Source organism: Pygocentrus nattereri, chromosome 7 (assembly GCF_015220715.1).
Source record: "Pygocentrus nattereri isolate fPygNat1 chromosome 7, fPygNat1.pri, whole genome shotgun sequence".
Classification (NCBI taxonomy): Eukaryota; Metazoa; Chordata; class Actinopteri; order Characiformes; family Serrasalmidae; genus Pygocentrus; species Pygocentrus nattereri.
This window is the reverse complement of record NC_051217.1, coordinates 39,550,440-39,683,545: the sequence shown is the minus strand read 5'-3', so window position 1 is coordinate 39,683,545 and position 133,106 is coordinate 39,550,440. Positions and strand designations below refer to the sequence as shown.

Below are 133,106 nucleotides of genomic sequence, written 5' to 3'. Positions count from 1 at the left end.
TACTGTCCACTGAATTTTCAACATGGCACCTCATGGCAAAGAACTTTCTGAGGATATGAGAAATAGAAAGTTCCTCTCCACAAAGATGGCCTAGGCTATAAGAAGACTGCTAACACCCTGAAACTGAGCTATAGCATGGTGGCCAAGGCCATACAACGGTTTTCCAGGACCCTTGCCGAGGTTGACCAATGAAGTTGAGTCCATATATTCAGGTTGGCTTCAAAAATTAGACACATGAATGCTGCCAGCATTGCTGCAGAGGTTGAAGAAGTGGGAGGTCAGCCTGTCAGTGCTAAGACCATGCCACACTATGCATCAACTCAGTCTGCATGACCATCATTTCAAAAGGAAGCCTCTTCTGAAGCTCATACACAAGAAAGCCTGGAAACAGTTTGCTGAAGACAAGCAGTCCAAGAACATGGCTCATACGGTGTCCAGCACAAGTGTTGGTACCTTGGTGAGGAGTACCAAGACAACAGTCTCTAGCCTACAGTCAAGCATGGTGGTGGTAGCATTATGGTCTGGAGATGCATGAGCCTTTACTGATATAAAGCCAAACTGCCCAAAAAGACAAACATAACCCGAGGGTAGATGAAATAAAAAAAAAGGCAAAGACAAAAAATTAGGGGTGAAAATCCAGAGCAATTTTTTTCCTGATCAATAGCTATTTTAATAATAATAATAATAATAATAATAATAATAATAATAATGAATTTTATTTGTAACACACTTTACATTTTAAGCAAATCTCAAAGTGCTATACAGTAGAAGCATTTCTATGAAATCAAAGAACTACTATAAAACATCCTTACACTCCTTAGGAAGAGCACGGGTTATAAGTTCTGCTGAAGAGAAAGGTTTTGAGTCCTTTTTTAAAACTGTCACTCGACTGTGGTGCCCTCAGATAGTCAGGGAGAGCATTCCATAAGTGAGGAGGGGGGGAGGAGGCAATTTGTGTTCATAGAACAAAGGGATCGTGATGAAGTCAGTGCGGTGAGGAGTTCTTTCAGATAAGTAGAGGCATTGCCATAAATGCACTGGTGGGTGAGGAGGGAAACCTTGTATTCAATCCTGGCAGAGATGGGAAGCCAGTGAAGAGAACAGAGGATGGGTATAATGTGTCCATATTTATGCACTCTCTTTAGGATCCTAGCAGCGCTGTTCTGAATGTATTGTAGCCTCTGGAGACTCTTGCCAGGAATCCCAATGAGAAGTGAATTGCAGTACTCCAGTCTGGAGGAGATGAAAGCATGAACCAATTTTTTAGCATCAGATACAGTCAGAGTGGGGCAAAGTTTGGCAATGGTTCTGAGGTGGTGAAAGGAGATCTTGCAGAGGTGTTTTATATGGACCTTGAAAGTGAGTTGAGGGTCAAACCTCACACCAAGATTGGAGACTGATGAGGAGAGTTGAATGTTTTGGCCAGAGAATGTAATACTGGTTATGGAGGTTGACTGAGTCTGATGTGGGGTGCCAATCATGATTGCCTCTGTTTTGGCACTGTTCAACTGGAGGAAGTTGTTCCATCCACACCTAGAATATCTTCTAGACAGGCAGCAAATTGTGATGATGGCATTGACGATGAAGAAACAACACAGGAGTTTGCATCAATTCGAAGGTAAAGTTTACATAATCAGCATAGCAGTGGAATTAAATTCCATGGTGACTAATGACATGGCCAAGGGGAAGCATGTATATATTAAAGAGGATGGGGCCCAGGACTGATCCCTGTGGGACTCTGCAGGTCACAGTGTATGTCTGGGATCTTGCCTTTCCACATGTTAAGTATTCTCTTCTGTCAGTCAGATAAGACTGAAACCAGTTTATGGTGGTGTCCGTGAGACCAATGATGTGATGAAGCCAATTGAGGAGTATGCCATGGTCAACAGTGTCAAATGCAGCAGACAAATCCAGGAGGATGAGGAGGGAAGGTGAGCCAGCGTCTGCTGCCATCAGAAGGTCATTTGTGACCTTAACCAAAGCTGTTTCTGTGCTGTGAGCAGAGCAGAAACCAGACTGAAATTTTTCATGAAGGTTATTGCATTTAAGATGGTCCTGAAGATAGGTGGCGACTACCTTTTCCAGTACTTTAGAGAGAAAGGGAAGATTGAAGATGGGCCTATAATTAGCGAAGACTTCTGGATCAAGACTAGGTTTTTTGAGGAGTGGTCTGATTATGGCTTCTTTTTAGAGAAGATTTTCTCCTTGCTCAAAACCCAGACTGTAACTTTTGACCAGTAAGCAGACGCTCATGGTTATAAAACAGAGAAGAAGCTTACTTTGGGATTCAGGCAGATATATCGTTGTCAATACACAGGCATGGGTCAGCTCTGAAGTAAACAACAGAACACAGAGGGCGATCATTACCAAGCAGGGAAAAGCAGAGCAGAGTCCAAAACACAGGCAATGAGTCAAACACTGAATATCCAAATAACCAGGCAACAATACAAACATACATACAGGTGAACATAATCCGTTTTCAGGAGAACTTGAGCAGTGATAGGCCACTGATGATCTTCCTGGAGACAAGTGATGAGGCGGAGGACTCTGGGATGTGTAGCTCATAGGCTGGCTAGCCGAAAATGTGACAGAATCCCCCCTTCAAAAAGTCCTGGCTGGCCTTGGAACGAGGGAGACCAGGATGACAACACCATCCCTGACCCGACCGCGGAACAGGGGCCGAATCAGAGCTGCTGTGGCGCTGGACCACCGGTGTACATGGTCTCTGCATGCAAGCCAGAAGAGACCACCTCATCTTCTGGAGTCCAGCAACCTGTGCACAGCGTAGACTGGGGCCTGATCTATCATCTCTGTCGGGGGTGATGCAGTGTCTTGTTTTCACTACGATGGGCTTGGTCACCTTGGAAATGGTTCCAGCTCCAACCAGTCCTCCGTGCAGCACTACTACTTTCAACACATTCGGAAGGTCCTCCATGGGAATGTTGAGCTCCTCCACGATCCTGGCTTGAATAAAATTCCCCTCTCCTCTGGAATCTAAAATCGCTTAAACAACAACAGACTCGGGATATACTGATAGGTAGCATGAAAGACTTAGATACCAAGCCTTTTTTTGGAACACTCACCACATTAGCATGCAGAGTAGACTCCATGTGCTTTCCAAGGGTTGGCACATTGTTCGTTTGAGGCCCCAGAGCACAGTCCTTGATCTGATGGCACGATTTCCCGCAGTACAGGGAAGAATGATTTCTCAACCTGCAGCTCCTTTCCTCAGGAGTCAGTCGTGAAAATTCACATTGCATGGGTTCGGGGCTTCCAGCAACTCTGTTGGACTTCTCTTTCTAATGAAACTCCTTCTGAAGTTCCTGCCAGGATTCCTCTTACCCTGATGTTGCAACAGATGATCGATTTTCATAGCTAGATTAACCAGTTCATCCAATGATAAGTCATCATCTTTACAGGCAAGTACACTCAAGATATCTGGTCTGAGCCCTTGCTCGTAACCTCACACCTCCCTTATTATATGACTTTGAATCACTTTTGGTTCCTGTTAATATTTAATTTGACACTTTCCTTGGAAACCTTTATCTCCAACCATCCCTGTGATCTATTCTTTTTGAACTTTCCCAGCCTGATCATACCAGGTCAAGGCCATCATTTTGACATTTACTTTATTAATTTATCTCAAGAACCATTTTTGCCGGTTCTTATCAGCTTACTCCACTCTTCAAGGGTCAGCTTGCCTTCATCTTTTACTACTTAAGCAATGTTGCTGGCCTCTCCAAGCTCCAGGTGCATTCCTGTGTTCAAAACTCCCTTACACAATCAAGGCAAGTTCCTGGGTAAGAGGATTCATCTATGTCATTTAGACAAGCAACCCGAGGTTTGTCTAGCAACTGCTGTATAGCATAGACTGGGGCTTCGGGTTGACGTTTTCTATTTTTGCTCCTAAGTGTTTCATAATTATGTTTAGGCCAGAAAACAATACAAAGAAACACCTTATGGGTAAAGCACCTTCAAAGTCTTGAGACTTTTGCTAAATTTGTCATGTCACACAGTAATTTAGCAATTTATGTGAAACATGCTTATTTATGTTTAGATTTATATGTACCTAGAATATTCAGTACTAAAACTTTCTTATTTCAATTTTATATTATGCTCTAATTTGTATATTTAAGATTTGCACATGTACTGCTTAAATAATAATAGATAATAATGTATTACACCAAGGTAAAGAAGACTGTAATTGCTTTCTCCAATTTTTTTATTTTATCTATTGATTCATTTTTTAAAAACCATATCACAATTGAATTCTCATTATCTTTGAGTGCATTCTTTATCAATAAAGGAACACATGCCCCTTACATCTGAACCCCGCCCCCCCCATGAAGTAAAACTATGAAATGTTTGTAAATAATTTTAATATATTTAGGTTGTGAAAAGAGTGGTTACATAAAAAGTATCTTATGGCAAAATGTCTGTAATTCATTTATATTTTTATACTATATATTTGAAGAAATTCTGAAAATGTTCACAATCTATGCCTGGATTTAATCTATAGAGATTAAATTATTCCTTATATTTTACATTCCAGCAAATATTAGTCAGTTTACATGTATATGTACTCTATGTCCAACAGAAAATATTTCACTTATATATTTAACCATTGTATAAAACCATAGTCCTTTAAACCTATGTGTGCTATGGTGGGACATTGACTAACACTTTACAGCACCTGTTTCATAGTTAATAAGTTAGGAATTAAGAAATAAAAAGACACGAATAAGTAGTGCTGCATTAACACTGCAATGTAACTACAATTAATTACCAGGGACTACTAGTTAAATATTAGTTAGATAATAGTGAACTATCAATTATGGTAGTTCACTATTAACTAAATAATAACAACTTAGTCTCATAGAGAACAGTACCTCTGAATTCTTAGGATAACTAATCAATAATTACTGATTAATTCAACATCAATTGGTCAATACCTGAGTCTTTCAAGGTTTCTGGTGAACTGTTAACTGATGTAGTGTATCCCAAGACTTCTAAAAGTAGTGTACACACTAGACAGTGTGCAATTTGTACAAAATAAAAAGGCTTCCTCAGAGAAGGGTGGGGACATCACACCACTCTTACTGATTGGTGTCTCTCATGTGCGTCTTTTGATCAGAAATGTTAAAAGGCTAAGGCACATCTTCATATTTGGCAGTGTGAACCAATTTGCACATGAGCCTACAAATGGGACAACTGTGAAAATACTACAGTATTCAGTACACCAGGCTTCTTACCTCTCAACTTTAGAGCACGTGCCAGTGTTATTTCTTCTGAACAGTGGTTCTCCTTTACTGAACAGTAGTTCTCCTTTAAAGCGCTCTTGAGGGTAGGGTCAGTTGAAGAGAGGGCTCAAGGAAATATTTGACAGCTGCTAAATTGAGTGTGTGAGTGAATTTCTGTGTCTGTCTGTCTGCCCTACGATGGACTGGGACCTGTCCAGGGTATATCCTGCCATACGCCCGAAGACTGCTGGGATAAGCTCCAGAACCCCCCCCCGCGACCCTGACGGAGAAGCGGCTTAGAAAATGGATGGATGGATGGATGTATCCTGCCTTCAAATTAACTTACTTCTAAATATTACAGAGTGATTATGTAATTACTGTCTGTTACACAGTGTTACTGTGTTCTTCAATAGTCAATGATGAACGTATGATGATAAGGAACTGTATTATAAAAAGAAACACATGGTAACTTATTGCTAAAGAACTAGGAGTTGATTATGATCAGGAACAGCATTATGAAGTGAACACATTGTAACACATTATTAATGAACTAAGAAGTAATGATGATATGGAGCAATATAAAGTGAAACACATGGTAACTCATTACTTATGAACTAGGAGTTAATGATGGTCAGGAAAAGTATTATAAAGTGAAATACATAGTAACTTCTCATTAATGAACTACACTGCTCAAAAAAATAAAAGGAACACTCAAATAACACATCCTAGATCTGAATGAATGAAATATTCTCATTGAATACTTTGTTCTGTACAAAGTTGAATGTGCTGACAACAAAATCACACAACAATCATCAATGGAAATCAAATTAATTAACCAATGGAGGCCTGGATTTGGAGTCACACACAAAATTAAAGTGGAAAAACACACTACAGGATGATTCAACTTTGATGTAATGTCCTTAAAACAAGTCAAAATGAGGCTCAGTATTGTGTGTGGCCTCCACGTACCTGTATGACCTCCCTACAATGCCTGGGCATGCTCCTGATGAGGTGGCGGATGGTCTCCTGAGGGATCTCCTCCCAGACCTGGACTAAAGCATCCGCCAACTCCTGGACAGTCTATGGTGCAACATGGCATTGGTAGATGGAGCGAGACATGATGTCCCAGATGTGCTCAATCGGATTCACGTCTGGGGAATGGGCGGGCCAGTCCATAGCTTCAATGCCTTCATCTTACAGGAACTGCTGACACACTCCAGCCACATGAAGTCTAGCATTGTCCTGCATTAGGAGGAACCCAGGGCCAACCGCACCAGCATATGGTCTCACAAGGGGTCTGAGGATCTCATCTCGGTACCTAATGGCAGTCAGGCTACCTCTGGCGTGCACATGGAAGGCTGTGCGGCCCTCCAAAGAAATGCCACCCCACACAATTACTCACCCACTGCCAAACCGGTCATGCTGAAGGATGTTGCAGGCAGCAGATGGCTCTCCACGGCGTCTCCAGACTCTGTCACGTCTGTCAGATGTGTGAACCTGCTTTCATCTGTGAAGAGCACAGGGCGCCAGTGGCGAATTTACCAATCCTGGTGTTCTCTGGCAAATGCCAAGCATCCTGCACGGTGTTGGGCTGTGAGCAGATGTGATCGGAGAGGCCAAGGTGGGGGCGGGGCACAGCTCTGTATGCCTCTCATATGTTTGTATGCACACGGTCCAGTGTGTTATTTCCCCGTGTTGGTATGGTGACATGCTGATAAAACTTAGACAAAGTGTTTGTCAGGTCTACATAGTTAAAATCCTCAGCCACCAAATAAAATGACTCTGGGTGCTTGTTCGGAAGTGAGCTGATGTTATCATGGAATCGGTTTGGAATGGCCTCAGAGCAGTGGCTGTTAATCATAACACATTTTATGCACCAACCTTTGTTTACGTACACGCATAAACCACCCCCGCAGGCTTTCCCCAATAGCTTGTTCCCGAGGCAGGGACCAGCATGATGGAGATGTGATCGGAGAGGCCAAGGTGGGGGTGGGGCCTCTCCGATCACATCTCCATCATGCTGTCCTGGGTCTTCCCCGGGGTCTCCTCCCAGGTGGACTTGCCTGTGACACCTCCCAAAGGAGGCCTCCAGGAGGCATCTTAACCAGATGCCCAAACCACCTCAGCTGGCTCCTCTCGACGTGGAGAAGCAGCGGCTCTACTCCGTGTCTCTCCCGGATGACCGAAATTCTCACCCTATCTCTAAGGGAGAGTCAAGACACCCTGCGGAGGAAACTTATTTCGGCCACTTGTATTCGCGATCTCGTTCTTTCGGTCATTACCCAAAGCTCATGACCATAGGTGAGGGTGGGAACGTAGATCGACCAGTAAATCGAGAGCCTTGCCTTATGGCTCAGCTCTTTCTTTACCACAACAGACCGGTAAAGAGCCCGTATCACTGCTGACCCAGCACCAATCCGCCTGTCAATCTCCTGCTCCCTTGTACGACCACTCATGAACAAGACGCCGAGATACTTAAACTCCTCCACTTGAGGCAAGAGCTCACCCCCTACCCAGAGAGGGCTCTCCACCCTTTCCCGTCTGAGAACCATGGCCTCAGATTTGGAGGTACTGATTCTCATCCCGGCCGCTTCACACTCGGCTGCAAACTGATCCAGTGAAAGCTGAAGTTCACAGCCTGATGTCCCCAATAGGACCACATCATCTGCAAACAGCAGCGATGTAACCTCGAGGTCACCAAACTGGACACCCTCCATCCCCTGACTGTGCCTAGAAATTCTATCCATAAAAATTATGAATAGAATCGGTGACAAAGGGCAGCCCTGACGGAGTCCAACTATCACTGGGAATGAGTCTGACTTACTGCCGGCTATGCGAACCAAACTCCAGCTTTATTTGTACAGGGCCTGAATGGCTTGTAGTAAAGAGCCATGTACCCCATACTCCCGAAGCACCTCCCACAGAATACCCCGGGGAACACAGTCGAATGCCTTCTCCAGATCCACAAAGCATATCTGGACTGGTTGGACAAACTCCGATGAACCCTCCAGAATCCTGGAGAGGGTGAAGAGTTGGTCCAGTTTTCCACGACCAGGACGGAACCCGCACTGCTCCTCCTGGATCCGAGGTTCAAATATAAGCCGGACTCTCTTCTCCAGTACCCATGCATAGACATTACCAGGGAGGCTGAGGAGCGTGATTCCCCTGTAGTTGGAAAACACCCTCCGGTCCCCCTTTTTAGAAAGAGGCACCACCACCCCAGTCTGCCAATCCAGTGGCACCGCCCCCGATTTCCACACAATGTTGAAAAGGTGTGTCAGCCAAGACAGCCCCATAACATCCAGAGCCTTGAGGAACTCGGGACGGATCTCATCCACCCCTGGAACCCTGCCGCCAAGGAGCTTTTTGACTACCTTAGCGACTTTGGCCTCAGTAATGGACAAGCCTATTCCCATGTCCCCAGACTCTGCCTTTTCACTGGAGAACGTGTCGGTGGGATTGAGAAGGTCCTCAAAGTATTCCTTCCACCACCCAATGACGTCTTCAGTCAAAGTCAACAGCACACCATCTCCACTATATACAGTGCTAGTGGCACACTGCTTTCCCCTTCTGAGTCGCCTGACGGTTTGCCAGAATCTTTTCGGAGCTGACTTAAAGTCACTTTACAAGGCCTCACCAAACTCTTCACACACCCAGGTTTTTGCATTGGCAATGACTGAAACCGCAGATCGCTTGGCCTGTCGATACCTGCCAGCTGCCTCTGGTGTCCTACAGGCCATCCATTCCCCGGGGTAGGACTCCTTCTTCAGCTTGACGGCATCTCTCACCTGGGGTGTCCACCACTGGGTTCGAGGATTACCGCCCCGACAGGCACCAACTACCTTGCGACCACAGCTACAGTCAGCCGCTTCAACAATGGAGGAGCGGAACATGGCCCATTCTGAGTCAATGTCCCTTACCTACCCCGATATCTGGTCAAAGTTCTGATGGAGGTGTGAGTTGAAGATCAATCTGACAGGTTCTTCTGCGAAACGTTCCCAGCAAAGCCTCACTATACGTTTGGGTTTGCCTAGTCTGACCGGCATCTTCCCCCACCACTTGATCCAACTCAACACCAGGTGGTGATCAGTTGACAGCTCAGCTTCTCTCTTTACCCGAGTGTCCAAAACACATGGCCGCAAGTCCGATGACACGACTACAAAGTAAATCATTGAATTGCGGCATAGGGTGTCATGGTGCCATGTGCACTTATGGACATCCTTGTGTTCAAACATGGTGTTTGTTATGGATAAACTGTGGTTTGCACAGAAGTCCAAAAACTGAACACCACTCTGGTTCAGATCAGAGAGGCCATTCCTTCCAATCACACCCCTCCAGGTCTCACTGTCGTTGCCCCCATGAGCGTTGAAGTCCCCCAGTAGGACAATAGTCTCCAGGAGGAGCATTTTCAAGCACCCTTCCCAATGACTCTAGGAAGGCTGGGTATTCTGAACTGCTGTTCGGTGCATAAGCACAGACAAAAGTCAGGACCCGTTCCCCAACCCGAAAGCGTAGGGAAGCTACCCTCTCATCCACCGGAGAAAACCTAAACATACAGGCGCCAAGTCGAGGGGCTATGAGAAAGCCCACACCTGCCCGCCGCCTCTCACCATGGGTAACTCCAGAAAAGAATAATGTCCAACCCTGATCCGGGCAGGGTACCCAAGTCCTGTTTTCTTTTTTTCATAGGGGTGATTATGGATCACACTTTGTCTGGCCTGTCACCTAGGACCAATTTGCCATGGGAGACCCTACCAGGAGTTTTTGCTTCAGACAACATAGCTCCTAGGATCATTCAAGCACACAAACCCCTCCAGCACGATAAGGTGGTGATCCACGGAGAGATGCTCTTAACTAGCATTCTGCAAATGTTTTGTTTAATTTATCATAATTTATTCTAAACCTAACCTTAACATCAACACATATCCTGAATCTAACCAATGTTTGAAATTACTGTTAACATTATGTAGTCAGAGGAATTGGTCAAACGGTGGTACTGGACAAATGCACCTCTTTGTGGGTGTGGATGTCATGCAAGAGATGCGTTTATCTGTTTATTTTTAATGTCTGAATCGTTCAGATATAGCCCTTTTTTGTGTAAGGCATAATATGGCAGCAAATCCAAATACACATTTGAAAATGCTAAAGAAATGGTCAATTTAAAATTACAATTACCATGTGAATGTGCAACATTATGGACATACACTGATCAGGCATAACATTATTGCCCCCTCCTTGTTTCTACGCTCATTGTCCATTTTATCAGCTCCACTTATTATAGGTGCATTTTGTAGTTCTACAAATACAAACTGTCTGATCCACTCACACCAGCACAACACACACTAACACCACCACTACATCAGTGTTACTGCAGTGCTGAGAATGTTCCACCACAAAAATAGCACATGCCATGAGGGGCCATGGAGGTACTGACCACTGAAGAACAGGGTAAAAGGCAGCTAAACAGTATCAGAGAAACAGATAGACTACAGTCTGTACTTGTAGAACTACAATGTGCACCTATATAGTAACTGGAGCTGATAAAATGGAGAATGAGCGTAGAAACAAGAAGGTGGTCATAATGTTGTGCCTGCTCAGTGTTATTCAAATTAAAATGCAAATACACTGCTCAAAAACATAAAGTGAACACCTAAACAACACAATATAACTCCAAGTAAATCAAATTTCTGTGAAATCAAACTGTCCACTTAGGAAGCAACACTGATTGACAATCAATTTCACAGCTGTTGTGCAAATGGAATATAAAACAGGTAGAAATTTTTGGCAATTAGCAAGACACACTCAATAAAGGAGTGGTTCTGCAGGTGGGGACCACAGACCACTTCTCAGTACCTGTGCTTTCTGGCTGATGTTTTGGTCACTTTTGAATGTTGGTGGTGATTTCACACTTGTGGTAGCATGAGATGGACTGTACAACCCACACAGGTAGTCTCAGGTAGTGCAGCTCATCCAGGATGGCACATCAATGCGAGCTGTGGCAAGAAGGTGTGCTGTGTCTGTCAGCATAGTGTCCAGAGGCTGGAGGCGCTACCAGGAGACAGGCCAGTACACCAGGAGATGTGGAGGAGGCCGTAGGAGGGCAAGGAGGAACAGGAGGAGCACTGCTGGAGCCCTGCAAAATGACCTCCAGCAGGCCACAAATGTGCATGTTTCTTCACAAACAGTTAGAAACCGACTCCATGAGGATGGTATGAGGGCCCGATGTCCACAGATGGGGGTTGTGCTCACAGCCCAACACCGTGCAGGACGCTTGGCATTTGCCAGAGAACACCAGGATTGGCAAATTCGCCACTGGCACCCTGTGCTCTTCACAGATGAAAGCAGGTTCACACTGAGCACGTGATCGAGTCTGGAGACGCCGTGGAGAGCAATCTGCTGCCTGCAACATCCTTCAGCATGACCGGTTTGGCAGTGGGTGAGTAATGGTGTGGAGTGGCATTTCTTTGGAGGGCCGCACAGCCTTCCATGTGCTCGCGAGAGGTAGCATGACTGCCATTATGTACCAAGATGAGATCCTCAGACCCCTTGTGAGGCCATATGCTGGTGGCCCTGGGTTCCTCCTAATGCAGGACAATGCTAGACCTCATGTGGCTGCAGTGTGTCAGCAGTTCCTGCAAGATGAAGGCATTGAAGCTATGGACTGACCCGCCTGTTCCCCAGACCTGAATCTGATTGAGCACATTTGGAACATCATCTTGCTCCATCCACCAACGCCATGTTGCACCACAGACTGTCCAGGAGTTGGCAGATGCTTTAGTCCAGGTCTGGGAGGAGATCCCTCAGGAGACCATCTGCCACCTCATACAGGCACGTGGAGGCCACCCACAATACTGAGCCTAATTTTGACTTGTTTTAAGGATATCATATCAAAGTTGGATCAGCCTGTAGTGTGTTTTTCCACTTTAATTTTGTGTGTGACTCCAAATCCAGGCCTCCATTGGTTAATAAGTTTGATTTCCATTGATGATTGTTGTGTGATTTTGTTGTCAGCACATTCAACTTTGTACAGAACAAAGTATTCAAGTATATGAGAATATTTGCTTCATTCAGATCTAGGATTTGTTATTTGAGTGTTCCCTTTATTTTTTTTGAGCAGTGTATATGTTTTTTTGTTTTTGTTTTTCTTGTTTTTTATTTCTGGGTATAGCAACTGGAAAATTTAAGTTGAGGTCATAATTTCTTTGAAATGTGTTCTTTCATCAAAGAAATAGGGTCTGGCTACAGCCAAACTCACAGGTAGCCACAGAAAACCACTTCACAGTGACTTTCATTTCTTTATACAGAACCAATAATGGCTGCTGGCACCAAGTCTTTTGGAATACGCAGAGATACTAACCACCAAAGCAACAACAGTGACACTCAAACAACAATAGCACCTGTCTGTCTTAGGAGACGGCCAGGGCTCACAGTGTAGATTGCATACCATGCTGCAAAAGCACAGAGTCAATCTCAGGGTTACTGCAGCTTGGGGCAGCCTAATTTCTGAAGTATGGACGGCACAGCCACACACATAAAAAAACAGCAGTGGCAGGAGATTTTGAACAGGAATCAGTATCATTGAAAAATAGTTCCATGCCATTAGTTAACCGAAATGCAACTGCCATTGGCACAGCAATGCAGAAGTCGTGTATCAGGTAGCCTAATGTGATTCCCAGCAGGAGATGTGTTCTGTTGTTGAACTTGTGAATGGTGAACTCCATGGCACCTGGTTCGGTTATAGTTTTCTGGGCTGTGCTGGGTTGTATAGGATTTCTGGCTCTTTTGTGTTTTATTTTGGCTTTTCTAGCACAGAAACTGCCTGAGAAGTTTAAAGAGGCCAGGTTAATCATATTCTGCATGCTCATATTCTGAGCAGTGTAGGTTACCTTTATTCCAGCTTATGTCAGCTCTACTGGGAAGTTCACTGTAGCTGTAGAGATATTTGCTATTCTGGCCTCAAGCTTTGGACTAACTATTTAGATTTTTGCTCCTAAGTGTTTTATAATCATATTTAGTCCAGAGCTGAATACCAAGAAACATCTTATGGGTGAAGTATTCTCCAAGTCTCTTTCACAAATGTCACGATTGGCTCCTCCCACTCCATGTGCCTTTTTGTTTTGGTTTGTCCATGTGCCTTTGTTTTGGTTTTGTAACTCCCCCCTGATTGATTGCACCTGACCCCCAAATCCCCTGGTGCTGAGGGAACACGAGCGTCTCGTCAGTCTCGTAAGAAGGCGAAGGACCAACCCCCTAGTGTCCAGACGACGAGACCTCAGGTAAGCGCCTTTGGTCTGCCCGTCTTGAGCGCCACTGCAGGGAGGAGCGACCTGCAGTGCAAGACGTGGTCAGATAGATGGAGCAAGCAGATAACCCATTCTATGGTACTCGGCTCGCTTTCAAGCGCCACTGCGAGCTGCCAATTGCCCGAGTGATCCTTGGGAGCAGCCGAGTGGGTCCTGTCTCTGTTCCTCCAGGTTGGAGCCGCTGTCCCCAGCCGGAGCTCCAGACCCCGCGGCAAGTCTGATTCCGTGGCCGCACCCCGCGGCAAGCCTGATTCCGTGGCCGTGCCCGCCGCCAGTCGCCTCGCCTCTGCGCCCGCCTCAGGTCTTTGTTCGATGTATTGGTCTTTGTTTGTTTGCTTCGTTGAACTCTGTTTGTTCTTAGTCTTGTTCTCGTTTTTGTCATGTCTAAACCCCTGTCTATCCATGCTGGCTATGTGAACCTGGGCCGTTTTGACTATGACCCTGGATTTGCCGCCGATAAATCTCGCTTATCTCAGCGTATGTGTCCGCCTCCTCGCTCCGCGTTACAACTAATTTTACATGTCATGCTATGATTTAGCATCTTAAATGAAACATATTAATTTATGGTTAGGTTCATACGCACAAAGTACCGTAAGTAATATACCTGTTTCAGTGCACCATAAATCCTAAATAAATAAACAAAAAATTAATAAAAATTCAACTTCTACTTCATAAACTGTACTACCCAATATTTGCAAGTAGTGGAAATCTATCTACTTCCAAAGTGTCAGAGATCATGAGATAAAGCCAGTGTGGACCACACTTGTTCCAGCAGAGATGTTTGATCAAATTGAGTTCTGTGGAATTTAAGACAAGGGACCACTTCAGGAAATCTTATGAAAGAGGACAGTGTGATCAGGAAATAGTATCAACATGAAGGGGTGATGTTTCATTACATTTTAAAGTAATGTCCACATGTAGGCATTTAGCAGAAAATTGCCCACAGCATCACAGTCTTTCTACTGTCTTGTCCGCTTCCCACAGTGCATCCTAGTGCCATCATTTCCCCCCGTAAACGCCACACATATACTCAACACTTTACACAGTGTAAAAGACAATCATGCTGATCAGACCAAGAGACCCTCTTTACTCCAAAATCCAGTTCTGATGCCCATATATCCAGTGCAGGTGCTTTCAATAGTGTCGGCATGAGCACTCTGACAATGTGTGGCTATGCAGGCCCATATGCAGCAGGGTGTGATGCATTGTGTGCTTATCACAATGTGACACATTCCTCCTCTAGCCAACTATAAAAACTGTCTGCATGCTGTCCAGTAAATCACAGACAATATTTGCATTGTTATGAGTTCAACATTTACTTTCTTCATCTGGGAGTGGTCATACAGTTTTGGCTCAACCAAAGAAGGATGTCCACATATTTGTGGCAATTTAGCGCTTTTATCAGACAGCCTTGCCAAAATCATCAATGGACCATAGAGCAATGGCTGACCAGATATTATTTAGGTGGTGGAGCATTCTCACTCGCACTGCACAGCAGGGAGACAGACATGTTAATTTTTAGAATTGTTTTTCAGAACAACAAAAATAAGCCTGAACCTCAAACATTCATACATAAGAACTATGCAAAATATGTTTATTCTGATTTTTGGTGATTAAATGTGATTTTTCTTTCATATTCTGTATCTTTGAATGTCAGTGCACTTTGAATGACAGTGTTCATTATCACAGAATATACGAAATGAATAGGATTTGTTTCAAGGATTTGTATTAATCTGTTTTGTGTTAAACATTTCAAATGGCAGACCTCTCTGGGGTACCTTCATCTCAGCATGTGTCAGCTGTCATGGAAAATTCACTGTAGCTTCCCTGTGACACGCAACCTTATGACCTTGAACGGTTTCTTCACTCACAGTTTAAAACACTAGAGACGAGCAAGCACAAAAGTGACGTCATTTATTGTCGTTAATATTCAAGTCATAAACACGCCTCCTGAGTCTGAGCTCACACTCACAGGGGATTTTCACAATGTGGCTATTTAAAAAGAGTCACTGGGGTCTTCAGAGGGCTGAGAGCTACCGAGCAGACCATGCAGGTCACTTCAATATTAATGATGTTTGTATCAATGTGGTGTATAACTGGTTTCAGTCCGGTAGATGGTGAAACTGACCTGGTCAGCTGCAGGCGGTGGGATGATCCGAAAATATCTGCTCTTTCTATGGATGGAGATTTTTTAATCGGAGGAATTTTTTCAATTCATCCTCAAGCAAGTTCAGAAAACAAGACGTACACCAGACGGCCACTCCAGCTACAGTGTTCTGGGAGGTCTGTCTGTGAGCTTGACGTGTACAGCTGCAAAGGACAAGAGAGAAATTATAATAATAACATGTTAAGAATTGTGCAAAAATGCGCTCCTTTTTCCGTCAATGTGGCCTGGATGTGGTAATAGAAAAAACAAAAAAATTTATGTTTGTGTAATTAGTATGTTTTATTTTTCTCAACAGTATGAGCTTCAGGGAGCTGCGAAATGCTCGTGCCATGGAGTTCGCCATTCACGAGATCAACAACAGAACGGATCTCCTGCCGGGAATTACGTTAGGATTCCAGATACACGACTCGTGCTCTGAAGTCTTGATGGCAGTCAAAGTTGCATTTCAGTTTGCAAACGGCGTGGAGCCATTTTTTAATGATACTGATTCCTGTTCAAAATCTGCAGCAGCAGCTGTTCCTGCTCTCGTGGGAGAATCTGCTTCTACACCATCGATGAGTATGACGAGAATGCTGGGTCTCTTTGGAATTCCACAGGTGATTGTAAGCTGCACTACATGGTGCAGAAATGTGTAAATGTTTAGTAAAATATAAAAAAATATGTAAAATTGTCATACTTCATGAATTATTTTCAAGCAAGCATTTAAAATACCGTTTCTGTCTATTTTATATACTGAATTACAGGTGAGTCACTTCGCAACCTGCGCATGTCTGAGCGATAAGCGTCAGTATCCTACCTTCTTCAGGACCATACCAAGTGACCATCACCAAGCCGCCGCACTAGCAAAATTAGTCAAGCATTTTGGCTGGACATGGATTGGGGCAGTGCGCAGCGATACGGACTACGGTAATAATGGAATGGCGTCGTTTCTAAAGGCTGCGCAGGAGGAGGGAATCTGTGTGGAGTACTCCGAGTCCTACTACAGAACACAACCGCGCAGTAAACTGGAGAGAGTGGCGAACGTCATCCGGACATCAACAGCCCGGGTAATAGTAGCGTTTCTTCACTCATGGGACATGTTGTTCCTGTGGCAGGAACTGCTTAGAAAACCGCTGCCTCCGCTTCAGTGGATCGGCAGCGAAGGGTGGATCATACAATCAGACATTAAGCGTTGTATCGGCTGTGGTGGGGTGATAGGATTTAGCATCCCCGGCTCGGTGATTCCAGGTCTTCGTGAGTTTCTTCTGGATCTCTCTCCAGCACAAGCACTGAAATCTCCTCTGCTAACGGAGTTTTGGGAGAGCTCGTTCAGCTGTAGCCTAAAAGGCTCCTCGGGGGGCGCGCGGAAATGTAACGGCAGCGAGGATATCCGCGCGCTGCAGAACACGTATACAGACACGTCGCAGCCTCGCGAGTCTAACCTGGTGTACAAAGCTACGTATGCCATAGCGCATGCCATCCACGGTGTTATCTGTAATGACACGCAGTGCGACAAGAGCGCTAAATTTACACCATGGCAGGTAAAAAACCCATAACAAAATTAAAACAGTCTATCAACTTGTCTTATCATTTAAATGAGCGTGATGTTATTGTAAAAAAAATATATATTTGTATATGGATTCATACTATAAGCAGGATATTTTTGCTCTGCCATTACAATTTGTGTTTTAGCAAAATTATAAATATGAAAGCAGATTTCATAAGATTTATTATAAGAAATAATTCTAATAATTCGAATAATTCTTGCAAAGATATTAACACGTTAGATATGTATGAGTTATATTTTTAGCACACAATCTGCGAAAGAAAAGTAGTTATTCAGCTTAGCTGACTCTCATATAAATAATTTTTATATTTTCCATGCACTTCATGAATAAAAATCACTGGAAGAAACAATGATTCAACAATAAATTCTTACATGCTCTTCAGCAATAGAACAACGAAAAATATGCGATTATTTTCTGAACTTTATTATTATTTTGAGCTCATTTATGAAGTGTTCAATATTGCAAGACACCTCAGTGGTCTTGGCCTGTCCCAAAAAAAAGACATCATTTCAGTATTTACCAAAAAATGGTTGTTTTTTTTGTAATGCACTGAAAAATACATGAGACTCAGATCTGTTCACAATTTTTCAAATTACGTTTATGACTGCAGATACTTGACCAGCTCAAGAGAGTGAACTTCACTACAAGGAATGGCTATCAGGTCTCCTTTGATGCCAATGGTGATCCTGTGGCTGCTTATGAGCTCATAAACTGGCAGGTTAATAAAGATGGTTATTTGAATTTTGTGTCTGTGGGCCACTACGACTCATCCAGACCAAGAGGCCAAGAGTTGAGTCTGAACGGTGTTATCATCTGGGTGGGAGGACAAACACAGGTACTTACTTTACGTTATGAAAAACTATATAAACCTGTTACAGAATTTGAAATAAGTAAGGAAATCAATGTATGAACTATTGCCTAATACTTTAAATATGAAGAAAAATGGACAGTATTTTAAGGTGAGACAACTTTAAATGTAATTAACACAAAGCAACTTAAACTTGCTTAAGCCACTCCACAAATATTTTTTGGTGAAGATTTTTAAAATATATTCATACTACTCAGGCAACCAATTTCAGCACTACACAAACACTGGCATGAAGGAATTCCAGGCTGCTCCTTACATAACATACAGTAGATTACATAATAGTGCGTATCTCAGAAGATTTCATTGCTTTCTTTTGTTTGTGTCTCTTTACTAGATGCTGCAGTCAGTTGTTTAACTTTATTGTAATTATACAGGCTGAACTGATGAACTGCAATACAAAAAACTATCAAGAGTACTGTAATAAATAACCTGTGATAGAAACAAGAAAAACTCATTCAAATTTCAGCTAACATAGCATCATTTCAAGTTAATTTTATTTAATGAAAATAATTGGAAAACTTTTTCAATTATTCAAAAGAAAAGATCAACAGAAACCAAGACATTTATTTATTTATTTATTTATTTATTTATTTTTATTAACATTTGACATCAGAAATAAAATGTATTAATAGTGTCAATGAATGTATTATGGGAAGTTCCATTCCCTTAAAAGTCCCAATACATCAATCTTACATTCAATGTTTTAATATCACATACTCACCAAGTAAACAAACATTGAAACAAATAAATAGAATCTAAACATGCCAGCAATATGCATGCTTTTTACTTTACATGCTTAATATATTAGAATGTTTGTCATTCAATCCATTTTTTAAAAATACAACTTTGAGTTTGACAGTATTGAAAAGTAAAAACTTAGACTTACAAATCATTGTAAATTAAATAAATAAAAAAAAAACAAAACAAAAAAAAAACCTTACAATTACAAATAACATTTGTCTAATGTACTTCAGGTGCCAAGATCTGTGTGCAGTGAGAGCTGTCCTCCAGGAACCAGGAAGGCTGTGCAGAAAGGAAAGCCAGTCTGCTGCTTTGACTGTATACCATGTGCAGAAGGAGAGATCAGTAATAAGACAGGTTGTGTATCACATGCAGTGCTGGGAACAGCCCTAATTTAGTTTTTATTTCTGTAATTCTCTAGCTGTTCTTTCTCAAATAGAGTTCTATGTATGTCTTTCTAATATTTAAGACTCTTTGAACTGTATGCCCTGCCCTCCTGAGTTCTGGCCCAACACTCAGCAAGACATCTGCCTCCCGAAGCCTGTGGAGTTCCTGTCCTGGGACGACACTCTGAGCATCATCCTGACAGTGTTCTCTATTGCTGGGGCCATCGTGGCTGTATCTGTGGCTGCTGTTTTCTACAAACACAGAGCTTCTCCAATCGTCCGAGCCAACAACTCAGAGCTGAGCTTCCTGCTGCTCTTCTCACTGACTCTGTGTTTCCTATGCTCACTTACTTTCATTGGTCAGCCCTCTGATTGGTCCTGTATGCTGCGTCACACAGCGTTTGGGATCACCTTCGTCCTCTGCATCTCCTGTGTTCTGGGGAAAACAATAGTGGTGTTAATGGCCTTCAGAGCTACACTTCCAGGCAGTAATGCCATGAAATGGTTTGGGCCTCCACAGCAGAGACTCAGTGTTCTCACCTTCACTCTCATACAGGTCCTTATTTGTACTCTTTGGTTGGCAATATCTCCTCCTCTCCCCTTCAAAAATCTAAAGCAATACAAGGAAAGGATAATCCTGGAATGTGCATTAGGTTCAGCTATAGGTTTCTGGGCTGTGCTGGGTTATATAGGATTTCTGGCTCTTTTGTGTTTTATTTTGGCTTTTCTAGCACGGAAGCTGCCAGATAACTTTAATGAAGCCAAGTTCATCACATTCAGCATGCTCATATTCTGTGCAGTGTGGGTTACATTTATTCCAGCTTATGTTAGCTCTCCTGGAAAGTTCACTGTAGCTGTAGAGATATTTGCTATTCTGGCCTCAAGCTTTGGTCTGTTTATTTCTATTTTTGCTCCCAAGTGTTTCATAATCATGTTTAGGCCAGAGCAAAATACAAAGAAACACCTTATGGGTAAAGCAACATCCAAGTCTCTTTGAGACTTTTGCACAAATTTAAATGCCACACTGCGATTTAGCACCTTATATGAAACATGATCTTACGCACTGATCAGGCATGACATTATGACCACCTCCTTGTTTCTGCACTCATTGTCCATTTGATCTGCTCCACTTACTATATAGATGCATTTTTAGTTCTACAATTACCGACTGTAGTCCATATGTTCCTCTGCATCCTTTCTTAGCCCGCTATTACCCTGTTCTTCAGTTTTCAGTCCCCATGGCCCCTCACAGATCATGTATTCTTTGGGTGATGGATCATTTTCAGCACTGCAGTAACACCAATGTGGTGATGGTGTGTTAGTTTGTGTTGTGCTGATAAGAGTGGATCAGGCACATCAGTTCTGCTGGAGCTTTAATATGCTGTGTCCACTCACTGTCACAGTCCATTTTGTAGATATGAAGTAAGAGACGATAGCTCATCTGCTGCTCACAGTTTGTGTTTGTCATCATCTAGTCCTGCATCAGTGTTTACAGCATACTGTTCACAGGATCCTCTTGGCTGGATATTTTTGGTTGGTGGACTATTCTCAGTCCAGCAGTGACAGTGAGGTGTTTAAAAACTGTAGCAGCAATGCTGTGACTGATCCACTCAGACCAGCACAACACACACAAACTATATATATATATATATATATATATATATATATATATATATATATATATATATATAAATAAACAAAGTAAGTTTTTCATGTTTTCAACATTTTTACATAGCTTTGATATCCCTGGTTTGTGAAAATGATGTTTGTATACAAAATATTTTACTGTAAAATTTGTGCAAGTTATTACATTTCTAAAAAAACAGAAAATGTGCAAATGTTTTCCTAATTTAACGAGTCTTTTAATTTTTCCTCATATTTTAGAATACTAAATTCACAATGTGGATTTGTACATATAGTTTATCTCACAAAATTTAGTACACCCTTGTAAGGGGGAGCGAGGAGGCGGACGCATACGCGGAGATAAGCGAGATTTATTACGGGCAAATCCAGGGTCGTAGTCAGAACAGTCCAGGGTCAATGAGCCGACACGGACAGATCGAGGGTAAGACATGACGAAAACAACCAGAACCAACACAAACAAAGACCAGATACAATGATACAATGATACAATGATACAATGATACAATGATACAATGATACAGATACAAAGACTGGCAAACGCAAAGGGCAAACACAGGGCTTAAATACACGTAACAATGAGGGACAGGTGATAACAATCAGGGGCGGAGTTACAAGACCAAAACATGAGCACATGGACAGGACTGGGAGGAGCCAACCGTGACAACCCTTCACATTTCTGCAAATATTTCATTATATCTTTTCATGGGACAACACTATATAAATGAAACTTGGATATAACGCATAGCATAGTAATGAATAGCAATATAGATTTACTGTCCTCTCAAAATAACACAGCCATTCATGTCTAAATAGCTGGCAACGCAACAGTGAACATGTACAAATTGTGCCCAATTTTGTCACTATCCCTCCCTGGTGTCATGTGACTCAGTTACAAAGTTACAGGTGTGAATGGGGAGCAGGGCCGTTAAATTTGGTGTTTTGAGTACAAATCTCTCATACTGGCCACTTGATTTTCAACATGGCACCTCATGGCAAAGAACTCTCTGAGAATATGAGAAATAGGATTGCTCCTCTCCATAAAGATGTCCTAGGCTATAAGAAGACTGTTAACACCCTGAAACTGAGCTATAGCATGGTGTCCAAGGTCATGCACCTGTTTTCCAGGACCCTCGCTGAGGTTGACCAATGAAGTTGAATCCACATGTTCAGGTTGTCTTCAAAAATTAGAGACATGAATGCTGCCAGCATTACTGCAGAGGTTGAAGAAGTGGGAGGTCAGCCTGTCAGTGTTAAGACCATTCCCCACTATGCATTAACTCGGTCTGCATGACCATCATTTCAGAAGGAAGCCTTTTTCTGAAGCTCATGCACAAGAAAGCTTGCAAACAGTCTGCTGAAGACAAGCAGTCCATGAACATGGCTCATATGGTGTCTAGCATGAGTGTTGTTACCCTGGTGAGGAGTACCAAAACAACTGTCTCTTGCCTACAGTCAAGCATCATGGTCTGGAGACGCATGAGGCTTTACTGATATAAACATTTTCCTAACTCAAAACAACCTGAAACACAAAAAGACAAACATAACCAGAGGGCAATTGAAATCCAAAAAAGGCAGAGACAAAATCAGGGTTGAAAATCCAGAACAATTTTTTCCTGATCAACAGCTATTTTCTCCTTGCTCAAAAGCCAGAATGTAACATTTGACCAGTAATCAGACACTCGTTGCTGTAAAACAGAGAAGAAGCTTACTTTGGGATTCAGGCAGATATAGCATCATTAATACACAGGCGCGGTTCAGTTCCAAAGTAAACCACAAATCGCAGAAGGTGATCATAACCAAGTAGGGAAAAGCAGAGCAGAGTCTGAAACACAGGCAATGAGAAATCAAAAACTGAATATCCAAATAATCAGGCAACAGTACAAAAAATGGCAAATCCAAAAAGCAGTGTAAATGAGAAACAGGAGAAAAAACAAGGTAAAAAACACAGGAGATCAAACCAGAAATAACACTCAGCAGTTTCACTAGCAAAGCAATACCTCGCAATGGACCTGACTATAGTCGGGCTAAAATACTATCTAGGCAGGTCATGTGATAAAAACATACAGGTGAACATAATCAGTTTTCAGGAGATCTTGAGCAGTGATAGGCTGCTGATGATCTTGCTGGAGTCAGTTGATGAGGCAGAGGACTCTGTGAAGTGTAGCTCATAGGCTGACTAGCCAAATACATGATAGTACCCCCCTCCTGGCTGGCCTTGGAATGAGGGAGACCAGGATGACCACCCCATCCCCGACCAGACCTCGGAACAGAGGCTGAATCAGAGCTGCCATGGCGCTGGACCGCCGGTGTACTCTCACACGATCTCTGCATGCAAGCCAGAAAGGAATGTGGGTAACCCTCTACGCGGGTGAACCCTGAGACATGGATCATGCTTCTCAGAGTGCTGGCTGTGAAAATGTGCCATGAGACCCGGGTCCTGAATGTCCTTGGCTGGCACCAAACATTGCTCCTCAGTTCCATAGCCCTCCCAATCCACAAGATACTGCAAGAGACCACCTTGTCTTCTGGAGTCCAGCAACCTGTGGACAGCATAGACTGGGGCCCAATCTATCATCTCCTTCAGGGGTGTTGCAGCATCTAGTTTTTACTGCAATGGGCTTGGTGACTTTGGAAATGGTTCCAGCTCCAACCGGTCCTCTGTGCAGCAGTACTACTTTCAACACATTCTAAAGTTCCTCCATGGGAATGTTGAGTTCCTCCACGATCCTGGCTTGAATAAAATTCCCCTCTGCTCCGGAATTTAAGAGGGCTGAAACAACAACAGACTTGGGATGACAGTATATACTAATAGTTAGCATGAAAGACTTAGATACCAAGCCTTTTTTTGGAACACTCACCACATTAGCATGCAGAGTAGACTCCACATGCTTTCCAAGGGTTTGCGCGTTGCTCATTTGAGGTCAAAGAGCACAGTCCTTCATCTGATGGCACGCTTTCCCACAGTACAGTCAAGGATCATTTCTCAACCTCCTGAGAAATTTCTCAACCTCCTTTCCTCAGGAGTTAGTCATGACAAGTCACATTGCATGGGTTCGGGGGCATCCAGGAACTCCGTTGAACTTTTCATTCTATTGAAACTCCTTCTGAAGTTCCTGTGATGATTCCTCTTTCCCTGATATTGCAACAGATGATCAATTTTTATAGCTAGATTAACCAGTTGATCCAATGATAAGTCATCATCTTTACAGGCAAGTTCATTCAAGATATCTGGTCTGAGTCCTTGCTCGTAACCCCACCCCTCCCTTATTATTTGACTTTGAATCAATTTTGGTTACTATTAATTTTTAATTTGACAGATTCCTTGGAAACCTTTACCTCCAACATCCCCTGGGATCTATTCTTTTTAAACTTTCCCAGCCTGATGGTACCAGGCCAAAGCTATCATTTTGCCACTTTATTAATTTACCTCAAGAACCATTTTTTGCCGGTTCTTATCAGCTAACTCCACTCTTCAAGGGTCAGCTTGCCTTAATCTTTTACTACGTAAGCAAATTTGCTGGCCTCTCCAAGCTCCAGGTGCATCCCTGTGTCCAAAACTGCCTTACACAATCAAGGCATGTTCCTGGTAGAGAGAATTCATCTATGTCATTTAGACAAACAACCCAAGGCCTGTCCTTGGTGAGAGGATTCATCAACTTCATTTATATGACTATAACTTATTAGAGTGATCGTATAGTAATAATTTTTGAGGAAAGTCTTATTAAAACGACACGTTCCCTCCTCTCATGGTTCCCTAACCAAAAAAATGTTGTTTCTCATGAATAAAATATCATATCATAGGTATATGATACTGATATATAAGATTTAAGGATTACTTGTATGTGTCAAAATAACTAAGCATAGTACACACAAAGACTAAAAATTGCACTCTATGATTACTTATTAAGATCAATTCTCCCATATTTCTATAAGATTACATTATCCACAATCATCAGAAAAAACTAGTAGGCAAATACAAGAGAAAACTCTCAGTAGCTAACAGGAAAGCAATACCTCACAAAGCTCTAACTAAACCCTGGGTTTTAAATACTAACTATCATATGGTCATATGAACAATGAAGACAGGTGAAAGATATCAGTGTTCTGGTGAAGCAGAATAATTATAGGTTGTGGAAAGAGCGTCATCATTCACATGATCCCCAAGGGAGTTATAGGATTGCACTAATCCAGATGGATGTGTGACATTAACTGCCAATAAAGAGTCAGACGACCAAACGCATGACTAGGAACCAAAACTGGAGCAGACCCAGAGCCATCACGGTGCTGACTGGCAGGATCTCCATCAAGAAGTTTCACGGTTATTTGACTGTTTGTCTCACAGATCACAGAATGGTAAATATCTCTTCACCTATGTGTAGTGTTTGCACACTATGTCTGCATGTTTGCACTTTGAACTTTTTGTTCAATGTTGCAACATGTTTTTCCTGGAGGAACATACACTCATTTCACTCTACTACATACTTCAACATAGATGCATTGACAATAATAGTCTCTTTACTTGACATGAAGTGGGAACCACACTCCTAGGACGACAATTGTTTGGGACTTTTTTTGATTATTATAGCCTCTTAGTTTTGCTATGCTGCACATGGACCCAACCATTTATACTTAGAAGAAAATTGCACTCGTCAGACCAGGACGATTGTTCCATTGCTCCAAGATCCAGTTCTGGTGCTGGTGTGTTCAATATAGATGCTTTTAAATGATGGGCAAGTGTCAGCATGAGCACTCTGACAGGTCTGTGGCTATGCAGGCCCATATGCAGCAGTGTGTGATGCATTGTGTGGTTATCAGACTGACTGAGTTTGTGTTTTCTGAGCCACAGCAGTTGTCAGTTCATTCCAGATGGGAAAGCTTTTAATGCCTATGGGTATCACTGAGCCTCGGGAGCACCACACCTCGTTAATGGTTTATGTTTTGTCCCTCCTCATACCACTGGTAGGTACTCACCAGTGGTGACTATGAGCATCTCACAAGCCTTGCCATGTTGGATATTGTCTGACCCAGGTGTCTGACCATCATGATTAACGCCTTGTTAGAATTGCTCAGGTCTTACCACCTGCCCATTTCGCCTACTTCCAACACTTTGACTATGGGAATTATGGGTCCACATGGTGTCCAGTATATCCCAGACGTTTATGTGCACTGTTATGAGATGAGCATTATTTGCTTCATCCATGCATGGTCATAAAGTTTTGGTCATAAAACTTGCTGTTATGGGATGGCGGGGAGGTGGACCCAAGTACAGAAATGAAAACCAGTGAGAAAAAGGATTAAATAAAGTTATTGGAGCAATGGACTCTTTGTTTGGGACGTCGCGTTTAAGGTTACCCGAAGCCAGGCTCGAACTGCTGCTGTACTGATTGGTTGTCTGTGGAGCTAAAACTGCACCACAGGGACACACAGGTGACAAAAGGTAAAGCAAAAAAGGGGAAATGAAGAGGCGGGAAAGGTTGAACAAAAGAAACGCTGAAGTCAGCATGCTCAAAGAAAAACTGAACTAGAAAGGTGAAATAAAAAAGAGAAAACTAAATAACCTCCACTGTAAGAATAAAGGGAATGTAGACTTTATTTGAGCTGTTTGCTCTTGGTAGATCAAACACCTTTTCTATGTCTTGGAGCCATATGTAGCTCAAGAACCTTTTTTGGCTTTAAGTAGCGTTGGGACAGTTTATTCTTTATAGCCCTCTTTTCTTCTCTCTTTAGTTTTGGGACAATTTATCTTCTTCTCCTCCTCCTCCCCCTCCTCCTCCAAAGTAAGTGTGACAAAGTAGTAGAGTCTGCAGGTGTGTTGATTTGGATCTAATCAGCCCCAAGGCTTCTGGGAATTGGAGTTCCCTGAAGTTTTGGCCCCTTGCCTCCCACGCCCTCTCCTGGCAGCTGGCAGAGCAAGCAGCAGACAGGGCTGGAATCTTACACTCAGAAAATATGTTTTTACTGTTTTATGTTTATTTGTAATTATTCTAAATATCACATGTTGATTTTACAGGCAAAAAGACTCTTATTGACAAGAGAAATGTCTGTTTATAATAAGCTTATGTGCCTAAAACATTTGTCATTTTATGTTCCTGTTAGCAATGCTGGCTTAAAATGGCTTAAATATGGCTTAAATAGACAGCACATTCATTGTAATTTATCTATTATTACAGAATATATTAAATGATAAAAAACTCATTTTACTGTTTGCATCTAAGCTTTTTTGAGCTGTTTCAAGGATTTGTTTTCATTTCTGTTTTGTGTTACACACTCTAGATTTTAGAGCTCTATCCCAGTTTAAGTCAGCTCTCATGAAAACTTCACAGAAGCTTTCAAGATATTTATTGTTCTGGCCTCAGGCTTTGATCTGATAATTTATTTATTTATTTTTTTTTTCTCAGAATTCTCACTTCATGGAAAAGGTGCCCACCAAGGGTCTTTGAGACCAAAACACAATTTGGAAAATCAAAACTTTGGTTTAGCACTATGTAAAATGTGCTGATTCATTATTTGTTTTATAAATAAATCCTAGAGCAGCTTTGCTAATACATTATTCTCACATCATCTAAAAACCTATCATAACACTCTTATCCCAAGCATAAACCTGTCAATAATACTAAGCCTAGCAATGGTGGAGATCAAATGACTTTCAAAATATTTAATAATAAAGAAAAAAATTAAAAATCTACAGATTTTTCATTGTGAGCTCTCCAATTAAACTGAGCCCATAACCTGTAGATGAGAATCAGCCTCGATCCAACTTGGGAGAACATTCATATGTGCTTGCTGGCTCAAGAGAAGCCCATTTGAGAAAAGGTGTAAATAGTTGGGATTAATACCTGCATAAGGGTTTGAAAAATACTTAGATTGCATTGAACTTAAACTCTACTAATTGTATATTAAATTATATTTCAATTACCAAAGCCTTAAACTTTACCTCCACACAAAATCTATACATATCTCTCACTTTTGTTTGTTTGGTCACAAGACGAGGTTAGTGTAGACGGACACGACGCAATCACACTGGTCTTGCTGAACCCAGAATGCGGCCTTATCTTGCTTTTTTCACTACATCAAAATTTTAAACACCAGAGACAAACAAACACAAAAGTGATGTCATTTACTGTCATTACTATTCAGGTCATAATCACGCCTCCTGAGTCTGAGCTCACACTCACAGGGGATTTTCAAATCAGAGCTATTTAGCAAGAGTCATTCGGGGCTTCAGAGGGCTGAGAGCTACCGAGCAGACCATGCAGGTCCATTTCATGTCAATGATGTTTGTATCAATGTGGTGTATAACTGGTTTCAGTCCGGCAGATGGTGAAACTGACCTGGTCAGCTGCAGGCGGTGGGATGATGCGAAAATACCTGCTCTTTCCATAAATGGAGATTTTCTAATAGGAGGAATTTTTTCATTTCATCCCCACACAATTTCGGAAAACAAGACGTACACCAGACGGCCACTCCAGCTACAGTGTTCTGGGAGGTCTGTCTGTGAGCTTGACGTGTACAGCTGCAAAGGACAAGAGAGAAATTATAATAATAACATGTTAAGAATTGTGCAAAAATGCGCTCCTTTTCAGTCAATGTGGCCTGGATGTGGAAATAGAAAAAAAACATGTATGTTTGTGTAATTGGTATGTTTTATTTTTCTCAACAGTATGAGCTTCAGGGAGCTGCGCAATGCTCGTACCACGGAGTTCGCCATTCACGAGATCAACAACAGAACGGATCTCCTGCCGGGAATCACGTTAGGATACCAGATACACGACTCGTGCTCTGAAGTTCCGATGTCAATTAAAGTTGCATTTCAGTTTGCAAACGGCGTGGATCCATTTTTCAATAACACTGACTCCTGTTCAAAATCAGCAGCAGCAGCTGTTCCTGCTCTCGTGGGAGAGTCTGCTTCTACACCATCAATGAGTATGACGAGAATGCTGGGTCTCTTTGGAATTCCACAGGTGATTGTAAGCTGCACTACATGGTGCAGAAATGTGTGAATGTTCAGTAAAATATCAAGAATTATATAAAATTGTGTCATACTTCATGAATTATGTTCAAGCAAGCATTTAAAATACCGTTTCTGTCTATTTTCTATACCGAATAACAGGTGAGTCACTTCGCAACCTGCGCATGTCTGAGCGATAAGCGTCAGTATCCTGCTTTCTTCAGGACCATACCAAGTGACCATCACCAAGCAGCCGCACTAGCAAAACTAGTCAAACACTTTGGCTGGACATGGATTGGGGCAGTGCGCAGCGATACGGACTACGGAAATTATGGAATGGCGGCGTTTCTAAAGGCTGCGCAGGAGGAGGGAATCTGTGTGGAGTACTCCGAGTCCTACTACAGAACAGATCCGCGCAGTAAACTGGAGAGAGTGGCGAACGTCATCCGGAGATCAACAGCCCGGGTACTAGTAGCGTTTCTTCACTCAGGCGACATGCTGTTCCTGTGGCAGGAACTGGTTAGACTGCCGCTGCCTCCGCTTCAGTTGATCGGCAGCGAAGGGTGGATCATACAATCAGACATTAAGCGTTGTATCGGCTGCGGTGGGGCGATAGGATTTAGCATCCCCCGCGCAGTGATTCCAGGTTTCCGTGAGTATCTTCTGGATCTCTCTCCAGCACAAGCACTGAAATCTCCTCTGCTAACGGAGTTTTGGGAGAGCTCGTTCAGCTGTAGCCTGAAAGGCTCCTCAGGGGGCGCGCGGAAATGTAACGGCAGCGAGGATATCCGCGCGCTGCAGAACCCGTATACAGACACGTCGGAGCTGCGCGAGTCTAACCTGGTGTATAAAGCTACGTATGCCATAGCGCATGCCATCCACGGTGTTATCTGTAATGACACGCAGTGCGACAAGAGCGCTAAATTCACACCATGGCAGGTAAAAAAAAAAAAAAAGTATTAACTATCGTTTACTAACTTGTCTTATAATTTAAATGAGCGTGAATTTATTGTAAACTATTGATTTACACACTGATACATTTACATTATATGCAGGCAATTTTGGCATCTCTACCATTACGATTTCAGTGTTTTAGCAAAGTTAGAAATATTAAAGCAGATTTCATTAAATGTAGAATTCTCAGAGTTAGTCTTCATTTGACATATTCTCACAAGTCAAAAACAGTAAAAAAGATCGCCCCTTTTTACATGATATTTTAAGTTTACTTTTGAAGACAGACAAAAAAATTGAGACAAGATTGATTATAAGAAATAATTATATTTTTTTGCAACGGTTTTAACACAGGATAGATTAGATACGTATGAGTAATTTTTTTATCATATGAACTGATAAAGAAACTTGATATTTATTCAGCCTAGCTGATTCGGATAAAAATATTTCTATTTTCCATTTTTCCAATCTTTGAAAGAAGCAATATGTCAACAAGAAATTGTTCCAGACTCTTTGGAAGTAGAACAACGACTTTTATTTTATTTATTTATTCATTTTTGGTGGGGGGGCTTTATTTTATTTTGGAGCTCAATTATGAGATTTACAATATTGCGAGACTCCTCAGTGGTCTTGGCCTATGGCCCAAACAAAATTCAGAATACATCATTTCAGTATTCAGCAAAAACAAATGATTGTTTTTTTTTTGTAATGCACTGAAAAATACATGAGACTCAGATCTGTTCACAATTTTTCAAATTATGTATTCGACTGCAGATACTTGATCAGCTCAAGAGAGTGAACTTCACTACAAGGAATGGCTATCAGGTCTCCTTTGATGCCAATGGCGATCCTGTGGCTGCTTATGAGCTCATAAACTGGCAGGTTAATAAAGATGGTTATTTGAATTTTGTGACTGTGGGCCAGTACGACTCATCCAGACCAAGAGGCCAAGAGTTGAGTCTGAACGGTGTTATCATCTGGGTGGGAGGACAAACACAGGTACTTCCTTTATTTTATGAAAAACTACATAAACCTGTTACAGAATTTGAAATAAGTAAGGAAATCAATATATGAAGTATTGCCTAATATTTTAAATATGAAGAAAAATTGACAATATTTTAAGCTGAGGCAACTTACATTGTAATTAACATTTAAATCAACTTAAACTTGCTTAAGCCATTCCTCAAACATTTTGTGGCAAAGACTTATTTAAATTATTTTCGTACCACTGCTGCAACCAATTTCAGCACTACACAAACACTGGCATGAAGGAATTTCAGGCTGCTCCTTACCTAACATACAGTAGATTACATAATAGTGTGTATCACAGACGATTTCATTACTTTCTTGTGTTTGAGTCTGTTTTATAGATGCTACAGTCAGTTGTTTACCTTTATAGTAATTATACAGGCTGAACTGATGAACTGCAACATAAAACACCATCAAGGTTCTTGTAATAAATAACCTGTAATAGAAACATTAAAAATTCATTAAAAATTCAGCTTGAAAATAACATGGTACAATTTCAAGTTAACATTATTTAAAGACAATAACTGGAAATCTGTTTCAATTATTCAACAGAAAAGATCAACCAAACAACCAACAAATGTACAATGCTTATTATTATTATTATTATTATTATTATTATTATTATTATTATTATTATTATTATTATTATTATTATATTGTTATTAGACATCATGAATAAAAATCATTAAAATTAATTTGTTTTAATTAATGTATTATGGGAAATTTCATTCAATTAAAAGTCCCAATACATCAGTCTTATATTGAATGTTTCAATATCACACACTCACAAACATAGAAACAAATAACTACAAACTGAACATGCAAGCAAAATACATGCATTTTACTTAAAATCTTTCATAGATTATAATGTTCGTCCTTCAATCTATTTATAAAATACACATTTGAGTGTGACAGAATTGACAAGGAAAAAGATTTAGATTTGCAAATCATTGAAAATTACAGATATTAAAAAACAACATACAATTGCATTTAACATTTGTCTAATGTACTTCAGGTGCCAAAATCTGTGTGCAGTGAGAGCTGTCCTCCAGGAACCAGGAAGGCTGTGCAGAAAGGAAAGCCAGTCTGCTGCTATGACTGTATACCATGCGCAGAAGGAGAGATCAGTAATAAGACAGGTTGGGTATCAAATGCAGTGCTGGGAACAGCCCTAATTTAGTTTTATTTCTATACTTCCCTCGCTGTTCTTTCTCAAACAGAGTTCTATGTATGTCTTTCTAATATTTAAGACTCTTTGAACTGTATGCCCTGCCCTCCTGAGTTCTGGCCCAACACTCAGCAAGACATCTGCCTCCCGAAGCCTGTGGAGTTCCTGTCCTGGGACGACACTCTGAGCATCATCCTGACAGTGTTCTCTATTGCTGGGGCCATCGTTGCTGTATCTGTGGCTGCTGTTTTCTACAAAAACAGAGCTTCTCCAATCGTCCGAGCCAATAACTCAGAGCTGAGCTTCCTGCTGCTCTTCTCATTGACTCTGTGTTTCCTCTGCTCACTTACTTTCATTGGTCAGCCCTCTGAGTGGTCCTGCATGCTGCGTCACACAGCGTTTGGGATCACCTTCGTCCTCTGCATCTCCTGTGTTCTGGGGAAAACAATAGTGGTGTTAATGGCCTTCAGATCTACACTTCCAGGCAGTAATACCATGAAATGGTTTGGGCCTCCACAGCAGAGACTCAGTGTTCTCACCTTCACTCTCATTCAGGTCCTAATTTGTACTCTTTGGTTGGCAATATCTCCTCCTCTTCCCTTCAAAAATCTAAAGCAATACAAAGAAAGGATAATCCTGGAATGTGCATTAGGTTCAGCTATAGGCTTCTGGGCTGTGCTGGGTTATATAGGATTTCTGGCTCTTTTGTGTTTTATTTTAGCTTTTCTAGCTCGGAAGCTGCCTGATAACTTTAATGAAGCCAAGTTCATCACATTCAGCATGCTCATATTCTGTGCAGTGTGGGTTACCTTTGTCCCAGCTTATGTCAGCTCTCCTGGAAAGTTCACTGTAGCTGTAGAGATATTTGCTATTCTGGCCTCAAGCTTTGGTCTGTTTTTTTCTATTTTTGCTCCCAAATGTTTCATAATCATGTTCAGGCCAGAGCAGAATACAAAGAAACACCTTATGGGTAAAGCACCCTCCAAGTCTCTTTGAGACTTTTGCACAAATTTAAATGCCACACTATGATTTATCACCTTATATGAAACATGATCATCTACACCAATCAGGCATGACATTACGACCACCTCCTTGTTTCTGCACTCATAGTCCATATGTTCCTCTTCATTCTATTTTAGACCCCTATTACCCTGTCCCCTTCAGTGGTCAGGACAAAGTGCCTTCAGTAATAAACAATATTGTATGTTCTGAATTGAAGAATTGCATATAGACTGTGCAGATGCACATATTTGTCCTGAAGAAAAGATGACACCTATTTCTTTTTTCCATTGTCTAAATACAGGGTCTTAAACCACTTTTTTTATAGAAGGAAATTCTAACAATAGAGTATAATACATATATGAATGATAGTAAATACAAAACAGAATGCAAGTAGTACACAGAGCTGGGAGTACGTGGAGTTGTACAAAGGAGGGGGTAAGATACTATGATATACTATGACATTCATTTCGTCATTCGTTTATATTATTTATCTAGAACAGTATTATAAAGTAAAACACAGTAGACATAAGAGCCCTTTTGTATTTGTGAACAGTACAAATTTGAAAACATTTCTGACATAGCTAGCTACATCTTTGAAAATAACAACCAATCAAAATGAAATTATTTCTTAATCAAACATTTCACAATAGTGGCCTGGCAGTATTATATAAGTCTGATTCACTCTTATACATCAGAAAATACAGTGAGTCAGAATAAAAAAAAATGAACAAAGTTATCAAACTACTCCATGAGAATGCAGGATTAACTGCTATCCACTAGCAGCACTTGCAAAAACCCCACAGGCAATTGACAGACCAAAACTATCATAATAAGAGTCCTGTTAAATGAGACTTTGTTTAATTCAATATAACTGTTTATTTTAAATGTAAATGCTAAACTACTAAAAACAACAACAGCAGTGTTGAGACCAAGATTAGACTAAGACAATATTTTTCAGAATTTAAAAATAAAAAGTTGAGAAAAACTGAAACCACTAAAACGGTTCATTATTCATCTTAAAAGATATATCTTGATGAATGTTATGATTTTGTTCATAACATTTAGTAAAACTAAATATTAAAGAATATATAGTCTGAAAATGTGTGAAATCTTATAACATTGTGCTATTTTGCATTATAACTTGATGGTAGATTATTTCATGTCTGTTCTTCTCTAAAACATTTTTGCAATCACTATCTAAGGTTAACTAAATATAAACCAAAAGCATACATCCATTTTTCATTACTAAACAAAAACATTCTGAACTGCCCAGTTATCATGGAAAGATCAATCAGACTTGATTTGAAATAAAAAATAAATAAATACAATTCACATTAAAGTATGTGAGCCTGTGTAAATTGTCTAGAGGCCAAGTGTCAGGTGGCCTTTGCCAAAAGGGCCTGGTAGAAAAAATGCAGGGAAAAATATTTTGTATTTTTCATCTAAGTACTACAAATATGCACTCATTTAAGTACATCTTAGTCAGTGCTTATTAGCAAGTCTTCTATCAACACAATCCACTACTACTGCTACCACCAATGTATTATTATTATTATCGTTGTTGTTATAGAAGTAGAATAACTACATAAAGGTTTTGACATTTAAAATAAAGATTTCAGTGCTCTGTTGAATTGAATACACTTACACGTATCTCTAGTATTGCACAGGACTCTTAATATGATGGCACTCGTTTCTGTTCAGATCAAAGTAGCAGAATGGCCTAATTCACTAATGCACTAATGTAGAGACAAATTTAGCTGACTTGCTAACTAATCTGGGCTAAGTAGGTATGATCTTTTAGCACAATATCTGTTTTACAGTGCTGATTTATATTTATAAGCAAATGTTATCCTTAATTAAACCTAAAGCTGCTGCTTATTTTGGTTATCAGTGCATGCTATCTAGCTAGTTATTATAGAAAATATGAGCTAATGGGCAGTAAAACTTTGTGCACCAGACAAGAATCAGAAAGATGTGTAAATAACGTACTAGCATACTGTGATCAGTCTGAGCTCTCATACTTTCTCCTTCAGTAGCAATGACACATTTTGAAATTGTTTTGTTTACGTGTGTTATTTTCAACAATATAACTAGCTAACTCATGTTTTCACATTTGGAGTGTTCACAAATAACGATTTATATACTTTTACTTTTTCAAAATGTCTTTATTAACATTATACTGCTGTACATTATTTCTACAGACATTTTTATTTGTAATGTATTTCACTTTATAATGCTGTTTTAGACCATTATTAACTCCCAGTTCATTAGTAACAAGTTGCCATATGCTTTCCTTTACAATACTGTTCAAGATCACTAACTCCAAATACATCAATGATGAGTTACCATGTGTCACTTTATAATGCTGCTCCTGATCATCATTAACTCCAAGTTCTTTAATAATGAGTAATAACCTTGAGGTGTCATCCCAGTAGGCCATGCCTGGTAGACCTCCACCAGGACGTGGCCAGAGGGCATCCTGATAAGATACCTGAACCACCTCAACTGGCTACTCAAACAAACAAAAACAAGACAACAAGAACAATGGCTCTGACTGTGCATGGTCATGTCCCTGTCTCTCCACCCCAAACCACTCAGCCTCCCCAATCACCAGTGTCCACCAGCAACCTTAGCAGAAACTGAAAGGAAAAATTAGCAGAAGAGAAAGAAGAAACACTGGACAAACAAACATTTATTCACTATTAGGGCCACATGCAAGGCATTAGAGGATAAATACTTCTACTTTGGACTTAGGTAAACAGCCTACACAATCTACTATCAGATGCTCAAATGGTTGGCTAATAGCAGGAATAGGGAAAGGGGAAGCAGGTTTCACTGTTTGATCAGGCTTACCAGTTAACTGGCAAGTGTGGCAAGTCTTAATGTATAAAGATATATCCTTTTATAGTTTTGGCCTGGAAAAATTGCTGCAGTATTCCATTGTAGCTATTTCTAACCCCAAAATGTCCCGACACCTCATATGCAGTCTGCAAAACAAGGCTACATAACTGTTTTTCATTACTATTTGAAAATAGAGTCTCCCACAAAATGAATGCCATATGGTAACCATTTTCTCAAAAACAGGCTGCCCAAAAAGTAACCTGAAGGCAGATCTTTAATAAGTGGTAGGCAGTATATTATTAAATTCACCTAAAAATGGATCAGCACGTTGTTCTCTAACCAACACCTCAGGTGAAATGGAAAGGCATGAGAATTTTAAACGTATTACCCTCTGGGTTTCCTACTAGGAATGAAGGATCCTTGGCTGGGGAAATTTTAACCCATTTTACCTCTTCATCAGCCAAGACAAATATCTCAGGAGAAACATCCTCCTCCAAATAACCCGTTTGAGTGACCAGTGTGGAAGATACAACCAAAGATGGATGAACATCTCGCCACATACGTTCTCCTGTAAAATTATTATCCAGAATCAGATGCACTCCTTCTACTGGCAAAAAAGACTGCACACCCAACTGCACCTCTCTGCACCAGCCTTTAAACAACTCTATGTAAAGGAACAGACAAAACATTCAGTCCAATTCCCCTAATCAAAACATCACTGCCCATATAGGAATCAGAAGAAAAAGGTAACACCGATTCTAATATAAAAGACTACGATGCCCCAGTGTCTTGAAAAATTCTAACAGGGACCTCCTGAGTAGAGTCCACCAAACAGATATGTCCATCTGTCACATATGGCAAATACTCAGGATTTCTCCAATCACAGAAGGAGCAGCAGCTATCAAGCTAACAGGTTTCACAGGGCCAGGAGCACTCCTAGAAGCCTTGGAATGAGTGCCCTCCATCTTCAGCCTCAAGACGGGACATTCGTTTTTCCAGTGACCACTGGCATGACAGTAATGGCATACATGAAACGACAACTGATCCCCTACAGTGTCAGTATACAAACAAGTGCTAGGAGAAGGACGCCAAGCAGAGGCCCTTTTAACAGCCTTTCCATGGAACCTGCAGCCAAACGAGGCCTTATTAATCAAAGCAAATTCATTTGCCTAAACAGCAGCATCACATGCAATCTTGACTTTATGCTCGATTATATAGATAGCAAGTCAATCAGAAACAGAATTTTGAAATTGTTACAGCACAATGAAATCTTTCAGGTCATCTAAAGTCTTAACACATGATGCTGAACACCAACGATTAAAATGTAATGAAATATCCTAAATTCTGCATGTGTTTACTTCTCGCCTTTCCTCCACAACCTAATTTTTTTGCCTGTACACCTCTGGAACCAATTCATAAGCCTGTAAAACAGCAGTCTTAACCACTTGATAATCTGATGTGTCCTCTGGGGTGAGTGAAGAATAAACTTCCTGAGTCTTACCAGTAAACACACACTGTAACAGCATGGTACATTCTACATCATGTCACGCCCTTGCATCGGCAAGACGCTCAAACAGTGAAAAAAACCTGTCAACATTTCTTTCATCAAACCTAGACAGTAACTAGAGATACTTAACTACATCAAAACCAAGTATCTCAACAGTACCAGTCAAAAATCCAGTATCTGAAAGCCTGCTAGCCTTAACCAAATCCAAACGGTAATGCTCAACTTCAAGTCACTTCTGCTCCAGCTGATGCCTAGACAACTCAATCTGTTTCTCCACCTCTAACTGGGCTTGAATAATATTTTTCTTAGCTGCACTTTCCAAGGGTGGCACAGTGGGTAGCACTGTCGCCTCACAGCAAGCAGGGCCTGGGTTCGAGCAGGGTCCTTTCTGTGTGGAGTTTGAATGTTCTCCCTGTGTCTGTGTGGGTTTCCTCCCACAGTCCAAAGACATGTAGTTAGGCCAATTTCTCCTAGGTGTGAGTGTGTGGGTGGTTGTGTATGTTTGTCTGTCTGCCCTGCGATGGACTGTCGACCTGTCCAGGGTGTTTCCTGCCTTTCGTACAATGACCACTGGGGTAGGCTCCAGCACCCCCTGGTGCTGATAACCCAACATCATAATGACTAGCAATTTCAAGCAGCTGATCCTTTGAAAAATGATCCAATAAGTCCTCAGAGGATGACTAAACAAACTGACTAATAGAAGCTATAGCCAACGTGTGGCAGACCTAGCAAACAAACAATTCCAACAGGAGAGGACGCAGTTGCAGTTGCCCCCAACTATTAAACCAAAACTATCTAAGCTCAGCCTAGTCTTCACACCCCTTCCAAGAGCAGCATCACTTTAAGCACCCAAATACCAGCAGGGCAGAGGTCTTCTGGCCAGAGCCACAAAAAACAATCACTATGGCAGTGCCCTCAGCCCAGAAATGGTACAAAAACAAAACAGTCCAAAAAGAAACCCAAAAAATAACTCCCCCAAAACAAAACAGAGTGCCCAAACACAGACATTCCATTAAACCTAGCAAACAGAACTGCAACACAAACCAACACAGCCCTGCAGAGTACTCACCAAACCACAGCAAAGCTAAGCCCAAAGGATCTACAGTGCCATGCAAAGGACCAAACTTGGCTCACCCCAACAAAAGCCTGCACCAGATCAAACTAAACAAGCAAGGTCAGCTAATACAAAATTCTAAAGGAAAACACTGCATGCCCCCAACTCCCTAAAAAAGAAAGGAAAAAAAATGAATAGTTTCAACCCCCATATCTGTCATGACTGGCTCAACATCATGACAAACAAAAGGGAAGCACACAGTGAAAAAATGAAAAGAAAAAAAAATATGTGGTGCAAAAATCTCAAGGACTAAAATATTAAACCACAATAACTTGAAAATAAACTGAAGCATAATGCCCAAAAGAACAAAAGAAAACTGGCACCAAAAAACAACCTGCTCAGGACACAAACAACAAGAACAAAAGCCACACACCACACAGGTGTAAGTAATATACCCAATGAGGCCTTCAGTCCCACCCACTGCAACTCCACCTGTAATGACACAGGCCTGTAATGACACAGGCCCGTCACACGATACCCAAAGCTCATGACCATAGGTAAAGGCTGGGATGTAGACTGACTGGTAAACAGAAAGCTTTACCTCATGGCTCAGCTCCTTCGTTACCACTCACAATGATCACACTGAAGAGGCCTCACTTGGTGCTGATCATACAGATGCAACTCTCACTCTGGGAGTACAGAGACTGAAAGGCACAGAGTAGTAGCCTGGTCCTGGATATCTTGCGAAACACAATCATAAGCCTTCTCCAAGTCCAAAAAACACATGTAATCTTGGAAGTGGATTTTTTGCCTGATAAAAGTACTACATGGCCAAAGTATGTGGTCATTCCTTCTAATTAGTGGGTTTCAATTTTTAAGCTATGAAGCAAAGAAAAACTAAACAAAGTTCATACAATAGCAAACAAAAAAATATAGAAGGCTCTGAAAACAAAGGCATTACTTCACAATGAGCTAAGTTAAAGCCTGGGCTTAGGCTGTCAAGTCTAACTGCACTTCTAGTTCAGAGGGACCTATGAGGATGTTGCACTCTCCCAGTTCCAGCTCTCTTCCAGGATCGCTGTACATCTGCGTGAGGCATTGGTCAATTTCTTCCTGTAAGGAGGCAAGTTTTCCGCTGCACTTCTGCTCCAGGGAAAGTGACCTGGACTACGATCTGGAAAGCTGATACTCACAGCAATAAGCTCCTCAACCAGGCAGTGTATGATATGCTTCCAAGTCCATCTAACCTACACACATGAGGCACAGCAGAAACACCAGCATGTTTATTGTATTCCAAGAGAGGTACCCTAGAGCACATCCTCAGCAGCTGCACTACGGCACTTGGAGAAGGATGACACCAGTTTGGGGCAGTCGTGGGCTGGAGGTTAGGGATCTGGCCTGTGACCGGAAGGTTGCCGGTTCAATCCCCAGCGCCGACAGTCCATGACTGAGGTGTCCTTGAGCAAGACACCTAACCCCCAATTGCTCCCCGGGCGCCGTGGATAGGGCTGCCCACCGCTCCGGGCAAGTGTGCTCACTGCCCCCTAGTGTGTGTGTGGTGTTTCACTCCCATGGATGGGTTAAATGCGGAGATGGAATTTCCCCGGTTGTGGGATCAAAACAGTATCACTTACTTACTTACTTACTTACCAGTGGAGGCATAACTATGTCCTTAAGACCATCGCTGAAGCCATCAGCACTGGACTTGTGTGGGCAAAGCTTTTTCGTACCTCCAAGAAAACCATCACCTTCGTCAGAGCTGGGGAGCAGGCAGGCCTGGTCAAAAGATTACCGGCAGGCATCCTGATCACTGCTAGAGACTGGCAGCTGTTGGTGGAACTCAAACAGCAGCTGAAGTTCTCCAGCCACATTGCTGTCACCACCCTCTGACCAGACATTGTCCTCGTGTCTGAGTCGACCAAGAAAGCTGTGCTGCTGGAGCTGACAGTCCCATGGAAAGGTCACTTGAAAGAAGCATTTGAGAGGAAGCTCTCCAAGTACACGGGACTGGTCAGTGACTGTCAGCAGGCGGATGGAGAACAAGGTGCCTCCCAGTGGAGGTTGAATGCAGACGTTTCGTGGTCCATTCCTTGGCCAGAGCCTTAAGCAATTTAGGCATCGTGGGAGAGCGAAAGAGGATCCAGTGCAAAAATGCAAATGCTTCATAAATGCATGTCTTGCATTTGAATTACATTCTACAAATGATCTATTAAATTTATAAATATTGACCTTACCTTAACCGAAACCCCATCTTGTCCAAAAAATCTAACCCTCATTCTAATAACAAGCCTAAACATGATACTAATACTGACTCTAACAATGTTGAGAAGCAACTGATTTTCAATTTTCTGTTGATTAATTAAATATCTATCCATGATCTACTGGATGCTTTGCAAATAAAGTGAGACCCTAGATAATGAACAGTGAGAACTGACCTTGACCAAACTGAGACAAAAACTGGATTCACATGAATACTGATACGTGCTTGTTTAACATCTCATTCTAAATCCACAGACATTGAAAAGTAATTGATCCTATCTTCACCACCAATGTAATGGTCACACTTTATTCTGAAAGCCCAAAGTAATACTTTATATAGTTGCTTGTCTTACTTTTAACTAGTACTCTACAAATTTTCTATTTAATTTATTGCATTTTATTCTAATCTAACCACAGTTGGAAATTAGTGTTAAAGCAACATTCTGTAGTCACAAGAATAGGTCAAACAGTGGTACTGGATAAATGCACCTCTTTGTGGGAGTGGATGTCACGCAAGAGAAATGTGTTTATTTTTTATTGTCTGAATAGTTCAGACATAGGCCCATTTTGTGGAAACCATAATATGGCAGCAAATTCAAATACACATTTGAAAATGCTAATGAAATGGTCAAGCATTTGGGACATACAGTGATCAGGCATAACATTATGACCACCTAATTGTTTCTATGCTCAATGTTCATTTTATCAGCTCCGCTTACTATATAGGTGCACTTTGTAGTTCTACAATTACAGAGTGTACTCCATCTGTTTCTCTGCATACATTGTTAGCCCCATTTTACCCCGTTTTTCAGTGATCAGGACCCCCATGGACCCTAACAGGGTAGGTACTATTGGTCCACCACCCAATTCTTAGCACTGCAGTAACACTGATGTGGTGGTGGTGTGTTAGTGTGTGTTGTGCTGGTCTGAGTGGATCAGTCACAGCATTGCTGCTAGAGTTTTTAAACACCTCACTGTCACTGCTGGACTGAGAATTGTCCACCAATCAAACATATCCAGCCAACAGTGTCCTGTGGGCAGCATCCTGTAACCACTGACGAAGGACTAGAGGATGACCAACACAAGCTGTGCAGCAGCAGATGAGCAATGATTTTACATTTACAATGATTTTTCTCTGATTTTACATCTACAAGGTACTGCACTGACAAGGTAGGAGTGTCTGATAGAGCGGACAGTGAAAGGACAGGGCTTTAAAAACTCCAGAAGCACTGCTGTGTCTGATCCACTCACACCAGCACAACACCACCACGTCAGTGTTACTGCAGTGCTGAGAATGATCCACCACCCAAATAGTACCTGCTCTGTGAGCATCCATGGAGGTACGGACCACTGAAGAACAGGGTAAAAGGTGACTAAAAAAGTATGCAGAGAAACCGATGGACTACAGGCTGTAAATGCACATCAACAAAGTGCACCTATATAGTAAGTGGAGCCACAGAAAGCCACTGCACAGGGACCTCCTTAACAAATTATGCCACTGGCGCCACATGTCTTTCTGAATACGCAGAGATACTAACCACCAAACAACAACAGCGACACTCAAACAACAATGGCAACTGTCTGTCTTAGGAGATGGGCATGGCTCATGGGTAAATTGCATGCCATTCTGCAAAACCGCTTTCTTAGAACCTGAGCAAGGGCCAGCCACCATGTAGCCCCATCCCCCAAAGATCAGACATCCTTGCAACCGACACAGACAAAACTAAATATTTTAATAGTGTGGCAGCATACCGTCGCTGTCACAGTCTCCCTCCAGCAGCAATCTCAGAATGTCAGCTGTCTCTGAGCAGACTGCACAAGGTTCTGCACAGGGGGTGTATGCACCTCAGTCCTTGGCAGTTCCAATGCCTCTGAGGTACGAATCGTACAGCCACACAATGCCAGGCGCTGGTTTCAAAATAAACAGCAGTGGCTGCAGATTTTGAACAGGAATCATCCATCCATCCATCCATCCATCCATCCATTACCTTCCGCTTCTCCGGGGTTCGGGTCGCGGGGGCAGCATCCTAAGCAATTGAGGCCCAGACCTCCCTTTCCCCAGCCACTTCCACTAGCTCTCCAAGGGGGATTCCAAGGCGCTCCCAGGCCAGCTGGGCCATATGGTCACGCCAGCGTGTCCTGGGTCTTCCCCGGGGTCTCCTCCCGGGTGAACTTGCCTGTGACACCTCCCAAGGGAGGCATCCAGGAGGCATCCTAACAAGATGCCCGAACCACCTCAACTGGCTCGTCTCGACATGGAGAAGCAGCGGCTCTACTCCAAGTACCTCCCGGATGACCAAACTTCTCACCCTATCTCTAAGGGAGAGTCCAGACACCCTGCAGAGTAAACTCATTTTGGCCGCTTGTATTCGCGATCTCGTTCTTTCGGTCATTACCCAAAGCTCATGACCATTGGTGAGGGTGGGAACGTAGATCGACCAGTAAATCGAGAGCCTTGTCTTATGGCTCAGCTTTTTCTTTACCACAACAGACCGGTAAAGACCCCACATCACTGCTGACCCAGCACCAATCCGCCCTGTCAATCTCCCTGTCAATGTACCATCACTCGTGAACAAGACCCCGAAATACTTGAAATCCTCCACTTGAGGCAAGAGCCTATCCCCGACCCAGAGAGGGCTCTCCCCCCTTTTCCGCCTGAGAACCATGGTCTTGGATTTAGAGGTACTGATTCTCATCCCGGCCGCTTCACACTCGGCTGCAAACCGATCGAGCGAAAGCTGAAGTTCGTGGCCTGATGTCCCCAATAGGACCACATCATCTGCAAACAGCAGTGATGTGACCCTGAGGTCACCAATCCGGACACCCTCCATCCCCTGACTGCACCTAGAAATTCCATCCATCCATCCAGTTTCTAAGCCGCTTCTCCGTCAGGGTCGCGGGGGGGGGGGTTGCTGGAGCCTATCCCAGCGGTCATCGGGCGGAAGGCAGGATACACCCTGGACAGGTCGCCAGTCCATCGCAGGGCAGACAGACAGACACAGACAGTCACACCTAGGGGCAGTTTAGCATGTCCAATTGGCCTGACTGCATGTCTTTGGACTGTAGGAGGAAACCGGAGAACCCAAAGGAAACCCAAACAGACACGGGGAGAACATGCAAACTCCACACAGAGAGGACCCCAGTCACCCGGCCAGGGAATTGAACCCAGGCCCTCCTCGATGTGAGGCAACAGCGCTACCCACCACGCCACCGTGCCACCCACCTAGAAATTCTATCCATAAAAATTATTAATAGAATCAGTGACAAAGGGCAACCCTGATGGAGTCCAAATCTCACTGGGAACGAGTCTGACTTACTGACAGCTATGTGAACCAAACTCCAGCTCCAGTATTCACCTCCCACAGAATACCCCGGGGAACACAGTCGAATGCCTTCTCCAGATCCACAAAGCACTTGTGGACTGGTTGGGCAAACTCCCATGAACCCTCCAGAATCCTGGAGAGGGTGAAGAGTTGGTCCAGTGTTCCACGACCATGCACTGCTCCTCCTGGATCCGAGGTTCGACTATAAGCCAGACTCTCTTCTCCAGTACCCCTGCATAGACCTCACCAGATAGGCTGAGGAGTGTGATTCCCCTGTAGTTGGAACACACCCTCCGGTGCCCCTTTTTGAAAAGAGGCACCACCACCCCAGTCTGCCAATCCAGTGGCACCGCCCCCGATGTCCACGCAATGTTGAAAAGGCGTGTCAGCCAAGACAGCCCCACAAAATCCAGAGCCTTGAGGAATTCTGGAGGGATCTCATCCACCCCTGGAGCCCTGCCGCCAAGGAGCTTTTTAACTACCTTAGCAACTTCAGCCTCAGTAATGGACAAGCCTATTCCCGTGTCCCCAGACTCTGCCCCCTCACAGGAGAACGTGTTGGTGGGATTGAGGAGGTCCTCAAAGTATTCCTTCCACCGCCCAATGACGTCTTCAGTCGAAGTCACACCATCTCCACGATATACAGTGCTAGTGGCACACTGCTTTCCCCTTCTGAGTCACCTGGTGGTTTGCCAGAATCTTTTCGGAGCCGACTTAAAGTCACTTTCCAAGGCCTCAGCAAACTCCTCCCATACACGGGTTTTTGCCTTGTCGACAACTGAAGCCGCAGATCACTTGGCCTGTCGATACCTGCCAGCTGCCTCTGGTGTCCCACAGGCCAACCACGCCATGTAGGACTCCTTCTTCAGCTTGACGGCATCTCTCATCTGGGGTGTCCACCACTGGGTTCGAGGATTACCGCCCCGACAGTCACCAACTACCTTACGGCCACAGCTACAGTCAGCCACTTCAAGAATGGAGGAGCAGAACATTGCCCATTCTGAGTCCTCCCACCTCCCCTGATATCTGGTCAAAGTTCTGACGGAGGTGTGAGTTGAAGATCAATCTGACAGGTTCTTCTGCCAGACGTTCCCTGCAAACCCTCATTATACGTTTGGGCTTGCCTGGTCTGACCGGCATCTTCCCCCACCACCTGATCCAACTCACCACCAGGTGGTGATCAGTTGACAGCTCAGCTCCTCTCTTTACCCGAGTGTCCAAAACACATGGCCGCAAGTCCAATGACACGACTAGAAAGTCAATCATTGAACTGCGGCCTAGCGTGTCCTGGTGCCATGTGCACTTTTGGACATCCTTGTGTTCAAAATGGTGTTCGTGATGGACAAACTGTGGTTTGCACAGAAGTCCAAAAACTGAACACCACTCGGGTTCAGATCAGAGAGGCCATTCCTCCCAATCACACCCCTCCAGGTCTCACTGTCATTGCCCACGTGAGCGTTAAAGTCCCCAGTAGGACAATAGAGTCTCCAGGAGGAGCAGTTTCAAGCACCCTTCCCAAGGACTCTAAGAAGGCTGGGTACTCTGAACTGCTGTTCGGTGCATAAGCACAGACAGCAGTCAGGACCCGTTCCCTAGCCCGAAGGCATAGGGAAGCTACACTCTCGTCCACCGGAGAAAACCCCAACATACAGGCACCGAGTCGAGGGGCTATGAGAAAGCCCACACCTGCCCGTCGCCTCTCACCATGGGCAACTCCAGAAAAGAATAAAGAGCCCAGAGCCCAAGCTGTGTGTTGAGGTGAGCCCGACTATATCTAGCCGGTACCTCTCAACCTCACGCACCAACTCAGGCTCCTTCCCTGCCAGTGAGGTAACGTTCCAAGTTCCAAAAGCCAGTTTCAGCAACCGAGGATCAGAACGCCCACGCCTTCGGACACTGCCCAATCCACAAAGCACCGAACCCCTACTACTGCCCCTCCCATTGGTGGTGGGTCGATGGGAGGGGGGCCTCATGTAACTCCTTCGGGCTGGGCCTGGCCGGGCACCATGAGTAAATGCCCGGCCACCAGATGATCGCTGGCGAGCCCCTCTCCCAGGCCTGGCTCCAGGGTGGGGCCCCGGAAACCCTGTTCCGGGCAGGGTACACAAGTCCTGTTTTTGTCTTTTCATAGGACACCTAGGACCAGTTTTCCATGGGAGCTCCCTACCAGGAGCTTTTGCTCCAGACAACATAGCTCTTAGGATCATTCAAGCACGCAAACCCCTCCACATAATTTGGCGCAAATTCTTAATTTTTTTCGTACCACTCACGCAAACTGTGTCAGCACTAAAGGAGCACTGGCATGAACGAATTCCAGACTCCTTACATAACATATAATATATTAGCTTCCTGCTGCTCTTCTCACTGACTCTGTGTTTCCTCTGTTCACTTACTTTCATTGGTCAGCCCTCTGATTGGTCCTGTATGCTGCGTCACACAACATTTGGGATCACCTTCGTCCTCTGCATCTCCTGTGTTCTGGGGGAAACAATAGTGGTGTTAATGGCCTTCAGAGCTACACTTCCAGGCAGTAATGCCATGAAATGGTTTGGGCCTCCACAACAGAGACTCAGTGTTCTCACCTTCACTCTCATACAGGTCCTTATTTGTGTTCTTTGGTTGACAATATCTCCTCCTCTCCCCTTCAAAAATCTACAGCAATACAAGGAAAGGATAATCCTGGAATGTGCATTAGGTTCAGCTGTAGGTTTCTGGGCTGTGCTGGGTTATATAGGGTTTCTGGCTCTTTTGTGCTTTATTTTGGCTTTTCTAGCATGGAAACTGCCTGATAACTTTAATGAACCAAGGTCATCACATTCAGCATGCTCATATTCTGTGCAGTGTGGGTTACCTTTATCGCAGCTCTCCTGGAAAGTTCACTGTAGCTGTAGATATTTACTATTCTGGCATCAGGCTTTGGTTTGCTTATTTCTATTTTTGCTCCCAAGTGTTTCATAATCATATTTAGACCAGAGCAGAATACAAAGAAACACATTATGGGTAAAGCACCCTCCAAGTCTCTTTGAGACTATCACACAAATTTTACGTCATGCTATGATTTAGCATCTTATATGAAACATGCTAATTCATGGTTAGGTTCATATGTATACAGTAGCATATGTAATACACCTGTTTGTAAGCTATATTTCATGTTTTTTTTTGTAAATATGTATTATTAAGATTTGTATATGTGCTAATTAACTGACAATAGATAATGTATAATGCCAAATTAAACTAAACTGTTTTGGCTTATAGCCATTTTTTAAAAAATGGTTTCATAAGTGTTTCCTTATTAGTTGAAGGGGAAAGTCTATCCTCCACCTGACGTAGAACAAAGTACAAATTTGGCTATTATTTTAAGATCTCTAGCTTATGAAATGCATGGCTATATTAAAATTTCATTAATAATTAAACACTCCCAAAATTAGAAAGTGCAAATTTAGGCCTGGCTTAAATGAGGAGAACATTCAGAATATGCCCTTGCTTAGTCTATAGGGTTTAATATGATGCCCACCATTTGCAGTTATGACAGCTTCAACTCTTCTGGGATGGCTTTCCACAAGGGTTAGGAATGCATTTATGGGAAATTTTGACCATTCTTCCAGAAGCACATTTGTGAGGTCAGGCACTGATATTGGATGATGGCTTGCAGGCCTGGCTCACATTCTCCACTCTTATTCATTCCAAAGGCATTCTATCGGGTTGAGGTCAGGAATCTGTGTAGATGATTTGCATTGCGCTTGGTGATGTAAAGCTTGGATGCAGCTGCTTGGCCATGGAAACCCATTCTGAGAAGTTTTCTGTGCACTGTTCTTGATCTAATCTTAAGGCCACATGCAGTTTGAAGGTCTGTAGTTATTGACTCTGCAGAAAGTTGGCAACCTCTTCAGACTATGTGATTCAGCATCAGCTGACCCTGTCATTTTACATGGCCTACCACTATGTGGCTGAGTTGCTATGCCCAGGTGCTTGGTTGTATACATCTGTGGCCATGGAAGTGATTGGAACACCTGAATTCAATTAATTGGATGGGTGAGTGAATATCTTTGGCAATATAGTGTAGCAGTAGAACATAAGTCTAAAACTACCCTGTTCAAAGGGGGCATAAGCTGTTGAGGTGTAAAGCATTTCAGTACTGTACTCTAAAGCATTACCCAACCATTTACACTTAGAAGAAAATTACACTCAGGGACCAGAAGATCTGGTTTCATTGCTCCATAATCCAGTTCTGTTTCTTGTGTATACAATATAGATGCTTTCAAATGATGGGCAAATGTCAGCATGAGCACTTTGACAGGTCTGTGGCTATGCAGGCCCATATGCAGCAGTGTGTGATGCATTGTGTGGTTATCAAACTGTGACTTTTTTGTGTTTTCTGAGCCACAGCAGTTGTCAGTTCATTCCAAATGTGAAAGCCTTTAATGCCTATGGGTATCAATGAGCCTTGAGAGCCCCATACCTTGTTAATGGTTTATGTTTTGTCCCTCCTCAGAGGGTGGTAGGTACTCACCAGAGGTGACCATGATCACCCCACAAGCCCTGGAATCAGGAATCATGCTCGAACCACCGCTGGAATCAGGCTCGAACCACCGCTGTACTGATCAGCGATCTGTGGAGTTTCTGCTGCGACATTGGGACGCACAGATGATAACAGTTAAAGCACCTCAAGGAAGTGGAAATAAAAAGGCGGGAAACGTGAAACAAAAGAACATAACATAACATAATCTGAACTAGCAAGGCAAATTAAAGAGGAAATGAAATACACCTCCTCTGTAAGAACAAAGGGAAGGTAGACTTTGTTTGAACTGTTTGCTCTTGGTAGAGCAAATATCTTTTCTATTTCTTGGAGCCATATGTAGCTCAAGAGCCTTTTTTTGGCTTTAAGTAGCTTTGGGACTGTTTGTTCTTTGTAGCCCTCTTTTCTTCTCTTGTCAGTTTAGGGCAATTTCTTTTCTCTACAGAGGTATTACAAACCTGTTTGCCACAGTCTTAAGTAGATGAGTCTGCAGGTGTGTCAATTTGGACATAATCAGCCAGAGGGATTCTGGAAATTGGAGCTCCCTGAATTTATGGCCCCTTGCTACCGTTGCCCTCTTCTGGCAGCTGGTGGCGCAGGCTGGACAGTTTGTTGCCAACACCCTCTCCTGGCAGCAGGCGGGCCTAGACTCTTACACTCACAAGATATGTTTTTACTGTGTTTATGTTTATTTGTAATTATTCTAAATATATGTTGATTTTACAGGCAAAAATACTTATTGACAAGAGAAATGTCTGTTTATAATAAGGTTATGTGCCTAAAAAGTTTGTCATTTTATGTTTCTGTTAGCAATCCCCTAAATAGATAGCACAGCATTGACACTGACATATTTATTTTCACACTTTGTTGTTCAAAATGTTTAAAAACAATGATAATTGGCTTAAAACATAAATCTCATGAGAGACATATAAGAAGAAAAAAATAATAATTTAACTAAATGAATTATGTGTGGTGCTGGAATTGTATTTATTTTGTGCATCATATGTTGTACAACCCCAATTCCATTGAAGTTGGGATGTTGTGTAAAACATCAATAAAAACAGAATATGATGATTTGCAAATCCTTTTCAACCTATATGGAATTAAATACACTACAAAGACAAGATATTTAATGTTCAAACGGATAAACTGTATTTTTTTTTGCAAATATTCACTCATTTTGAATTTGATGTCTGCAACACGTTCCAAAGAAGTTGGGACAGGGGCATGTTTTCCACTATGTTACATCACCTTTCCTTTTAACAACACTCAATAAGCGTTTGGGAACTGAGGACACTAATTGTTGAAGCCTTGTAGGCGGAATTCTTTCCCATTCTTGCTTGATGTACAACTTCAGTTGCTGAACTGTCCGGTGTCTCCGTTGTCATATTTTGTGCTTCATAATGCACCACACATTTTCAATGGGAGACAGGTCTGGACTGCAGGCACATTGTTGTAACATGTGCAGAATGTGGCTTGGCATTGTCTTGCTGAAATAAGCAGGGACGTCCCTGAAAAAGACGTTGCTGGGATGGCAGCACATGTTGCTCCAAAACCTGTATGTACCTTTCAGTATTAATGGTGCCTTCACAGATGTGTAAGTTACAAATGCCATGGGCACTAACAAACCCCCATACCACCAAAGATGCTGGCTTTTGAACGTTGCGTTGATAACAATCCGGACAGTCCTTTTCCTCTTTGGCCCGGAGGACACGACATCCATGATTTCCAAAAACAATTTGAAATGTGGACTCATCAGACCACAGGACACTTTTCCACTTTGCCTCAGTCCATCTCAGACGAGCTCGGGCCCAGAGAAGCCGGCGACGTTTCTGGGTGTTGTTGATATACGGCTTTTGCGTTGCATGGCAGAGCTTTAACTTGCACTTCTAGATGGAGCGACGAACTGTGTTCACTGACAATGGTTTTCTGAAATGTTCCTGAGCCCATGTGGTAATATCCATTATAGAATGATATTGGTTTTTAATGCAGTGCCGCCTGAGGTATTAAAGGTCACAGGAATTCAATTATGGTTTTCTGCCTTGCCGCTTACTTGCAGAGATTTCTCCAGATTCTCTGAATCTTTTGATGATATTATGGACTGTAGATGATGAAATCCCTAAATACCTTGCAATTGCACATTGAGAAACATTGTTCTTAAACTGTTGGACTATTTTCTCACGCAGTTGTTCACATCCTTGCTTGTGAACAACTGAGCCTTTCAGGGATGCTCCCTTTATACTCAATCATGACACTCACCTGTTTCCAATTAACCTGTTCGCCTGTGGAATGTTCCAAAGAGGTGTTTTTTGAGCATTCCTCAAGTTTCCCAGTCTTTTGTTGCCCATGTATTCAATTGAATATAGGTTGAAAATGACTTGCAAATCATCGTATTCTGTTTTTATTTATGTTTTACACAATGTCCCAACTTCATTGGAATTGGGATTGTATTTTAGAAATTCAGCGTAATTTAGCTATTATCACAGAATATATTAAATGTTTAAAAACTATTTTTACTGTTTGCATCTGAAGTTTTTTGAGCTATTTCAAGGATATATTTTCATCAGTTTTATGTTAAACACTCTAGATTTTACACAATTATCCCAGCTTATGTCAACTCTAATGAAAAGTTCATAGAAACTTTCAAGATATTACATGTTCTGGTCTAAAGCTTTGATCTGATTATTAGTATTTTTTTTTTTTTCAGCAAGACCAGAATTCTCAGATACACTTAATGGAAAAGATGCCCTCCAAGGGTCTTTGAGACCAATAGTCAATTTGGAAAAGCAACACTTTCATTCAGCACTTTATGTAAAATGTGCTGATTCATTATTTGTTTTATAAATAAATCCTAGAGCAGCTTTGCTAATACATTATTTTCACATCATCTAAAAACTTATCATAAAACTCTTATCCCAAGCACAAACCTATCAATACTACTAAGCCTAGCAATGGTGGAAATCAAATGACTTTCAAAATATTTAATAATAATGAAAAAAAATAATAATCTACAGATTTTTCATGGGGAGCTCTCCAATTAATCTGAGCCCTTAACTTCTAGATGAGAATCAGCTTCGATCCAAATTGGGAGAACATTCATATGTGCTTGCTGGCTCAAGAGAAGCCCATTTGAGAAAAGGTGTAAATAGTTGGGATTAATACCTCCATAAGGGTTTGAAAAATGCTTAGATTGCATTGAACTTAAACTCTACTAATTGTATATTAAATTATATTTCATTTACCAAAGCCTTAAACTTTACCTCCATCCAAAATCTATACGTATTTTTGTCCCCGGCCTAACCATGTTAAGAAGATGAACATTTTTGGGAAAACAATGTGATTTTTTTTGTTTGGTCACAAGACGAGGTCAGTGTAATCTTGCATTCTTAAATACGCCAAAATTTTAAACACCAGAGACAAACAAACACAAATGTGATGTAATTTACTGTCATTAATATTCAGGTCATAATCACGCCTGCTGAGTCTGAGCTCACACTCACAGGGGATTTTCAAATCAGAGCTATTTAGCAAGAGTCATTTGGGGCTTCAGAGGGCTGAGAGCTACCGAACAGACCATGCAGGTCCCTTTAATGTCAGTGATGTGGGTATCAATGTTGTGGATAACTGGGTTCAGTCCAGCAGATGGTGAAACTGACCTGGTCAGCTGCAGGCGGTGGGATGATCCGAAAATACCTGCTCTTTCCATAAATGGAGATTTTTTAATAGGAGGAATTTTTTCATTTCATTCCCACACAAGTTCAGAAAACAAGACGTACACCAGACGGCCACTCCAGCTACAGTGTTCTGGGAGGTCTGTCTGTGAGCGTGACGTATACAGCTGCAAAGGACAAGAGAGAAATTATAATAATAACATGTTACGAATTGTGGAAAAATGCGCTCCTTTTCAGTCAATGTGACCTGGATGTGGTAACAGAAAAAAACATGTATTATTTGTGTAATTGGTATGTTTTATTTTTCTCAACAGTATGAGCTTCAAAGAGATACGCAACGCTCGTGCCATGGAGTTCGCCATTCACGAGATCAACAAGAGAGCCGATCTCCTGCCGGGAATCACGTTAGGATATCAGATACACGACTCGTGCTCTGAAGTGCCGATGTCAATCAAAGTTGCATTTCAGTTTGCAAACGGCAAGGAGCCATTTTTCAATGACACTGACTCCTGTTCAAAATCAGCAGCAGCAGCTGTTCCTGCTGTCGTGGGAGAATCTACTTCCACTGTTTCAATGAGTATGACTAGAATGCTGGGTCTCTTTGGAATTCCACAGGTGATTGTAAGCAGCACTACATGGTGCAGAAATGTGTAAATGTTCAGTAAAATATCAAGAACGATGAGAACATCGTGTAAAAACTCACGCATTAGTCCCAAGCAAGCATTTAAAAATAACGTCTCTGTCAATTTTCTGTACTGAATAACAGGTGAGTCACTTCGCAACCTGCGCATGTCTGAGCGATAAGCGTCAGTTTCCTGCCTTCTTCAGGACCATACCAAGTGACCACCACCAAGCGGCCGCACTAGCAAAACTAGTCAAGCATTTTGGCTGGACATGGATTGGGGCAGTGCGCAGCGACACTGACTATGGCAATTTTGGAATGGCATCGTTTCTAAAGGCTGCGCAGGAGGAGGGAATCTGTGTGGAGTACTCCGAGTCCTACTACAGAACACAACCGCGCAGTAAACTGGAGAGAGTGGCGAACGTCATCCGGAGATCAACAGCCCGAGTAATAGTAGCGTTTCTTGCTTCAGGAGATATGAGGTTTCTTCTGGAGGAACTGACAAGACAGTCGCCGCCTCCACTTCAGTGGATCGGCAGCGAAACGTGGATCACTGATCCAGAGTTTCTGCGCTTTAACATGTGCGCTGGGGCGATAGGATTTGGGGTTCCCCGCTCGGTGATTCCAGGTCTTCGTGAGTTTCTTCTGGATCTCTCTCCAGCACAAGCACTGAAATCTCCTCTGCTAACGGAGTTTTGGGAGAGCTCGTTCAGCTGTAGCCTAAAAGGCTCCTCAGGGGGCGCGCGGAAATGTAACGGCAGCGAGGATATCCGCGCGCTGCAGAACCCGTATACAGACACGTCGCAGCTGCGCGAGACTAACCTGGTGTATAAAGCTACGTATGCCATAGCGCATGCCATCCACGGTGTTATCTGTAATGACACGCAGTGCGACAAGAGCGCTAAATTCACACCATGGCAGGTAAAAAAATCAATTTTAAAATCATTTTTAATGATTAATTATTGTCTATCAACTTGTCCCATAATTTAAATGAGCGTGATTTTATTGTAAACTATTGATTTACACACTGATACATTTACACTATTAGCAGGCAATGTTGGCATCTCTGCCATTACGTTTTCAGTGTTTTAGCAAAATTAGAAATATTAAAGCAGATTTCATTAAATGTAGAAGTCTCAGAGTTATATACACATATATAAGTTATATAGACATATTCCCACAAGTCATTTAAAAAGATCGCCCCTTTTTAAATTATATTTTAAGTTTACTTTTGACCACAGACAAAATATTGAGACAAGATTTATTATAAGAAATAATTCTACATTTTTGCAAAGGTTTTAACACAGGATAGATTAGATATGTACGAGTAATATTTTTATCATTAAAAACTGAAAAAAGAAACGTAGTTATTCAGCTGATTATTATTAGCTAAGTCCGATAAAAAAAAATCTATTTTCCATTTTTTTCAAGCACTGACAGAAACAATAAGTAAACGGGAATTGTTCCACTCTTTAGGTTTTTTTTGTGCTTTATTTTATTTTTGAGCTCAACTTATTCAGTAGTGCGAGACTCCTCAGTTGTCTTTGCCTATGGCCTAAACAAAATTCAGAATACATCACCATTTCAGTATTCACCAATAATGAATGATTGTTTTTTGTGATGCACTGAAAAATAGATCAGACTCCACAGATCACAGTTCTGCTCACAATTTTTCAAATGGTGTGTACCACTGCAGATACTTGAGCAGCTCAAGAGAGTGAATTTCACTACAACGAATGGCTATCAGGTCTGGTTTGATTCCAGTGGTGATCCTGTGGCTGCTTATGAGCTCATAAACTGGCAGTTTAATAAAGATGCTTATTTGAATTTTGTGACTGTGGGCCACTATGATGCATCCAGACCAAGAGGCCAAGAGTTGAGTTTGAAAGGAGATGTCATCTGGGTGGGAGGACAGACACAGGTACTATAGATAGATAGATAGATAGATAGATAGATAGATAGATAGATAGATAGATAGATAGATAGATAGATAGATAGATAGATAGATAGATAGATAGATAGATAGATAGATAGATAGATACTTTATTGATCCCGAAGGAAATTTACAGAAGAATAGTCTGTAGACCTGTAGCAGAATTTGAAAGAAGTAAAAATTAAATACATGAACTATTGTCTTATACTTTAAATATGAAGAAAAATGGACAGTATATTAAGTTGAGGCATGTAAGATTGCAATTAACATGTAAAGCAACTTAAACTTGCTTAAGCCATTCCTCAAACATTTTGTGGCAAAATTTTATTTAGTTTATTTTCGTACCACTGCTGCAACCAATTTCAGCACTACACAAACACGGGCATGAAGGAATTCCAGGCTGCTCCTTACATAACATACAGGAGATTACATAATAGTGAGTATCACAGAAGATTTCATTGCTTTCCTGCATTTAGGTCTCTTTAATAGATGTTGCAGTCAGTTGTTTACCTTTATAGTAATTATACAGGCTAAACAGATGAACAGAAAACACCATCAAGGTTCTTGTAATAAATAACCTGTAATAGAAACATTAAAAATTATTTCAAAATTCAGCTTGAAAATAACATGGTATAATTTGAAGTTAAAATTATTTAAAGACAATAACTGGAAATCCATTTCAATTATTCAACAGAAAAGATCAACTGAAACCAAGAAACGTAATCTTTTTATTATTATTATTTCACATGAGAAATGAAATTAATTCAAAAATAATTAGTCATTTAATGTATCATGGGAAGTTCCATTTACTTACAAGTCCCAATACTCCTGTCTTACACTGAATGTTTCAATATCATATACTCACAAAATAAACAAACACAGAAACAAATACATATAAACTAAATATGCAAGCGAAATACATGCATTTTACTTAAAATGTTTCATCTATTATAATGTTTGTCATACAATCTATTTTTAAAATACAATTTTGAGTGTGACAGAATTGACAAGGAAAAAGATCAACACGTGCAAACCATTGTAACAAAGACACTTATTAAAAAAAAAAAAAAAACTTACAAATGCATTTAACATTGGTCTAACGTATTTCAGGTGCCAAGATCTGTGTGCAGTGAGAGCTGTCCTCCAGGAACCAGGAAGGCTGTGCAGAAAGGAAAGCCAGTCTGCTGCTTTGACTGTATACCATGTGCAGAAGGAGAGATCAGTAATAAGACAGGTTGTGTATCACACACAGTGCTGGGAACAGCCCTAATTTAGTAATTTTATTTCTATACTTCTCTAGCTGTTCTTTCTCAAACTGAGTTCTATGTATGTCTTTCTAATATTTAAGACTCTTTGAACTGTATGCCCTGCCCACCTGAGTTCTGGCCCAGCACTCAGCAAGACATCTGCCTCCCGAAGCCTGTGGAGTTTCTGTCCTGGGACGACACTCTGAGCGTCATCCTGACAGTGTTCTCTATTGCTGGGGCCATCGTTGCTGTATCTGTGGCTGCTGTCTTCTATAAACACAGAACTTCTCCAATTGTCCGAGCCAACAACTCAGAGCTGAGCTTCCTGCTGCTCTTCTCACTGACTCTGTGTTTCCTATGCTCACTTACTTTCATTGGTCGGCCCTCTCAGTGGTCCTGTATGCTGCGCCACACAGCGTTTGGGATCACCTTCGTCCTCTGCATCTCCTGTGTTCTGGGGAAAACAATAGTGGTGTTAATGGCCTTCAGATCTACACTTCCAGGCAGTAATGTCATGAAATGGTTTGGGCCTCCACAGCAGAGACTCAGTGTTCTGACCTTCACTCTCATACAGGTTCTAATCTGTGTTCTTTGGTTGACAACCTCTCCTCCTGTCCCCTTCAACAATCTACAGCAATACAAGGAAAGGATAATCTTGGAATGTGCATTAGGTTCAGCTATAGGTTTCTGGACTGTGCTGGGTTATATAGGATTTCTGGCTTTTTTGTGTTTTATTTTGGCTTTTCTAGCACGGAAGCTGCCTGATAACTTTAATGAAGCTAAGTTCATCACATTCAGCATGCTCATATTCTGTGCAGTCTGGGTTACCTTTGTCCCAGCTTACGTCAGCTCTCCTGGAAAGTTCACTGTAGCTGTAGAGATATTTGCTATTCTGGCCTCAAGCTTTGGTCTGTTTATTTCTGTTTTTGCTCCCAAGTGTTTCATAATTATGTTTAGGCCAGAGCAGAATACAAAGAAACACCTTATGGGCAAAACACCCTCCAAGTCTTTTTGAGATGTTTGCGTAAATTTAAATGCCACACTTTGATTTGGCACCTGATAAGAAACATGATCATCTACACCAATCATGCATAACATTAAGACCAACTCCTTGTTTCTACATTCATTGTCCATTTTATCAGTTCCATTTACAATATAGCTGCACTTTGTAGTTCTACAATTACAAGTTGTAGTCCATATGTTCCTCTGCATTCTTTTTTAGCCCCCTATTACCCTGTCCCTTGGTGTTCAGGACCCCAAGGTCCCTCAGATAACATTTGGGTGATGGATCATTTTCAGCACTGCAGTTACACCGACATGGTGGTGGTGTGTTAGTGTGTGTTGTGCTGGTATGAGCGGATCAGGCACAGCAGTGCTGCTGGAGTTTTTAAATACTTTGTCAACTCACTGTCACAGTCCACCTTGTAGATGTGAAGTCAAGAGACAATAGCTCATCTGCTGCTCACAGTTTGTGTTTGTCTATATATATATATATATATATATATATATATATATATATATATATATATATATATATATATATATATATATATATATCCTGAATATAACTCATGATTTTTTTCTCAGTGTATTCCTATTTAATAGAGGAGCAAAAAGGCTCCAAAAACTTGACTTAGCACCAATCAGGGTATAATAAAGTGTGTTTTTCATGTTTTCAATGTTTTCATATAGCTTTGATATGTCTATTTTGTGAAACTTATGCTTGTCTACAAATTATTTAACTGTAAAATGTGTGCAAGTCCCTACATTTCTCAAGACCAGAAAATGTGCAAATGTTTCCTTGAATTAACGAGAGAGTTCTTCCTTATATTTTGGAATACTAAATTCACAATGTGGCCAGTTATAGATGTCTGTGCAGAAACACATATGCATACTGTGCTGAAGAAAAATGACACCTATTTTTTTTTTTTCATTGTCTAAATACAGGGCCTTAAACTTTTTGTTATGGAAAGTTGACTTAAATAACGTTACATTAAAAATGCAATGCATGTTTTCTGTCATTAATATAAAAATGATGCCAAACACCAGAAATTTTATTGTTTTTATTAACTGATTTATATATGATTATATATGATTTATATATATATATATATATATATATATATATATATATATATATATATATATATATGAGGGACTTACAACCTTTATAACCAACCATATCTGGGATCTATTATTTTTAAACTTTCCCAGCCTGGTGGTACCAGGCCAAGGCCATCATTTTGACACTTACTTTATTAATTTGTCTCAAGAACTGTTTGTTGCCAGGTCTTATCAGCTTATTTCACTCTTCAAGGGTCAGCTTGCCTTCATCTTTTGCGATGTGAGCAATTTTGCTGGCCTGTCCAAGCTCAAGGTGCATTCCTGTGTCCAAAACTCCCCTACACAAACAGCCTAAGGCCTGTCCTTGGTGAGAGGATTTATCAAATTCATTTATATGACTTTAAATTATTTTAGTCATTTTAAAGTAGTATTTTTTGAGGAAACTCTAATTAAAACTCCACATTACCTCCATTTATGGTTCCCTAACATTTTTTTTTTGCATGAATAACATATGGTATGGTAGATATACTGTTATATACGATTTAAGGATTACTTGTATGTGTCAAAATAACTAAGCATAGTACACACAAAGACTAAAAATTACACTCTATGATTACTTCGTTACTAAGATTAATTCAATCATATTTCTAAAAGATTAAATGATCCACCATCGTCAGAAAAAACAAGTAGACAAATACAAAAGAAAACTCTCAATAGGTAACAGGAAAGCAATACCTCGCAAAGCTCTAACTAAAAGCATGGGCTTTAAATGCTAGCTATCATATGGTCATATGAACAATGAAGACAGGTGAAAGATATCAGTATTCTGGTGAAGCAGAACAATGATATGTTGTGGAATGAGCATCATCTGTCACATGATCCCCAAGGGGTTCTAGGATGGCATTAATCTGGATGAATGTGTGACAGTAACTCCGACGACCAAATGCATGACCAGGAACCGAAACTGGAGCAGACCAGAGCTGTCGCGGTGCTGACTGGCAGGACCCCCTCACAAAGAGGTGCAGTTATGCAGCATGTTAAATATTTCTGCACCTTATTCTCACTCTCTCATGTCCAGAAATGTGTGTGGTGTCGGTGCTGCATTGTCCTCTCTGTTTACTGTGTCTATGGTCTGCTTAATTTATCGTATTTATAACACTGTTTCTAGCTTTTTTTTTTTTTTTTGGACACTATGTCTGCATGTTTGCAATTTGTGCTTTTTGTTCCATGTTGCACCTTGTTTTTGGAGGAACATAATTTCACTCCACTGTGTACAACCGCAATTCCAATGAAGTTGGCATGTTGTGTAAACCATGAATAAGAACAGAATACGATGATTTGCAAATCCTTTTCAACCTATATTCAATTGAATACACTACAAATACAAGATATTTAATGTTCAAACGGATAAGCTTTGTTTTTTGCAAATAATCATTCATTTTGAATTTGATGCCTGCAACACGTTCCAAAGAAGTTGGGACATGGGCATGTTTACCGCTGTGTTACATCACCTTTCCTTTTAACAACACTCGATAAGTGTTTGGGGACTGAAGACACTAATTGTTGAAGCTTTGTAGGTGAAATTCTTTCCCATTCTTGCTTGATGTACAACTTGCTCAACAGTCCGGGGTCTCCATTGTCATATTTTGCGCTTCATAATGCACCACACATTTTCAATGGGAGACATGTCTGGACTGCAAGCAGGCCAGTCTAGTCCCCGTGCTCTTTTACTACGATGCCACGCTGTTGTAACATGTGCAGAATGTGGCTTGGCATTGTCTTGCTGAAATAAGCAGGGATGTCCCTGAAAAAGACATTGCTTGGATGGCAGAATATGTTGCTCCAAAACCTGTATGTACCTTTCAGCATTAATGGTGCCTTCACAGATGGGCAAGTTACCCATGCCATGGGCACTAAGACACACTAAGATAGTCCTTTTCCTCTTTGGCCCAATTTCCAAGAACATTATGAAATGTGGACTCGTCAGACCACAGGAAACTTTTTTACTTTGCGTCAGTACATCTCAGATGAGCTCGGGCCCAGAGAAGGCAGCGGCGTTTCTGGGTGTTGTTGATATACGGCTTTCGCTTTGCATGGCTGAGCTTTAACTTGCACTTGTAGATGGAATGACGAACTGTGTTCACTGACAGTGGTTTTCTGAAGTGTTCCTAAGCCCATGTGATAATATCTGTCACAGAATGATGTCGGTTTCTAATGTAGCACTGCCTGAGGGATCGAAGGTCACAGTCATTCAATGTTGGTTTTCTTACTTGCAGAGATTTCTCCAGATTCTCTTAATTTTTTGATGATATTATGGACTGTAGATGATGAAATCCCTAAATTCCTTGCAATTGCACATTGAGAAACATTGTTCTTAAACTGTTGTTCACAAAGTGGTGAACCTTGCCCCATCCTTGCTTGTGAACAACTGAGCCTTTCAGGGATGCTCCCTTTATACCCAATCATGACACTCACCTGTTTCCAATTAACCTGCTCACTTGTGGAATGTTCCAAACAGGTGTTTTTGTTAGCATTCCTCAACTTTCCCAGTCTTTTGTTGCCCCATCCTAACTTCTTTGGAACGTTTTGTAGGCATCAAATTCAAACTGCATAGATATTTGCAAAAAACAATAAAGTTTATCCATTTGAACATTAAATATATTGTCTTTGTAGTGTATTCAACTAAATATAGGTTGAAAAGAATTTGCAAATCATTATATTCTGTTTTTATATATGTTTTACACAATGTCCCAAATTCTTTGGAATTGGGGTTGTATTTGTACATAGATGGTATGACAATAAAACCCTCTTGAATTGACTTGACATGAAATGGGAACAACACTTCTAGAACGACCCCTAGGGTGAGGGGCTGGCTTGTTAGGATGTTAGGCATGGAAATCAGCAAACATTCCTGAAATACATGGGAACTCATTACTACAAAACATTGTTACTGTGTTCTTCAATAGGAGTCAATGATGGTCAGGAACAGTATTATGCAGTGAAACACATAACTTATTACTAATGAAATAGGATTTAATGATTATCAGGAACTGTATTATAAAATGAAACATGGTACCTTATTGCTAATGAACTAGGTGTTGATGATGATCAGGAACAGTATTATAAAGTGAAACACATGGACACTCATTATTAATGAACTGGAAGTTAATGATGATCTGGTCAAGTCAAGTAAGGCGTTGTCATTTCAGGTATTTACAAGTACACAGTGAAATGAAACAAAATCCTCCAGGACCGTGGTGCAACATAGGAACACAAGTGCAAGACAATACAATAAAAAATGTAGCAGTACAGTACAATAAATATATGAAAGACAGAAAATACAAAAGAGCATGCAGGTAGTACAGGGTGCTGGGAGTATGTGGAGTTGTACAAAGGAGGGGGTAAGCTACTATGATATACTATAACGTATTCAGAGCTTAGTAGAGAGCCTGGTAACTTCCAGTGAACTAGAAGTTTATGATGATTTTGAACAGTATTATAAAATGCAACACATTCAGATTCAGATTCCTTTATTGATCCCAGGGGGAAAGTACTTATGAATATAGTAAGGTGGCGGTGATTGTGATGGTAATATGAAACATCAGGTATAAAGCAGTTACAATTATTTAAATTAGTTTAGTACTATTAAAATAGTAGCTTATTACTAATGAACTAGGAGTTAATACTGATCTAGAACAGTATTATAAAGTAAAACATAGTAGAAATAAAAATGTATTCCTTTTGTATTCATGAGCAGTCCAAATTTGAAAACCTTTCTGAGTTAGCTAGCTATATCATTGAATATTACATAACTAAGCAAAATGCAGCCTTTTTTAAATCAAAGGTTTCACATTAGTCTTACATAAGTCAGATTCACTTACATACATCAGGAAATACAATGAGTCAGAAGTAAAAAATGAGCAACATTCTTAAATTTCAGGTATCACTAAACACCACCACATCATCAAAATATACACCACAATCCTTTAAACCAGAAACATGATTCATTAGACACTGGAATGTAGCAGGAACATTTCACAATCCAAATCTCAAAACCCTGTAAGAATATAAACCAAGAGGTGTAACAAAAGCAGAGATTTTTTGAGCTATTTCCTTAAATGAAATTGCCAATAGCCTTTCAACAAATCAAACTTGCTCACAAATTTGGCAGACCCTACCCGGTCTATAAACTCATCCATGCATGGTGAAGGAAACGAATCAGGCTTAGTCACTGCATTCACCTTCTGACAATCAGTAAAAACCTAAAAGAACTGTAACCCTGTGCTAAAACACTGCTCTTATTTTGATATTTTCAAATATTTTTCACTTCCAATTCAATGTGAATATGTGTAGTCTGTGTGAAGTGGAAATTAATGTGCGCGCATGCATAGATGAATGGCTATCTCATATAATATGCCGCGTTTGAGTGGAACGTACTGGAATTCAATGTGCTTGCACAACCTAGTTTTTTGTCAGCGTTTAAGGAAATGCTGTTGGACAGAGAGAGTGCCTATCATTGTTTTCCTCCTATTAGAATGGCCCGGACGCAGGGTCAGGTATGGGAGGTATTATGTTTAAAACTTTCAGTTTTATCCTCATTTAGTGACAGTGAACTGCAACCCACCAAGTCTGCAGAATCATGTAAAGTCACCAGTTACAGTGCAGAATTACGTGAGTGATATATTGTGTGAATTACCACTGCTCAGAAGTGGGAGAATTAGCGTTAGCTGCTAGCTACTAGGGTTGCTGCAGTGTTCGTATCCTGGACTGAGCCCGTTAGCTTTAGCCGCTAGCTTAAGCACTTTTACTGGTTCAGAGAGGAGCTTTGTGTGTACTGGGCTGCGCAGTGGTGAAGACTGTGTACGAGGGACATTTACGCTGCCCGATAGCACCTCGAGCTACCGGAGACGCTCGAGGTTCTGCGGGTTAGCCATCGCTGGGAGCACCTACCTGCATCACGAGATAGAGAGAGATGAGAGCGAGAGAGAGACGTGTGGACGGCTGTGAGCATGCTTTGGTGACGTTGGTGAGAGTTGGACACACGACATTAAAACCGGAACTTTAAACCGACTTTTCCCTTAAAAATACGGATCCACTTTATGCTGCAACAAGTTTGACCAGGCCTGCAATGTTTATTATTTTGTTCTTTTGTTCTTGTGTAAGGGGTATTATTATTATAATGAGTGACGCATCATCTCAGTAATAGTGTGAAGTGGTTTAAAAGGAAAGTAATTGATCAGCGCATATAAAAAGGTGGTCCAAACTGTAATTGTAAATACTTTAAAAACTACACATTAAAACACAAGTTGATTTATATGTTTTGCATTTCTCCTCAGTTAAAAGAAAGCTTAAGTTAAGTTAAAAACGTATTTCAAGTCTATTTCTTGGCATTAAGTGTAAGTGTTGGTATTCTGGAATATCATTTGAAAGGTGGCATTGTGTAAATAGTCTTTAATTGATACCTAATCCTTGGCCTGTAGGACACCAGAGGCAGCTGGCAGGTATCGACAGGCCAAGCGATCTGCAGCTTCAGTCGTTGCCAAGGCAAAAACCCGGGTGTGGGAAGAGTTTGGTGAGGCCTTGGAAAGTGACTAAGTCGGCTCCAAAAAGATTCTGGCAAACCGTCAGGTGACTCAGAAGGGGAAAGCAGTGTGCCACTAGCACTGTATATAGTGGAGATGGTGTGCTACTGACTTCGAATGAAGACGTCATTGTGGAAGGAATACTTTGAGGACCTTCTCAATCCCACCATCATGTTCTCCAGTGAGGAGGCAGAGTCTGGGGACATGGGAATAGGCTTGTCCATTACTGAGGCCGAAGTCGCTAAGGTAGTTAAAAAGCTCCTTGGCGGCAGGGCTCCAGGGGTGGATGAGATCTGTCCAGAGTTCCTCAAGGCTCTGGAGGCTCTGTTGTGGGGCTGTCTTGGCTGACACGCCTTTTCAACATTGCTTGGACATTGGGGGCGGTGCCACTGGATTGGCAGACTGGGGTGGTGGTGCCTCTTTTTAAAAAGGGGGACTGAATGGTGTGTTCCAACTACAGGGGAATCACACTCCTCAGCCTCTCTTGTAAGGTATATGCAGGGGTACTGGAGAAGAGAGTTCGGCTTATAGTCGAACCTCGGCTTCAGGAGGAGCAGTGCAGGTTCTGCCCTGGTCATGGAACACGGGACCAACTCTTTACCCTCTCCAGGATTCTGGAGGGTTCATGGGAGTTTCCCCAACCAGTCCACTTGTGCTTTGTGGATTTGGAGAAGGAAAACGACTGTGTTCCCTGGGGTATTCTGTGGGAGGTGCTTCGGGAGTACGGGTACATGGCTCTTTGCTACGAGCCATTCAGGCCCTGTACAAACAAAGCAGGAGTTTGGTTCGCATGGCCGGCAGTAAGTCAGACTCGTTCCCAGTGAGAGTTGGACTCCGTCAGGGCTGCCCTGTCTATTCATAATTTTATGGATAGAATTTCTAGGCGCAGTCAGGGGATGGAGGGTGTCCGGTTTGGTGACCTCCAGGTCACATCGCTGCTGTTTGCAGATGATGTGGTCCTATTGGGAACATCAGGCTGTGAACTTCAGCTTTCGCTGGATTGGTTTGCAGCCGAGTGTGAAGCGGCCGGGATGAGGATTGGTACCTCCAAATCCGAGGCCATGGTTCTCAGGCAGGAAAGGGTGGAGAGCCCTCTCTGGGTCGGGGATGAGCTCTTGCCTCAAGTGGAGGAGTTCAAGTATCTTGGCGTCTTGTTCATGAGTGATGGTACAAGGGAGCAGGAGATTGACAGGCGGATTGGTGCTGGGTCAGCAGTGATGTGGGCTCTTTACCGGTTTGTTGTGGTAAAGAAAGAGCTGAGCCATAAGGCAAGGCTCTCGATTTACTGGTCGATCTACGTTCCCACCCTCACCTACGGTCATGAGCTTTGGGTAATGACCGAAAGAACAAGATCGCGAACACAAGCGGCCGAAATGAGTTTCCTCCGCAGGGTGTCTGGACTCTCCCTTAGAGATAGGGTGAGAAGTTCAGTCATCCGGGAGGGACTCGGAGTAGAGCCGCTGCTTCTTCACGTCGAGAGGAGCCAGCTGAGGTGGTTCGGGCATCTGGTTAGGATGCCTCCTGGACGCCTCCCTCGGGAGGTGTCACAGGCGAGTCCACCTGGGAGGAGACCCCGGGGAAGACCCAGGACACGCTGGCGCGACTATATCGCCCAGCTGGCCTGGGAGCGCCTCGGAATCCCCCTTGAAGAGCTGGTGGAAGTGGCTGGGGAAAGGGAGGTCTGGGCTTCATTGCTTAGGATGCTGCCCCCGCGACCCGAACCCCGGAGAAGCGGAAGATAATGGACGGATGGATGGGTTTTCCCACCACATTAATTGAAAGCTGCGTGTGATTGGTCAAGATGTATGGAGCACAGGCTTGACACGAGGACAGCAGAGGAAAAAAAAGTGGACAAACTTTTTTTTCAGTGTTTCCCCATTACCTTATTAATTGAAAGCTGGGTGTGATTGGTCAGATGTGTGGAGCACACTCTGTGGCACTTGCAGAGCACAAGCGCAACGACAGGGAGGCGGAGAGACAGCGAGATACTGAAGGAAAAATACGGCTCCCAAATAGGATCTTAACGGTTCCAATCGTTCACTTCAAAGAGCCGGCTCTTAGAGCCGGATCGTTCGCGAACGACACATCACTACCCCAGAGCTGTTACCAACTGTAGCTTATATAGCTTGTAAACACATTCCAGTGGTTGGCAAAGGCTCTAGCTTCACTTAAATGAGGCCAAACAAGCTCTTTAATAGGAAACACAAATAAATCGAATTTTTAGAACCCCCTAACTTCCCTCACAGCGACCTAATATGGTTTTATATTCACATATTTTTTATTATCTTACCTACTTATGTAGAACCAATAGATTGAAGGTGTTTATAAGGCCAAAATGATTAATGCTGCTTATTACATGTGTGTAATGGCGCCAGCCAAGTATATAGTTACTGCAGTGAGTTAGCGAAACTAGAGGGAGGAAAATAGCACACAATAGCGGTGGCCAAGCGCGCGGGAACAGGGCTGAGGTAGCTAATGCTAGTGAGAGACTAATGACTCACAATAGCGTAGGCCAGACGCATAGTCAACAGGCCACGGTGGCTAACGCTAGCGAGAGCACACAAGGGATAACGACGGGGAGATACGCAGTTACAGGGCCAAGTTAGGTAGCGCCAGAGCGAGAAATCGTACACAATAGCATCGGCCAGACGCGAGGTTAGCGGGCCGCGGTAGTTAATGCTAACAGAAGGCTAACAGCACCCAATAGCGTCGGCCAGACGCGAGGTTAGCGGGCCGCGGTATCTAATGCTAACGGAAGGCTAACAGCACCCAATAGCGTCGGCCGAGGTTAGCGGGCCGCGGTAGCTAATGCTAACGGAAGGCTAACAGCAGGTTAGCGGGCCGCGGTAACTAATGCTAGCGGTGCAGAACGTCTGCCAATGCACCAGGCCATAGCGGCTCATATTACACACAGTTCAACCTTCAATAGCACACACACATTCATCAACCCTTAACTATAGTGCTTTGTGAACATTTATACTTGCAAATTTCCACTTATTTCCCCACTTGGATAAGAGGACACAGAAGACACGATGAGACAGTATGTTCCGCTTGAGCTCTCAGATTCATCTGAGAACATTCTCCTGTTGCCCACCTAAGCCACAGTCTAGCGCCCGCCCCCTGGCACAGCTCCCTCTACAGGACTGGAGGCATCACATTACAGTACATTTACATTTACAGCATTTAGCAGACGCTCTTATCCAGAGCGACTTACAAGAAGCGCTTTGTCAATCTAGAGAAAGTATCATTGCTAGTTACCAATAGCTTAGAGAAAAAGACAGTCCTGAGCTCAGATAATGCTAGAAGCAAAATGTCACTGCAGACACAGATAGAAAAAGAAACAGAGTTGAACATAGAACTCTGTGCCATTCAATGCAATACAATAACAATAAGATACAATGCAATAAACTACAATACACAGTGCAGTACAATAAAATAAGTGAAGTACAACAAGTACAGTACAACAACCCATACAAAAAAACCCAAAAGAACATATGTATAAAATACCCATCCATCCATCCATCCATCCATCCATCCATCCATCCATCCATTTTCTAAGCCGCTTCTCCGTCAGGGTCGCGGGGGGATGCTGGAGCCTATCCCAGCAGTCTTCGGGCAGAAGGCAGGATACACCCTGGACAGGTCTCCAGTCCATCGCAGGGCAGTTGCCCCAACTAAGGGCAATTTAGCATCTCCATTTGGCCTGACTGCATGTCTTTGGACTGTGGGAGGAAACCAGAGAACCCGGAGGAAACCCACGCAGACACGGGGAGAACATGCAAACTCCACACAGAGAGGACCCTGTCCACCCAACCGGGGAATCGAACCCAGGCCCTCCTTGCTGTGAGGCGACAGCGCTACCCACCACGCCACCGTGCCGCCCGTATAAAATATATGTGAAATAAATAATTACTTAAATGTGATCACACTTTAAGGGTGTCACAAATACAGTACATACTGGCTTAACACATGACAATACACATCATGTTCTGAAAACTGCAGGAAACTGTTGATTGTTCAGCTATGTCAACTTATGTTGATTCACTTTTGAAAAACAAACCAAAATTAAACAACAATTTGACGTTGATTCACAACATTGGCTCAACCATAAATAAATGTTGAAATGTCGCCTGCAGTGCCTGATGTACAGACCATAACACAGTACTTTTGTCTGGCCCATAAAATGGCCAATATAGGGTAAGTGCCCTGATCTGGCACACATCTGGCCCATTTTAGGTGAAGCTGAATTTAAACTCTTTGGCCCTGACCCGGTCCATGTAAGGTGAGAGTATGGTAAATTTAATTTGCCCAGGTCTGGTCCACAACACATGAAATCTGGCCCATTTAAGGCGAAGTTGAGTTTAAGTCCTTTGGCCCTGATCTGGCCCAGACATGGCCCATGTAAGGTGAGAATATGATACATTTATTTGGTCCAGACATGGCCCATGTAAGGAGAGCATATGGGAAATGTATTTGGCCCAGACATGACCCATGTAAGGTGAGCAGATGGCAAATTTATTTGGCCCAGATATGGACCATGTAAGATGAGCATATGTTAAATTTATTTGTCTCATATTTGGTGGACCTGTGGCTGAGTCGAAGCAGCCAGACTCACCCTGAGTCAACACCGTATATAAAGGCCAAATGTGAGCCTTAAGAGAACTGCAGATGTGGGCCACATTTGGGCCAGCATTTCATTGCTATGAATGGAAGACATTCAAGCAATGTTGCTATGAAATCACTAAAGAAAACAGGCAGGACGGTTGTAACATGTGCTTTGTGGACATCCACCGTCATTTGATCTTATTTCACCGTAACTGCATTTTATCACAGATGAGCGGCAACATCATCTCATGTGCTCCAAGCAATGGCAGTGAATGAGAGCTTTCTAGTTCACTTGCTGCATCACATCCATTTGATTTGCAAATAAAACATATTGGAAGTAAATTAATTATAGATCATTAGAAATACTTTGTTTAAAAAATACCAAGTCGTCACACAGTGAGAAAATAGAAATCCTGTAAAGAAAAAAAAGATGCATCGATAATCATTTTATAATCGCATCACAGCCCTCTGAATCGTAATCCAATCAAAGTGAGGTACCTAGAGATTCTCACCCCAATACATTTTATATTCACATATTAATAGCTCTAAATTCCTTCGCAGTACCACCTCAGGACCTGCACTGACCCAGAAAAAAAGCATAAAGGTATATTGGTCGCAATGTTTAGCAAAAACATAGATGAATACAATAATATTTGAAAAAAAATGTAACTCAAACATTTAGTAGTAAATAAAAAATAATACAGCTTTTTTACTTACAATCTACAGTGATTAATAATAAATGAATAACAACAACATACACAATTATAAATTATGGAAGGCCAACAATAAAACCATTCCACATTTCAGCACTAAACATAAACATAAAGCATTGTTTATGCTTTATGCTTATGTTTAGTGCTGAAATGTGGAAAGGTTTTCTTGGCAATCTCATTGCTGTGCCAAAAATGGTCAACCATCTAAATAATATCTGGTCAGAAGTGGTTGTGTAGGCCTGTCATGGTTTTGACAGTGTAGGGTTTTTAACAGTGCTTCACAAAAATACTGCATGGCCAAAAGCACATGGTCATCACTTTTAATTAGTGAAAAGTTCTAGGATTATGCCTGTGAGTTTCTTATTTCCAGGAATTAGATGCAGTATATTATATTTTGACTAGCCCAGAAATCTAAGAAATCTGGATATAACAGCATTTGTTATATTAATGTCACAAAGGTTAAGATTATTTGAATATGTTTGGTGAAATTGCATTAATGCATATATTGAAATGACCCAGTGACTGAGTAACACAATTAACATTGTTCTCTGCTGTACCTCTAAAATTGAGGCCTGGCGCATTTAAAATAATTTGTATGTTTCCAATTTCCCTGTAAAAGGAAACATTAGGACGACCTGCGTAATGTGCTGTTGGTCCTCCCTGTGCCACCAAAACAACTCCACAAGACATGGACTCGGAAGGTGGCCTGTCGTATCTAGCACCAAAATGTTAGTAGCTTATCCTGTAAGTCCTGTAAATCACGATTTGGAGCACATGTGCGATAAACTAGTGGTACCATCACATTCCACAGACGCTCGATCAAACTGACATCTGGGGAATTTTGAGGCCATGGGAACACGTGAGGAACTCATTATGTTTTCCTCAGACCATTCCAAACAAAGTGCACAGTGTGGCATAATACCGGATAACTGATACACAGAGACCTGAAATCATGCAGTTGTACGCAATGTCAGTCTCTTCTCCTCACTGGTCACGCTGAACTCATAATTTAACCTGGATTTAAAATGAGCTTAATATTGCTTTCCTCAACACATCACAATTCAAAACACCAGAGACAAACAAAAACAAAAGTGATGTCATTTATTGTCATTAATATTCATGTCATAATCATGCCTCCTGAGTCTGAGCTCAAACACACACACACACACACACGCACGCACGCACGCATGCACGCACGCACACACACACAGGGGATTTTCACAATGTGGCTATTTAAAGAGAGTCACTCCAGTTTTCAGATAACCAAAAACTACCCAGCAGACCATGCAGATCATTTCAGTGCCATTGATGTTCGTATCAATGTTTTGGATGCCTGGGTTCAGTCCAGCAAATGGTCAAACCGACCTCGTCACCTGCAGGCGGTGGATTGAGCCTCAAATTCCTGATTTTTCTATGGATGGAGATTTTATCATCGGAGGAATTTTTTTGATCCATTCCCACACAAGTTCAGAAAATAAGGCGTACACCAGACAGCCACTCCAGCTACAGTGCTCTGGGAGGTTTGTCTGTGAATGTGAAGAGTTACATAGAGCAGAAGAGCGAAATCGTAACAATCAAATTGATATGAATTGTGCAATAATGCGCTCCTTACTCAATTAATGTTCTCTGGAACTATGTGGTAATAGAAAAAAAGTGTGATTTGTGTGTTTTATTGTTCTCAACAGTATGAGTTCCAGGGGGCTGCGCATCGCTCGTGCCATGGAGTTCACCATCCAAGAGATCAACAACAGGACAGATGTCCTGCCGGGAATCACGTTAGGATACCAGATACACGACTCGTGTTCTGCAGTGTCGATGGCTGTTAAAGTTGCATTTCAGTTTGCAAACGGCATGGAACCATTTTACAATGATACTGATTCCTGTTCAAAATCAGCAGCTGCTGCGGTTCCTGCTCTCGTGGGAGAATCTACTTCCACTCTTTCAATCAGTATGGCCAGAATTCTGGGACTATTTGGAATTCCACAGGTGATTGTAAGATGCATCAAACTGTGGAAGAATGTGTTCATCTCTAGTTAATTATCTAGAACCATATAAAGTCATATACGAACCCATAAAACAATTATCGAATGATGCTTCTAAAATAACGTTTCCATCCTCTTTTCTACATTGAATTACAGGTGAGTCACTACGCAACTTGCGCATGTCTGAGCGATAAGCGTCAGTATGCTGCCTTCCTCAGGACCGCGCCTAGTGACCACCACCAAGCCGCCGCACTAGCAAGAATGGTCAAGTATTTTGGATGGACGTGGGTAGGGGCAGTGCGAAGCGACACAGACTATGGGAATTATGGAATGGCGGCGTTTCTAAAGGCTGCGCAGGAGGAGGGAATCTGTGTGGAGTACTCCGAGTCCTACTACAGAACAGATCCGCGCAGTAAACTGGAGAGAGTGGCGAACGTCATCCGGAGATCAACAGCCCGGGTAATAGTAGCGTTTATTCAAACAGGCGACATGTTTTTTCTGTTGCAGGAACTAGCAACACGACCGCCGCCACCACTTCAGTGGATCGGCAGCGAAGGATGGATCATAGATCCAGATCTCCTCCAGTTTAACATGTGCGCTGGGGCGATAGGATTTGGGATCCCCCGCTCAGTGATTCCAGGTTTCCGTGAGTTTCTTCTGGATCTCTCTCCAGCACAAGCGCTGAAATCTCCTCTGCTAACGGAGTTTTGGGAGAGCTCGTTCAGCTGTAGCCTAAAAGGCTCTTCAGAGGGCGCGCGGGAATGTGACGGTAGTGAGGATATCCGCGCGCTGCAGAACTCATATACAGACACTTCACAGCTGCGCATCACTAACATGGTGTACAAAGCTACGTATGCCATAGCGCATGCCATCCACGGTGTTATCTGTAATGACACGCAGTGCGACAAGAGCGCTAAATTCACACCATGGCAGGTAAAAAAAAAAAAAAAAAGATCCGCTTTTAATGTAAATAAACTGTAAAATTTACATACTGATAAATTTATTGGCTACTTGGGTAATTCTACCATTTTGAATTAAAAGTTTCAGTGTTTTGAAATTGAAAGATGACACGTGTTTTGAAAGGATCCTCCTTTTTTCGTTAATGCCATTTTGTTTTATTTTTACTATGGACAATTGCATTAAGATCATTTTCATCATAAGATGAGTTTTAATGTTTACAGATATTTACATCATATAATAGTTGTATGATATAATGTATTTTTACAATTGAATCTGGTAATAAAGCGCAGGTATTGCTTCTTCAAAAAAAATATTATCACAGCATCAGAGAAGCCGCTGCTGCTAAATGATATTTTTATGCACAACATAAATAAAAAGGCTTTAAATAAATAATAAAAAAACAGCTATTTGTGTAGCTACTTATTGATATATTTAGGAATACAACAAATTACATATATATATACAAACACTGTTCTGTTCTTTATTTGTGTTTTGAGGTTCTGTTAAAGGCCTGCAAAGTTGTGAGACTGCCCAACTGCTCAAAGACTATTCAGAATTGACCACCATATCAATATTCATCAATAATATATTATTGTTTTCAGTGATATTTGAAAAGAATTGATCAGAGTTCACAGTTCAAAATCAAAGTTACACAAGTTTTCAAAATATGTTTCATTGCAGATACTCAACCACCTCAAGAGAGTGAACTTCACTACAAAGAATGGTTTTCAGGTCTCGTTTGATTCCAGTGGTGATCCCGTGGCTTTCTACGAGCTCATAAACTGGCAGGTTAAGGAAGACGGTAGTTTGGATTTTGTGACGGTGGGTCACTTTGACTCATCCAGACCAAGAGGCCAGGAGTTCAGTATGAGCAGAGCAATCATCTGGGTGGGACGACAGACCAAGGTACTCCTAGTAGTCTCCGATCATACATTTAAATATAAAAAATGAACATTTTATGCCGATGAACCTTAACATATTAACTCATTCCTATATATAAATAACATAATGTAATTAAATATTTAATGTAGCTTAAATTTATGAAATGTCTTTCCTGAAATATTTTGACATTTTTTGACAAACAGTGATTTCCATTTGTCTCATATATTTAATTGGTCTAATGTCTTTCAGGTGCCAACGTCTGTGTGCAGTGAGAGCTGTCCTCAAGGAACCAGGAAGGCTGTGCAGAAAGGAAAGCCAGTCTGCTGCTATGACTGTATACCATGTGCAGAAGGAGAGATCAGCAACAAGACAGGTTGTGTATCATACCTAATGCTGGGAACAGCTTTGTTTGTTTGTTTGTTTATTTGTGTATTTATTTATATCCTATTACGGTCCTTTTTCACATACAGTTCGATATGTGTTTTTCTAATGTCTCAGACTCTGTGAACTGTGTGCGCTGCCCTCCTGAGTTCTGGCCCAACACACAGCAAGACAGCTGTCTACCCAAGCCTGTGGAGTTCCTGTCCTGGGACGACACTCTGAGCATCATCCTGACAGCATTCTCCATCACTGGGGCCTTCATAGCTGTATGTGTGGCTGTTGTTTTCTACAAACACAGAACTTCTCCCATCGTCCGAGCCAACAACTCAGAGCTGAGCTTCCTGCTGCTCTTCTCACTGACTCTGTGTTTCCTATGTTCACTTACTTTTATTGGTCGACCCTCTGAGTGGTCTTGTATGCTGCGTCACACAACCTTTGGGATCACCTTCGTCCTCTGCATCTCCTGTGTTCTGGGGAAAACAATAGTGGTGTTAATGGCCTTCAGAGCTACACTTCCAGGCAGTGATGTCATGAAATGGTTTGGGCCTCCACAGCAGAGACTCAGTGTTCTCACCTTCACTCTCATACAGGTCCTTATTTGTGTTCTTTGGTTGACAATTTCACCTCCTCTCCCCTTCAAAAATCTACAGCAATACAAGGAAAGGATAATACTGGAATGTGCATTAGGTTCAGCTATAGGTTTCTGGGCTGTGCTGGGTTACATAGGGTTTTTGTCTCTTTTGTGTTTTATTTTGGCTTTTCTAGCTCGGAAGCTGCCTGATAACTTTAATGAAGCCAAGTTCATCACATTCAGCATGCTCATATTTTGTGCAGTATGGATCACCTTTATCCCAGCTTATGTCAGCTCTCCTGGAAAGTTCACTGTAGCTGTAGAGATATTTGCTATTCTGGCCTCAAGCTTTGGATTGACGTTTTCTATTTTTGCTCCCAAATGTTTCATAATCATCTTTAGGCCAGAACACAATACCAAGAAACATCTTATGGGTAAAGGACCCTCCAAATCTATTTGACACTATTTTACAAATTTTCCATGTTACACTATGATTTAACCATTTACATGAGATATGATCATTCATGATTAGTTTTATATGTGCATTGTATTTGCAGTAAAACTCCTTTTTGTAACAAGTTATGTTTTGATTCATAAATTTATCTAATAAGATTTTCAGGTGTACTACTTAAATGATAGTAGGTAATAATTTAATACCATATTAAATTGATGTGAACCTGCTCTCCGTATTTTTCATCTTCTGTATCAAAATGGAGTCTTTATCTCTATCTGAGAGTATTTCCCTTATTAATAGAGGGACAAAGGCACCGGAAAGTTGACCATTCTTCACCTTAGAACAAAGCACACGCATGTTTTATATTACTTTCATATCTCTAATTTGTGAAAAGCATAGTTATATAAAAATATCTTACTTTCATATTTCTATACCTCATTAATATGCCGATGCTCATCAGTAACAGAAAATATGCAAATCCATGCTCATCTTAAATCAATTGTCTTAATTATCCCTTATATTTCAGAAAATGAAATTCAGAATTTAGCCAATTCTGGACTAATTAAACACATACACATGCTTTTTGTCCTAGAGAATGATAATACCGATATCTTTGTCCCATGCCTAAACACAGGCCCTTACACATACATGTGTTGTAGCAGGAAACTGACTTTAAAATTATATATCAAAGCATTAATGGATTGTTTTGTGCCATAAATATAATGATAATGCCAAACAGCAATAAATGCTATTTAGTTTTTGATTTTGTTATCTGATTATATCAAGAGTTTATATAATACCGTTTAAGGATTCGGTGCAGTGCAACGCCCGGACACTCTGTGAGGTGATCATAACCACAACACAATTGGATGAGCCAGAAATCCTACCGGCACCCTCTGCGGTAAAAGCCAGGTTAGATCAGGAGTCGCAACACAAATGATCAGAAGAGACATTTTGTCCTTTCAACAGTAAACAAACCACCTTGGCCGCCACATTTATATCTAGTATGTCTTGAAAAATGTCACAGTTTCTTGTAAAATGTCTCTCAACTTTCGACTGTTTTATGAGGCTGAAGTCGCTTCTTGAAGTCACTCCAGCTTCTTTTGTCGAATTTTCCCGTTCCACCTTAAATTCTGACTGATGCACCAAATGTAATTGTGGCACCATTTAAGGCGGAACTGGAACATTTGAAAGAGAAGCGACTTCCTCCTCGCCACGTTTTAGTGTTTGACAGTCTCTCCTTGCAGATTTAACTTGCCAGGAAACCAAGTGCAGCGCTTATGAATGCGAATAACGCATCGTTGCTAGGTGACCTGCAGTCTGAGTATCAGTCGCTGCTAAACAGGGCATTCGCGCGATGTTGCACTCGTCTCATTTCGAAGGTATTTAACTGACACCGAGATCCCCCCACTCTCTACGACGAGACCAAAACATAACAAGTCGTCACACACAAGAATCAGAAGAAGAAGAATCAGAAGAAGTTTTATTGCCGTTGTCAATGAACAGGATTCACAGACTAGGAATTTGCTTTGGCATGAAGGTGCAACATAAAAACAAGTAGTAATAGGCATGCAAAATTAAGTCCACATAAATAAATACTCTATGCAAATAAATAGATAGAATGAATAAAAATAAAAATACAAAAGGCATGTACAACAGTACTATATACCACAGTGCAGGTGGAGTAGTGCAATTCATGTAAAGTGACCAAGACAGGGTTATAAAGAGGTAAGTGATGTGATTATATATTGTTCTTGAGTCCAATGGCAGAGGAGAAGAAACTGTTACTGTGGCGGGAGGTTCTGGTCCGAATGGACCGAAGCCTCCTGCCCGAGGGGAGTGGATCAAATAGACTGTGTGCGGGGTGAGAAGGGTCTGCTATAATCCAATCCGCTCTCCCCACAGTCCTGGAGATGTACAGGTCTTGGAGAGATGGGAGGCTGCAGCCTACCACCTTCTCAGCGGAGCGCACAATGCGCTGCAGCCTTTGTCTGTCCCTGGCAGTGGACCCAGTATACCACACTGTGATGGAGGAGCTGAGGATGGACTCGATGATGGCCGTGTAGAACTGTACCATCAGCTGTGCTGGCAGTTTGGCTTTCCTCAGTTGCCGCAGAAAGTACATCCTCTGCTGAGCCTTCTTGATGAGGGAGCTGATGTTCACCTCCCACTTGAGGTCCTGGGTGATGATGGTGCCAAGGGGCAGGGGGCTTGTGGCTTTCCTGAAGTCCACAGTCATCTCCACTGTCTTCTGGGCATTGAGCACCAAGTTGCTGTTGCTGCACCAGGTCACCAGCCAGTCCACCTCCTTCCTGTAGGCAGACTCATCACCGTCTGAGATGAGTCCAATGAGGGTGGTGTCGTCCGCAAACTTAATCAGTTTGACAGAGTCATGGATGGAGGTGCAGCAGTTGGTGTACAGGGAGAAGAGCAGAGGGGAAAGTACATAGCCCTGAGGAGATCCTGTGCTTAAAGTCTGCGTGTCCGAGACAATCTTCCCCAGCCGTACTCGCTGACTGCGGTCTGTGAGGAAGTCTGTGATCCACCTGCAGGTGGAGTCGGGCACATGGAGCAGAGAGAGCTTGTCCTGGAGCAGAGTGGGAAGGATAGTATTGAATGCAGAGCTGAAGTCCACAAACAGGATCCTAGCGTAGGTTCTTGGGGAGTCCAGATGCTGCAGGATGAAGTGGAGGGCCAGGTTTATGGCATCATCTACGGACCTGTTGGCTCTGTAGGCAAACTGCAGGGGGTCCAGATGGGGGTTGGTGATGGACTTGAGGTGGGATAAAACCAGATGTTCAAAGGTCTTCATGATTACGGACGTCAGGGCTACAGGCCTGTAGTCATTAAGTCCTGTGGCGCGTGGTTTCTTGGGGACAGGGACGATGATGGAGGACATGAAACAGGCTGGGACATGGCATGACTCCAGGGAAGAGTTGAAGATTCCCGTGAAGACTGGGGCCAGCTCATCAGCATCATAGTGTCTCAAGGTGGCAGAGGACACGGAGTCAGGGCCCGAAGCCTTGTGTGGATTTAACCTCTTAAACAGCCTGTTCACATCCTCCTCCTGGACTGAGAGGGCAGAGGGGGCCGATGGGCAATCCAAAGTGGTTAAGTGTATTGTGGTGTGGGGGGTGGAGGATGGGGGGTGTGAGTCCATGACTTCAAAACGTGAATAGAAGTCGTTAAGCTCACTAGCCAGTTTGAAATCTTCTGAACAATGAGGTGCTCTGGGCCTATAGTTGGTGATCTCTTTCAGCCCCTCCATACAGTGGCAGAGTTTTGGTGTGAACCAGAGAGTTTTGGTGTGAACCAGGGTTTATCATTATTAAAAGTGATTCTGGAGCGTGATGGGATGATGCTGTCTACACAGAAATGTATATATGACGTCACGGTATCTGTGTATTCATCTAAGCTGTCTGTAGAAGCCTTGAACATGTCCCAGTCTGTGGTGTCCAAACACGTGCGTATAGCTCCTCCACAGCTTCACTGGTCCACTTTTTATATGACCTCACGACAGGTTTAGAGAACTTTAGTCTCTGTCTGTACGCAGGGATCAGGTGAACCATGACATGATCTGAGAGTCCTAAAGCCGCACGGGGCACAGCACGGTAAGCACCACTCACTGTAGTGTAACAGTGATCCAACGTGTTCCCCTCTCTGGTCGGGCATGTGTTTGTATTTCGGTAGTTCATGATTAAGTTTCGCTTTGTTAAAATCTCCGAGGATTATAACAAGGGAGTCCGGTAAAGACCGCTCCACGTCCATTATCTGGTCCGCCAGAGCACGCTCTGCTTCGTGCACATCGGCGCTCGGTGGAATGAGCGGCCAGAATAAATGAAGAAAACTCACGTGGGGCGTAGAACGGCTTACAGTTAATGAAAATGTATTCCAGAGAAGGAGAGCAGTGTTGGGAAATCACTGTCACATCGGAGCACCAGGCGTTGTTGATATAGAAACAGACTCCTCCACCTTTCGTTTTACCTCCGGCAAGTTCCCGTTGTCTGTCCGCGCGGAGGAGCTGGAATCCCTCAAGATGGAGCGCACAGTCCGGGGTCTGTGTGTTCAACCACGTCTCGGTGAAGCACAACACACTAGAGGAGGAAAAGTCGTTGTTTTTTCTCATCAGCAGCGCTATCTCGTTCATTTTATTGGAGAGTGAGCGGACGTTGGAGAGGAAAATCCCAGGTAGGGGCGTGCGCGTCCCCCGTGTGCGAAGGCGCACGAGTACACCAGCTCGCTTCCCTCTTCGGCGGCGTCTCACTTTTTTGTTTATAAAGTGCACTAATAATGCAGCAGGCACTAGAAAAACTGGTGAAATGTCTGTAGGGGTTGTTGTTCTAAAAATAGAAATCTATTTCTCCAAAATAGAAATCCTGTAAAGAAAAAAAAGATGCATCGATAATCGTTTAAAAATCGCATCACAGCCCTCTGAATCTTAATCAAATCGAATCGTGAGGTGCCTAGAGATTCCCACCCCAATACATTTCATATTCAAATATTAGAACCACCTCAGAACCTGCACTAACCCAGAAAATAAAGCATAAAGGTCCCAAATAATTGGTTTTAATGTTTATCAAAAAAAAAAAAAAAACATAGATGAATACACATCTTTGAAAAAAATCCTCAAACATTTAGTAGTAAAGAAAAAAAATAAAGATTTTTACTTACAATGTACTCTGATTAAAAATAAATAAATAATAATTGAATAAGAACAACATACAAAGGTATTAATTATGACAGGCCAACAATAAAACCATTCCACCTTTCAGCACTAAACATAAACATAAAGCATTGTTTATGCTTATATTTAGTGCTGAAAGGGTTAAAGGTTTTCTTGGCAATATCATTGCTGTGCCGAAAATGGTCAACCATCTAAATATGATAAGGTCAGCAATGGTTGTGTGCACCTTTTATGGTTTTGACAGTGTGTGGTTTTTAAGAGTTTTTCTCAAAAATACCGCATGGCCAAAAGAACATGGTCATCAGTTTTAATTAGTGAAAAGTTCTAGGATTATGCCTGTTAGTTTCATGTTTCCAGGAAGTAGATGCAGTATATTATGTTCTGATTAGCCAGGAAGTCTAAAACATCTGGACATAAAGGCATTTGTTATATTAATGTCAAAAAGGTTACGATTATTTGAATATGTTTAGTCAAATTGCATTAATGCATTTATTGAAATGACCCAGTGACTGAGTAACACGATTAACATTGTTCTCTGCTGTACCTCTAAAATTGAGGCCTGGTGCATTTAAAATCATTTGTATGTTTCCAATTTCCCTGAAAAAAGGAAACATTAGGACGACCTGCGTAATGTGCTGTTAGTCCTCCCTGTGCCACCAAAACAACTCCACAAGACATGGACTCTGAAGGTGGCCTGTCATATCTATCACTGGTTTTCCAGACCATTCCAAACAAAGTGTACAGTGTGGCATAATACCGGATAACTGATACACAGAGACCTGAAAGCGTGCAGTTGTACGCAATGTCAGTCTCTTCTCCTCACTGGTCACGCTGAACTCATAATTTAACCTGGATTTCCTCAACACATCACAATTCCAAACACCAGAGACAAACAAAAACAAAAGTGATGTCATTTACTGTCATTACTATTCAGGTCATAAGCATGCCTCCTGAGTCTGAGCTCAAACACACACACACACACACACACACACACACACACACACACACACACACACGCACGCACGCACGCACGCACGCACGCACGCACGCACGCACAGGGGATTTTCACAATGTGGCTATTTAAAGAGAGTCACTCCAGTTTTCAGATAGCCAGAAACTACCGAGCAGACCATGCAGATCATTTCAGTGCCATTGATGTTGGTATCAATGTTTTGGATGCCTGGGTTCAGTCCAGTAAATGGTCAAACCGACCCCGTCACCTGCAGGCGGTGGATTGAGCCTCAAATTCCTGATTTTTCTATGGATGGAGATTTTATCATCGGAGGAATTTTTTTTATTCATTCCCACACAAGTTCAGAAAATAAGACGTACACCAGACAGCCACTCCAGCTACAATGCTCAGGGAGGTTTGTCTGTGAATGTGAAGAGTTACATAGAGCAGAAGAGCGAAATCGTAACAATCAAATTGTTATGAATTGTGCAATAATGCGCTCCTTTCTCAATTAATGTTCTCTGGAACTATGTGGTAATAGAAAAAAAGTGTGATTTGTGTTTTATTTTTCTCAACAGTATGAGTTCCAGGGGGCTGCGCTTTGCTCGTGCCATGGAGTTCACCATCCAAGAGATCAACAACAGGACAGATGTCCTGCCGGGAATCACGTTAGGATACCAGATACACGACTCGTGTTCTGCAGTGTCGATGGCTGTTAAAGTTTCATTTCAGTTTGCAAACGGCATGGAACCATTTTACAATGATACTGATTCCTGTTCAAAATCAGCAGCAGCTGCTGTTCCTGCTCTAGTGGGAGATTCTACGTCCACTCTTTCAATCAGCATGACTAGAATGCTGGGACTATTTGGAATTCCACAGGTGATTGTAAGATGCATCAAACTGTGGAAGAATGTGTTCATCTCTAGTTAATTATCTAGAACCATATAAAGTCATATACGAACCCATGAAACAATTATCGAATGCTGCTTCTAAAATAACGTTTCCATCCTCTTTTCTACATTGAATTACAGGTGAGTCACTACGCAACCTGCGCATGTCTAAGCGACAAGCGTCAGTATCCTGCCTTCTTCAGGACCGCGCCTAGTGACCACCACCAAGCGGCCGCACTGGCAAGAATGGTGAAGCATTTTGGCTGGACATGGATTGGGGCAGTGCGAAGCGACACAGACTATGGAAATAATGGAATGGCGGCGTTTCTAAAGGCTGCGCAGGAGGAGGGAATCTGTGTGGAGTACTCCGAGTCCTACTACAGAACAGATCCGCGCAGTAAACTGGAGAGAGTGGCGAACGTCATCCGGAGATCAACAGCCCGGGTAATAGTAGCGTTTCTTCAATCAGGCGACATGTTTTTTCTTTTGCAGGAACTAGCAACAAGACCGCCGCCTCCACTTCAGTGGATCGGCAGCGAAGGGTGGATCATCGATCAAGATATCCTGCGCTTTAACATGTGCGCTGGGGCGATAGGATTTGGAGTTCCCCGCTCGGTGATTCCAGGTCTTCGTGAGTTTCTTCTGGATCTCTCTCCAGCACAAGCACTGAAATCTCCTCTGCTAACGGAGTTTTGGGAGAGCTCGTTCAGCTGTAGCCTAAAAGGCTCCTCAGGGGGCGCGCGGAAATGTAACGGCAGTGAGGATATCCGCGCGCTGCAAAACCCGTATACAGACACGTCGCAGCTTCGCGTGACTAACCTGGTGTATAAAGCTACGTATGCCATAGCGCATGCCATCCACGGTGTTATCTGTAATGACACGCAGTGCGACAAGAGCGCTAAATTCACACCATGGCAGGTAAAAAAAAAAAAAAAAAAAAAGCTCTTCTTATAATGTACATAAACTGTAACATTTACATACTGATAAATGTATTGGCTACATGGGTAATTCTACCATTTTGAATTGAAAGTTTCAGTGTTTTGAAATTGAAAGATGACAATGTTTCCTTTTTTGTTTTGAAAGGATCCTCCTTTTTTTCGTTAATGCCATCTTATTTTATTTTTACTATATACAATTGAATTAATATCATATTCATCATAAGATATAGTTTTAATGTTTACAGATATTTAAATCATATAATAGTTGTATGATATAATGTATTTTTACAATTGAATCTGGTAATAAAGCGCAGGTATTGCTTCTTCAAAAAAAACATTATCACAGCATCAGAGAAGTCGCTGCTGCTAAATGATATTTTTATGCACAACATAAATAAAAAGGCTTTAAATAAATAATAAAAAACAGCTATTTGTGTAGCTACTTTTCGATATATTTAAGAATACAACAAATTACATTATATATATATATATATATATATATATATATAATATATATATATATATATATATATATATATATATATATATATACTTGTGTAACTTTGATATTGAACTGTGAACTCTGATCAATTCTTTTCAAATATCACTGAAAACAATAATATATTATTGATGAATATTGATATGGTGGTCAATTCTGAATAGTCTTTGAGCAGTTCAATAGCTGAGGAGTCTCACAACCTTGCAGGCCTTTAACATGACCTTAAAATACAAATAAAGAACAGAACAGTGTTTGCGTGTGTGTGTGTGTGTGTGTGTGTGTGTTTGTGTATGTATATATATATATATATATATATATATATATATATATATATATATATATATATATATATATGTTCATCATGTATATAATATTCATTAATAATATATTATTGTTTCCAGTGATATTTGAAAAGAATTGATCGGAGTTCACAGTTCAAAATCAAAGTTACACAAGTTTTCAAAATATATGTTTTACTGCAGATACTCAACCACCTCAAGAGAGTGAACTTCACTACAAAGAATGGTTTTCAGGTCTCGTTTGATTCCAGTGGTGATCCCGTGGCTTTCTACGAGCTCATAAACTGGCAGGTTAAGGAAGACGGTAGTTTGGATTTTGTGACGGTGGGTCACTTTGACTCATCCAGTCCAAGAGGCCAAGAGTTCAGTATGAACAGATCAATTATCTGGGTGGGACGACAAACCAAGGTACTCCTAGTAGTCTCTGATCATACATTTAAATATGAAGAAAAAATAACAACATTTTATGTTGATGAACCTTAACATATTAACTCACTACAATATATACAATTATGTAATTAAATATTTAACGTAGCTTATATTTACGAAATATCTTTCCTGAAATATTTTAAGTATTTTCGACTCATTTTAGAAATATTTTCGACAGTGATTTCCATTTGCCTCATATATTTAATTGGTCTAATGTCTTTCAGGTGCCGATGTCTGTGTGCAGTGAGAGCTGTCCTCCAGGAACCAGGAAGGCTGTTCAGAAAGGAAAGCCAGTCTGCTGCTATGACTGTATACCATGCGCAGAAGGAGAGATCAGTAACAAGACAGGTTGTGTATCACACGCAATGTGGTGAACATCTTTCTTCATTTATTAATTTATTTTTTATGCCCTTACAGTCCTTTTTCACATACGGTTCGATTTGTGTCTTTCTAATCTCTCAGACTCTTTGAACTGTGTGCGCTGCCCTCCTGAGTTCTGGCCCAACACCCATCGAGACAGCTGTCTACCCAAACCTGTGGAGTTTCTGTCCTGGGACGACACTCTGAGCATCATACTGACAGTGCTCTCCATCGCTGGGGCCTTCATAGCTGTATGTGTGGCTGCTGTTTTCTACAAACACAGAACTTCTCCCATCGTCAGAGCCAACAACTCAGAGCTGAGCTTCCTGCTGCTCTTCTCACTGACTCTGTGTTTCCTCTGTTCACTTACTTTCATTGGTCAGCCCTCTGAGTGGTCCTGTATGCTGCGTCACACAGCGTTTGGGATCACCTTCGTCCTCTGCATCTCCTGTGTTCTTGGGAAAACAATAGTGGTCTTAGTGGCCTTCAGAGCTACACTTCCAGGCAGTGATGTCATGAAATGGTTTGGGCCTCCACAGCAGAGACTCAGTGTTCTTGCCTTCACTCTGATACAGGTCCTTATTTGTACTCTTTGGTTGACAACCTCTCCTCCTCTCCCCTTCAAAAATCTAAAACAGTATAACGAAAGAATAATCCTGGAATGTGAATTAGGTTTAGCTATAGGATTCTGGGCTGTGCTGGGTTATATAGGATTTCTGGCTCTTTTGTGTTTTATTTTGGCTTTTCTAGCACGGAAGCTGCCTGATAACTTTAATGAAGCCAAGTTCATCACATTCAGCATGCTCATATTCTGTGCAGTATGGATCACCTTTATCCCAGCTTATGTCAGCTCTCCTGGAAAGTTCACTGTAGCTGTAGAGATATTTGCTATTCTGGCCTCAAGCTTTGGGTTGACGTTTTCTATTTTTGCTCCCAAGTGTTTCATAATCATCTTTAGGCCAGAGCAGAATACCAAGAAACATCTTATGGGTAAAGCAACCTCCAAATCTATTTGACACTATTGTCAAAATGTTACATGTCACAGTATGATTTAACCATTTACATGAGATATGATCCTTCATGATTAGTTTTATTTGTGCATTGTATTTGCGGTAAAACACCTTTTTGTAACATGTTATTTTTTAAGTTGTAAATCTCTATAAGTAAGATTTTCAGATGTACTAGTTAAATAATCATAGATAATAATTTAATACCATATTAAATTGATGTTACTCTTGCTCTCCATATTTTTCGTCTTCTGTATCAAAATTGATTCCATCTCTATCTGAGATTATTTTCCTTATTAATACAGGGACAAAGGCCACTGAAAGTTCACCATTCTTCACCGTAGAACAAAGCAGAAGTATGTTTTATACTACTTTCTGTATCTGGGAGCAGAGGCGGATGCACGTGCTGAGATAAGCGAGATTTATTAAGGGCAAATCCAGGGTCATAGTCACAACAGTCCAGGTGCCAGTCGCCAATAAGGAGTGGGGGGGGGGGGTTCGGGGCGGGGGGGGGTGTGGAGATAGGTGATAATCAGGGGAGGAGTTAACAAAAAAGGGGACTTAACCAAATGAAACGAACATGGAAGATCCAAAACACAAAGCACATGGACAGGACTGGGAGGGGCCAATTGTCACACTTGCATAACTCTAACTTGTGAAAAGCATAGTTATATAAAAATATCTTACTGTCAAATTTCTATAATTCATTAATATGCCGATGCTCATCAGTAACAGAAAATGTGCAAATTCACACTTATTTAAATGAAGTGTCTTAATTATCCCTTATATTTCAGAACATAAAATTGACAATGTAGCCAATTTTAGAAAAATTATACACATATACCTGATTTTGTCCTAGAAAATGATGATACCGAGATAATTTTCCCATGCCTTAACACAGGCCCTTAGTCATACATGTGTTATTGCAGGAAACTGACTTAAAATATATATATATCAAATTCCTCCTCGCCACGTTTTAGTGTTTGACAGTCTCTCCTTGCAGATTTAACTTGCCAGGAAACCAAGTGCAGCGCTTATGAATGCGCATAACGCATCGTTGCTAGCTGAGCTGCAGTCTGATTCTCAGTCGCTGCTAAACAGGGCATTCGCGCGATGTTGCACTCGTCTCATTTCGAAGGTATTTAACTGACACAGAGATCCCCCCACTCTCTACGACGAGACCAAAATCTAAGCTGTGAAATCACTAAGGACCACGGACAGGACGGCTGTAACACGTGCTGCGTGGACATCCACCGCCATTTGATGACTGTAACTACATTTCATCACAGATGAGCGGCAGCAGCGTCTCGTGTGCTCCAATTCATTATAGATCATTAGAAATACTTTGCTTTAAAAATAACAAGTCGTCACACAGTGAGAAAATAGAAATCCTCTGAAGAAAAAAAGATCCATCGATAATGGGTTTAAAATCGCATCACAGCCCTCTGAATCGTAATCAAATCGAATCGTGAGGTGCCTAGAGATTCCCACCACAATACATTTCATATTCAAATATTAGAACCACCTCAGAAGCTGCACTGACCCAAGAAGAAAATCATCAAGGTCTATTGGTTTTAATGTTTATCAAAAAAACATAGATGAATACACATCTTTGAAAAAAAAAAAACTCAAACATTTAGTAGTAAAGAAAAAAAATAAAGATTTTTTACTTACAATGAACTGTGATTAATAAAACATAAATAATAATTGAATAAGAACAACATACAAAGGTATTAATTATGACAGGCCAACAATAAAACCATTCCACATTTCAGCACTAATCATAAATATAAAGCATTGTTTATGCTTATGTTTAGTGCTGAAATGATTAAAGGTTTTCTTGGCAATATCATTGCTGTGCCGAAAATGGTCAACCATTTAAATATGATTTGGTCAGCAATGGTTGTGTGGACCTTTAATCGTTTTGACAGTGTGTAGTTTTTAAGAGTGATTCAGAAAAATACTGCATGACCAAAAGAACATGGTCATCACTTTTAATTAGTGAACAGTTCTAGGATTATGCCTGTTATGTTTCCAGGAAGTATAGATGCAGTATATTATATTCTGATTAGCCAGGAAGTCTAAGACATCTGGACATGAAGGCATTTGTTATATTAATGTCACAAAGGTTACGATTATTTAAATTAGTTTAGTCAAATTGCATTAATGCATTTATTGAAATGACCCAGTGACTGAGTAACACAATTAACATTGTTCTCTGCTGTACCTCTAAAATTGAGGCCTGGCGCATTTAAAATCATTTGTATGTTTCCAATTTCCCTGTAAAAGGAAACATTAGGACGACCTGCGTAATGTGCTGTTAGTCCTCCCTGTGCCACCAAAACAACTCCACAAGACATGGACTCTGAAGGTGGCCTGTCATATCTAGCACCAAAATGTTAGTAGCTTATCCTGTAAGTCCTGTAAATCACGATTTGGAGCACATGTGCGATAATCTAGTGGTGCCATCACATTCCACAGACGCTCGATCAAATTGACATCTGGGGAATTTTGACGCCATGGGAACACCCGAGGAACTCTTCATTATGTTTTCCAGACCATTCCAAACAAAGTGTACAATGTGGCATAATACCGGATAACTGATACACAGAGACCTGAAATCATGCAGTTGTACGCAATGTCAGTGTCTTCTCCTCACTGGTCACGCTGAACTCATAATTTAACCTGGATTAAAATTGAGCTTAATATTGCTTTACTCAACACATCACAATTCAAAACACCAGAGACAAACAAAAACAAAAGTGATGTCATTTATTGTCATTAATATTCATGTCATAATCATGCCTCTTGAGTCAGAGCTCACACACACACACACACACAGGGGATTTTCACAATGTGGCTATTTAAAGAGAGTCACTCCAGTTTTCAGATAGCCAAAAACTACCCAGCAGACCATGCAGATCATTTCAGTGCCATTGATGTTCGTATCAATGTTTTGGATGCCTGGGTTCAGTCCAGTAAATGGTCAAACCGACCTCGTCACCTGCAGGCGGTGGATTGAGCCTCAAATTCCTGATTTTTCTATGGATGGAGATTTTATCATCGGAGGAATTTTTTCGATTCATTCCCACACAAGTTCAGAAAATAAGACGTACACCAGACAGCCACTCCAGCTACAGTGCTCTGGGAGGTTTGTCTATGAATGTGAAGAGTTACAGAGAGCAGAAGAGCGAAATTGTAACAATCAAATTGTTATGAATTGTGCAATAATGCGCTCCTTACTCAATTCATGTTCTCTGGAACTATGTGGTAATAGAAAAAAAGTGTGATTTGTGTGTTTTATTGTTCTCAACAGTATGAGTTCAAGGGGGCTGCGCATCGCTCGTGCCATGGAGTTCACCATCCAAGAGATCAACAACAGGACAGATGTCCTGCCGGGAATCACGTTAGGATACCAGATACACGACTCGTGCTCTGCAGTGTCGATGACTGTTAAAGTTTCATTTCAGTTTGCAAACGGCATGGAACCATTTTACAATGATACTGATTCCTGTTCAAAATCAGCAGCTGCTGTTGTTCCTGCTCTCGTGGGAGAATCTACTTCCACTCTTTCAATCAGCATGACTAGAATGCTGGGACTATTTGGAATTCCACAGGTGATTGTAAGACGCATCAAACTGTGCAAGAATGTAGTCATCTCTAGTTAATTATCTAGAACCATATAAAGTCATATACGAACCCAGAAAACAATTATCGAATGATGCTTCTAAAATAACGTTTCCATCCACTTTTCTACATTGAATTACAGGTGAGTCACTACGCAACCTGCGCATGTCTGAGCGACAAGAGTCAGTATCCTGCCTTCCTCAGGACCGCGCCTAGTGACCACCACCAAGCGGCCGCACTGGCAAGAATGGTGAAGTATTTCGGCTGGACATGGATTGGGGCAGTGCGCAGCGACACAGACTATGGAAATTATGGAATGGCGTCGTTTCTAAAGGCTGCGCAGGAGGAGGGAATCTGTGTGGAGTACTCCGAGTCCTACTACAGAACACAACCGCGCAGTAAACTGGAAAGAGTGGCGAACGTCATCCGGACATCAACAGCGCGGGTAATAATAGCGTTTATTCAATCAGGCGACATGTTTTTTCTGTTGCAGGAACTAGCAACACGACCGCCGCCTCCACTTCAATGGATCGGCAGCGAAGGGTGGGTCACCGATCCAGAGTTTCTGCGCTTTAACATGTGCGCTGGGGCGATAGGATTTGGGATCCCCCGCTCGGTGATTCCAGGTCTTCGTGAGTTTCTTCTGGATCTCTCTCCAGCACAAGCACTGAAATCTCCTCTGCTAACGGAGTTTTGGGAGAGCTCGTTCAGCTGTAGCCTAAAAGGCTCCTCAGAGGGCGCGCGGAAATGTAACGGCGGTGAGGATATCCGCGCGCTGCAGAACCCGTATACAGACACGTCGCAACTGCGCATCACTAACCTGGTGTATAAAGCTACGTATGCCATAGCGCATGCCATCCACGGTGTTATCTGTAATGACACGCAGTGCGACAAGAACGCTAAATTCACACCATGGCAGGTAAAAAAAAAAAACAAACAAACAAAAAAACCGCTCTTCTTATAACGTAAATGAACTGTAAAATGTGCATAGTGATACATTTATTGGCTACTTGGGTAATTCTACCATTTTGAATTGAAAGTTTCAGCGTTTTGAAATTGAAAGATGACACGTGTTTTGAAAGGATCCTCCTTTTTTCGTTACTGCCATTTTGTTTAATTTTTACTATAGACAATTGCATTAATATCATATTCATCATAAGATATAGTTTTGTAGATTTACAGATATTTAAATCATAGGAAGGTCGTATGATATAATGTATTTTTATAATTCAAACTGGTAATAAAGCGCAGGTATTGCTTCCTCAAATACAAATATTATCACAGCATCAGAGAAGCCGCTGCTGCTATATGGTTTTTTATGCATAACATCATTAAAAGCCTTTAAATTAATTAAAAAAACAACAATTTGTCTAGCTACTTATTGATATAATTAGGTATACAACAAGGTATATACACACACACACACACACACACACCCACACGCACACAAGCACACACACACACATATATATATATATGCAAACACTCTCCTGTTCTTTATTTGTATTTTGAGGTTCTGTTAAAGACCTGCAAAGTTGTGAGACTGCCCAGCTATTGAACTGCTCAAAGACTATTCAGAATTGACCACCATATCAATATTCATCAATAATATATTACTGTTTTCAGTGATATGTGAAAATAATTGATCAGAGTTCACAGTTCAAAATCAAAGTTACACAAGTTTTCAAAATATATGTTTCATTGCAGATACTCAACCACCTCAAGAGAGTGAACTTCACTACAAAGAATGGTTTTCAGGTCTCGTTTGATTCCAGTGGTGATCCCGTGGCTTTCTACGAGCTCATAAACTGGCAGGTTAAGGAAGATGGTGGTTTGGATTTTGTGACGGTGGGTCACTTTGACTCATCCAGACCAAGAGGCCAAGAGTTCAGTATGAGCAGAGCAATCATCTGGGTGGGACGACAGACCAAGGTACTCCTAGTAGTCTCTGATCATACATTTAAATATGAAGAAAAATGAACAACATTTTATGTTGATGAACCTTAACATATTAACTCACTACAATATATAAAAATATAATGTAATTAAATATTTAATGTAGCTTCCACTTACAATAATCAGTCCTCAAGTATTTTAAGTGACATTTTTGTTGCCACACAGTGATTTCCATTTGTCTAATGCATTTAATTTGTCTAATGTCTTTCAGGTGCCGGTGTCTGTGTGCAGTGAGAGCTGTCCTCCAGGAACCAGGAAGGCTGTTCAGAAAGGAAAGCCAGTCTGCTGCTATGACTGTATACCATGTGCAGAAGGAGAGATCAGTAACAAGACAGGTTGTGTATCATACCTAATGCTGGGAACAGCTTTATTTATTTATTGATTGATTGATTTATTTATTTGTTTATTTATTTATGCCCTTACAGTCCTTTTCCACATACGATTTGTGTTTTTCTAATCTCTCAGACTCTTTGAACTGTTTGCGCTGCCCTCCTGAGTTCTGGCCCAACACCCAGCAAGACAGCTGCATCCCAAAGCCTGTGGAGTTCCTGTCCTGGGACGACACTCTGAGCATCATCCTGACAGTGTTCTCCATCACTGGGGCCTTCATATCTGTATGTGTGGCTGCTATTTTCTACAAAAACAGAACTTCTCCCATCGTTCGAGCCAACAACTCAGAGCTGAGCTTCCTGCTGCTCTTCTCACTGACTCTGTGTTTCCTCTGTTCACTTACTTTCATTGGTCAGCCCTCTGAGTGGTCCTGTATGCTGCGTCACACAATGTTTGGGATCACCTTCGTCCTTTGCATCTCCTGTGTTCTGGGGAAAACAATAGTGGTCTTAGTGGCCTTCAGAGCTACCCTTCCAGGCAGTGATGTCATGAAATGGTTTGGGCCTCCACAGCAGAGATTCAGTGTTCTTGCTTTCACTCTCATACAGGTCCTAATTTGTGTTCTTTGGTTAACAACATCTCCTCCTTTCCCCTTCAAAAATCTGAAACAATACAAGGAAAGGATTATTTTAGAATGTGAATTAGGTTCAGCAGTAGGATTCTGGGCTGTGCTGGGTTATATAGGATTTCTGGCTCTTTTGTGTTTTATTTTGGCTTTTCTAGCACGGAAGCTGCCTGATAACTTTAATGAAGCCAAGTTCATCACATTCAGCATGCTCATATTCTGTGCAGTATGGATCACCTTTATCCCAGCTTATGTCAGCTCTCCTGGAAAGTTCACTGTAGCTGTAGAGATATTTGCTATTCTGGCCTCAAGCTTTGGATTGACATTTTCTATTTTTGCTCCCAAGTGTTTCATAATCATCTTTAGGCCAGAACACAATACCAAGAAACATCTTATGGGTAAAGGACCCTCCAAATCTTTTTGACACTATTTTACAAATTTTCCATGTTACACTATGATTTAACCATTTACATGAGATATGATCATTCATGATTAGTTTTATATGTGCATTGTATTTGCAGTAAAACTCCTTTTTGTAACAAGTTATGTTTTGATTCATAAATTTATCTAATAAGATTTTCAGGTGTACTACTTAAATAACAGTAGGTAATAATTTAATACCATATTAAATTGATGTGAACCTGCTCTCCGTATTTTTCATCTTCTGTATCAAAATGGAGTCTTTATCTCTATCTGAGAGTATTTCCCCTATTAATAGAGGGACAAAGGCACCGGAAAGTTGACCATTCTTCACCTTAGAACAAAGCTCACGCATGTTTTATATTACTTTCATATCTCTAATTTGTGAAAGCATAGTTATATAAAAATATCTTACTTTCAAATTTCTATACCTCATTAATATGCCGATGCTCATCAGTAACAGAAAATATGCAAATTCACGCTTATCTTAAATCAATTGTCTTAATTATCCCTAATATTTCAGAAAATGATATTCAGAATTGAGCCAATTCTGGACAAATTAAACACATACACATGCTTTTTGTCCTAGAGAATGATAATACCGATATCTTTGTCCCATGCCTAAACACAGGCCCTTACACATACATGTGTTGTAGCAGGAAACTGACTTTAAAATTATATATCAAATCATTAATGGATTGTTTTGTGCCATAAATATAGTGATAATGCCAAACAGCAATAAATGGTATTTATTTTTTGATTTTGTTTTGTGATTACAACAAAATTTTGTATTACACTTTTTAAGGATTCGGTGCAGTGCAACGCCCGGACACTCTGTGAGGTGATCATAACCACAACACAATTGGATGAGCCAGAAATCCTACCGGCACCCTCTGCGGTAAAAGCCAGGTTAGATCAGGAGTCGCAACTCAAATAATCAGAAGAGACATTTTGTCCTTTCAACAGTAAACAAACCACCTTGGCCGCCACATTATATCTAGTATGTCTTGAAAAATGTTACAGTTTCTTGTAAAATGTCTCTCAACTTTCGACTGTTTTATGAGGCTGAAGTCACTTCTTGAAGTCACTCCAGCTTCTTTTGTCGAATTTTCCCGTTCCACTTTAAATTCTGACTGACGCACCAAATGTAACTGTGGCACCATTTAAGCGGAACTGGAACATTTGAAAGAGAAGCGACTTCCTTTTCGCCACGTTTTAGTGTTTGACAGTCTCTCCTTGCAGATTGAACTTGCCAGGAAACCAAGTGCAGCGCTTATGAATGCGAATAACGCATCGTTGCTAGGTGACCTGCAGTCTGAGTCCCAGTCGCTGCTAAACAGGGCATTCGCGCGATGTTTCACTCGTCTCATTTCGAAGGTATTTTACTGACATAGAGATCCCCCCACTCTCTACGACGAGACCAAAACCTAAGCTGTGAAATCACTAAGGACCACGGACAGGACGGCTGTAACACGTGCTGCGTGGACATCTACCACCATTTGATCACAGTAACTGCATTTCATCACAGATGAGCGGCAGCAGCTTCTCGTGTGCTCCAATTCATTATAGATCATTAGAAGTACTTTGCTTTAAAAATAACAAGTCGTCACACAGTGAGAAAATAGAAATCCTCTGAAGAAAATAAGATCCATCGATAATGGGTTTAAAATCGCATCACAGCCCTCTGAATCGTAATCAAATCGAATCGTGAGGTGCCTAGAGATTCCCACCCCAAAACATTTCATATTCAAATATTAGAACCACCTCAGAAGCTGCACTGACCCAGAAAGATAAGCATAAAGGTCTATTGGTTTTAATGTTTATCACAAAAACATAGATGAATACACATTTTTGAAAAAAAAAGTAACTCATACATTTAGTAGAAAAAAAAATACACACACACACACACACACACACACACACTCACATATACACACATATATATATACACATATACACACACACACCAATATATATATATATATATATATATATATATATATATATATATATATATATATATATTACTCACAATGTACTGTGATTAATAATAAATAATAATAATTGAATAACAACAACATACAAAAGTATTAATTATGACAGGTCAACAATAAGACTTTTCCACATTTCAGCATTAAAAATAAACATAAAGCACTGTTTATTCTTTATGCTGTGCCGAGAATGGTCCACCGTCTAAATATGATCTGGTCAGTAGTGGTGGTGTGGGCCTTTCATGGTTTTGGCAGTGTATGATTTTTTAATAGTGCCTCACAAAAATACTGCATGCCCAAAAGCACTTGGTCATCACTTTTAATTAGTGAAACGTTGTAGGATTATGCCTGTTAGTTTTATATATCTAGTTAGTCATTTACATTTTGAGAAAGTAGATGCACCATTTTTAAAATAATTTTTATTTTTCCAATTTCCCTGTAATGGTCGAAGGTAACAAATGAAAACATAGTGTTAATAGCACACTATATATACAACATCAAACTAGTCCACTATATATACAACGTACAAACGTCAAACTAGTTGTACCATCACATTCCACAGGCGCTCCATTGAATTGACATCTGGGGAATTTTGAGGCCATGGGAACATCTGAGGAACTCTTCATCATGTTCCTCAAACCATTCCTAAACAATGTGTATAGTGTGGCAGAATGCATTACTCTGCTGAAAAAAGCCACTGTTATCATGGAGTAAAATGCTCAGCTATGATGTTTTGTATGTGGCACATTTTAAACTGATATTCTCATATATGTGTAGACTAGAACATCATCGAGCATCACGCTACTCTTACCGTCTTGTCTTTCTTCCCACAATGCATCCAGGTGCCATCATTTCCCCAGATCCATTCAGCCATCTACATGATGTAAAAGAAAAGTTGCTTTCACCATCATTGCATCATTATTATAATAATGGTAAAGAAGTATATATTACAGTTTTGATATAGTTTTTTTTTTTTTTAAGTCCATTCAGACAATTGACATAAATAGTGGAGTTATGTTTTTTTTTGTTTTTTTTTGTTTTCTGACATAGAATATTTGTTTGTGCACTGTCAGTCTAAAGTTGGCTACATTTGGAATTTTATTTTTTGAAATATAAGATATAACTCAGACAATCTCCATTTAAGCCAGGAGTTTTGGTAATAGGAAGCATCCAAATATACATTAATTACACAAATTTTGCAGTAAAATATTTTCATACAACCCATTTCACAAATTAGGAATATTGAAGTTACAGAAAATTACTTATTCTTTATTTTTCATGCAGTGTATCTCAGATATTAAGGCCTATTTTGGGAATTTGTTCCTCTACTATATTTACCACGATATAAAACAAACAATGCTGCTATCTGCTATCTAATCAAGAGTTGGTGTGAAGGATAGCACTCTCTCATAATAACTGTACATGATACTATCACAACCCCAATTCCAAAAAAGTTGGGACAGTTTTTATATAAAATGTCCAACTTAGAAATGTTATTGATTTTTGAAAAATATATGAAAAAAAAGTATTTTCATTCTGTGAAAGACTGTGTGAGCAAATAATGCAACAATTCAGGGATGATTTTTCTCAATGTGAAAGAGCAAAAAAAAAAAAAAAAAAACCTTTTCATCATCTATGGTACGTGATATCATTAAAAGATTCAGAGAATCTGGAGGAATTTCTGTATGCTTGGGAAAAGGCCCAAAACCAGTATTTGCTGGCCATGATCTTTGGGCCCTCAGATGGCACTACAATAAATATGGACATAATTCTGTAGTAGAATTCACTTCATGGGCTCAGGAACACTTCTGCGAATCACTGTCTATGGAAACAACTTGGCATTGCACCTACAAATGCAAGTTAAAACTCTAAAATGCAAAGAAGAAACCAAATATAAACAGGATCCAGAAACATTGCCATCTTTCCTTGGCCCAAGCTAATTTAAAATGGACTGAGGGGAAATGGAAAAGTGTCCTGTGATCCAATGAATCAACATTTGAAATTATTTTTCGAAATCATGGACACTGTGTTGTTTGCACTAAAGACCACACTTGTTATCACTGCACAGTTTAAAAGCCAGTACAGGGCTGTGGGAACAGGGGTACAGGGGTACATTAGTGCAAATGGCATGCACATCTGTGAAAGCACCATTAATGCTGAATGATAAATACATTTTTGGCAACATATGCTGCCATGCAGATGATATCTTTTTCAGGGAAGGCCTTGATTATTTTGGCAGTGTTAAACAGCGTCAAGTCACATTCTACATATATTACAGCAGCATTGCTCCGTATTAAGTGACTGACCTATCTGCCATACGTATCTGTCACCCACTGTCAATACACAAACACTTGGTGTATTAAGAAATAAAAAATATGTCAAAGGAGACCCTGAACCATTGAGCAGCTGAAATGCTATATCAAGCAAGAACGAGAAAACATGTAAATTTCAAAACTACAGTAATTGGTCTCCTCAGTTCCCTAGTGCTCACAGAGTGTTGTTAAAAGAAGAAGTGATCAATCAAATTGCATCAAATAAAAATGTCTGTTTTAAATGCAATGCCACCTGAGGGCCCAGAGCTCATGGTCAGCCAGTATTGTTTTCAAGTCTTACTGGTTTTGGGCCTTTTCCCTTGCATGCAGGGATTTCTCCAGATTCTCTGAATCTTTTAATAATATTATATACTGTAGATGATGTAAAACAAAAGTTATTTGCTATTTTATGCTGAGAAACATTTTATTTATATTTAGTTACATTTTAAACAACATCTCAAATTTTTTGAATTGGGCTTGTATATGCAGTGCCTTTTTTTGGCCTTGGTTATGAAACTGGCAATTTGCATTCTGCTTGAGTGTGTTGAAATGCCCAGTAACGTTGTGTTTTCAGCAGTGACAATTGTCACAGCTTTACACTAGCATATGGGAGGAGACAAATTAGGTACAACAACCATCATATCAATATGTGCTTTCTAAATACACTTACAGAAGTATATAATTGCACCTTATTTTCAACTCTGACAGCCATCTAATATTTTTGAATGGCTTTCCACTAGATTGCAGAATGTTGCTCTGGGCATTTGATTTGATTTAGACTATTACTGAGGTTGGCCATATGTTGGGTCATAAGGTTTGGCTTGATGCTCCAATCTATTCGAAAGGTGTTTGACACATTTGTAGGGAGAGCTATATGCTCAGTAAACTTCATCTACACTAAATTTAGCAACCAATTCTATTATTCTATGTATTATGTACATTGATCTAGCCTTAAACATATCCTTATATTTAACTAAACATCTAAATTTTACTTTAATCTCAAGCCTAAACTTTGTACTAATACTATTATTCAAAATGTTGAAAATCAAAAGACTATCAAAAGATTCCTTAATAAAGTAAAGAGCAATTGGCCATCTACTGGGGGCATTCTGAATAGAAGTCCAATAGCTACTGGAGGGGAACTGACCTCAGTCAAACTGGGGAAGAAATTTGGGCATACCCTATGTGCTTTTTGAACATGTCATTTAAAATTCATGTAATCTATGGAATTTGTTCTCTCTTCAGCAGAATAGACAGCATCTGAGGTAACACAACTGGAAGGTAGTATTTTGCTTCAACTAGACTGAAATATCTAGTGATGGTGCTTTTGTAAGAGTTAGAAAAGATGTTTTTTAATTGTCTAGGAAGAAGCACCACTGAGTTCATTATGGAGAGAAATATTTAAGGTAGCACTTTAGTTGGGTAGCCCACTATAAGTGCTTCAAAGATGTTCATCTTCCATTTCATTCAGATTTGACTAATTGTTTAATTAACTTACCTCAAATTACCTTTAAATTAATCTTAGACTCAATTTAAAAAAAATAACCTCACATTCACTCTCCTCCTAAGCATAAATCTCTCATTAAAAACGTGAAACAAGTATTAGAGTAAAATATTATGATCAGAAGAATTATTCAAACAGTGGTGCAGGACTCGTTACAACTACTAGTATGAGTGCTTGAACTCAGGGATAGCTTATAACCTTGACGTTATAGTCATAACTGATGGAGGACGATTATAGCAATTTCATCACCTTTTTCTCGTTTCAAAGGCTGACCTCTCAATGGGACCTGATGCTTTTTTTTTTAACACACCACATTTCAAAACAACAGACAAACAACAACAGAAATGATGTCATTCACTGCAATTAATTTTCAAGTCATAATCAAGCCCCCTGAGTCTGAGCTCACATTCACAGGAGACTATAACAACGTGGCTATTTAAAGACAGTCACTCTGGTCTTCAGAGAACGGAGAACTGCCGAGCATACCATGCAGATCACTTCAATTCCAGTGATGTTTGTGTCAATGTTGTGGATAACCGGGCTCAGTCCAGCAGCTTGCAAAAGCGACCTGGTGAGCTGCAGCCGGTGGGCTGAGCCTCAAATGCCTGGTCTTTATATGAATGGAGATTTTTTAATCGGAGGAATTTTTTCATTTCATTCCTACACAAGTTCAGAAAATAAAACGTACGCCAGAGAGCCACTCCAGCTACAGTGCTCTGGGAGGTCTGTCTGTGAGTGTGCAGTGTACAAAGATACAAAGAGCAAGACAGAGAAATAATTAATACTCAACTTGTTACCCATTTGCAATTTCAATTTTTGTTCAATTTATGTCGTCTAGACCTATATATATATATATATATATATATATATATATATATATATATATATATATATATATATATATATACATATAATGTAATTCTGTGTATTTCTTCTTATTAGTATGAGTTTCAGGGAGCTGCGCCTCTCACGTGCCATGGAATTCGCTATCCACGTGATCAACAACAGAACGGATCTCCTGCCGGGAATCACGTTGGGATACCAGATACACGACTCGTGCTCTCAAGTACCGATGTCAATCAAAGTTGCATTTCAGTTTGCAAACGGCATGGAACCATTTTACAATGATACTGATTCCTGTTCAAAATCTGCAGCTGCAGCTGTTCCTGCTCTCGTGGGAGAATCTACTTCCACCCCCTCTATCAGTATGGCCAGAATGCTGGGTCTCTTTGGAATTCCACAGGTGATTGTGAGCTGCAGTAAAAGCAGTAAAATGTGTAAATGTTTAATTTTGTGAAGAATGATGTAACGTCTCACAAATGACTCGTAAATTCAATCAGACTTCTCCATCTTTTTTCTTTACTGAATAACAGGTCAGTCATTTCGCAACCTGCGCATGTCTGAGCGATAAGCGTCAGTATCCTGCCTTCTTCAGGACGGTGCCTAGTGACCACTACCAAGCGGCCGCACTTGCAAAATTAGTCAAATATTTTGGCTGGACATGGATTGGGGCAGTGCGCAGCGACTCAGACTATGGAAATTATGGAATGGCATCGTTTCTAAAGGCTGCGCAGGAGGAGGGAATCTGTGTGGAGTACTCCGAGTCCTACTACAGGACAGATCCGCGCAGTAAACTGGAGAGAGTGGCGAACGTCATCCGGAGATCAACAGCCCGGGTCATAGTAGCGTTTATTCAAACAGGCGACATGCTGTTCCTTTTGCAAGAACTGGCAAAACAGCCCCCGCCTCCCCTTCAGTGGATCGGAAGCGAAGCATGGATCATTCAGTCAGAATTTCTGCGGTGTTACTTTTGCGCTGGGGCGTTAGGATTTGGGATCCCCCACTCGGTGATTCCAGGTTTCCGTGAGTTTCTTCTGGATCTCTCTCCAGCACAAGCAATGAAATCTCCTCTGCTAACGGAGTTTTGGGAGAACTCGTTCAGCTGTAGCCTAAAAGGCTCCTCAGGGGGCGCGCGAGGATGTAATGGCAGTGAGGATATCCGCGCGCTGCAGAACCCGTATACAGACACGTCGCAGCTGCGCGAGTCTAACCTGGTGTATAAAGCTACTTATGCCATAGCGCATGCCATCCACGGTGTTATCTGTAATGACACGCAGTGCGACAAGAGCGCTAAATTCACACCATGGCAGGTAAAATAATGATATATTTAACTTCAACCAGCTTCTTTAGAATTCATGTAATTATATAATAATTCATTATAATAGTAATACATCTCTTTTTTAGCTGGACCTACACTACCCGATATTTTTGCCCGATTTTTACTTTGATTTCACAATCGGACGCGAATTTTCACGACAGAAGAAAAAGGCAAAGACACGCGCATGTACAACGCTTAAACGGCGGCGCGCAGGGATAGAGGAGCAGGGTATAAAGCATATACACTAAAAATACTTTATATTTAGAATGTTTGGAACCAGAATTCACGCCACTCTCTTTACAGTTGATTTTCACCTCTCAAACTCGTTAAGTGTGTTTTTATCTCTTGGCCTTGTCGTCTAGTTTGAGCAACCACGCGACAAAAAGACAAGAAATCCTGTTATGAACTGACATTAATTTATAAGATCTGTTATCTGTTCAGGTTTAAATGTCGTGTAGTATAAGACCAGCTTTAATGACATTTCATGTTTTTGCTTTCCACTAAAATACGTACGGACAAAATTATATATCAGAAATAATTCTGTGTTTTTACATAAAATACATAACACACACACAACACACACACACACACACACACACACACACACACACACACACATACATGCTATATATATATATATATATATATATATATATATATATATATATAGTGTGTGTGTGTGTGTGTGTGTGAGAGAGAGAGAGAGAGAGAGAGAGAGAGAGAGAGAGAGAGAGAGAGAGAGAGAGAGAATATGTGTGTGTGTGTGCGTGCGTGCGTGTGTGTATGTCTGTTTCTGTGAAGCCACTTACGTCATATGTTATTTTTCAGGTATAATAAACAATTTTTTTTTTAAAGTTCTTACTGGTTAAAAAAAATGAAAAAGAAAAATTTTATGAAAATGAATTTATGAAACTGCCAAATGGTAGAATGGCACAAACGATCATTCACAATGAATTAGCAACAATACATCAGTATTTATGCTAATGCATTGAAACATCGCCCAGCGACCCAGAAGGAAAAGCGGCTTAGATGATGATGATGATGATGATGATGACGATATGTCTGTGTGTGTGTGTGTGTATGTGTGTGTGTGTGTGTGTGTGTGTGTGTGTGTGTGTGTGTGTGTGTGTATCAACGGATCAGAGTTCAAAATCCAAGTTTGCTTGAGAGTTTTTTCAATGTATATGTTCCTCTGCAGGTACTCGACCAGCTAAAGAGAGTGAACTTCACTACAAACAATGGCTATCAGGTTTCGTTTGATTCCAATGGTGATCCTGTTGCCGTCTACGAGCTCATAAACTGGCAGTATAAAAAAGATGGAGGTTTGGAATTTGTCACCGTGGGCCAATATGACTCCTCCAAACCAAGAGGCCAGGAGTTCAGTATGAGCAAAGCTATCACCTGGGTGGGGGGACAGACCAAGGTACTTTCAATACTCTCTGAACATACACTGTAAACCTGGAGCAGAACTCAAACTAATTAAGGCAGTCAGTGGCATCTATTTTTCTTCAAACCCTTGTGTGGCATGCGTCCACCCCCCGGGCCTCGACGATAACGGTCACGAGAGCCACCGGGAAGCAGGCCTGAACACCCAGCAGTGACGAACCTCGATGAGGACGCCGGGGAGAGAGCCGCAAGTGTGGAAAGGAAGTGTGGAGCTCCTCAGACGGACGAGAGTGACGCGTGTCACTAGAGTGACGACGGGAGGAGCTCGGGCTTTGCGCTCCGCCCCCTCCACACTTGCAGCTCTGTCCCCGGCTTCCTCGCAGAGGTTCGTCGTATGGCTCTAGTTGCCGTCGTCGTCGGTGGCCGGGGGCGGGCGCATGCCACACCACATCAGTTATGTCATTATTTTTTACAATAACTTAAATTTACAGAAGGCATTTCTCAAATCCTTTGCGTGATAATTTATTTAAATTAATTTATCTCCACTGAAGTAAAGAATCACAGCGGTACATGAGCACTGACATCAAAGAACCCTGGGCTGCTCCTTAAAGGACATACAATAGATGTCATATAAATGGGTAATAAGAGGGCTTCAATGTTTTTTTTTTGTACTTGTAGAATGTCAGAATAGATGCCATAAATGCATTTTAAAAACGTAATAATAATAATAATAATAATAATAATAATAATAATAAATGATGTACTGCTAAACTGTAAAACAATGTTTAATTGGTAAATTTAAAATAACACCCAAAAAGTAAATTTTACCATGAAAATCACATGGCATAATACAAAGGCTACATTATTTGGTGTCAACTCATGAACGGTATGAAAAATGAGATCTAATAAACAAAACCCAAATTAATTTATTAATTATTGAATAAAAATGACGTACATTATTTCACAGTAAATGTTGAATATATTTTACATTTTTGTCAAACAATCCAAATAAACAATTTCAACTTTGGGGTTACTAGTGAACAATGCTGTCCAATGTTGTTCAGCAGGAAGCAATGTGACTATGGGTGTGGTAAAAATCTCAATTCTTAGATGCATCGCGAAGCAGAGCTGAACAATTCTGAATGGATTCATAAATGTTAAAAATCAGTTTCCTAAATATATAATTTATAACAATGTTGATGGGACATTGAAAGGATGAAAGGGACATGGGAAATGATGAATGTAGAAGTGGGCAAGTGTAACTCAGGGACAGTCTGTGGTGGTCACATAACAAAAACACGTATGGATGAGTGAGAAATCTGACCGGCAGCCTTTGCGTAAAAAAAACAGGTCAGATCAGGAGCCATAACCCAAATGTGAAGGAGAACAATGTTGTCCCTTGAGCAAAAATCAAACCACTTTGGGAGACCAGTATGTCTCAGTATGTGCTGATGTCATAGTGCAGGATACAAAATATAATCGAGAGCGCAGATGTACTTTGCTCTGCTTGAAGCTTTAGCTCAGCTATAGCCACTTCCCTCCCACCTCTGCCAGAAAACTTTTCCTCAAAACATAAAACAGTTTCTTGTAAAATGTCTCTCAACGTTTGACTGATTTAAGTTGCTTCCCTTTCAAATTTTCGCGTTCCACCATCTCTCAAGGCAGATTTAATGTAACACAAAAACAACTGCACTGCTTATTAATGCGAGTATGTCCATGTAACAAGTGCTTTAGTGCTATGTTGCACACTTTGCATAACAGCGCATTTTATTGATGAGTGGCAACAGTGTCTCGTGCGCTTCAAGCAATAGCAGTGAATGAGAGCCTTCCAGTTTACTTACCACATCACTTCCCTTTGATTTATCAATAAAAGATATTGGAACTAAAGTCATTATAGATCATTAGAAATACTTTAAAAATAAGCTTTAAAAATACGAAGATTAACAATACCAAGTCCTCAGAGAGTAATAAAATAGAAATCCTGTTTAGAAAAAAAAGATGCATCAAGACGCATCGATAATCGTTTTATAATTGCATCGCTGCCCTCTGTATCAACATCAAATCAAATTGTGAGGTGCCGAAAAATTCTCACCCTAAAGGTGACCATCACATTTTTTAATCTATTATTTTATTTTGAAAACCCATGAATGATTTACATTTATCTAATGCCTCTCAGGTGCCAAGGTCTGTGTGCAGTGAGAGCTGTCCTCCAGGAACCAGGAAGGCTGTGCAGAAAGGAAAGCCAGTCTGCTGCTATGACTGTATACCATGTGCAGAAGGAGAGATCAGCAACAAGACAGGTTGGAAATCACACACAGTGATCAACGTTGCTGGGGACAGCCCTCATTTTTAAATTAATTAATTTATTTTCATTCTCTGTCTGTTCTTTCTTAAATATGTTCTAAATATGTGTTTTGTTTGTTTTTGTTTTTGTTTTTAATGTTTAAGACTCTTTGAACTGTTTGCGCTGCCCTCCTGAGTTCTGGCCCAACACCCAGCGAGACACTTGCCTCCCCAAGCCTGTAGAGTTTCTATCCTGGGACGACACTTTGAGCATCATCTTGACATCTTTCTCAATAACTGGGGCTTTCATAGCTGTATGCGTGGCTGCTGTTTTCTACAAACACAGAGCATCTCCCATCGTTCGAGCAAACAACTCAGAGCTGAGCTTCCTGCTGCTCTTTTCACTGGCTTTGTGTTTCCTTTGTTCGCTTACTTTCATTGGTCAGCCCTCTGACTGGTCCTGTATGCTGCGTCACACAGCGTTTGGGATCACCTTCGTCCTCTGCATCTCCTGTGTTCTGGGGAAAACCATAGTGGTGTTAATGGCGTTTAGAGCTACACTTCCAGGCAGTAATGCCATGAAATGGTTTGGGCCTCCACAGCAGAGACTCAGTGTTCTTGCCTTCACTCTGATACAGGTCCTTATTTGTATTCTTTGGTTGACAATATCTCCTCCTCTCCCATTCAAAAATCTAAAGCAATACAAAGAAAGGATAATCCTGGAATGTGGATTAGGTTCAGCAGTAGGTTTCTGGGCTGTGCTGGGTTATATAGGATTTCTTGCTCTTCTGTGTTTTATTTTGGCTTTTTTAGCCCGGAAGCTGCCTGATAACTTTAATGAAGCCAAGTTCATCACATTCAGCATGCTCATATTCTGTGCAGTATGGATTACCTTTATTCCAGCTTATGTCAGCTCTCCTGGAAAGTTCACTGTAGCTGTAGAGATATTTGCCATTCTGGCCTCAAGCTTTGGTTTGATTACTTGTATTTTTGCTCCCAAATGTTTCGTAATCATGTTTCGACCAGAACAGAATACCAAAAAACACCTTATGGGTAAAGTGCCCTCCAAGGCTCTTTGAGACCCCCACACCAGTTGTAGAATTAGCACTAAGGTTTACCACCTTATATAAAAAGTGTGCTTATTTAAAGTTAGCTTCATATATACACAATGCAGCCATTTGTCTTCATGTTTTCAAGCTCATTCTCACCTCACATCACCTAACACTCATTCTATTGTTCAGCCCAAACGTAGAACTAATAATATACCTTACACTTATAAAAATTGAGAGACTTTCAAGAGATGTTTTCTTTTTTTTTTTTTTGATGTTTTGTTTGGTTGTTTTTTAGTTTGTTTTTAATTAGTAAAGTAAACATTTACACATTATTTAATTGGAGCTTTCTAATTAAACATAGCCCATTATATGTGGATAGGAATTGGTCTTTTTACAATTAGAAGAAAAGCTGCACATTCAAATGTCTTGTTTTTGATTAAGTAATTCGGTTATAGGGTGCAACAGGACTCAAGTCATCCATCATCTTCCGCTTCTCCGGGGTTCAAGTCATAAAGAACAAAATTGCCAGATGGATTTAACTTGCTTACAAAATTAAATGGACTGCAACAATTTACTATAGCCACAGCTTTACTTTCACATGTATGTACTGATGTACATATTGCCTGAATTATCTGTAAATAAATACAACAACCAAGTACATACACATTAATGCCATATTTATAAATAATCTTTAAAACAGCAGTAACTAACACAAAATTGCTGCTGTGCCCAAAAATATCAACCTTGCAAGAAGAGGAGGACATAATTCATTATCTCACAATGTCTGAGAGAATTGCATACAGCCAAGAGAAGATTGAGTCCTGCCCTTAATACCACTGCTGAGTGGAAATACATGAGTGGCTCATGTCATAATAGACGTTGATTGGTCTTGTGTTGTTGGCAAAGTCAATGAAGCCATCCTGCACAAATATGAGATCAACAAAGAAACTTTCAGGTTAAGATTTTGCTCCAGAGAAATGCTGAGTGGGGAGACACCCAAAGAGCTTCAGGAAAGATTAAAGACTTGTATGAGAAGTGGATGATTCATAAGCAGCACACAAAGGAGGAAATTGGTGACTCCATAACACTTGAACAGTTCTTGGACTTAGTTAACCAAGAACTAAGGACATGGATCAAAAAAAAAAAAAAAAAAAAAAAAAACTCAACATCACCATACCATGCAGCAGAACTCAGCAGAAGCCTAGATTGCTGTTGCATGCAACACGAATACAATAACATCCAGCTAGCAGTCCATCCAGTAATGTAGGGTATTGGTGGGAGTAGGCTAAGCCTCAAACATTGTTCACTGAGACATAAAACAGTGACAACTGCTGGGAGGGCAGCCAACTCAACACAAAACACAGCGCAAGATAACAACATTTTTAGCAAGTGGAAATGGAGACAGCCGACTGTATTCTGAGGAATGTTACTTTTGCAATGATCTTCCAATGTGGTCAGGAAATGGCCCACTGATATGTGGCTCTGTAAAGAAAATACAGTATATTTGTTGAATACTGAATTTTAAAAGTTATATGTAATGTATTATATTAATTGCAATAAAATAATTGTATTAAATACATAATATAATGCCTTTCTCATGCTATATATGTATATCATAGTTCTGTAATGAACATATTCATATAAATGTTTTGAAATACGTACCAATAAATGAACATTAGGGAAATTACAGAAAGACACACTGCAGCTGTGAAACCCAGATTTATAATCTTGAAATCTCACAAACATTCTGCAAACTGGGCACACCTTTACATAAACTGTAACCACTAGGAAAAAAATGAATATTATCTACAATTAGTCACAGCAGTGGCTAAAAATGAATGAATCTTAATACAATTCTGACTATAAGTTGTGTAATCTTCGGCCACAGGAAGAATGCTAAATGTGTTGTCAGTAGACACCTCAGGACATGGTTCCGGAAAATATAGTCATACGTACCATCTCCAATGGCTTAAATGACTCTGGGATTGGCTGTACTTTAGTGGTAAGGTCATAAGGGAGGTCCTCTAGAATTTTTTGTTCTTTACATAAATGTTCTGTAGTTTTAATAACATCAGCAGACCCTGTAGCATACTGCCCTTGGGGTTCTTCTGTTTCTGTGACACTTTCTTGCATGTCATCAGTGTTCTCCAAATTCAAATAAACTGTTGCTTTGAGTAAAAGTGGATATAATATTAAAAGGTGTAACACATTGAAAGGTACTTTTGTATATGTAAGTGACCTTGCTCTTCAATCTGCACTGGCAAATGGCACTGACCCATCTGGCTTTCAAAGGTAACATGTGTTCTTATAAACTGACACCAGCTGTCCTTTTTGTTTGTAATAAATAAATAAATAAATAAATAATGGTATTATACATTTGTTTGGAAATTGTTTAGAAAGACTACATTTCCCCATAAAATTGGGAAACAATACTCCTTGATCTTGTAGATTGCTATGACGTTTTGGCAAATATCTATTATACAGGAAATTGTCTGAAAGAGCACAGATTGGCACACATGAAACCCTACCATTGGTCCATGCTGGTCTTTTGAAGTTGCAAAATTACAAATAATTGGCTGCCTCTCTTTATCATGCTACATCTTTTTTTGTCATCTTAAATTTGAAATGTTGATGAATTCAGAATGGCAGAGTTTACACTTGAGGCGATTAGATTTAGGCTGGACTTGAGCAGTGGGCTGGTCTGTTGTGTCATCAGTTTCTGGAGATTGTTCTTGTATAAATATGTATGTGTGTGTGTGTGTGTGTGTGTGTGTGTGTGTGTGTGTGTGTGTGTGTGTGTGTGTGTGTGTTTAATGGAAGCTGTAAATAACAATTACAAAGGGAGAAAAAAGAAGACATTTACTTTTGGGAATATCAATCACTTCCAGACCTGCATTTGTAAATGCAGAACAAAATTTCATAAAAATTCAATACATTTTCTTGTGGCCTGTTTCATAAGTACATGAACACACACACTATTGAAAAAAATTAATGTATTTAATCAAGCAGTGGTTTTCTTGAAGGACAAAGATCTGCTGATGATGTTTTGGCACTTCGTACAGTGCCAATAGTTGTGTCTTTTTGATGCATGTCTCACTCATAGGACAGAAGCATGGTATGGATGGAATAGAGTACAGAATATCTGTCTGAATATCCCAATGAGACAATTCAATTCAGGCTTTGTTATAGAAGATTAACTGAACATTAAAAATATGGTAACATTTTTTCCAAAAAGGTTCTGGAAAAACTGTGCTTGTGGCAAAGGCAGGGATTTAGCCAGGGTAAGATCTGCTACAAGCACATTTGTTTAGGGTAAGGTTTGTCATTAGAACAGATTATGAACATTTACCACACTAACAGTGTCATTCTTACTGATTCTGTGAACTGACCAATAATGTCAAACAACCCAAAATTTTAATTTTAAATCTCTCCCACACCCTATCTGGACTTAGCAGTTAACAATGATGATGATGATGATCTCTCCCACTCTTTTTTTTTTTTTATGAAATCATTAAAGGTACAAATAATGGTGTTGGAGAGTCCTCTCCCTAAACCGGTTAAGATTAACCCTTGGTGGTTCGGAATGGGTTGAACCATTACAAGTTTTATTGAAAGTCCACGGGGTATGTAGGAAGTTGTACTGGTGTGGTTCTGCAATCAACAGATAAAGAATAAATGTATAATAGTCAGTTAGTTACAGGTATAGTATGGTTCAAGCTATTTACACTTTAAACCTGTTTACATAAACTTTGCATACATAATGCTACATCGGAAGTATGAGGCTAAATGGCAGTGATGCACGCGCAACTGGTGTAACTTTCACGTGCTCAGCGCATGTCTTGTTCATGCATTAACGCAATAATCTTACAACAAATGAAAATACAAAGGATGAACAGCAATATACTACATGATTGCGAGTCAAAGACGTCGATTTATCTGGTGATACACGCATACCGATCAACATTAACAATAACTTCAGTCTTTTAATCCACCGTCGACTCAAATTCCCCCCTAAGACGTCTGTCCTTAACTCTGCTTTATGCCATGAGACAACATCGCCCGCGCTGCCCTTGCTAGACCAGCGGAACAAACCAACTGGAGAAACAGAACGGGGTGCTCGGACGGAACCAACTGGTAATGGCCTTTTAACAAATGGATATGAGAATATTATCCTATAGCTGTAAAACAGTAATTAAGCTTATACTAAACATTTGTTCATAATCCACATAATCCAAAATTACCTTTTTGTTAGTGTGCTGTACAAAAGATATTGAAACTATCTAAATTCCAGCCTGATTACATCCTATTATTCATTGACTACACATAAAACATGGCAAGCTGTTTGATTAATTCTAAAGCTTATGTATGTAATAGATGTTTAGACGTGCCTACCCATTTGAAGCCCACCAAATCATATGTTTCTTGAAAAAAAAAAAAAACAGTGCAGTGTTCTCTTTAGTTTAGAGAACTACTGGTGCCATAGTTAGAACATCACAAGGCTAGTTGTTAGGAACACTTATAAAATGCATACACATAGCCAATGTATCTAAATAAAGAGTATAAACTCAGTCATCCTTACTGCCTCCTGCTAGAAGAGCAGCGTAAATAGTACTACAGGAGCTTTGTGTGTGTATGTGTGTGAAATCAATTTTAAAAAGATTTTACCTGAAATTATTCAGATTCTGAAAATTTCAAATTGCACAAGTCAAAAAGGACTGTTGTAGGCCTACTGTAAGTACCTTGTAGGAACAGCTGGTGTATTACAAGTGATAGATCACTAGTGTCCCTGGTTATAACAGTCCAAAGTCATTAAAAATTCAGAAAGACCAACACTATCAAAAATTGTCATTTTTAATTCACAAACTTTACAACTTTTTCTGTTTACATCTAAACATTGCGGCTAAAAAGGAGACACTTTCAATCCCAAAGAATATTTCCTAGAATAAGTGTTTTCAAGAATAAACGTGTCAAGTGTTTTCAAGAATAAATCATATGGTCAGTTTTGCTATCTGCTAGCCCCCAAGTGGTTTGTTGGCACATATTTTTGGAATGGTTGCCACAAAGTCAAAAGTCTAATTTCAATGAAAAGTAATCTGAAGATTTAATTTGAACTAAATCACAAATATAATCATAGCAGCCTAATATTAATTCAAAATCAATTAAATGCCAGGAATGATTAATTTGAAGAAGAATAAGAAAAACAATATCAAAAAAAATAAAACTGGGTCATTTTAGTGCCCCCCCCCCTTTTTATTAGTCTTCAGTCAATAAGTCAGGCTATTTTCAAGTAGAGCAAAATGTTAGAAGTTTGATTGAATTTAATTGTCTGTGCAGCGTGTAACACAGAATGCCTTGTGGCATTTATTTATTTATGTATTAATTAATTAATTAATTAATTAATTCATTCATTCATTCATTCATTCATTCATTTATTTACTTTTTAACACATCCTCACTTTAACAGCTATTGACAATATGGATGAAAGGGTGAAGAAGGCAATAAATTTTCCGTCACATTTTTTGTGATAGTTTCCCCAACTGACACTAATAGCACCAGGCGCTATTTTCACAACTTGGCACTTGGTCACAAGAATATGTCAGTTACTTTTACTTCTAGATGCCAAAGAGAGATGGGTTTGGTAGAATTCCCAAATCATTTTGGAACAAATTCTGATCAGTGATTAGATCTACGTGAAGTTCTAAGAAAGGGACGTTTTAGAAAACTGTTACTAATCTCAAGGATCGGTAATTAACCAACAACATATATCAACGAAAAAAATAAAATAAGAACACAAGCAGACTTTCATGTTTAATACATACAATGATATATAGTCTTGACATACGGAGCTGCTTGTGACCTCAAAAATAAATAAAAATGATGTGTGGCCATGCTGCATTATGGCGTGGGAATGAAATCATGCCTTATTAAGCTGTGGACAAGGCTTAATTATTCCATTCCCAAGCTTTACTAAATTATGCATTACGATCTCAACCCCACGCCTTACTAAGTCGGGCCACGGCTTAATTATTTAATTCCCACACCGTGCTAAGTTGTGACCATTCATTATTTTAATTATACAGGATGTCCCCAGCAGGGCTCCATATTGACAACATAAGGATTTAGCAATAATGTCACATAATTCAACAGACACAACACCTGTTACAGCGGTCTTTAGAGCGAATGGTGAAGTTACGTGTCAGTGGCTACACAGTCACTGCTTTACTTGCAGGAGCTAAGGGAACCAGTCTGTTTTGAGTGGCAGTGCCATTCCTTACCAATTATTCATGACAGGTGCCATGCGCTATGTGGCACATGCCAGTACGTGCCATTTCCAGATGCTTCCAGAAACTCCTGCATGCTCCGAATGGGACGGTTTATTTAGATAACTCAATGTAAATGCTTCAAAGCTCTTAATATTGCACTGAACTTACAGTCTACTAATTGTCCACTAAAAGAATTTTATTGTACCGAAATCCTAAACTTAACCTCGATCCATAATCTACACGTAACATTCTCTATTGTTTTCAGCCTAAATCAGTTACTGCCTCTAAACCGTAAAGTGAATTGTTATGGTCACAAGAAGTTGTCAAGCTGTAGTGCTGGCCTCCATACAGCTGATTGTGGGAGTGAAGTTCAATGTCTGGATCGCGGACAACTGAGACCCGCCACTATTTTGGTCTTGGTTTTAGTGGCGAGTCTCATCCCCTGAAATGACGGACATTTGTGCCCAGTCTTCTCACTCCGGACAGTGAACTTGAAGCCACAGAATGCCGTTTTCAATACATTATAATACAAAAAAACAGAGGCAGTGATGTCAGTCATTGCAATTAGTATTCAAGTCATAACCACGCCTCCTCAGCGTGAGCTCACACCCACAGCGCATCTTGAAGATGTGGCTTTTTAAAGACAGCCACCTTTGTCTTCAGAGAGCTGAGAACAGGCAGGACACCATGCAGCGCAAATCAATGTCAATGTTTATATCAGTGCTGTGGATAACCGGGCTCAGTCCAGCAGCTTGGACAGGCTGCAGGCTGTGGGTTGAGCCACAGATGCCTGATCTTTCTATGAATGGAGATTTTATAATCGGAGGGCTTTTTTCAGTTCATTACTACATGAGATCGGAGCAGAACACCTACAACAAACAGCCACTCCAGCCACAGTGCTCTGGGAGGTCTGTCTGTGAGTGTGGAGTGAAGAGTTGCAAAGAGCATGATAGATAAAGTAGAATAATCTAATTGTCATTATTTTGCAATCTTGTGCTAATACTTGCTTTACCGTTTTCTATACAGTATGAGTGTCGGTGAGCTGAGCACCGCTCGTGTCATGGAGTTCGCCGTCCACGAGATCAACAACAGAACAGATCTCCTGCCAGGAATCACGTTAGGATACCAGATACACGACTCGTGCGGTGCAGTGCCGATGTCTGTTAAAGTTGCTCTTCAGTTTGCAAACGGCATGGAACCATTTTACGTTGATACTGATTCCTGTTCAAAATCAGCAGCTGCAGCTGTTCCTGCCCTTGTAGGAGAGTCTTCGTCCACGCCCTCCATTAGTATGGCGAGAATACTGGGTCTCATTGGAATTCCACAGGTGCACTAAGCGGTGCAAATGTGTAAATGTTTAGTAAACAATGAAGAACAATATATTGCCCCATGAATGGGAGATTCTATCAGACTTCAGAAATAACGTTTCTTCTTTTTTTCTGTACTAAATATCAGGTGAGTCAATTCGCAACCTGCGCATGTCTGAGCGACAAGCGCCAGTATCCTGCCTTCTTCAGGACGGTGCCTAGTGACCACTATCAGGCGGCCGCCCTAGCAAAATTGGTCAAGCATTTTGGCTGGACATGGATTGGGGCAGTGCGCAGTGACTCAGACTATGGAAATAACGGAATGGCGTCGTTTCTAAAGGCTGCGCAGGAGGAGGGAATCTGTGTGGAGTACTCCGAGTCCTACTACAGAACACAACCGCGCAGTAAACTGGAGAGAGTGGCGAACGTCATCCGGAGATCAACAGCCCGGGTAATAGTAGCGTTTCTTCAATCAGGCGAAATGGGGTATCTTTTAGAGGAACTGGCAAAACAGCCGCCGCCTCCACTTCAGTGGATTGGCAGCGAGGCGTGGATCATACAACCAGAGTTTTTGCGCTTTAACATGTGCGCTGGGGCGATAGGATTTGGGATCCCCCGCTCGGTGATTCCAGGTCTTCGTGAGTTTCTTCTGGATCTCTCTCCAGCACAAGCACTGAAATCTCCTCTGCTAACGGAGTTTTGGGAGAGCTCGTTCAGCTGTAGCCTAAAAGGCTCTTCAGAGGGCGCGCGGGAATGTGATGGCAGTGAGGATATCCGCGCGCTGCAGAACCCGTATACAGACACGTCGGAGCTGCGCGAAGCTAACATGGTGTATAAAGCTACGTATGCCATAGCGCATGCCATCCACGGTGTTATCTGTAATGACACGCAGTGTGACAAGAGCGCTAAATTCACACCATGGCAGGTAAAAAACAGCTACTTTTAGAAACAGTCAAACTTACCTCATATTTTATATACACATTATTTTATTGTGCAAATTGTGTACTGACACATGTATGTTGAGTATTTGAGCAATTGTGCTATTTGTCTTTAAGTGTTTTAAGCACTCCATAAATATAAAACAGGTTTCACTAACCGTTGACTTCCTAAAATAAGTGCTTTGACATATTCAACCAGTTTATTATTATTATTATTATTATTATTATTATTATTATTATTATTATTATTATTATTATTATTATTATTAATAATAATAGTGTTATTATTATTATTATTATTATTATTACTTTCCCTTAATGTCATTTTGTGTTTTTGGTTCACTGACAAATATTTTGGGTTTTGTTTTATGAGAAATTATTCCATACAATTAGAAAAAAAAATAGAATAGGATCCTTAAATGCATTTTTACAATTAAAAAGAAACTGCGAAATTGGTACGTTGCAACATCTGTGAAGTTACAGCTGTGACATCCTAATTTTCTTGCAAAACCTAACTAAAAATCACTAAAATATGTATTTTAAAACAAGAATGATTATCGTTTCTCAGTGGTCAATTTAACAATAGAACAAATAAATATCAACCACGTTTAACGTGTTTATTTCAATTTTGACCGCATTTTTGGGGTTTCAAAGTTGTGAGACACCTATCGCCTTTGGATATTAGTCCAAATATTAATAGTCACAATGAATCCCAATGAATGTCAATACTCATTAATAATAAATTAGTATCACAATTAATCCCTTAAAATAAATGATTGTCCTTCACAGTTCAAAATCATCGTCCCGTTCATAGTTTTTTTCCCCCAAATTGTACTGCAGATACTCGACCAGCTCAAAAGAGTGAACTTCACGACAAAGAATGGCTATCAGGTATCGTTTGATTCCAATGGTGATCCTGTGGCCGTCTACGAGCTGGTGAACTGGCAGGTCAAGAAAGATGGCACAATGAGTTTCGTCACAGTGGGCCAGTATGACTCATCCAGACCAAGAGGCCAAGAGTTCAGCATGAGCAGAGCTATCAGCTGGATGGGGGACCAGACTGAGGTACTTCCTTCCTATACACAGAAAATAGGTCTTAAAATGTGTAACATCATCACTATAATCATCACTGATATGTTTTTACCTATTATGGTTTAATGATCATTTAATTGATAGACAAAAACAAGAGAAAGAAATTTACTCTATTATAAATGATGAAAATATGTTTTTGTAACTTGAATTACTTAAATTTCAAGTTAGGGGTTAACAGAACTGACCAAGAAAAAATGTAGAATTGAGCAAAGCCTTTTCACTATCAAACATTTTCTGAGAAAATATGAATGAATTTCATTTGCCTAATGTTTTTCAGGTGCCAAGGTCTGTGTGCAGTGAGAGCTGTCCTCCAGGAACCAGGAAGGCTGTGCAGAAAGGAAAGCCAGTCTGCTGCTATGACTGTATACCATGTGCAGAAGGAGAGATCAGCAACAACACAGGTTGTGTATCACATGCAGTGCTGGGAACAGCCCTAATTTATTATTATTTTTCTCAATCCCTTACAGTTCTTTTTAATGTACGGTTCTAAATATGTTTCTCTAATGTTTAAGACTCTTTGAACTGTATTCGCTGCCCCTCTGAGTTCTGGCCCAACACCCAGCAAGACAGTTGCCTCCCCAAGCCTGTAGAGTTCTTGTCCTGGGACGACACTCTGAGCATCATCCTGACAGTGTTCTCCATCTCCGGGGCCTTCATAGCTGTATGTGTGGCAGCTGTTTTTTACAAACACAGAACTTCTCCTATCGTCCGAGCAAACAACTCAGAGCTGAGCTTCCTGCTGCTCTTCTCACTGACTCTGTGTTTCCTCTGCTCTCTTACTTTCATTGGTCGGCCCTCTGAGTGGTCCTGTATGCTGCGCCACACAGCTTTTGGGATCACCTTCGTCCTCTGCATCTCCTGTGTTCTGGGGAAAACAATAGTGGTGTTAATGGCCTTCAGAGCTACACTTCCAGGCAGTGATGCCATGAAATGGTTTGGGCCTCCACAGCAGAGACTCAGTGTTCTCACCTTCACTCTCATACAGGTCCTTATTTGTGTTCTTTGGTTGACAATTTCACCCCCTTTTCCTTTTAAAAATCTAAAGCAATACAAAGAAAGGATAATCCTGGAATGTGGATTAGGTTCAGCTATAGGTTTCTGGGCTGTGCTGGGTTATATAGGATTTCTGGCTCTTTTGTGTTTTATTTTGGCTTTTCTAGCTCGGAAGCTGCCTGATAACTTTAATGAAGCCAAGTTCATCACATTCAGCATGCTCATATTCTGTGCAGTTTGGGTTTCCTTTATCCCAGCTTATGTCAGCTCTCCTGGAAAGTTCACTGTAGCTGTAGAGATATTTGCTATTCTGGCCTCAAGCTTTGGTTTGATTACTTGTATTTTTGCTCCCAAATGTTTCATAATTATGTTTAGGCCAGAACAGAATACCAAGAAACACCTCATGGGTAAAGTACCCTCCAAAGCTCTTTGAAGATTTTGAAGTTCAGCAAACCATTACTCTATGCATCTAATGTTGTGTACTATGGGACTGTCTTACCTAAACAGTGAACAGCCTTATTCCTTATTAGCAGACAGATGAAGCACTTGTGATTGGATAAATTGTGTAAAACTTCTATTTAGCCCACTTTAAATGCTTCAAACTTATTTTCACCCTAACAATAATCTGAACATTAAACCAAAAACCTAACCTAAACCAAGCCCTAGACCTGGCATTTATAGTAATCCTAACATTGCTGAAAATGAACAGACTTTGGGAAGATTTTTTTAATGAATTAACATCTACAAATCACCTGCTGGGTGCTTTGCAAATAAAGTGAGCCTGTAGCTTGTGCAGCTGAATCAGCTTCGATTCAACTTGGGAGAAAAGCTCTGTACTCCAGAAAATCACATCCATCTATGTTTGTTGAACATCTGTGTTGTGTTTGAATAACTGGGCTCCTTATGTGCTGGTACTGACTGCAACAGCTCTCCAGCCAGAAAGCACAAAATCGACAGTTGATTTTAAGTTGTTTACTAGGTTAAGTGGATTGTAGAAATCCAAAATGGTCTCAGCTGTACTTTGACACCAGCTCTAGCCTATATTCAGAAGTACATGTACAGATATTGGCAGCCTTTTTTGAGTAAAAAAAAAAAATGTACATGCCCATTAATACTGTGTTTATATATGCTGTAACATTGACATATAAGAAGATGGAGAGAGCACTGCATGTAGGAGCAATATTATTTTGAATGGGCAGTTCAACAGGCAGAAAGAATTGCCCAGTCCTGCATTCCCACAACAGACACACATGGAGGAGCAAACACAGGAAGACAACATAGGGTGAGGGTAGACAGTTATTCTAATTACCTACTTACTAACCCATTCAGCAACAACTACATCAGTCACAATAAACTGACCTTTTAAACTGGTAGTATGTCACATTCCAAGAGCCACTTTGCATAGTCACAACCCCTAAGCTCCTCATGGTTGTCAGTTGTGTCATAAGTGAGGCCTTTTCCTGGATAATCATTCATTTTAATTTTCTTGACAAACATCACTATCCTCCAATCATTGTTTTGTGACATAATCAGCCAGCATCTTTGCTGTTTTTCAAATTCTTACCAGTAGCTTCTCCTTATGTAGAACAAAAGATAATACCACAAATGCATGCTCATGAGCTATTTTCATACTGCACTGAAAAAAATGATACTTTGGACCAACTTTAAAAAATTACTCTAATTTGTTACATTTAAATTTATTAATTTTTCTCCAATTATATTTATGATTCAGTCAAAATCCTATATTTTAATTTAATATCAACTAAAATATTTATTTACTCAAACTTAAAAAAATACTTGCAATCAAAGTAAAAAGACTACTTATTATAAAGACCACATACTCATTTATTAACTTTGTTTCAACTTATTTTTTTAATTTAGGAAAAATTATATTTACTATTACATTCAAGAATAGTTTTTACTTTTAAGTGAACTAATTAAATTACTCTAATTTTGTTACATGCAATTTTATTAATTTTTCTCAAGTAAATTTCCTGAGTCAGTACAAACTACAATTTCTTGCTTAATCAATGTATTTTCTTTAATCACAAAACTTACTAAATGTAGGGCAACATATTCACAAACAAAAGCTACATTTGATATGGATAGATTTTTCACTTTTGATAAACTTAAAACAATGTTTGATTTGGTTTACTCACAATAAATAAAAGACAAGAATATTTTCCTCAAAAGACCATAATATTTATTCAGATGTCTTAACATTTACCAACTTTTCTGTAGATACCAAAAGATATAAAAACACTAAAAAATCATAATAATAATAAAAAAATAATCAAATAAGTAAAAAATGATTAAAAAAAAGCATTTTAAAGCTAGTAAAGCTCACCACCAGCACAATCTACTAAATATAAAAAACACAGAAACAAAATACACTAAATAAAATTAATTACGGCCTTTTCAATGTTTCTTCTTTTAAGTTTTTGCAATATTTCTATAACCTTAAGCATATACACCGACCAGTGCAACATGTGAAACTGTTCTGTACATTTCTCCTTGCAAACTTGAGATTTATTCTAACAGCCATTAAGAACTAAAAAAAAAAACAGTTCTTAAATCTCAAGTTAACTTGGCTATCCATTGGTATCAAGTTAACTTGGCTATCCATTGGTATCAAGTTAACTTGGCTATCCATTGGTATCAAGTTAACTTGGCTATCCATTGGTATCAAGTTAACTTGGCTATCCATTGGTATCAAGTTAACTTGGCTATCCATTGGTATCAAGTTAACTAGGCTATCTATTGGTATCAAGTTAACTTGGCTATCCATTGGTATCAAGTTAACTTGGCTATCTATTGGTATCAAGTTAACTTGGCTATCCATTGGTGAACTCACCAGAACGTATGAATGGTACATTACAATTTACCATATTCACATTTTCAGTGCCACAATACTTCTACTACAAAGAATTATGTAAACAATGACCTGTTCCATTATCCTAAAATGTATCTAAATACAAGCAACAAACAAAACATACTGTATCCAAATGTCTTTCTTTGATAAATCCAATATTTAAAGCTCGGCACTAAGACTGCACACTTTGCGTGTCATTTCTTTGGTTCTATCTCCATGAAGATTTTCTGCAGTGCATCAAAAGTGTATTTAAGCTCACCTGGATAGCTCAAGTTTACCGCATAGATGAGACCAAACAACATGGCACATGCATGTGCAACTGACGGCAACTCATTAAGGACTTCAACACATTCGGTTCCAATCCAAATATCATGTGCTGGTTGGAGAGGATCCTCATCCTCCCTGATGACAAATACTGCCATTGCACACCTCTTTAGCTCTGTTTCAGCTTCCTCCTTCTGAGCAACCTGATGAAAGACAAAGCATTTATTAGAAAGTTGGATTGGTCTCTCTCTCGGAAGCTGGGATGGGCTCCTCTCCCCTCATTACACAATCATGATGTTAGCCAGTGGATTGTGAAAAGGGTCTATGCTCATATACATGGCCTCAGGTCCTAAACATTTTGCATATTAGCGTATGCTTGCTGTTGCCTGTATGTACTGTGGAGTTCCGTGTCCCCCACTGGTTCTTAATCAGCACAGTTCTGGGCGATTGACTGCTGGTTGTCATGAAGTAATCAGGAGCAGGTCACTTTATGGGAAGACAATATCCAAACAGCTCAACATTGGCCAAGCTAGCGAATGTAGTCATGATCAGATACTAAAGATACGTTCTCCTCCTTATCCTGGCCGCAACATGGATACTGAGCTGTATGGAAGCTTCTGAATAAACAGATTCTCTAAAGTTGAGCTTTTGAAAGTTATTCTGAGGAGAATGGCACGGTACAGCCCCATCTCGGAGCATGAAACCAACCGAAGGGGTCTTGGAGCCATCACGCTCTGTAAAGTGACAGCTGCAGACATGAAGGACATGAATAACTTAACCTACCTCACCTTCAAGCTCCTCTTTCTGAGCGACAAAATGGCAGACAGCAAACCTGGACGAGGTCACGTGGCATTAAAACCTAAAAATATTGATTTTATATTTTTTTTGGACAAACTGAACAAATCAGGCTTGAACCAGAAATCATGATTTTATATTAGACTAACATTATATAAAACACACTAAATAAAGGACACCACCGTTTTTCTTGCAAAGACCATGTGGACAGTCACTGACAAATGGCCTCCACGAAGGTGAAAAACGCCAATAACTCTAGCCCCCCCCAAGCCGCTAATCACAGGCATCACCCCAAAATATTCTGTTAAACTGAGTCAAAAAGTGCAGTCACATATATAAACGCACAACACTTAAGGTTTAAAAATACACTTAACCTTTTTTTCATTTTCTTTAGCTAGCTAGATTGAAAATACCCTGGTATAGCTAGCTAGCTAGCATTCGCGTTAGCTAGCTAACTCGCTAGCAAAACATAGAGACAGTTTGTAAAGTAACACTTAACTGCCTGTCATGACACTAACCATATGTTTGCATATAAACACATACTGGCTTTATGAAATAGACTTTCGAATTCTTACCTTGTTTAAAACAGCCGTCCAAAACTGACCAGCTTCACTTTGAAAGCAAAGTAATGGCCGCCAAACTCCAGGAGAACTGAGCTGATGTGACGTAATGTGGTCACGTGACATTAAACGTCTGACTTGAAGTGAAAATATTATTTTAGCAAAATTATTGATTTTATGTTGTTTTCTGAAGAGTGGTATTTGCTTTTGGGCAAACTGAACAAAAGAGGGTTTAACCAGAAATCATAATTTTCAATTAGACCAACATACAAATAAATAAAATAAATAATGCCTATGTTAATCTGAGATATCAAATTAATTCTATTACCATTACTGGTCCTGGAGAGCTAGTTAATCTAGTGTATGACTCTATTGACCCTAGATAGCTCATTAATGCAGTCAACGATTGTACTGATCCCAGATAATCAGTTAATCCAGTTCATGACTGTATTGATGCTGGATAGTCAGTTAAAAATATTTTTAAAATACTCTCTCTCTCTCTCTCTCTCTCTCTCTATATATATATATATATATATATATATATATATCCCTCTTCCAGAGGGATACCGAGGCGTTCGAACGTGTCCTGGGTCTTCCAGGACTCAGGAGACCATAGGCTCGTGACCATAGGTGAGAGTCAGAAGTAGACTGGTAGACGTAGACTGACTGGTAAATTGACAGCTTCGCCTTCTGGCTCAGCTGTCTCTTCACCATGACGGACCGGTATAGGGTCAAGTTTATCCGTTTGAACATAAATATCTTTGTCTTTCTAGTGTCTTCAATAGGTTGTAGTGTCTTCAATAGGTTGAAAAGGATTTGCAAATCATCATATTCTGTTTTTATTTGTGGTCTCCACAATGTCCCAACTTAATTGGAATTGGGGTTGTATGTACATAGTACAGCAACTTAATCAATACATTTTGAATTCAAAACTAGTTCATGTTTTAATTTGTAAACGTTGTGGTTCCAGATTCCAGATTATCGTTCTTCAGCAGTTATTAATTGAGTTTGTTCTGAGAATGATTCTTATTATGATCGCATGGATAGTTTTTATTCACTGAGTTTATCCAGTACAATTGGAAGAACTAGAAGCCTGAAAATGCAGACATGAGCTAACACTGAGCTAGGTTTTCTCAAGTTGGCGGCGCAGAGTAGTGTGGGGGGCAGAAGATGGGCAAGCAGGGTGGCATGCTAGCAAGGCTAAAAGCTAATGCTAACAGACCACCAATTCACAGTCACTGTTCCTGGCCAATGTCTGCTGCCTGGACAACAAGTTGGACCTTCTGTGACTGAGGATGAGTGTTCTCTACTTTGTTTTACGGAAACATGGCTAAACAACAGCATGTCAGACTCAGCCTTCCAGGTCCCCGGCCGGCTGCTCTTCGGTGCGGACCACAACCAGCTATCAGGGAAAGCCCGCGGGGGCAGTTTATGTGTGGCTGCCGTCAGTGGCAGTCATACAGTTTGTTAAATTCATGATTGAAGTAACAATAAATAAGTTCAAGTAAGGTAAAATAATGTATGTTTATTAAAATCTGATTGTAATATGTATCGTTAAAAATTGCACGTTTAAAGGTTCTACAAGTGTTTCCAGGGTGGAACCAATGTTTAATTTGCTGTTTGGGATAGAGCGATATTTTCAGTTACACGCTACACTCGGTAGAGGGCAACGTGTTTTTTTTTTTTCTCCGTACGCTAGAGATTTGGAGAAGCGTGCGGCGAAGTTTGACTCTTGGTTAAAGAAGACATTCCGAGATGTGTTTTTGTTAACCCTTTCAAGTTAATGCGGCCAATGAGGTATGCAATTTGTATTTTAATGTGTGTGTATCGGAAATAAGATGTTTATCTGTGAAAGACTTGTCAAGTTTCTGTTAGTTACGTGGCCTCAAGGACTATACAGAATTTACTGATGTTGTTTGTAAGTCAAGCCACTGATTTGTGAATATTTTATGTTGTTGAATCATATTCTTATTGTCTATTCTCTATGAGAATCCCTTACTGTATGAAAATGTATTATTTTATGTTTGTACAGTTCTCACGGCATCGTTAGTGACACCTGTGTCCGATTAAATGCCAGTAAAAATCAGGAACGCCTTGTGTCCGTTTTTCAACTTGGAGGGAGTTACAGTGAGAACTCAGTCTGCTCGACATGAGGCGAGGAGACAAGGAACTGTGCCTTCCATCCACTGAGCAGCGAAGAAGATTCATCGCACTCTAGCATCAGACAGATAAGACTGTGCAACACAAGCAAACTACGCAGCGAGCAGTTTGAAGTTTACATTGATGGTCCAACAAGTGATACATTTAAAACAAGTTAAATGTTTAAGAAGTGGATCAGCTTTGTTAATTACTTTAAGGAGACACTGCAAGTGCTGAAATTAAGTAATCTGGTGCTCTGCACATTTTCTTCAAGTTCAAGGTTCTGTCTAAGATTTTGTAGGTGAAGTCATTTGGCATTTTTCTGTCATTTGGATGCTAAAGGTGTTATACAATTAAGTGCTCAGTTTCATATGGTGTTGGTTCTAGAAACAGTTCATCACATTTGTGTTATTTAAGCTGATATTCATTCGGATGTTTTCTTAAGATTTAAGGTTCTGTGAAAAATCCTTATCTTTATCCATTCTTAATGCTCTCAGACAAGTTTATCTAAGGGCAAGATTAAGCTTGTAGCTATTAATATTTTTGTTTGTTGAGCTGGTCAGTTGTTAAGCCACAAGTCTGTCAAAATATAGCTATAAATTATTTGGGTCCAAGTAAGAAGTAAACATTGCAAAATGGAGCAAATGACTGAAAATGAAACTAAGAATGGAGACTTACTTAAAGATAGTAATGGCGCAGACACACAGCAGTCACCTGAAACTGAAGAGGAGTTAAGAAGAAGCCAGAGAGCTCGAAAGCTTACCGAAAAGGCTCAAGAACAGCATGATAATAAATCAAAAAAACTGCAGGATCGTTTTACCATTACTTATGATAAATGGAAAGTGACTGCCAAGCAAGCTAAGAAAGTGATAAAGGGAACTCCCTCTATTGAGGTTGTGCAGGAGTTGATGACTAAGATACGTTGTGCATCAGCAGATGTGAAACATAGCTATGAAGAACTGCGCAAATGTGCTCCCCCAGGCAGTGAGATCCGTCGCAGAGCTGACACCTGTGACGCTGTATCAAAAATAATCTTGGAAAATGCATCCACTTATCTTCACAACAAGGATGCCAAAGATGTCCAGACAGAGGATTTTGTCTGGCCTGAGTCTGGTTCTGTGTTCTCATCAGCTTCTTCAGGCACAAGTAAAGGCTCTCGAGGTTTAAGCTCTGCAAGTGGTTCAAGCATTAAGTCACGTCAGTCAAGCCTGTCCTCTGTTAAGAGACAGGAAGCTGCAGCAGAGCTAGCTGCTACACAGGCTGCTCTAAAGGTCCTGCAAGAGATAGAAAGTGAACAACGAGAACTTGAAAGTCTTGAAGAAGAAAATAGAAAGAAGAATGCATTACAAGAGGAAGAAAATGTGATAAGAAAGAAAGCACTGGAAGAGAAACGCAGACAAATAGAGCGACTTCAGACTGTTAAGAAGTTGAGTGCAGCCAGGGCACGGCTAGAAGTTTACGAACAAGAAGTAAGCTCAGATGAAGAAATAGCATAGTTGCTTCATAACTGTGCAGCTGAGCAACACCGATCGACAGGAGCTAAAGGAAGTCCTCATGAGCCTCCTGTGACATACCAAGCAGACAGTACTGCAGTCCTTGCTGAAGCAATAGCAGAGTCTATTAATGTGAGCCGTCTTCCAGTACCTGAACCTTCTGTTTTTACTGGAGACCCTCTAAGATTCAAAGACTGGAAGATGTCATTTCAAACTCTAATAGGCAGGAAAAACATTCCAGTAAATGAAAGGGTCTATTACCTTCGTAAATATGTTGGTGGACCTGCAAGAAAGGCCATTGAGAGTTATTTTCTATTGGGAACAGATGCAGCTTATGATTCCGCATGGGTTATCCTGGAAGAAAGATTTGGAAGCTCATTTGTGATAGCTAAAGCCTTTAAGGATAAGCTTGCATCATGGCCCAAAATAGGACCCAGAGACAGTGTTGAGTTGAGAGATTTTTCAGACTTCCTTAGGGGCTGCTGGGCTGCAATGTCTCAGATTAAAGGTCTAGAAGTATTGAACACCTGTGATGAAAATCAAAAGCTTCTCACAAAGCTTCCTGATTGGCTGGTAGCCAGTTGGAACAGAAAGGTGATCGAGATCGAAGAAACTTGCAATGAATTTCCTACATTCAGTCAGTTTGTGGAATTCATCACAAAGGAAGCAAAAATAGCTTGCAACCCAGTGACTTCTCTTCATGCCTTGAAGTCTAGTGATGGTGAAAGGGTAAAGACAACAAAGACACGAAATGTCGGTGCAAAGGTGCTTTTAAGCAACTCTGAAGAAAATGCAGAACTCAAAGGGTGCGTCTTCTGTGAAAAACAAAATCATGGCATTCAGAAATGTTGGAAATTCAATGAAAAACCGGTTCAAGAACGTCTCAAGTTTGTCCAAACAAAAAAATTATGTTTTGGATGTTTACAACTAGGACATCGTTCAAAGGACTGCAAAAGAAGAAGCCTTTGTGAAACATGTAAAGGAAAACATCCAACATGTTTACATGAAGATCGTGAAAGGGGCAGTGATGAACACCGGGAAAATGTAAAACACTCTGAAAATAATAAGTCAAGGGAAAGAACAGAGCACAAACACACCACTGAACCCTCAAATGAAGCTACATCCAACAGAGTGCTGCAAGGCATGGACAGCATGTACTCCTCTACAGTTGTTCCAGTGTGGTTATCCACATCAAATAATCCAGAGAATGAAATTCTTGTATATGCGCTTCTTGATAACCAAAGCGATACCACATTCATCATGCAAGATAAGGCAGAAGTTCTGGAAATGAAAGGAGAACCTGTACAGTTAAAACTCTCCACACTTTCATCCAGAAATACAATCATCCCAAGTCAGAGGTTAGTTGGACTGCAGGTGAGAGGTTTCTATTCGTCAAAGAAGATCTCTCTCCCTGTAACCTATTCAAGAGAGTTCATTCCCGCTAATCTAAGTCATATTCCGACACCAAAAACTGCAAGAGCATGGCGACACTTAGAGCATCTTGCGGAGGAGATCGCGCCATTGATTGAGTGTGATGTAGGACTGCTCATAGGTTACAACTGCCCACAGGCGTTGTTACCCCGAGAAGTTGTACCAGGTAAAGGCAATGAGCCATTTGCTCAAAAAACAGATCTTGGATGGAGCATAGTCGGTTGTGTTAGCCCATGTGTCGACTATGGTGATGCCATTGGGAGCAGTCACAAGATCATCACGAAGTTCGTGAAACCTCAACTCCAAACATCTAAGAACCTCACAACCGAAGTGAAATACATATACCGAACTCAGGTCAAAGAGTTCCTTTCTCCACCAGATGTGTTGAGACTGCTGGAGTCTGACTTCAGTGAGAGAAGAGTTGAAGACGCAAAGTTATCTCAGGAAGATTTGCGTTTCATAACCATAATGGAAGAAGGAATCAAAATTAAAGCGAATGGCCACTGTGAAATGCCACTCCCCTTCAAAACGGATCAACCAAACCTCCCAGATAATAAGGTGTGTGCAGTTCACAGGCTCAGATGCTTGAAACGGAGATTTGAAAGAGATAAGCAATACCAAAAGGACTACACAATCTTTATGAATGAAATCATAACAAATGGGGATGCAGAAAAGGTTCCAGAAGAAGAAATCAACAGCAGTCCTGCGTGGTACATTCCACATCACGGGGTGTACCACCCATACAAACCAGGAAAAATACGGGTCGTGTTCGACTGCTCGGCAAGGTTTGATGGTGTGTCATTAAATGACTATCTGCTCACGGGACCAGAATTAACAAACAGCCTGATAGGTGTTCTCTGCCGCTTTCGTAAGGGACAAGTCGCCATAATGTGCGATATCGAGCGCATGTTCCATCAATTTCACGTCAAACCAGAGGACCAGGACTACTTGAGATTTCTCTGGTGGGATGGTGGAAATTTCCAGGCCCAACCATCAGTCTATCGCATGCGAGTATATCTATTTGGAGCTGCGTCGTCGCCTGGTTGTGCAAACTTTGGGTTGAAGCATGTCGCTGCCCAAGGGCAAGGTCATTACAGTGAAACAACTATTCAGTTCATCGAACGAAATTTTTATGTTGATGATGGACTGACAAGTGTTGCAACCAAAGACGAAGCTATAAGGTTGGTGAAAGAAGCAAGGGAACTCTGCAGTGCTGGCAAACTGAGAATTCACAAGTTTGTTTCCAACAACCATGATGTCCTTGCATCCATTCCGGAGGAGGAATGTGCAGATTCAGTAAGAAACCGCGACATGGCGCTTGGAGGGTCACAAATTGAGAGAGCTTTGGGAATCAAATGGTGTGTTGTTTCAGACCAGTTCCACTTCAGAGTGATTGTGGATGAACGCCCACTCTCTAGAAGAGGAGTTTTATCAACTGTGGCATCCATCTATGACCCTCTTGGGTTTGTGGCACCATTTATTCTGGTCGGGAAGCAAATACTCCAAGAGATGTGTCGAGACAAGATTGGATGGGACGAGCCATTGTCAGAAGATCTCAAACCACGGTGGGAGTCTTGGCTGTTGGATCTTAAGAATCTGACTGACATTAAGATTCAAAGATGTTATCTCCCAGAAGGGTTTGAGAAAGTTGAAAGATATGAATTGCATCATTTCTCAGATGCAAGTGTTAAAGGTTATGGTGAATGTTCTTACTTGAGAGCAATCAGTGTATCAAACCAAGTCTGCTGTTCCCTAGTTATTGGCAAGGCCAGGGTGACTCCTACAAGGGTCACCACAATACCCAGGCTTGAGCTGTCAGCAGCTGTTATTGCTGTACGAACTAGTTACCTGCTTAAAAGGGAAATGGAAGTTCAAGCCCAAGAATTCTTCTGGACAGACTCGAAAGTCGTTCTTGGATACATTAACAACGATGCTAGACGGTTTCACATATTTGTGGCCAATCGTATTCAACGTATACAAGAAGGTTCCGATCCAGATCAGTGGAGATACGTGTCCTCTGAGGACAACCCTGCTGATCACGCATCACGGGGTTTGACAGCAAAGGGACTAATTACTTCCAACTGGCTCACTGGTCCAGATTTTCTCTGGCATAGCAAACTTCCTGCTTATGATGATAAGGTGGGAGAGTTGGGAGCTGAAGATCCAGAACTTCGCAAAACCTTCGTCCATAAGACACTGACGACAGAAGATTCGCTGCTTAATCATTTCTTAAAGTTCTCAAGCTGGACAAGACTAGTTAAAGCCATTGCACGACTCATGCGATGCGTCAAGGAGGTCAAGGGTCTGGTGTCTAGAACCAACGAAGTCACCAGTCTTGAGGAAAGAAAAGAGGCGGAGCTTTTCATCATATCTACCGCCCAAAAGGAAGTGTTTTCTGAAGAAATCAAAGATCTAAAATCCAAAAAGGAGATAACAAGGGACAGCACAAATAGGCTGCACAAACTGAATCCTTTCTTGGATGAAATGGGTGTGCTCAGAGTAGGAGGTCGGCTGGAGCGCTCTGATTTACATGCACACATTAAACATCCAGCAATCTTGCCAAGCAAAACCCACATATCACAATTACTGATTGGACACTTCCATCAAAACGTTCATCACCAGGGACGTGGGATGACCTTGAATGAGTTACGATCAAACGGCATTTGGATAGTAGGCTGCAGTCATGCTGTGTCTTCCTACATTCACAAATGTGTCAAATGTAGAAAGTTCCGAAGAAATGCTGAAGCTCAAAGAATGGCAGATTTACCACGTGAAAGAGTTGAAACAGCGCCTCCCTTTGCCTATTGTGGAATGGACTGCTTCGGCCCATTTTACATTAAGGAGGGAAGAAAGGAACTTAAACGCTATGGTCTACTCTTCACTTGCCTGTGCTGTCGTGCTGTGCACATAGAGCTACTTGATGACATGACAACTGACGCTTTTATTAATGCTCTGCGAACATTGATTGCCATTCGTGGAAATGTTCGGCAGCTTCGATCAGATCAGGGAACCAACTTTGCTGGAGCAAGACGAGAGTTCTTGGAATCTGTAAAGAAAATGGACCAAGAAGGCCTAAAACAATTAGGTTGTGAATTTGTCATGAACCCAGCATCTGCTAGCCATATGGGTGGAGCCTGGGAAAGGCAGATCAGGACGATAAGGAGTGTGCTGACGTCCATCCTAGATCATTCGTCCAAAAGACTTGACACTTCATCCTTGCGTACATACCTTTATGAAGTTATGGCGATCATAAATAGTAGACCATTAACAACTCACCTGCTCAATGATCCCAGTTCTCCACAACCTCTTACACCGAATCACATCCTGACTATGAAGTCTTCAGTGGTCTTGCCACCACCTGGTGAGTTTGTGAAAGAAGACCTTTATCTTCGCAAAAGGTGGCGCAAGGTGCAATACTTGGCCAATGAATTTTGGACCAGATGGAAAAGGGAATACTTGCTGAATCTTCAGCAGAGAAACAAATGGTACAAGACACAGAGAAATGCCAAGGTCAATGATATTGTGATTCTGATGGACAATAGTCTACCCAGAAATGAGTGGAAGCTGGCTAAAATCACTAAAGTGTACCCTAGTGAAGATGGAGTCATTAGGAAACTCGAGCTGTTAATGAGTGATGCAGCACTGGATGACCAAGGAAAAAGAGTTAACAAGCCAGTATACCTTGAGAGGCCTATTCACAAAACAGTTACTCTACTTGAAGCTGAATAGTGCAGAACAATAGTTTGTTAGATCTAAGACATCATTTACATTTTTATTTTTCCTTTGCATTCAGGTTTAGTTGGAAATCACCAGTGATTTGGTGGGAGTGTGGCTGCCGTCAGTGGCAGTCATACAGTTTGTTAAATTCATGATTGAAGTAACAATAAATAAGTTCAAGTAAGGTAAAATAATGTATGTTTATTAAAATCTGATTGTAATATGTATCGTTAAAAATTGCACGTTTAAAGGTTCTACAAGTGTTTCCAGGGTGGAACCAATGTTTAATTTGCTGTTTGGGATAGAGCGATATTTTCAGTTACACGCTACACTCGGTAGAGGGCAACGTGTTTTTTTTTTTTTCTCCGTACGCTAGAGATTTGGAGAAGCGTGCGGCGAAGTTTGACTCTTGGTTAAAGAAGACATTCCGAGATGTGTTTTTGTTAACCCTTTCAAGTTAATGCGGCCAATGAGGTATGCAATTTGTATTTTAATGTGTGTGTATCGGAAATAAGATGTTTATCTGTGAAAGACTTGTCAAGTTTCTGTTAGTTACGTGGCCTCAAGGACTATACAGAATTTACTGATGTTGTTTGTAAGTCAAGCCACTGATTTGTGAATATTTTATGTTGTTGAATCATATTCTTATTGTCTATTCTCTATGAGAATCCCTTACTGTATGAAAATGTATTATTTTATGTTTGTACAGTTCTCACGGCATCGTTAGTGACACCTGTGTCCGATTAAATGCCAGTAAAAATCAGGAACGCCTTGTGTCCGTTTTTCAACTTGGAGGGAGTTACATTATGCGTATATGTAAACAAAGGTTGGTGCACAAACTGTGTTATGATTAATAGCTAACTCTCCACAGCAATAGAATACCTGACTGTAAAGTGTTGGCTGCATTATTTAATTCGTCAGTTCATGTCGGTGTTCATCATTACGGTTTACATCCCGCCTGGTGCTAAAGCTAATGACATGCCGAAGAAGCTACATGATCACATTAGCTCGCTTCAGAACAAGCACCCCGAGTCATTTTATGTAGTGGCTGGGGATTTTAACCACATAGACCTGACAAACACTATGCCGAAGTTTTATCAGCATGTCACCATTCTAACACGGGGAAATAACACACTGGACCATGTGTATACAAACATACGAGACACATACAGAGCCGTGCCCTGCCCCCCCCTTGGCCTCTCCAATCACATCTTAGTCATGCTGGTCCCTGCCTATCATCCCCCACTGAGATGCTCCAGACCCACACAGAAGACCATTACTGTGCGGCCCAGTGATGGTGGCTCTGTGCTGCAGGACTGGCAGGTGTTCAGGGATGCTGTTGTGCATGATGGGGAGCTGGATCTAGAGGATTACACATCTGCTGTCCTCAGATACATCAGCAAGTGTGTTGAGGATGTCACCACCACCAGGACTGTGACGTGTTCTCCCGAACCAGAAACCCTGGCTGAATGCAGAGGTCCGATCTCTGCTGAAAGTCCGGGATGCTCCCTTCAGGTCTGGCGATTCACAGAAACTCAGAAGAGCTAGACAGCAGGTGTAAAGAGGGCCAAAGCTACATATGCTCAGAAAATCCAGGGTCATTTTTCTTCCCAGGATCCACGGAGCATGTGGAAGGGCATCAAGTGCATCACAGACTACAACACCAGAAATGCACAGTGCACTAGGGACCCCTCACTGCCCGATGCTTTAAATAAGTTCTATGCCCGCTTTGAGGACCCAAACACCACCCACCCCCAGCACCAGACTCACTCCACCACCTGGAGAAGAGCTCCACAGTGTGAACTGAGCTGAGGAGGATCTTTAAGAAGATTAATCCCTGCAAAGCTGCTGGCCTGGATAACATTCCGGGGTGTGTGCTGAAGTGCTGTGCAGACCAACTCTCTGAGGTGCTGACAGACATCTTCAACTCCTCTTTAATCAAGGCAGTTGTCCCCACCTGCCTGAAGACCGTCACCATCATCCCAGTCCCTAAGGGCTCCACAGTGACAGGACTGAATGACTATCGGCCAGTAGCCCTCACCCCGATAGTCACAAAGCACTTTGAAAGACTGGTTATGACCCACATCTTCACAGTTGGTGCAGTGAGAACAATCTCTGCATCAATGTGAAGAAAACAAAGGAGACGATTGTAGATTTCAGAAGGGGCAACACCATTCCTCCCCTCCTCCTACACATCGGAAGATCTGCAGTGGAAGTGGTCTCCAGCTATATGTACTTGGGCATACACCTAAGTAACAATCTTACCTGGAGTAATAATACTTCCAGCCTGATCAGGAAGGCACATCAGCACCTCTACTTCCTCAGACGGTTGAGGCGTGCTGGACTTGGGAGCTCACTCCTCACCTCATTTTACAGATGTGTGGTAGAGAGCATTCTGTGCTCATGTATTACCGTGTGGCACAGAAGCTGCTCTGCAGCAGGAAGGAAAGCTCTGCAGAGAGTGGTGAAGGCTGCACAGAGGACTGTTGGAGTCAGCCTTCCCACCACCATGGACATTTACACCTCCAGATGCAGGAAAAGGGCCACTGGCATCATGAAGGACCCCACTCACCCAGTACACACACTTTTTGTCCCGCTCCCCTCAAGTAGGAGGCTGAGGAGCATTAAGAGTAAAACAACCAGACTGAGAAACAGCTTCTTCCATGAAGCCGTAAGACTCTTACATTCCAATTAGATATCACTGCAATGGCACTTCATGTCCACTTATTTATCTCTGCAGCTGTACTGAATCAGTGCCCCCACTATATCACCCCTACACATTTCACTTTATACATATCACTTATACATTACCAGTATTAAGATGTACACCTTCTACCTCATACTCATGTGTTTCATGCTGCAGTTATTTGCACCTTCTATTTATTGTTTATTGTTATTTTTGGGAGTTAATTGGGACCTTGAGTACACTATTTCATTCCACCTCATGTACCACATGTGATGCAAATGACAATAAAGCCTTATCTTAAAGCCTTCCTTTCTGTACATCATGACAGGCTGAAAACAATGTTTAATAAAGCTGTGTCTCTGTTCATAGTGGTAATTGTTACATTTGGTGTAGAATGTTCCACCAAAACCTAAGCTAAGGTAAACCAGACAGAATGGAGAACTATGTTTGTAAAAATTAAGTGACAGCTAGTTTGCAATTTCATTAGCACCACAGCAACTGAATGTGTGTCATACAGCCCAGAAGAGCCTTGCAATACAGTCAGGGGTCTGGGTCTATCACCATTGCTGGCCTTGCAGCCAGCTAGGCCACCTTCTCCAGTGTTCATACCCACAGCCATATTACCAGCATTACAGGAAGATCACAGATGCTGTATGTGGGGTTGGAATAATTGTTTAGGGATTGTCATTTAGGGGTGAAGCCAGTAGGAAAGAATGCTGGCCTGGTCAAAAATAAAAGCATAGCCAGCAAACAAACGGTGACTGAGGTTAAGTGAACACACATATCAAACTCTTACTACATTCCATTGATACTGGAGTTTTATATACTGATATGGTGTACAACAGTTACAGTGGACTGGCCAGAGCGGGTACTTGCTGGATTCAAGATGGAAGGCAAAACAGTTCATCTTTGTACAATGACAGTGGTGGACACTGATAGCCAAGGGCCAGAAAATGTACCGTTGAGTCTGGACAGCTGATCACCAAGATATGCACTTTAATCCTACACTTTTTGAGAAGCAGGGAGTGCCATATGGACACAAAGATTGCCATGTGGAGTTTCAAAGGTGACCATTGATCATAAATGACACAGGATACACAGTGCATAGTGGGTCACACATGGATAGTGGGAGTTGGTGTTCAGCTGCCTGCCAGCACCAGTCAGTACGGTTTCCCCATCATCTTAGCACGCCACAAAAATAGATAGTGGCCCCCAGTTCAATTCAAAGACTTTTGAACTGAGGGGCCGAGGGCTTTAGGCAAGTAGTACAGGTAGCACAAGAAATTTTAAGTTTTTAATGTTTAGGGATCTGTACTGAACCATTGTTGATTCTTGAAGAATCATTCTGCCCAATGACCACTGACCCCCACAACCCCCTCGGCCCCACAACCCTAAGGGAGAAGTGGCCTAGAAAATGTGTGTGTATGTGAAGAATCATCTTTGTTCAGTATGATGATTATTTATATACAAGATAATACATAAGACACACACACACACACACACACACACACACACACACACACACACAAACAAACGTGTTATTCATCATTGCAATTACTACTCAATACATAGTCACACCTCCTGAGTCCAAATGCATACCCCCAGGGCATCATAACAAGGTTGCTATTTAAAGGCAGCCACTGTGGCAAACAGAGAGCTGGGAACTATCAAGCATACCATGCAGCTCACTTAAATTTTAAGGATGTTTGAACTAATTTTGTGGTTAATTGAGTTTAGTCTAGCAGCCAGCAAGTGTGACTTTGTCAGCTGCAGGCTGTGGGCTGTTCCTCAGGTGCCTGGTCTTTCAATGAATGGAGATTTTATTATAGGGGGGATTTTTTCCATTCATTTCTACACAACTTCAGAACAGAACAGCTACACCAGACAGCCGCTACCGCCACAGTGCTCTGGGAGGTGCGTACAGCAGCAAAGAGCACGAGACAGAAAGCATAATAATCAAACTGACAATGTTTTGCAATCATGGGCTCCTTATTCCTTTAGTGATTTTTGAAAATATATGGTGATATAAAAATCTAACTTTATATATTTTTATATTTTAATTCTCTATACAGTATTAATTTCAGGGGGCTGCGAATCGCCCGTGCCATGGAGTTCGCCATCCACGAGATCAATAACAGAACAGATCTCCTGCCGGGAATCACGTTAGGATACCAGATACACGACTCGTGCTCTGCAGTGCCGATGACTGTTAAAGTTACATTTCAGTTTGCAAACGGCATGGAACCATTTTACAATGATACTGATTCCTGTTCAAAATCTACAGCTGCTGCTGTTCCTGCTCTCGTGGGAGAGTCTAATTCCAATCCATCGATAACTATGGCCAGAATGCTGGGACTCTTTGGAATTCCACAGGTGAGTGCAGGCTGAACTAAATGGTCGAATTAAAAAAAATGTAGTAATGTTCAGTAAATGAAAAACAAACATAAAGTGTCCCAAAATCATCGAAACATTCCAACCAGGACTCTCAATAACACTTTCTTCTTCTTTTCAATACTGGATAACAGGTGAGTCATTTCGCAACCTGCGCATGTCTGAGCGATAAGCAACAGTTTCCTGCCTTCTTCAGGACCGTGCCTAGTGACCACCACCAAGCGGCTGCACTAGCAAAAGCAGTAAAGCGTTTTGGCTGGACATGGATTGGGGCAGTGCGCAGCGACACAGACTATGGAAAT

General features: G+C 41.0%; 6 protein-coding genes and 2 pseudogenes across 6 annotated transcripts in view; all 8 read left to right on the top strand.

Annotated features, from left to right (window-relative positions):
• The first annotated feature begins 6,561 nt into the window (after positions 1-6,561).
• Positions 6,562-20,249, top strand: LOC108434013 (annotated as a pseudogene).
• A 2,936-nt stretch (positions 20,250-23,185) lies between these two features.
• On the top strand, positions 23,186-32,988 carry LOC108434012 (extracellular calcium-sensing receptor-like). The gene is made up of 8 exons (XM_017708928.1): positions 23,186-23,248; positions 26,624-26,673; positions 28,557-28,646; positions 28,766-28,903; positions 29,069-29,783; positions 30,570-30,794; positions 31,840-31,963; positions 32,075-32,988. The coding sequence occupies exons 1-8, from the start codon at positions 23,186-23,188 to the stop codon at positions 32,986-32,988; spliced, it is 2,319 nt and encodes a 772-aa protein (XP_017564417.1).
• Positions 32,989-52,105: 19,117 nt separating this feature from the next.
• LOC108434011 lies at positions 52,106-56,732 on the top strand (annotated as a pseudogene).
• Positions 56,733-70,344: 13,612 nt separating this feature from the next.
• Positions 70,345-74,167, top strand: LOC108434104 (extracellular calcium-sensing receptor-like). Its single transcript, XM_017709015.1, has 6 exons — positions 70,345-70,451; positions 70,617-70,917; positions 71,070-71,846; positions 72,555-72,779; positions 73,005-73,128; positions 73,254-74,167. The coding sequence occupies exons 1-6, from the start codon at positions 70,345-70,347 to the stop codon at positions 74,165-74,167; spliced, it is 2,448 nt and encodes an 815-aa protein (XP_017564504.1).
• A 5,854-nt stretch (positions 74,168-80,021) lies between these two features.
• LOC108434010 lies at positions 80,022-91,181 on the top strand. The gene is made up of 12 exons (XM_017708926.2): positions 80,022-80,212; positions 80,376-80,676; positions 80,829-81,605; positions 82,607-82,831; positions 83,077-83,200; positions 83,315-84,221; positions 87,194-87,370; positions 87,536-87,836; positions 87,989-88,765; positions 89,554-89,778; positions 90,014-90,137; positions 90,268-91,181. Exons 1-12 carry the CDS (start codon positions 80,022-80,024, stop codon positions 91,179-91,181), a joined length of 5,043 nt encoding a protein of 1,680 aa, XP_017564415.2.
• A 6,746-nt stretch (positions 91,182-97,927) lies between these two features.
• Positions 97,928-103,890, top strand: LOC108434008 (extracellular calcium-sensing receptor-like). The gene is made up of 5 exons (XM_037539887.1): positions 97,928-98,227; positions 98,358-99,134; positions 100,341-100,565; positions 102,705-102,828; positions 102,977-103,890. The coding sequence occupies exons 1-5, from the start codon at positions 97,928-97,930 to the stop codon at positions 103,888-103,890; spliced, it is 2,340 nt and encodes a 779-aa protein (XP_037395784.1).
• Positions 103,891-110,813: 6,923 nt separating this feature from the next.
• Positions 110,814-114,889, top strand: LOC108434076 (extracellular calcium-sensing receptor-like). Its single transcript, XM_017708989.2, has 6 exons — positions 110,814-111,034; positions 111,153-111,453; positions 111,582-112,358; positions 113,212-113,436; positions 113,741-113,864; positions 113,976-114,889. Exons 1-6 carry the CDS (start codon positions 110,814-110,816, stop codon positions 114,887-114,889), a joined length of 2,562 nt encoding a protein of 853 aa, XP_017564478.2.
• A 17,319-nt stretch (positions 114,890-132,208) lies between these two features.
• The window catches only part of LOC108434007 (extracellular calcium-sensing receptor-like), a 4,370-nt gene continuing 3,472 nt past the window's right edge, over positions 132,209-133,106 (top strand). The window contains exons 1-3 of the mRNA XM_037540192.1: positions 132,209-132,327; positions 132,486-132,786; positions 132,939-133,106. The exon at positions 132,939-133,106 is cut by the window's right edge and continues 609 nt beyond it. Coding sequence (XP_037396089.1) covers positions 132,221-132,327; positions 132,486-132,786; positions 132,939-133,106 — 576 coding nt within the window. The 5' untranslated portion in view covers positions 132,209-132,220. The remainder of the gene's footprint in view (positions 132,328-132,485; positions 132,787-132,938) is intronic.

Bases quoted from the DNA above. Each gene is read 5' to 3' on its own strand.
- LOC108434104 (XM_017709015.1), top strand. From the start codon at position 70,345: ATGGATGGAGATTTTATCATCGGAGGAATTTTTTTGATCCATTCCCAC. The intron at 70,918-71,069 runs GTGATTGTAAGA...ATTGAATTACAG, and splicing joins GACTATTTGGAATTCCACAG to GTGAGTCACTACGCAACTTG. The intron at 72,780-73,004 runs GTACTCCTAGTA...AATGTCTTTCAG, and splicing joins GGGTGGGACGACAGACCAAG to GTGCCAACGTCTGTGTGCAG.
- LOC108434008 (XM_037539887.1), top strand. From the start codon at position 97,928: ATGAGTTTCAGGGAGCTGCGCCTCTCACGTGCCATGGAATTCGCTATC. The intron at 98,228-98,357 runs GTGATTGTGAGC...ACTGAATAACAG, and splicing joins GTCTCTTTGGAATTCCACAG to GTCAGTCATTTCGCAACCTG. The intron at 99,135-100,340 runs GTAAAATAATGA...GTTCCTCTGCAG, and splicing joins CTAAATTCACACCATGGCAG to GTACTCGACCAGCTAAAGAG.
- LOC108434076 (XM_017708989.2), top strand. From the start codon at position 110,814: ATGCAGCGCAAATCAATGTCAATGTTTATATCAGTGCTGTGGATAACC. The intron at 111,454-111,581 runs GTGCACTAAGCG...ACTAAATATCAG, and splicing joins GTCTCATTGGAATTCCACAG to GTGAGTCAATTCGCAACCTG. The intron at 113,437-113,740 runs GTACTTCCTTCC...AATGTTTTTCAG, and splicing joins GGATGGGGGACCAGACTGAG to GTGCCAAGGTCTGTGTGCAG.
- LOC108434010 (XM_017708926.2), top strand. From the start codon at position 80,022: ATGCCTGGGTTCAGTCCAGTAAATGGTCAAACCGACCCCGTCACCTGC. The intron at 80,677-80,828 runs GTGATTGTAAGA...ATTGAATTACAG, and splicing joins GACTATTTGGAATTCCACAG to GTGAGTCACTACGCAACCTG. The intron at 87,837-87,988 runs GTGATTGTAAGA...ATTGAATTACAG, and splicing joins GACTATTTGGAATTCCACAG to GTGAGTCACTACGCAACCTG.
- LOC108434012 (XM_017708928.1), top strand. From the start codon at position 23,186: ATGGCGCTGGACCGCCGGTGTACTCTCACACGATCTCTGCATGCAAGC. The intron at 28,647-28,765 runs GTTAGGATACCA...GTTCAAAATCAG, and splicing joins GATCTCCTGCCGGGAATCAC to CAGCAGCAGCTGTTCCTGCT. The intron at 30,795-31,839 runs GTACTTCCTTTA...AATGTACTTCAG, and splicing joins GGGTGGGAGGACAAACACAG to GTGCCAAAATCTGTGTGCAG.